The sequence below is a fragment of the Panicum virgatum genome, chromosome 5K (genome assembly GCF_016808335.1).
Source record: "Panicum virgatum strain AP13 chromosome 5K, P.virgatum_v5, whole genome shotgun sequence".
NCBI lineage: Eukaryota > Viridiplantae > Streptophyta > Magnoliopsida > Poales > Poaceae > Panicum > Panicum virgatum.
Window position 1 is genome coordinate 55372989 of NC_053140.1, and position 126361 is coordinate 55499349.

General features: G+C 48.3%; 13 protein-coding genes and 2 pseudogenes across 38 annotated transcripts; 6 read left to right on the forward strand and 9 right to left on the reverse strand.

Moving 5' to 3' along the window:
- The first annotated feature begins 10408 nt into the window (after positions 1–10408).
- On the forward strand, positions 10409–16762 carry LOC120708715 (auxin transporter-like protein 1). Of its 5 annotated transcripts, none has more exons than XM_039994107.1 (8): positions 10409–10757; positions 11062–11289; positions 11407–11592; positions 12068–12180; positions 12273–12456; positions 12606–12703; positions 14496–14961; positions 15903–16762. In XM_039994107.1, the coding sequence occupies exons 2-8, from the start codon at positions 11098–11100 to the stop codon at positions 16125–16127; spliced, it is 1464 nt and encodes a 487-aa protein (XP_039850041.1). In that variant the 5' UTR covers positions 10409–10757; positions 11062–11097; the 3' UTR covers positions 16128–16762. The 5 variants fall into 5 exon arrangements, with proteins under 5 accessions (XP_039850041.1, XP_039850038.1, XP_039850039.1 ...); XM_039994104.1 differs by having other exon boundaries at positions 10410–10961; XM_039994105.1 differs by having other exon boundaries at positions 10410–10873; positions 11028–11289.
- A 1773-nt stretch (positions 16763–18535) lies between these two features.
- LOC120708716 (nuclear pore complex protein NUP62-like) lies at positions 18536–23998 on the reverse strand. Of its 2 annotated transcripts, XM_039994109.1 has the most exons (10): positions 22726–23914; positions 22384–22638; positions 22027–22114; positions 21856–21940; positions 21545–21667; positions 21032–21109; positions 20086–20189; positions 19620–19707; positions 19443–19541; positions 18581–18849 (listed from the first exon to the last, which is right to left on the reverse strand). In XM_039994109.1, the coding sequence occupies exons 1-10, from the start codon at positions 23867–23869 to the stop codon at positions 18757–18759; spliced, it is 2157 nt and encodes a 718-aa protein (XP_039850043.1). In that variant the 5' UTR covers positions 23870–23914; the 3' UTR covers positions 18581–18756. The 2 variants fall into 2 exon arrangements, with proteins under 2 accessions (XP_039850042.1, XP_039850043.1); XM_039994108.1 differs by having other exon boundaries at positions 18536–18849; positions 22384–23998.
- A 1764-nt stretch (positions 23999–25762) lies between these two features.
- On the forward strand, positions 25763–26590 carry LOC120708719 (pleckstrin homology domain-containing protein 1-like). The gene has a single exon (XM_039994111.1). It carries the CDS (start codon positions 25896–25898, stop codon positions 26349–26351), a length of 456 nt encoding a protein of 151 aa, XP_039850045.1. The 5' UTR covers positions 25763–25895; the 3' UTR covers positions 26352–26590.
- A 1791-nt stretch (positions 26591–28381) lies between these two features.
- LOC120710268 lies at positions 28382–29892 on the forward strand (annotated as a pseudogene).
- Positions 29893–30098: 206 nt separating this feature from the next.
- On the reverse strand, positions 30099–45850 carry LOC120708718 (RNA polymerase II C-terminal domain phosphatase-like 2). 2 transcript variants are annotated; one of them, XM_039994110.1, is made up of 16 exons: positions 45314–45849; positions 44377–44847; positions 43881–44091; positions 38085–38242; positions 37926–37996; positions 37727–37832; positions 37555–37644; positions 37145–37202; positions 36299–36429; positions 36166–36219; positions 35561–35657; positions 34709–34917; positions 34519–34599; positions 33613–33678; positions 30837–30910; positions 30099–30607 (listed from the first exon to the last, which is right to left on the reverse strand). In XM_039994110.1, the coding sequence occupies exons 1-16, from the start codon at positions 45668–45670 to the stop codon at positions 30595–30597; spliced, it is 2247 nt and encodes a 748-aa protein (XP_039850044.1). In that variant the 5' UTR covers positions 45671–45849; the 3' UTR covers positions 30099–30594. The 2 variants fall into 2 exon arrangements, 1 of the variants encoding a protein (XP_039850044.1); XR_005689442.1 differs by lacking the exons at positions 30099–30607; positions 30837–30910; positions 33613–33678 and adding an exon at positions 33707–34337 and having other exon boundaries at positions 34391–34599; positions 45314–45850.
- A 12321-nt stretch (positions 45851–58171) lies between these two features.
- On the reverse strand, positions 58172–60008 carry LOC120708721 (cis-prenyltransferase 4, chloroplastic-like). The gene is made up of 4 exons (XM_039994114.1): positions 59542–60008; positions 59380–59447; positions 58681–59176; positions 58172–58561 (listed from the first exon to the last, which is right to left on the reverse strand). The coding sequence occupies exons 1-3, from the start codon at positions 59872–59874 to the stop codon at positions 58726–58728; spliced, it is 852 nt and encodes a 283-aa protein (XP_039850048.1). The 5' UTR covers positions 59875–60008; the 3' UTR covers positions 58172–58561; positions 58681–58725.
- Positions 60009–60390: 382 nt separating this feature from the next.
- On the reverse strand, positions 60391–64518 carry LOC120708720 (probable 3-deoxy-D-manno-octulosonic acid transferase, mitochondrial). Of its 5 annotated transcripts, none has more exons than XR_005689444.1 (12): positions 64125–64518; positions 63984–64026; positions 63447–63569; positions 63125–63244; positions 62959–63037; positions 62695–62811; positions 62150–62247; positions 61750–61867; positions 61550–61669; positions 61388–61458; positions 60891–61108; positions 60391–60797 (listed from the first exon to the last, which is right to left on the reverse strand). XR_005689444.1 is itself a non-coding variant. In XM_039994112.1 (11 exons), exons 1-11 carry the CDS (start codon positions 64439–64441, stop codon positions 60944–60946), a joined length of 1371 nt encoding a protein of 456 aa, XP_039850046.1. In that variant the 5' UTR covers positions 64442–64517; the 3' UTR covers positions 60412–60943. The 5 variants fall into 5 exon arrangements, 2 of the variants coding, with proteins under 2 accessions (XP_039850046.1, XP_039850047.1); XR_005689445.1 differs by having other exon boundaries at positions 60391–60766; positions 64125–64517; XR_005689446.1 differs by having other exon boundaries at positions 60391–60778; positions 64125–64517.
- A 285-nt stretch (positions 64519–64803) lies between these two features.
- Positions 64804–70239, reverse strand: LOC120708723 (GABA transporter 1-like). 2 transcript variants are annotated; one of them, XM_039994115.1, is made up of 6 exons: positions 69829–70239; positions 68115–68345; positions 66588–66685; positions 66298–66484; positions 66090–66220; positions 64804–65950 (listed from the first exon to the last, which is right to left on the reverse strand). In XM_039994115.1, exons 1-6 carry the CDS (start codon positions 69947–69949, stop codon positions 65336–65338), a joined length of 1383 nt encoding a protein of 460 aa, XP_039850049.1. In that variant the 5' UTR covers positions 69950–70239; the 3' UTR covers positions 64804–65335. The 2 variants fall into 2 exon arrangements, with proteins under 2 accessions (XP_039850049.1, XP_039850050.1); XM_039994116.1 differs by lacking the exon at positions 69829–70239 and adding an exon at positions 67916–68012 and having other exon boundaries at positions 68115–68249.
- Positions 70240–73949: 3710 nt separating this feature from the next.
- Positions 73950–78629, forward strand: LOC120708724 (nucleobase-ascorbate transporter 12-like). The gene is made up of 10 exons (XM_039994117.1): positions 73950–74518; positions 74630–74727; positions 74822–74992; positions 75126–75226; positions 75679–75814; positions 75914–75964; positions 76066–76353; positions 76701–76935; positions 77060–77346; positions 78061–78629. The coding sequence occupies exons 1-10, from the start codon at positions 74068–74070 to the stop codon at positions 78280–78282; spliced, it is 2040 nt and encodes a 679-aa protein (XP_039850051.1). The 5' UTR covers positions 73950–74067; the 3' UTR covers positions 78283–78629.
- A 1209-nt stretch (positions 78630–79838) lies between these two features.
- LOC120708726 lies at positions 79839–82895 on the reverse strand. Its single transcript, XM_039994119.1, has 4 exons — positions 82544–82895; positions 82020–82444; positions 81618–81918; positions 79839–81324 (listed from the first exon to the last, which is right to left on the reverse strand). Exons 1-4 carry the CDS (start codon positions 82655–82657, stop codon positions 80092–80094), a joined length of 2073 nt encoding a protein of 690 aa, XP_039850053.1. The 5' UTR covers positions 82658–82895; the 3' UTR covers positions 79839–80091.
- A 1406-nt stretch (positions 82896–84301) lies between these two features.
- On the reverse strand, positions 84302–87159 carry LOC120708729 (protein BUD31 homolog 1-like). The gene is made up of 4 exons (XM_039994124.1): positions 86956–87159; positions 86202–86312; positions 85920–86107; positions 84302–84732 (listed from the first exon to the last, which is right to left on the reverse strand). Exons 2-4 carry the CDS (start codon positions 86293–86295, stop codon positions 84577–84579), a joined length of 438 nt encoding a protein of 145 aa, XP_039850058.1. The 5' UTR covers positions 86296–86312; positions 86956–87159; the 3' UTR covers positions 84302–84576.
- Positions 87160–87329: 170 nt separating this feature from the next.
- On the forward strand, positions 87330–90331 carry LOC120708727 (WD repeat-containing protein ATCSA-1-like). Of its 4 annotated transcripts, XM_039994121.1 has the most exons (9): positions 87342–87766; positions 87972–88229; positions 88328–88487; positions 88571–88746; positions 89023–89254; positions 89456–89610; positions 89683–89772; positions 89853–89924; positions 90067–90331. In XM_039994121.1, the coding sequence occupies exons 1-9, from the start codon at positions 87614–87616 to the stop codon at positions 90124–90126; spliced, it is 1356 nt and encodes a 451-aa protein (XP_039850055.1). In that variant the 5' UTR covers positions 87342–87613; the 3' UTR covers positions 90127–90331. The 4 variants fall into 4 exon arrangements, with proteins under 4 accessions (XP_039850056.1, XP_039850054.1, XP_039850055.1 ...); XM_039994122.1 differs by having other exon boundaries at positions 87330–87766; positions 89495–89610; positions 89853–90331; XM_039994120.1 differs by having other exon boundaries at positions 87339–87766; positions 89853–90331.
- A 148-nt stretch (positions 90332–90479) lies between these two features.
- LOC120708725 lies at positions 90480–100284 on the reverse strand. Its single transcript, XM_039994118.1, has 14 exons — positions 99798–100284; positions 98958–99084; positions 98801–98838; positions 98128–98221; positions 94735–97304; positions 94515–94646; positions 94297–94369; positions 94146–94185; positions 93927–93999; positions 93796–93855; positions 92952–93029; positions 91815–91987; positions 91637–91683; positions 90480–91553 (listed from the first exon to the last, which is right to left on the reverse strand). The coding sequence occupies exons 1-14, from the start codon at positions 100001–100003 to the stop codon at positions 90855–90857; spliced, it is 4410 nt and encodes a 1469-aa protein (XP_039850052.1). The 5' UTR covers positions 100004–100284; the 3' UTR covers positions 90480–90854.
- Positions 100285–103620: 3336 nt separating this feature from the next.
- Positions 103621–105719, reverse strand: LOC120708730 (annotated as a pseudogene).
- A 9351-nt stretch (positions 105720–115070) lies between these two features.
- On the forward strand, positions 115071–117328 carry LOC120708731. 12 transcript variants are annotated; one of them, XM_039994126.1, is made up of 4 exons: positions 115071–115751; positions 116324–116463; positions 116761–116820; positions 117146–117328. In XM_039994126.1, the coding sequence occupies exons 1-4, from the start codon at positions 115638–115640 to the stop codon at positions 117300–117302; spliced, it is 471 nt and encodes a 156-aa protein (XP_039850060.1). In that variant the 5' UTR covers positions 115071–115637; the 3' UTR covers positions 117303–117328. The 12 variants fall into 12 exon arrangements, 2 of the variants coding, with proteins under 2 accessions (XP_039850060.1, XP_039850059.1); XM_039994125.1 differs by lacking the exon at positions 117146–117328 and adding an exon at positions 116908–117081 and having other exon boundaries at positions 115072–115751; XR_005689456.1 differs by adding an exon at positions 116908–116975 and having other exon boundaries at positions 115078–115761; positions 116324–116820.
- The last annotated feature ends 9033 nt before the right edge of the window (positions 117329–126361 follow it).

The window sequence follows — 126361 nt, forward strand, 5'->3', positions numbered from 1 at the left end:
CCCCTACCTGGCGCGCCAAATGTCGTGGTGCTGCAAACCACGGCCGGGTGGCGGAAGGCACCCGCCCTAGCCCAGAGGGTGTGTACTCAGGGGGTAGCTCGTCTTAGATCGATCTCCCTTCAGAACACAAGAAACACAGCAGGATTTAGAGTGGTTCGGGCCGCCGGAGCGTAATACCCTACGTCCACTGTGTGTTGTATTGCCTTCCCACAAGCGTGAGGAGGTGCGAGAGCTTGAGTCTGTATTGTGGAGATGATGTGTGAACCCCCTTTTTCTAGCGGGCGTGCTCTCCCTTTTATATGTCCAAGGGGAGCACGTACACTGAGCGGGGCCCCGACATGTGGACCCGGCGATGTATTATAAACTACACTTTGGCCTTCAATGGCTCAGATCCGGAGATCTTGTCGTCGGCTTCTGTGCGTAGCTTCTGACCAGGGATGGTCTTGAGTTGTCCTGTCAGAGTAGAGTCTAGCCTTTGCAGTCGCGCGTCGAGGTCACGATGAAGCGCCGAACTACTGACTCAGTCCACTGTAGCAGCGTGCACTGTTGCTTCAGTCAGTAGCTGGTCATCATGACTCGTCGCTCATGCGCGCAGCGCTGAGTCTTTAATGCTTGTCTCGGTATCTGGCGATCCACAGTGTGGACTGACAAAAGCTGCCCCGTGCTCAGAGGCAGCAGATCCCGCCTCAACCACTCGCACTTAATGCGGGTGGGTGAGGGAGCTTCCAGCGGAAGGCTGGCGCCCGCGCCCGCGTCTGCGTGACACGTGGCGGCTCCGGACCCCACCCGAGCAGCTTGCTGAGCCGAGAGCTCACGGGGGTCCGGGTAGGCACGTGGAGGTCCCGGACCTGCCTGCGGGAGTCCGGATGGCACGTGGAGGTCCCGGACCCGCCTGCGGGGGTCCGGGTCCGCGGCCACAGGTGCTGAGCATTTCCACCTCTGGGACACGTGGTGACACCGGACCCGTCCCAAAACGGGAAGCGGGTCCGGGACCGTTGGTCCGGTGAGATGGAGTCGGAACCCAGGAGTCCGGCTGCTCAGCTCCTTAGGGCGTAGTTACGGATAACTACGCGAGTCTTGGCACAGTAGGAGTGGGTACCCCAGTTGTAGGGTACCGACAGTGGCCCCCGGGCCCGCCTCGGGAGAGGCAACGAACCCGCAGGTGGGGCCACTACTGTGAGCAACTTGGCTGCTTCTGGCACCCAGCGGTGCGCGCCGCAAGGGTCTTGCCCTGCATCGTCCATCCCTTGGGTCACCTGCTGCATCATCACGTTTGGACCTGCACATGACTCAAGGTAGATGCTTAGTAGCGTGCCCACGGGTCCCAAATCCTGTTGGCTGTAATCCTTTGAGATGGATAGCTAGGTTCAGTGAACGAAGCTCAAGGGGCCGGCCTTTAGGTTAAGAGAAAGTCCGGACCTCCAGGTTCCCAGTCCTAGGTACTACGGCACTCATTCACAGGAGGTGGTGCGTGCAGGCTTAGGGTACGGAACCAGGCTAAGCAGCTACACGGCTCCGGACCTCCCCGGAGAATGAGTGCGCTTCCCTGAACCTGCAGGTTCCCAGGGGTCCGAACCCCTCTCTTCCATGAGGGGTCTCGAGCTAAGTCACTAACTAGCCAACTCAATTCGGACCACAATCACCGCACAAGAGTAAGAAGCCACGTGGGGGTTAGCGCAAACAGAATGCGTAGATCGAAATTGGAATGTAACATCCTTAGAGGCGAACTGAGAATAAACTTTTCCTTTATAACTAGATGTACATGAGATGTGCGATGTAAGCCAGAACACGGGTTTATGAGGCCGGAGCTGTCCGGACCTCCGGGCCCCCAGTCTTAGGTACTACGGTACTCACCCTAGGGAGGTAGAGCATGCAGGCTTAGGGTACGGAACCAGGCTAAGCGGCTACACGGCTCCGGACCTCCCCGGAGGGTGAATACGCTTCCCTGAACCTGGTTCGCAGAGGTCCGGACCCCTCCACGGGGGAGGCTCACCGGACTGGACCACACGGAAGTACTACATAGTTACAAAGGAAAAGATTTTATTCCCTGCTGGGCCTCTAAGAGTAGGACTTACAGAGATGTAGAGTCGGGGGTACGACCGGAGTCGGCTTTCCGCCGGAGAGAGCCACTAGAGCCGGCTTTCCGCCGGAGCGGGCTTGGTGCGACCGGAGTCGGCTTTCCGCCGGAGCGGCTTGGTGCGACCGGAGTCGGCTTTCCGCCGGAGCGGGCTTGGTGCGACCGGAGTCGGCAGTCCGCCGGAGCGGGCTTGGTGCGACCGGAGTCGGCAGTCCGCCGGAGCGGGCTTGGTGCGACCGGAGTCGGCTTTCCGCCGGAGCGGGCTTCCTCTCATGAGTGAGGTATGCTGTGAGCTGGGATTTGTCGCTCCGCCGCTCGCAGCTTGTGAGGGGGCCCTTGACGGGTGCCCTGACTCTTGCCGGCGGGCGGCGCGCGCCGCCGCCAACGGTGGCTGCTCCACAGGCACAGTTGCCCCTGGAGCAGGAACGCGAGAGGCATGTGGCGTGGAGGACGCCACCCCCTCCGTCATCTCCACGTCGTCCACGCGAACCATGGGGACGAAGAAGATGATGAAATGCGACCAGCTAGCGCCCCTACCTGGCGCGCCAAATGTCGTGGTGCTGCAAACCACGGCCGGGTGGCGGAAGGCACCCGCCCTAGCCCAGAGGGTGTGTACTCAGGGGGTAGCTAGTCTTAGATCGATCTCCCTTCAGAACACAAGAAACACAGCAGGATTTAGAGTGGTTCGGGCCGCCGGAGCGTAATACCCTACGTCCACTGTGTGTTGTATTGCCTTCCCACAAGCGTGAGGAGGTGCGAGAGCTTGAGTCTGTATTGTGGAGATGATGTGTGAACCCCCTTTTTCTAGCGGGCGTGCTCTCCCTTTTATATGTCCAAGGGGAGCACGTACACTGAGCGGGGCCCCGACATGTGGACCCGGCGATGTATTATAAACTACACTTTGGCCTTCAATGGCTCAGATCCGGAGATCTTGTCGTCGGCTTCTGTGCGTAGCTTCTGACCAGGGATGGTCTTGAGTTGTCCTGTCAGAGTAGAGTCTAGCCTTTGCAGTCGCGCGTCGAGGTCACGATGAAGCGCCGAACTACTGACTCAGTCCACTGTAGCAGCGTGCACTGTTGCTTCAGTCAGTAGCTGGTCATCATGACTCGTCGCTCATGCGCGCAGCGCTGAGTCTTTAATGCTTGTCTCGGTATCTGGCGATCCACAGTGTGGACTGACAAAAGCTGCCCCGTGCTCAGAGGCAGCAGATCCCGCCTCAACCACTCGCACTTAATGCGGGTGGGTGAGGGAGCTTCCAGCGGAAGGCTGGCGCCCGCGCCCGCGTCTGCGTGACACGTGGCGGCTCCGGACCCCACCCGAGCAGCTTGCTGAGCCGAGAGCTCACGGGGGTCCGGGTAGGCACGTGGAGGTCCCGGACCTGCCTGCGGGAGTCCGGATGGCACGTGGAGGTCCCGGACCCGCCTGCGGGGGTCCGGGTCCGCGGCCACAGGTGCTGAGCATTTCCACCTCTGGGACACGTGGTGACACCGGACCCGTCCCCAAACGGGAAGCGGGTCCGGGACCGTTGGTCCGGTGAGATGGAGTCGGAACCCAGGAGTCCGGCTGCTCAGCTCCTTAGGGCGTAGTTACGGATAACTACGCGAGTCTTGGCACAGTAGGAGTGGGTACCCCAGTTGTAGGGTACCGACAGCCATATTACGTGGTTTGGGTATACCCCATGCCGCATAGACCGAGGCCCATACCATTCGCGTAAAACGGCAGTCAAAAAATAGATGTTGTATCATTTCATTTTCATGACGGAAGCAACATTGTTGATTGCATTGCCAGTTTCGTTTTGCTAAATTGTCTTTGGTAAGGATAACTCCACGCCTGAGATACCAGAGGAAAATCTTAATCTTGAGTGGAGCTCTAAATTTTCAGATTTTTTTTATTATTGTTCGGTGTGTTTTGATAGATTAATTCCAGATAATGTGATTTAACTGAAAATACACCTGTCTGGTCTAATCTTCATTTGAATTTGTCTCTGTCTTGGCTTAACACAATATTGGCAAGACGTGAAGCCAGGTTATTCCACATTGCCAATTTACTGTCAATGAGATCTCGACCCCAGAACGGGAATGCTGGGAATATTACTCCACTTTGGTCAGTTGGTATCATTGGAAAAATCTTTGATTTGATACAAAGGCTGATAGGGTGTGAAAGGTCAATTTAGGGTCTACAGTCTCCACTTCTAGGCCAGGTATTGCGTCTGATGCTTATTTGGGGGGGGGGGGGGGGGGGGGGGGGTGGATATGAAGAAAGGCTTTGATGTGGATAACGTATTAGAAAAAACCAATGGCCGCTCTAGGTTGCATGATAGAAGAATTCCGTGCGCCAGTAGATTAATAAGCTATCTGTAACTTTGGCGTGACGAAAATAAAGGAATGGGAAAAAACATTATTTGGACTTGGATAAATACTTGACGTTCCATTGCTGTTTGATCCTTCAAATTTGTACGTAAAAACAACTGCCCAAATTATTTGGATCCTTTTTTTTGGCACTCTGTTTGAATACAAATAGAATTTATGCCTGTCAAGAGCTATATATAATTGCACACTATTGCGCCCAAAAATATAATCCCAAGTCGAAGGACCAGAAAGCGTGGGATTATATAATCGCCATGATCCCAGAAAAGAAATTCTCCGAGAAGCATCCACGCATACTGAAACCGCATGGGCCCCCGCCAGCCGCTCAAGTACGCGAGCAAAACTGCAGCGCGATCATGGCCAACCTGCTTTCTCGAGAAAGAAGGATTTAGGCATTGTTTGGCTCCAGTATTTTTTTTCAGAAGTCCCTATCACATCAAAAAGAATCTTACTATTTTATAGTATTAAATAAAATCTGTTTATAAATGTTTTTTGACAGTTGAGTGCTTTTTCGCGAGACGAATCTAATGAGCCTAATTAATTCATAATTTGCTACAGTGATGCTACAGTAACAATTCGCTAATCATAGATTAAGATACCTCATTAGATTCGTCTCGCAGTTTAGCCCCAGGGTTCTGCAGTTAGTTTTATAATTAATATTTATTTAATACTTCTAAATACTAAAAAGTCACTAGGATTTTTTTTGAAGTCCCTGTTTTTAAACACCCCCTTAGCCGGCCGGCCGGCCTAAACAAACCAAAGCGTTTTCTTTATCTCCCCTCCCTCCCGCGAAGAGAGCTAGCGCGATCGGGAGAATAACTTTGAGGCCGCACTCGATGACCTCTGGAGCTAACCACCCCCTTCATGATTAGCGTGGCTAATGCTAATGAATCCGCCCATTAGCGCGCGCCGGAGCTTTTCTCTCCGGCCGGCCGGCCGCCGTAAACAAGGACGTAGCCTCTTCGCTCCACCGATCGAATCATGATTACCATGCTGCCGCCGGGTATCCGTCTAATCTGCTCATCTGCCCGGCCGTGTTTGTAATCCTCACGATCCTTTTGGGGTTTCCAATGAATCGAATCCAACGCTCAAATCCACTCGACTCGATCGATCGATCGTCTTAACTTGGAGCCACCAACCGCCTCAGGCCCGATCGCTTTGCCCGGCGCTGGCTGCAGTCCGAGCTTGCATTATCACGGCGAGCGGCTGTGCTGCGAGCGGAAAGAACGGGAAAGCGAGCGGATGCGAGGACGCGCTTTCTGCTGCGGTTTATGGAGGAGGGATGGTCGGAGCAGCTGGTTGATTGCAGTTGCAGGGGAACGGCGCCGTACTGTACTTGGGCAACCATCCCCTCGCGCATGATCAGATAAGAGCAAGTATTGCATGATCAGATAAGAGCAAGTATTATGGGGCACGTTGGCGGAATGAATGCATGTACAGGTCACAAAATTCCTTGCTGACGGAAAGAGAACCAAAGAGAGAGAAGGGAGCGGGCGATATGTGAAACGCACGGCTGAATGCTGCACCCGAGGAGAAAACGCCCGCTCCCAGCCGAGCGCACGCGGTAAAAGCAGGCTGTTGCACTGTTCTGCACCTCCACAAATTCTTTTGGCTCTAGGCTTCGGCTGATAAGAAGAGCATTAAATGCTGGATGGAGTGAATGAATAGAAAAAATGATAAAATAAATTGTTTTACTATGAAGTGCTGACGCGCGGCATTTGGTCGCAGCCGGCACCCCCGGCTGTTCCATAAAACTTGCTCTAAAAGCAGCCCAACTTTAAAACGCTGCTGGTACTAGTAACATACTATAGTACTGCTGTTGCAGCTAATCTTTTGTTTAAGCTAGGGTTTGATAAATCGAAATCTTTTGTATGGAGCTAACATAATGCGGTAGAATGCGCGGGAATGCTTATGTCCGCTGATGAATAAGAAAGTGAGATGAAATACTTATGCCCGTTTAGATCATCTAGAACTAAAGTCTTAGTCCGGATAAAACTAACTTTAGGTGACTAAATTTCAGGTAACTAAATTTTAGTCCATGTCTGTTTGAATACCAATACATGGACTAAGTATTAGGTTGGAAACCATTTCAAACATATGAATGAGTGAAACTAAGTATTAGTCTGAACTAGCCTGTCAACCCATGCTCCCGCACGAACTAATTAGAATTAATATAATATATGGCTTATAGCTAAAAATTATAATTATTTGTCCCACACTCTCTCCCATCTATTAAATATTCTAACACATGGTCTAAAATACATATATTTAACTAAACCATTTATTTATGAATTGGTATTCTCATCTCTCCCATAGTACATGAATATATGGTAACATATATCGTTGGTAGTATCTATATAAATAATAACCTAAACAATATAAAGAATAACATAACAATGTATTAATAATGATAGAAATAGTAATTTAAAATTTTATATTGATGCACTTTAATATTTATTATACCTATATAATTTATATTCAGATTTAGTGGTTACTTTAATTTTTAATAATGGCACAGTCAAATAATTTATATGCAAATTTAGAGTGTTATTTGTATTATTTTTATAATGGCAGGTGGGTAATTTACACGAAGAATAGGGGTTACTTTAGATTTTTTTAATAATAACAGGGGTGGGTAATTTATTAGAAAAGATAACATATCCAATGGCTATTATAATTAGAGTTGTCGTATTGATGCCCGAATGTTTCTGATTTTTGTGAAATTTTTTAGAAATTTTCTATTTTTTTAGAGTGTCCACCTAGAATCCTAGGTGGCTTCACGTGAAGGATTGAAAATGAGTCTCCAATAAGTAATAATAAGATTAGATGGGTTCTATGAACTAATTGACTAAATTTTAGTTGGGATGATATTAAACTTTAGGTCAAAATCTATGGATCCAAATAGACCCCTTAGTGTAGTACTACATCACTACCCCTACTAGTATAAGCAAGAGTGCCGGTAATTTGTGTGAGAATGCTGTTGGAATTGGTTTCCAGGCTTCACCAGAACCTGAACGCGTATACTCCATGTTCGAAATTTTTAATCGCAAAGGAACAGTGTAAGAAGAGGAAAATCAATGGTTAACGTGGCTTATAAACTTCAAAGGGAGAGAAAATGTTGCCGAATACCCGCATGCAGCCTCTGCGAGCAACAATACATAGTAGACGTATCACTAATCCGGTATAGTACTTTGAACCCTTTATGCTCTTTTCCTTTTCAATTGGCAACTGCTCACACAACTAGCAATATTTCGCTTCTCCTTTAAATATCCAGGGGCATATATATGTAACCTGATTTGCTGAATATATGCTGATGACACCATCTATTTGGAACCACCTGGTTTGCTACTTCTTTATTTTTTTCCTCCTCTTGTAAAACTAACCCTCCACAGAATGTATGCCGGTCCTTGCTGGACAGGTTGTGCAAAATCAAAGCCTTGAAGGCAGAGAGGAATTTTGTGGAGCAGCCTTTTTTTTTCTGAAGGGCAGGAAGCCACTGCATTTATACTGCTCGATGTGATGATATCACTCGATTGTTGAGCAGTGACAAACATGATTGATGCGCAACAGAATTAGGCCTTGCGAATAAATACGTCAATAACTCTGAACAGTAGACCAGCACTGACTAACTTAGGCCACTCGCGACGGGCCGGCGATTTGAGCAGGAGACTGAGACGGACGGGCAGAGCGTGCGTGAGAGCGAGCTCTCGGCGAGCGTGCGAGCTAGCGACGAGTACGTCGCTAGCGACCACTGTGCTGCCACTGTTTGCTGATTAGAAAAATCAAAACGCCGGCCAAATCGCAACCATTAGGGACACCCTTAGTGTGTTTCTGCACGAAGATACGCCCGACTTGATTAATTGGATCCGCTGTTTTCTTCGAGAAACTACACCAGGGTAGCAAGATTCATGGGGGAGGGGGGGGGGGGGATTGCGTTCACCATTTTTTTCCGACGGAACAGTACACTAGGATGGCAAAATTCATGGGGGAAATGTGCTTACTATTTGACCACCCAGAGTAGAACTTCGTCATCCATGAGGCTTGGCCGTTACACGTAACAGATATAATTATTTCTTTCTCAAAAGAGGAAAAAGATGATTTTGTGCTATCGTGTTTGCAATGCAAGTTTGAAAAACGACAAACAATAGGCTCGTCACGCTTGCAGCATGTGCAGCAGCGGCCGGCAAGATGATGCACCGTCGGACCGATCATAGGAAGAACGTCACGGAGGAGGCTGATGCTAATTTATCGTGAGAAAAAAATATTGATGACTGATGATAATTTGGTGGGAAAAAAAATAAAGCTGCTGGTTGCCAGCCGAAGAATGTTTGGGCGTCTGCCCATCGTACGGTCCGGGACGCCACAAGTTACATGCAGGATCGCAATAGCAGATGATCCTCTGCCGATGGCTGGGCCCAGGATTCAACCCAAAGACGGCGTGGTTCAGTGTAGCAGCAGCCATCAGCAAGGCCCTGTTTGGTTTAGCTCTAGTACTACTAGCACACAATTCTCGAAAAAAGAATCTTCAATGCATGGAGTACTAAACGAAGTTTATTTGCAAAACCTTTTCACGGATGGGTGTAACTTTTCACGACGAATCTAATGATAGTAATTAATCGATGATTGACTATAGTGATACTACAGTAACCATTCTCGAATCGTGCGGTCAAAAACCTCATTAGGTTCGTCTCGCGAAGTAGTACAGCGCTGTGGAGTTAGTTTTGTAAATTACCTTTATTTAGTACCTCTAATTATTGATCAAAATTTTTGTGCTAGTTGTGCTATTTTCATCCAAACAGGGCCCAAGTCGCTCAGCACCGTACACAAACGTTTTCCCGGTCACATTTTCCCCTGCTGCTCCTCTGGCTCTTTCTCTCTCTTCTCTTGGATAGAAGAAAAAACAAAGCAGCAACGGGCTCTGACCGTGTGAGTTTGAGTAGCCGTGTTTACATGAGGAACAAGGGGAGACTTGCGAGGATCCAGCAGGTAATACTAGTCCCTCTGACATCCTGGCGTTGCATCCGTCGGTCAATTTTTTGCAGTCCAATCAACCCTTGGCCATAAACGCTTTCTCCGAGTTTGCCATTCCGGCATTCCCAGCAAATGGTAATACTCCCTCCTTCCCTGTTTATAAGGTACGGTGGAACATGACACGGTCTTCTAAACAATACTTTGACCATTTATTTATCATATATTATATCACTTTTGATTATAAACTTATAATCATTGTAAAATATATTTGATTATGAATCCAATCATATGAAATTTGCATTATAAAAATAAAAATTTAATAGTCAAATTATTGATCAAAGATGACAAGGTTTGAATCTTGATATACGTGTATGTCTTATAAACAGGGAAGGAGGGAGTACTACTCCTATGGCACATGCTCTCTCTCACCGTAAATATAAAGTGATCACTGTTTCTAGAGCCTAGTGAGGTTCACAACACAAAATTATTCATCAAGGATAATAATTTTAAAGTGTACATTTTTTTTTATGAAATGACCAACTTATTATCCATGGAAGATTATCATCCCCAAAGTCGTCTTTATTTCTAAATGTGGATTCTTATTTTTGTTCGGTTTGTCGGTTTATTCTCTTTCACGGAACACTAACAAATCAGCCGAAATCAACTGATTTTTGCTAGTCAAATGCCAGATTCGCTGTTGCTATATCAGAGGAAACATTTTTTTAATATTGTAATACAATGTACACAATTGATTTCTTCCGAAAGAATCTATAAACATATAATAACATTTCTCTTAGACAAGGGTAATTGAAATTCTATCTTGTAAACCGTAATACTAATAACGTATGTAAAAAGAGGAAGTGCCACGGAGGAGAGAGAAACTAATAAAAAACAAACAAAAACGGAGGAGCGAAATGCGAAAAGGCCGAGGGGAGAGAAGGCTTCGCCAGTCTGCAAAGCTGCGCGCCGCGTTATAAAGCCGCGATTGGTATCGATCGTTCCTCCCTCACCATCTCCCTCCTCTTCTCACCGAATCGCACGAAGAGGGGCTCCCCCTTCCTCAAGACCTCACCTCTCTCCCGGTCTCCCCCCGTCCCCCCTCACCTACGAGTGATAGCCCACGCCTGCTGCGCGTGCCCCCTCCCTCCTATAGCCCCTCGCCATTACTCCCTTCCTCATAAAGGAAGAGCAGAGCAGAGCAGGGTCGAGGAAGAAGCAGCGCCGGGGAAGGGCCCGGCCGTAGCCTCTCCGCGACGCCGGCTCGGCGCCTGCCAACCGCGCGGCGCGGCCACCCCGCTAGACCCCGTCTTGCAGGCGAACAGAGCCTCGCCGTCGATAGCACAGTAAATTCCGCCGCATTCCATTCCCCTTCGCTTTCGAAACCCACCCTGCATTTACTGCACGCCACTCCTCGCCCTCCGGCCTCCCGCGATCCTCAAAATCTTCTCACTGCCAAAAGGTGGGTCTTGGCGTTGGTGTTCTTGCCGCCTTTTCGCTCCTTCCTTCGCGCCCCGGCCGGCGGGTTTCTTCCTCTGTGTTCTGCTCCTGTACGGGCTGTGTTTTTTTTTTGAAGTTTTATAGTAGTGTTGTTTGGATCTTGATCTGGTCGGCAGCCACTCATCACGTCGCCTTGTCTCAACGACGCAGCCAGCGGCCGGAGACGGGAAGGCCGGGCGCTTCAGGATGGCGCGCGAGCAGCTGGAGGAGGCCATCGTGGCCGACGGCAACGGCAAGGAGGAGGAGGTCGGCGTCATGGGCATCGCCGGCGCGGGCGACGGCGACGAGCAGCACGGCGGCGGCAAGTTCAGCATGAAGAGCTTCCTCTGGCACGGCGGCTCCGTCTGGGACGCGTGGTTCAGCTGCGCCTCCAACCAGGTGAGCGGAGCGCCATCGAGTGGTCTCCCTCCGCCATGCTCCCTTCGCTGAGCACAGAGATAGAGAGAGCACCGCGGCTGGCAGCCTGGCACTGAATTGTTTTTCGTGGTGTTGCAGGTGGCGCAGGTGCTGCTGACCCTGCCGTACTCCTTCTCGCAGCTGGGGATGCTGTCCGGCGTGCTGCTGCAGATCTTCTACGGCTTCCTGGGCAGCTGGACGGCCTACCTCATCAGTGTCCTCTACGTTGAGTACCGCTCCCGCAAGGAGAAGGAGGGCGTCAGCTTCAAGAACCACGTCATCCAGGTATGGCTCCTCCGCGTCCGCCTCCTCGCTTCGCTTCCGCCGCCGCCGTTTCTCCTCGCCGCCATAACATCTGCAACTGACTACAGTTTCGATCCTTTTGATCCGGTCTTGTCCGTCCTTTTTTTTCTTACCAAAGTTTTGCTTTTTTCTAGTCGCGTTTGGTCGTTATCGATCCGCCATGGCTGCAGAAATGCCGCCTTTTGCGAAAACGGGGGAGGGTATTGGATCCCCCGGTCCCTCGTCTGCATGCTCCGTTGTGCTGCTTGCTTGTCAAACCAAAAGCGAGCGGGGAGCCATGGATGCCGGAGTGGATTTGGGGAGTTCCATGATCCTTATCTCTCGCAAAAGCCGTTCGTGCAACTAACAATCTGGGATTAAAAAAACAAACAAACATGGCAGTAGAAACTTAGTAGTACTAGTATCAGTGGTAGTGAGCGAACTAACGATAATCTTGTGGTGTGATGATCTTGACCAGTGGTTCGAAGTGCTGGACGGGCTGCTGGGCCCGTACTGGAAGGCGGCCGGCCTGGCCTTCAACTGCACGTTCCTGCTCTTCGGTTCCGTCATCCAGCTGATCGCCTGCGCCAGGTGCGTTCCATTCCGCTGCTGCACAATGCTTGTGAGGAGGGCCAGGTGAGCTGAAGCCTGGGAGATGTTTGGTTGGTCTTTTTTGTGTGCAGCAACATCTACTACATCAACGACCGGCTGGACAAGCGGACATGGACGTACATCTTCGGCGCCTGCTGCGCCACCACGGTGTTCATCCCCTCCTTCCACAACTACCGGATCTGGTCCTTCCTGGGGCTCGGCATGACCACCTACACCGCGTGGTACCTCGCCATCGCCGCGCTCATCAACGGCCAGGTGAGCCCCCGACCTCCATCCCATCCACCGGGGGGAGCGCCATCCCAACAACACACGCACAGCCACAGCCACGCTGGGTCCTGCCTTCGGTTTGGGGGTAATGCTATCTACCAATGATTGATCATCGCCGTCGGCGCCGACGCGTGCAGGTAGAGGGCGTCTCGCACACCGGCCCGACCAAGCTCGTGCTCTACTTCACCGGCGCCACCAACATCCTCTACACCTTCGGCGGCCACGCCGTCACAGTGTAAGTCCTGCTGGCTGCCAAGTCTTCAGTTCCTTCCCATCCAGAAATGGACGAATTCAAGTCAAATTAGCAGCACGAACTTACTATGCTCCAATTCTGCACTTTAGCAGAATGCTAGTTAATTAGTACTGAGTTCTTTGTTTAGTTGTTAATTACTTGGAAGTGCGCTGCTGTTAAGTTACCCTGGAGCAGAGCTTGCAGAGGTGAAGTGAGCTTTTCACCGGATGCAGCTTTTGCCTGCCGATGGGGAGGACATGTCCGGATTGGAAACCAGCCTGCCTCCGGTTTCCATTCTATTGGTCCCCTCCCTTCCGTCCATCCATGGTGGGCGATACCTCATATACCAGACCCCAGCTGCAGTACCACACCGCGACACTGTAGTTAATCCTAACTACACATGCATGACTGTAGCTTTGCAGCTAGCTCAGCTTCGCAAAGCTACCTCCACGGCGTGCAGCAGATCCCCATGAACAGCCAGGGCCACTTAGCTTGTGCGTGGTGGGAACCCGCTGCTTGCGTTAGCTGCAGCCGTAGGTGATGAATTGCAGCGATCCGGCTCCTAAAGCTCGGTGTGGTCATGTGCATTTGTGTGTGGGAGAAGGGATGCATCCCAATTTCCCAAAGGTCCCCTACCAGTACAAGATATAGCCTATGAGGGAGGGGGAGAAAAGAGATGCAGCGTTAGCCACTTTGCATTAGAATAGACGGCTTGAGGATGATCCCTTTATTCCCACTGCTTGCTCAATGCCTATTCTTGATCTATTTTATTGCCTGGATCATTGTTATTGATGGCTGGGGCATGATTAGAGGCCATGCGAGGAATAATTAGCAGCAGCGGCGCTCTAGTGCGGTGTTCAAACGCCTTGGTCTTTAGTGGGAGCCGCTGGGTCGGAGATCTGGGAATTTTCTCTCTCCAGCTCCGGCATGTGGGTGCTTGACTGCTTGTTCTAGTGGAGGGAAATGGGGGAGAAAGAAACCATGCTTCACTGAATTCAGCTAGTGCAGAGTTCACATCATGCGTTGCAGATGCAATTCATTCCTATCTAGTTGCCCTCATGCTGGGGGCAATATGATGATGATAAGCTTGCAACCATCCATGGACTGGGACATTAGGTATTTAAGCTTAGCAATGGAAAGCCTTGCCTAGTGGAGCAATTGAGACACATGCCCACTTTGGGTAATGCATCCTAAAAGAAGAAGGTGGTGAGTATCTCTGTCCACCTTGATTGATTGACAGTGCCCCTCGCCATTGCTGGATTCGAGCGATTTCTTCAGAGTCCGGACAGTTAGGCACTTACTGCTCTGGAGACTGTAAGAGTGATCTGACGATTATTAGTGGCGTGCATCACGAGATCTTCTAAGCTGGAGCTGAGTGTTCAGCCCGCGATTAGTTTACTGGTAACGGCCTTATTTGACCGCACTTGCCGGGTCCTCCATCATTTGACTGGGAGGGGAGGCGCGGCATGCATGTGTTGGCGAGAGCTTGCAAGATTCCTCCTGCCGCCGAGATCTTTGCAGGCAAGTATCCTGCCGTGCCGGTGCGTGACTTGGAGAAGCACTAGCATGATTTCCTTTTGCCGTCGTCGCGTATCATTTGATCAACTAAAGTCTCGGCATCATTGACTCGCATGTGCGAGGCCGTTTAGTCCGTTAATTTCCTTAATATTTTTTCTCTCTCTATATATGTAGTTTATAGTTTATTTGTGAACTTTTTGCAAGATGATGAAATGAAATGAAAACGAAAACTATAATAACAACAACAACAGAAAGTAATTGTTGGTTTTGGGTGCAGCGAGATCATGCACGCGATGTGGAAGCCTGCCAAGTTCAAGTACATCTACCTGCTGGCGACGCTGTATGTGTTCACGCTGACGCTGCCGTCGGCGTCGGCCATGTACTGGGCGTTCGGCGACGAGCTCCTGAGCCACTCGAACGCCTTCTCGCTGCTGCCCAAGAACGGGTGGCGCGACGCGGCGGTGATCCTGATGCTGATCCACCAGTTCATCACGTTCGGGTTCGCGTGCACGCCGCTCTACTTCGTGTGGGAGAAGATGATCGGGATGCACGACGCCAAGAGCATCTTCAAGCGCGCGCTGGCGCGGCTCCCCATCGTGGTGCCCATCTGGTTCCTCGCCATCATCTTCCCCTTCTTCGGCCCCATCAACTCCGCCGTCGGCGCCCTCCTCGTCAGCTTCACCGTCTACATCATCCCCGCGCTCGCCCACATCCTCACCTACCGCACGGCCTCCGCGCGCATGGTAAGCGCCCCAGACCACTTGCTCCTCCGACTCCGATCCCCCGCCCCCAATTCTTCCATCCATCCATGGCCGATCATGGCATGTTCTTGGTGCCCGTGCTTGGAGTACCAGAAAAATGGCTCTGATGTCCGAACAGCAGCCGTGCAATAGCGCCCGCAGCAGCCGTGGCCCTGTCACGAACAGTGCCGGGATTGGGAGCCACACGCGGCACAGGCCATGGAATAGACAGTGGAGATCCGTGCACAGGCAGCAGGTTCCCAGTTCGTGTTGGATGCACAGAGCACCGGGCCCCGCCGGCTACATGGGCAAATCCCCAACCATTGAATCCCGCCACCAGCTACATTAATTCGAAGCCGGCCCCGCCCCGCGGCGCCCGACAACGATATGGACGCCGACGGATCGGGTGATCAGGATCGCCCCCGCGTCCCGGATCCGCGTGTCTGCCCGTCGCCTTGGCAGCGCCGCCGGCCATGGCAGATCGATCGATCGGCCTGCCGGTGGCTTCGTCGTGCCAGGCCACGACTTGCGCCGCGGGTATGGTATGGGGCGGCGGCGATGGGTCAGTGGAAAGCGACCGTCGGCATGTCTGACGTTGCGCCGATGCGGTGCTGATGTCCGGCGGCATGCTGCCGGGGGAGACCCTGGCGCGCCGCGCGCCGGTCTCGCCGGTGGTCGACGTCGCGGCGGTGGCGCGTTCTGGACGCGCGCGCTCGCGGGGATGGAGGCACTGCTGGAGCGATAGATGTGGGATGGCGATGGGGATTTGGGTGTGCGGCTGGAGGGCTCCTTTCCCGGCCTTCCTTTTCCCCAGCTTTATTTCCGAAAGGAGCTGCACAGCTGTGTACTAGTACTAGTATTGTGTACTAGTACTAGTATTGTGTATTCTGCTAGCTTTTCAATGCTTTCTGACGTTTTTTTTTCTCATGAAAAAAATGCAACAGAATGCTGCGGAGAAGCCACCGTTCTTCCTGCCGAGCTGGGCGGGGATGTTCGTGGTGAACGTGTTCATCGTGGTGTGGGTGCTGGTGGTCGGCTTCGGGCTCGGCGGCTGGGCCAGCATGGTGAACTTCATCAGGCAGATCGACACGTTCGGGCTCTTCGCCAAGTGCTACCAGTGCCCCAAGCCGCCCGTCCCCGCCGCGCCGGCGCCGTTGCCGCACCACTAGGGGGGCGCGCGTACGATGGCGGCGGCGGCGGTAGCCAGAGGCATCGCAAGGAAGCCCCCGCTCTCCCGGCCGGCTCGTTGGCGTCGCTTTGCAGCAGCCAGTGTTAATTGCTAGGTTTTGGTCGCCTTGTAATATACAAGCCTCCTCTCCCCTAGGGTGCCGCTTCACACCGTAGCAGAGCCCGATCGGCAGCAGAGGTTTCTCGCACGGCGGCGGCTCGGGTCCCGTTCCTGGGCGTAACAAGAAGAACACAAGATCTCCTCGCCCCGAGGCCGTGCCGCTGCCGCGTCGCTTTCCCCTCGCCCCGCGCCCGATCGGTCCGTCGCCATTGGTGTTCCTTGTGTTTTGTTTGGCTTGCCACAAGTATAAGTGTGAGTGATGGTCATGGGTTATAAGGCTCACTCCCTCTTTCTCTCGCTCTCGCTCTCGGCCGATGTGAGTGAGGGTGACGATTCCACAATCCATATGATATGACATACTTATCCTATAGGGTTCTTTAGGTTTTTTTCCCTTCTTTTTTCTACTACTCCCTTGATTCATGGAGCTTGGTCCATCTTGTGTAGCGTGTGGGTAATTGTAATGGACTGGACGATTCCTCGTGCTAGCTAAAGGCAAAACACAGTGGCCTTTGTTTATTGGACCTCCTCCTCCTCCTGGCCTTGCAGTCTTGTAACTGCTGTGAGCGGGTGATCCTTGCTCGCTGCGACGGGCGCGCCCTTTCGCTCCGATCGTGCCGCTTTTGCCGAGCGGCTAAAGTTTTCTAGATTGGTTTTTATGGGCTTCTTTGAAAGGACCCAAAGCGATCCACCACACGGGGGAAGGAAGAGAGAGATGCGTGTGCTCCAGATAATGGATATCCATGGATGTTGCGGGCGAGGCGTGGGTCGGCGCGGACCATAATTACGCGCGCACCCGGGGCGGCCGCCTTTGCGAGGCTCAACTGAGATGGCCTCCAAAAGGCCCTGGCTTTGCGCATGGTGACACCGCGTCAACGGGTCACTCCATCAGCGCTGTGTTTAGTTTCTCCAAACTTTCCGTCACATCGAAATATTAAATATAGCAAATAATGCATGCATGGAACACTAAATGTGTTTGAATGTACGTTGCGAGATGAATTTTTTGAGCCTAGTTAGCAGCAGCGACAGCCGAGTCTAGTCATGCCCTGCTGCTCGTACAGCCAGCCAGCCAGCCGGTGGGCAAGCAAGCCTCGATTTCGTGGGTTGAGTTTGGACTTGGACCCTGCTGCCGCTGCCACCACTGGCGTACGGCGTACAATACTACATCGTACTGAATTATTGATCGGCTTCCGGGTCGCAGCATCAGCACGGACCTTGGTTGCCAAGATTGCGCTTTAATTCGCCCATGTGATGCGAGGGGTGCGAGCCGAGCTCTCTTGCAACTGGATTCCCCGATCGTCCCTCGGGCATCAGCCTCACATGGAGCGGGCATGTGCCTCCTTGACCACCGGTTTCTCTCCGGATTTCCTCTGGCTTTGCTGCATCTCTGTATCTGTGTTCCTCCCCAAGTCCTCAAGACTATCATGGAGAGGTAATCTAGCTTAAGGGACAGTGGCGGTGGTGGCGCAGAGCGGCCATGTGCCGTCGACTAGCTCGGAGATGGTTTAATCTAGCTGCAAGTAGCCGTTGGTGACGGTTTTGTTCGATCTGATTCCGAGCTCGGGGGTTTTCAGCACATGGTTTGGTTTAATAACTTCTCCACTCGAGACTCACAGTTCCCATGCAGCTCACACTTGCCGTTGAAAGGAATCCCTTGATGATTAATGAGCTGTACGTAGTGCTTGCCGTTTGCAACGGATTTGTCGATGACGGGTATTGACCTAAACAAGGAGTGAGTGTGGCGTGCTAGAAACACACTGGTGTGCCGTTGGTTGTCCGACTGTTTCTGCAAAGCCTCTCATTTCATTTCAGGTGAAGGAAGCCGGTAGCTTTTCCTATCAAGTAGCTTATCTTGGTTGTACAGAAGAGACCCAAGACCACGCTAAGGAATAGCAAGGTAGGTAAGCTTAACATGGAACAGAAAAGCAAATTGGGCAATCGCTTTTCGCAAAACACAAAGGGGAAGTGAATTGAGATAGCTATATGCCATTATAGCATCTTTCCAGGAGGCTAAGTGTGCTTTTGGGCCGCATCACGCGATGCAGAAAAGCTTGAAATTTTTATGGGTCTATTCGAAGCAAAACAGACCTAAAAAGCCCATTAGTCGGTAGCTTCAGACAGGCTGCATTTTATTGGGCTTCATGCAGAGTGACTGGTACAAATAACAGGTGAATGGTTCTACACTACTCTAGCTGCATGATGTTTGCTGTTATACTGTTAGAGCCTTCACATGTCAGATGCTATTTACCGACGATGTTTGTTGCCATGATTCTAGATACCAAACAACTGAAGTTACTGTAAAGAATTTTTTTTATATGAATTGAAAACACAGGTAACTGACGCAAAGCAGAGGGTTGATAGCCAGCAATCTCAGTGACATTGAATAGTATCAATCAAAGAGTCAACCATCTAGAGGTATGTGGCACCAAAGTACTTTAACGGGGAGAAAATAACGCGTAACATTTGCTGTGGGTAAGTGAAGCAACCAAGCACAGCATGCTTACTAGCCCAGATCAGCTTAACCAAAACCTGGGAATCCCGGAGTCACGTTCAGTTGAAGCACTGTTGTTAGGCAGCCTCTGTATTCTGCCAGAGAACTCGTTAACCTAGGAAAAATGGAAGAAAAAAGTATCAATAATGGTTTCGAGCCAAACATATCAGTCAGCCGAGTCCATTAATAACTATCAGAAACATAATCGGCGTGAAATTGCCAATACATCAAACATCTTGCAATGAAAAAGATGATGTAAATCAAATTGCTCCAGTTTTGATCAAAGGCAAGGTTTCACAGAACTATGTATGAAAGTCTATATAGTGAGATGGTAGGATTCAACTGAACAGTATATTAAATTAGGGGATAAGCTTTGTTCAAAGGCAGATTCTACAGAATTGTAGCACAGAACCAGACAACACCGTTCTGCATCATGTCAACATCATTACTAAGATATTTACCCTTGAAAACTTACAATTTGTAGGGATGCCATAGACAATGAATAGGAGACACTAAATAAAACAGCTGTGCAAATGGCAGAGGTACAGCCTTCTAGACTCATCAGGGAACATGCTAAAATATTTTTGGCCCATAATGTAACAAACATTTGTGTAACGGAACGTTTTTACAGAACACAAGTGTGGGGTTACAACATGTCAAACTGAAAGAAATTAAAAAAAATGATCATAAGAAGTTAGATATCCTGACCTTCTCATCAATCCACATCAGAGACCGCAGTTGATTATCCAGTATCCGGACGGCAACATCAAATGGTGTCATACTATCAGAGGCCTGAAGTTCACCACCCTGAATCAGACAAGGGAAGTAAGAGATTGCTTGAGACTGAATAGGGAGTCAATTAGTACATCTTGATTCTCGACTAACCTGAGTAGCATTCATAGTCTGAATGATGGATTTTACTTGTTCTGTCATATGTTGCAATTCATGCTCCACAACTTCTGCTTGCTCATACCTTAGCATTGCAAAACAAATTTAATTGGGAGACACAAAACAAAGTATATATGAAAGAGGAACCGTGGCATTTTCTATCACAAACATGAATAAACAGTATAGAGTAATTTAATGGACCAGGACAAGTTCTGCTAACTTTTGTAGACATAACACCATTGCAAACAGACCATAAAAAATAAACATGTGATTGCTATCTATATGTATAATATTCAACTTAATTCCTTAAAAAAATAACATTCAATTCAGATGTCATTTTGAGAAACCATACTAATGTTTTCTTCCAAAATGATTAGAAATGTATTTCTTTATACATTTACCCTAGATTTGGAGTAAAACTAAAACCCAGACAGAAACAGTGAGCCAAGTTTCTTGAACTAACATTGTATCTCTTGCTGAAGCAGCCTCATCTCCACGAAGTAATGCACGTTCATCCTGGAATATGCGTTCAGCTTCCTCCTCCATACCCTGGAGAGCGTTGTCTACCTGCAATTATTTACAGAGGAACTGATAAGATATTTTTCAATAAATTGCAACAACTAAGCAAGAAAAACTGCCAGTGGTATTGCAGAACTTGAAATCTGACCTCTATCTCATAGCAGTCTCTAGTCTAAAGAAAAATCAGTATCATGTACAAGGTTCACAATAAACAACAAAAAAGGGGGAACAAAAGAAGGGGGGGAAAAAACTTCCGCACAAGAATGCTTATGGATATTATAGTTAAACTGCTACATTTGAGTTCAAGGACTATTAACCCATTGAAAGTCACCAGTACTTTAAGCAGGCATCAAACAATCACTATACGGAGCATGTACAAGTGTAGGACTGTAGGCCTATCAAATTGCCACCATTGTGAACTACGGGATTTCTTTTTAATTCTAGGCAAAAGAAACTTTCAAATTTCCAACACTGTTTCTTTGACCATTTGTTACCCTTACTACTAATTCAACTTCAGCATATGCCAAGACTCAAGCCTGGAACAGGTATTATTTATTACTGTTATTACATATGCCAAGGAACCCTGCATTTGGAAGATCATTCTGTTCACAATGTTGAACTTCTCATCATCGTCAAAGGGTTGGTTGACTGACTAAGACAAAACAAAACCAAATCCATGGTAGGTAAGTAAAACTACTTATGTGCAGGTTACGAGGGAGCCATAATTCAAAGAGGTGAAATCTTCAGCATCTGTATTGACATAAAATAATGTAATGCCACGAGATGACCAATTACAGGAATAAGCGAGCAAACAGGAGCATATTACAAAGGATGAAGTATAGTTAATGCAAGCAATGGAAACAAAAAAGAAACTTAGAAGAAACACAAACCTCTCGCTGATGAGTTTCTATTAACTCAAGTTGGCGTTCTAAGCTTGTTTGTGTTTCAACAACTTTAGCCACCTCAGCCTGCAAAAAAGAGGTACATACTCAATTTACAATATTATCACAGTAAAATCTTGCGTAAACATCTTCAAAAAGGTATAGAGTAATCTGAATCAAAACTTTTCACCGAGATAATTAGAATTCCTTGAGAAACCATCAATTTTCCTATTTCAGGTCTTCGCACTACCAATATTTGCAGAATTAGATTCAACTAAGCTTACTTAGCCTGCTACCATCTACTTATAACAAAGCATACACTATCAATATCATTTATGTCAAACGCTATTTTACAAATGGCAGTCAATAACAATCTAAAATAAGCACAAGCATATGTATAGCCTTAAGCTGATCTCCTAAGTGCAAGAGCTTGAATGAGAATTTGCCAGATAGTTTGAGCCCCTTAGTAAATACAGTTAGACATGTTGCTCAAAAAAAGTAATAGTAGATGAAAAGGCAAACCTCAAGCTTGATAAGAACATTTCTATTTTGCAGAATTCTCTTGTCCCATTCAGCTATTGCAGTTGCATGTTTCCTGAACTTCGCAGTACGGTCTTGAAGCTCATTGTTCCAGTCCTTAATAATCTACAGCGTACAGAATTATGAGTTTATCTTAGAAAGTGAAAATAGTCAAGCTTCTCAATTAGAAAAATCAGATGTTCAGGCAGCAGAGATATTGCTCTAGCCTCCAACACATTGCTGACAGAGAAGAAAGAGTCACAGTGAAAATCAACTAACTGTAGTTTAAACAGAATAACAGATAAGTGCAGTACCTCCTCAACACTTTTCCCAACGATTTCTGATGGAAGCTTAGGTGCTTGGGAAGCTGCTGGAGTGATAGCTGTAGTAGTAGCAGGACTGCAGAAGAAAGCAGAAAGAAAATGAAAATGTCAGTCCAGAATCCAGAACTAATAGTAGAAATACAACAAGAGAACTTCTACAACCCTGTGCTGCTAGCTTGAACAGCTGAGGATGTTGCCAGGCTTGTGCTGGTGGTGGTGGCTGATGTGCTAGCAGTTGTAGTAGAAACACCTATAGTACAGGCAAGCATACAAACATAGGGCTCAGTATAGTGCAGGTAGTGATAAATATCAGGTCTTGAAACAATAATGTAGATTCATTTGAGATGTTATGCTGTAAAAACCGGATGATATAACTTTGTGTGGGTGACGCTTAAATGTTTTAAACCAAATACAGAGGCACGATAATTGGTCCAAACCAGGCATGTAGGCATGGCTAACAATGACATTGAACTACGGTTGAAGGACAATTGCAAATGATGAAGATCCATGGAAGCTCACCAAGCGACAGTGTCGGAGATGAGGTCGAAGCTGGTGTGGTTGTTTGAAGATTAAAACTAGGAAACCCTGTTGTAGAAGTCATGCCTGCAGATGTAGATGTAGATGCACTTGTGACAGTGGTGGTAGTGGCTGTTGCTGCCGCTGCTGATGACGATGATGGTGCTACTGAAAAACTGAAACCACTAGTGGAAGCAGCAGGGAACAATGATCCCGATGTTGCAGAAGCTGAAGTAGCTGATGGTGCAGTGGATGCACCTGTTGCAGAGACAGAAGCTATAGTTGGTGTAGAAGCTGCCGAAGATGAACCAAAGGAGAAGCCAGACGTAGTGGCAGATGAACTACCTGCTGCACTGGTATTAGAGAACAGCGAGGGTGCAGGTGAAGCCTGCGAAGCGGCCAAGGAGAGGCTGGTGGCGGGCGAGGACACTGGAGTGGTAGGCGTGGCGGATGTGCTCTTAGCGAAAGCAAAGGCAGGGGCCGAGGAAGCAGAAGAGAACAAGGAAGCAGCCGTGTTCCCCGTCGTCGAGCTTGCTGTTGACGGCGTAAAGCCAAAGGACGGGGCGGATGCTGTTGCTGGCGAGGCAGAGAAGCCAAAGGATGGTGTCGTGGTTGCAGCAGGTGCTGGAGAAGAGGGGGTGCTGCTGCTGCTGCTGAAGAGTGGCGCAGAGGTGGTAGATCCGAACAGCGACGAGCCAGTGGCGCCTCCAAACCCTAAAGCCGGTGATGATGCCGGGGTGGAAGCAGTGCTCGACGCGGCGGCCGCCGAGCTGAACGAGAAGCCGAATGATGGGGTCGATGCGGCGGCCGTGGTAGTGGTGGAGCCGGACGCCGACGAGCCAAAGCTGAAGCCCGTGGAGGCTCCAGAAAAGAGGCTTGGCGTAACCGCAGCGGAGGAGGCGGCGCCGAACAGACTAGGTGTCGTCGCAGCGGCGGAAGTGGCCCCGAATAAGCTCGGTGTGGTCGCCGCGGCGGAGGTGGCCCCGAATAGGCCCGGAGTGGTTGCCGCGGAGGTGGTAGCGCCGAACAGGCCAGGGGTAGTCGTCGCAGAGCCGGCGGCGGACGCGCCGAAGAGGCCCGGGCTGCTTGCGGGGGCAGAGGCAGCGCCGAATATGCTAGGGATTGTTCCGGCGGGGGATGCGGCGGCCGTTGCCCCGAAAAGGGATGGGGCGGGCGCGGCCGATGAGGCGGCTGCGGTGGATTGCCCGAACGAGAATCCGGTGGATCCGAAGCCGAAAGGGGAGGATGCTGCAGTGGAGGCGGGCGCGGCGGCGGACGAGGCCCCGAACAGGGAGGAGCCGAAAGTGGGGGCGGAGGAAGCGGCGGCGGAGGATGAGGAGAAGAGAGATGAACCGAAGGAGGGGGCGGGGGAGGAGGCCGCCGCCGGCTGGGAGAAGGAGAAGGCGGATGGGGTGGAGGAGAAGGAGTAGGGGGAGGAGGCGGTGGAGCCCGCGGCCGCGGAGCCGCCGAAACCGAAGGAGGTCGCCATGGCTGGGGCGGCGGTGATTTGGGCGAGATTTTAGCGTGGTTTTGCCGCTGGCTCCACGGCCGAGCGGCTTTTGGGGCGGGGGGCTTGGGGCGCTTCCGCGCTCGGCTTGGTTGCCTTTTGTGGCATATTTTGAAATAGGGTTACGAGTGGGATTGTGGGAAGGAGGGATTTGGGGGCAAAATGCCTCTCGGCTCTTTTTCTCCTTTTCTTTGAACTCGGGCCTCGTGCAGCCTTCTACTATATATAAAAAAAAAAGACTCTTGCAGCCTTGCTAAGGGGTGTTTAGATTGAGGGACTTCAAAAAAGTCCTAGGGACTTTTTAGTATTTAGAAGTATTAAATAAATATTAATTATAAAACTAACTGCAGAACCCTGGGGCTAAACTGCGAGACGAATCTAATGATGTATCTTAATCTATGATTAGCGAATGGTTACTGTAGCATCACTGTAGCCAATCATCGATTAATTAGGCTCATTAGATTCGTCTCGCGAAAAAGCACTCAGCTGTCAAAAAACATTTATAAACAGATTTTATTTAATAATATAAAATAGTAAGATTCCTTTTGATGTGATAGGGACTTTTGGAAAAAGTCCTGGAGCCAAACAGGCCCTAAGGCCATGTTTTGTTTCTTTGGTATAATTTTTTTAAAAAAGAATCTTACTATTTCGGAGTATTAGGTAAATTTTATTTATAAAACATTTTGCATGAATAAGTTGTAAATCGCGAGATTAATCTAATGAACATAATTAACCTATAATTAATGAATGATTACTGTAGCATCATTGTTGCAAATTATGAATTAAATAGGCTCATTAGATTTGTCTCGCAATTTACAACTCATCTATGTTGCATCATTGTTGCATGGATAGTTTCTTTGGCATAAATTTTTTGAAAGAGAATCTTGCTATTTCGGAGTATTAAATAAATTTTATTTACAAAACATTTTGCATGGATAAGTTGTAAATCGCGAGATGAATCTAATGAGCCTAATTATCTATAATTAATGAATGATTACTGTAGCATCATTGTTGTAAATTATAAATTAATTAGGCTCATTAGATTTGTCTCGCAATTTACAACTCATCTGTGTAAAAATTTTGTAACATGATATCACTTCCATCTATTATTGGGGTGCTTGTTCTTAGAGTTTTTACTTCTTCCTCATTTTTCTCGTCCACTTTTTGAAACATGGTAGTAGGTATACTAAGAAGTATCATCATCACAGATATAAAAAGGACATAGGAGCGCAGGAAGTTAGAGAGCAAGGACAAAGTTTTTTTTTTTGAAGGACAAAGTTAGTGATGAGCTTGTACTTGTAAGCAAAGATTAGCATGGCACAAAAAAGAAAGTATGTGACGTTGCATGATGGAAAATGAGCATGTACGATGATGGGAAATGGGGTGACTTCACAAGCAAAACACGAGGATGATGACGAGATGGTCACGAAGAAATAAGTAGAAGTTCATGTATCGTGAATGGAGGTGGAAGAGGGCAAAAAATGGTGGAGGAAAGTTGAGTAGGGAGGCGAATGAAAACGATCAATGAAGAGCAGTGGTTTCTTCTTAGGAGGAAATAGTGTTGACTATCAAAATGTAATACATATAGTTAAATGGATATGAGAAACAAACTAAAGCCATCCATATTATATATCTAGTCACTCAAGTTAAGTTTGCAAAACCACGAAGCAATAAAATTAATATAACAATTCAAAAATTATTGAGCTGAAAGATTTTTGTTATTAAAGATGAGAATCTTCATTGAATTTGAGGGGGGGAAGCTAATATTTTATTTCTCCGTAAGTACCTGTTCTTGTAATTCAAACTCTAAAAGAACTCGATTTGCAAAACAAAATTCATTTCCGAAAGGGACTCGTCAAATCATGAAATAATCTGGTTTTGCTGTAAGCCAATCCAACCAGAACCAGCCGTCCAACCAGAACAAACCCCCTTCTTCTTCGCGAAAAGAAAAAAAAAAGTTACTCGCGACTCGCCAAACCCGATCCGATCCCCAAAATTCCCCACACCCATGGCGGCGAGCTTGTGGCGGGCGGTGATGGGCACCGGCGCGGCGTCCGCGGACGCCGATCCGGCGGGCGGCGGCGTGGAGTTCTGGCGTGTTCCGGAGCGCGTGGGTTGGCTGACCAAGCAGGGCGAGTACATCAAGACGTGGCGGCGGCGGTGGTTCGTGCTCAAGCAAGGGAGGCTCTTCTGGTTCAAGGACTCGACCGTCACGCGCGCCTCCGTGCCCCGCGGCGTCATCCCCGTCGCCTCCTGCCTCACCGTCAAGGGCGCCGAGGACGTGCTCAACCGGCCCTACGCCTTCGAGCTCTCCACCCCGCGTGAGACCATGTACTTCATCGCGGACACTGAGAAGGAGAAGGAGGAGTGGATCAACTCCATAGGCCGCTCCATCGTACAGCACTCCCGCTCCGTCACCGACGCTGAGGTCGTCGACTACGACAGCCGCCCTGGCGAGAAGTGATCGATTTATTCGATTTGATTGGTGAGCAAGGACCGGACACGCCTTGTAACTCTGCAACATCTCTCTATGTTATTGCTCCTTTAGGTTTCGCGCTTGCATCTTCTTGCTTCGTGGATATGATCTGTGCATTTGTATAATACTTCGGTCATTGGGATGTATAGCTTTCTCTCTGATATGATCTCTGTTCAAATTTCTGGTCAATTGATTCATATTGGATGTTCTAGTTTTTTGTGAAGCCACGCCATTGGATGTGTGATGTTGCTGCAAATTTTATTGCCGAATTTTGACTTGTGCTATTTGAATATCATATCAGTTTTGATCCATGAAATTACTTGTTACTCCCGTTGGCTTTGACCCATAATTGAACTGTTTCACCTGCTTCTTGCCTGGTCTACGAACTATGTTTAGATGACCATGATGAGCTTAAATCAGTGCTCTGTTTACAGGAACAACTTCTAGAACACTGTTGCCTTTTGCATGAGCTTATAAAAGGCACCACAAATTTGTTTTCCATGTGGAAGATCTATACTTCAGTGTTATTCATGATCTCAAATCCTTAATTTCTCTATTGGAAAATTTGTTTATGAAAACAGATTTATACTAGCTTAGGGCAATCAAGTTGACCGTTTATGAAAATAGCTAGAACCAGCAATCTTATAGGTGTAGCACCATATTTGCATCTGAGCTGATAAGTCAGGGGCTATCTGCCTCACTATTGGAAATGTTTAGGGTGTAGAATGTGCTAATGATTCAGCATTATTATGTTAAAGATGGATGCTACTGTGTTGTGATCATGTAATCAGCAACCAGCGCTAAGTACACTTTGTTCATTTGTTCTGTTTGGTTTACGTTTTTCTTATGTATCTAATATGTTTACAATGAATCTTGCCAAACACAACTCTTCTTAGTTAGTTTCTCAAGTATCATTATCTCCTTTTATTTTGCGCTGACATATGCTTGTTATATTCTTACTTGACTCGAGGACACTTCCTTTCATTGCATCTGAGTAAGATTATGATTTATCTTACTCTATGATTGTAACACTAAATTTAAGGTGTCAAATGATAATATAAACTCATCCTCACATATTTGCAACAGTTAGATTGGGACATTAGAAATGATAATAGATACTTTCTCCAGTCCAAGTACTTGCTTTGGACAGCATGGTCTCGACCATTGTTTTTTATATAATAAATTATGAAATTATAAAAGTATATATCTTTTAAGACAACTACGGAAATACGGAGTGGCTTCTGTTTTTTTCTAAGTAAATGTTTTAAAGGTTTTTGATAAAGTTTTAGAAAGTAAATATTTTAAATGGTCTGCAGTGTGCCATATTACTACTAGGAGCTAGCTGCACATGTAATTTGTGCTGCTACAGCTTCAGATACCTGCAGTAGCCCTTTATTTGGTGGTGCTGTCCTTCGTTCAGATAGCTTTACTATTATGTGGTTTGTCTGGCTTTGTAATCTGTCGTGCGGAATCATACTATCATTCTCGACAGTTAAGTTGTTGCGACGACGCTTGTGGGTGATTAGTCAACAACAGATCAGTTTATAAATGTGGGAGTCCTCTTAGAGTTAGTCGTTTCTCATTTCGACAACCTCTCCAAATTCCAAGGGAACCTCTGCCAATGAACTGAGCTCTTGGCAAACGGGTGACTCTTTAGTTCAAAATTTTTTACTACTTCTCGAAAATAAAATTTAGAAGAAGTAGTACAAAATTTTGAACTAAAGATAGTTTGAGGTGCCCCTAAGAGTCATCTATTTGCACACCCTAGATTTGATAACAAATTCTACTTCCTTGGCTCCTCGTGCTGCCGGTGCGGAGTCATGCACCATCCTGTTACCCGGCACAATCTCGTTACGCAGTGAACGCTTAGCTTGTTCGTGACTCTTCTCTCGTGACTGGAGCCACCAATGACTCATGGATACAGGCATACAGCAGCATACGGCAGGGCTCACGCTCATTTGCTCTGGTCTTTGCCCTACGGTTTCAGCTTGCCTGTGCAACTGTGTTGACGTGTAAGCATGCCTGCGTTCGTAACCCGCAAGGCGTTCAGAAATCAGAATGCTTTCGTGTTCACACCCAAGCAATCGGTAATGCCGCTGTCGAGCACTCTCTGCCGTAATTAATCCGTATGCTAATTGATAGTACCAGAGACAGGAGCTCGGGACCGAGCGAATGAATCTACGCGAGCGCGGTCGCGAGCCGAGAGACGCAACGAGCAGCGGGAGCAGGCGGGCAGGAAACGAACCCCCCGCGCGCGGGGATCCGGACGCGAGACCAGGGGCAAGATGGGAGGGGGAAGGCCCCGCCCCGGCCGCGAGCTAACTGACACGGTCACCACGACCACACAGCCGCACAGCCTGACAGCCACCCCGCGATCGGCGTGCCACACACGTAAAAAGGCCACGCACAAGTGGCCAAAGCGCAGCGGCCCCGCAGGCGAGTCCATCGAGCGTTCGGGCAGCAGTTCCTCGTCGTCGGCGACGACCCGGCACTGGACCTGTGGGATCCGAGCAAGGCGACCGCTTTGGATTGGTCGGAGGACCACGTCTGGACGGCGAAGACGGTGAGATCCAGTCGCGTGCGTTCCTCCTGGTGCCATGGCGTGTGACCCGATCGTTTTTGGGCTGGACAGGATTTGCCGGCAAACAAGTTGATCGAGTTCAAGTTCTTGCTGCGAAATGCCTCGGGGCATGTTTGCTGGCAGCACGGCGCTAACAGAACACTGGAGACGACTGAAACTGCAAATATCTTGGTCGTCCACGAAGACTGGGATCACGCCATGAAACAGAGTTTCGGACGAGGACGAGGAGGAGCTCTCGGCCGGGCCGGAAGATGTGATTCTTTCAGACGACCTTGCCGGAAGCAATGGTGCAACCCTGGCACATAACATCATAACGGACGAGAACCTGAAGAATAAGTCGGCAATTGTCGTGGCAGATGCTCCTCCGCAGGTGGTGGCAGCGAATGAAACAAACCAACCACAGGTAAACGCGGTTTTTTTTTTTTGGAATAGAGTCGCATAGCTGACATTTCCCATCTGTTTATTGAATCAGTTGATGTTGGACAAAGACCAGACGGTTCTAGAAGAGTTCCATGGAGAAGCGAAAACAGTAGCACAAAAGGGCAGCAACGGCGATGGCACTACCTTGTGTCAGGAAGGCACCCAGCTGACAAATAGGCCGCCAAGTATATTAGAGAACGACTTGGCCTGGGCCGGAAAAGCCATGCATCAGGTGCTCCGGATTCTCGGTTTCCAGATCGGCACGACAAAAACATGAAATTAGAATCAGGAATCTATGTGTATGCTGCAAACCTTAAGTTTTGGAGGATCAGCTGTGCCCTCACGGCCTCACCTATTCAGTTCTACATGCTGCAAGGAACGGCAGCAGTGAGGATTGCAACTGCAGCAGGAAACCCGCACCTGCTTTCCCTTGCAGTCTTGCACTGTGTTGCATATATCAAGTAGTAGTACTGCAAGTATGTTTAGTTTAGAAAACAGTAAGTAATAAGCTGAGCACCATCAACCTCATATCTGCTTGTCATTAAGGCAGACTCGACTTGTCCAATCTGGCAATCTCAGTTCCATGAGAAGGTAAATCTGTAGAGGTAACTCCAAAAGAGAAACAGATGTGAGCGTATAACTCAACAAACAAATCTGAGCATTGGAACAAACAAATCTGAGCACTGGAACAAACAAATCTGAGCACTGGAACGTCCTCAAGGGCGACACAAAGATTTGTGAAGGAGTTAGAACCGTTTATAATAGACATAAACATGAACAACCGGTACAAACATTCCATTTTAAATGCTCTATAACTGTTAATGGGTCATCACATCCTTCAAGGAAATAAATTAGATCCACGACATCTACATTCCTACTTGTTTACAGCCAACTATGCCACTATCCTAAACAAGATAGAACATCTATAGTTGTATGTGAATACGTTGCACATGGGAAGATTCTTTGATGAAGATGGTCAAAAGAATCCATAAAGCACCATGTCTGCCCCCTATGTTACCACCTTCAAACCCAGCCTTTCCAGAACAAAACATGTGCTTGAAGTTTGGCACATATCATGGGTTCCAGGTGAGATGTCAACCAAACTCACAGAAAGGATACTGCGCTTCTGCTCAATCAGACAGCTGGGACGGCGAAACGAGCTGCTGTCCTCACATTGACCTTTTTGAATACTGAACTCATTTGGTTGCGGAGTTCAGAGGGGGATGGGGATCAGCCATTGCATCTGAAACACACAGGTAAAAAGGAAACTGTAAGACTGACAAAGCGACAAGCATTTATTATTCCATCCAAAATGTCCAATGATGACAATTTCTACGAAGGATACAACAGACTACAACTATGCTAAATAAATATAAGGTACTCTGTACTCTACATAAATTACAAAATCAAGTTAAAGTGTTAAACAGAGAACACAGCTTCCTAACACCAAAAAGTGGCAACAGTCAAATTACCTTACAGGTCTCAGATACTTCTTAATTTGTGGGTCACTAGTAGATTTTAAGGTCTTCAATGCCTCTTCCGCAGCCTGAAACCAAAAAGGGGTGGATGAGTTTTCTTCAATTGGCTCAGTACTCAAGATAAATAATGACCATTAAAATTACATTGGGACAAGAACGACAGAGTATAATAGTCAAATATAGTGCTTGATACACTCATACACAACAGTTTCACAGTAATCAATGACTTGCAAAAGCCCCACATCATCACGTGATTATGCTAATGATTTTTGTGTGTTTGAGGGCATTTTTACAGATTTTCAGTTACATTTGTCACAATCCTAGCTACATAGTAAACTAATAAAACTCGGCCGGGTGGGGAAAGACCGCCCCACCGGTATTAAGCTAAGAAGCCTCGGCTTCCCCGACCGAGAAAAACCCCGAACCCCAGCCCCGCCCTGACACTGGGAACCGTAACCCCTGGGAATTGCCTGGGCCATACACGGTCCTCAGGCCGACCTGGGCCGGCTCTAATAGAAACTATATTTTCAGAGGAAAGAAACACATATAGTATGCACCATCATTTCATGGCTGCAGGTGGGATGCAAGGCTACGTATTCCATTGCTGGCCAAATACCCATTTTGACCGGTTACTGGTATGGCATAAACCAGGAATAAATAGCACAAATGAGGTTTATTATTTTTGTCAAATTTCCTGTTGAAATGATAAGCATTCAAGCACATGCTGTGCAGCACTTTGTTTCCGTAAATATAAACTGCCACCGAAGGTAATATCTCCATTTTCCATTCACAAAAATGCGCCATGCTCTGCGGGTATAATTAGTTTTTCTTTGCAAATTATATGTATAATTTATTCCCATTTACACATCTGAAGTTTCAGTTGGGCACCTAAGAAAATACCTAGGCCAGAAATTTTCGAGCATATTGTTTTGACATGTAAAGACGTAATAAATTCTCAGCAGAAACACACACATAGAAACATGAAATCAATTTTAAAAATTCATCGCAACATAGATCAAGATGAGATTTTAATTCTTGAGTAAAATGCACTGGGGGTCCTTTAACTAGTTGACATGTTCTGTTTAGGTCCATAAACTCCGAAAGTGCATTTCTGGGTCCCTAAACTTTTTAAGTCGTTCACCGCAGGTCCATACGCATCCATGTGGGCAGCTAGCGCTGATGTGGCACGCTGACTAGGCGCTCTCTCTCTTTCTCTCTCTTTCTCTCTCTCTCCCTCCCTCCCCACTCTCTCTCCTCCCTCCCTCCTCTCTCTCTCCCCCCTACCCGCGTCGGCCCCTCCCTGCTCCGCCGTCCTCCAGCGCGTTGTGCTCCCTTCGCCGGCGCGGACGGGGTGGCCGGATGCGCGCCCGTCCTCCCATGGCGGCGGCGGCTCGCCTCCCCGCCGCAAGCCTCCTCCCCGGCGCTTGCGCGCGCGCCGGCAGGGCGCAGCGGCGGCGGCCAGCGCCGGAGCAAGCAGAGCGCGCGGGATTCTCGGCGTGATAGGGGCCTGTCCGTGCTGGTCACCGGCGCCGCGGGGTTCGTGGGAGCGGCGACGACGGTGAGATGGTGCGGCGGCCTCGCGGCCTCTTGGCGACGGCGACGGCGCCGCCACCCTCCCGCCAGTGGAGGCCGCGGCGGTGGAGTACGCGCGGAACAGAGGAGGCGGCTCCTCCTCGGTCTTCTCCAGGCGGCCGGATGAAGGCGCGCAAGGGAGGCGGAGGAGGGCGGCAGCGCGCGGGCGAAGGACGCGAGGGCAGCTCTCGCGTCGACTTCGAGCGGCCTCCGCCGTCCCTGCCTCATCTCCGGCGTCGTGCCTCCGACGGTGGCGCGGGCGTTCCTCTTCTCCGACAGCGGTGGCGAGCAGGGCCCGGCGGCCCTCTGCTCCCCCGATCCCCTCTCCCATGGCGGCGGCCAGATCCTTCCTCGCGGCGGCGCCACTCCCCGCAGCGGCGCATCCTCCCTTCCCGAGCTCGCCGGCGGCCAGCTTCGCGCGGATCTGCGGCTCTCCTCCCTCCTCTGTCCGGGTGGAGCTCCCTCCCGCGCCGCCGACCCTAGCGCTGCTCCATGGCCACGACCCGCAGATCTGCCTGCGCCACGGCGGCGGCGGGGCCGGCCTGCGCGGCCGGCACACGGCGGCGGGCGCCGAGCTCGGAGCTCCCCAGGCCGGTGGATGGCGGTGCGCGGCGGGGCGGCGCAAGGCTGGCCGCGGCACGAACACGCACGCGGGGCCGGCCCTCCTTCCGCGCCATCCCTCTCCCCAGTGGCCGCGGCGGCGGCGTGCGCGCAGGCGGAGGCGCGGTGCAGGGGGAGAACAGGGAGAGAGAGAAAGAGAGAGAGCGCCTAGTCAGCGTGCCACATCAGCGCTAGCTGCCCACATGGATGCGTATGGACCTGTGGTGAACGACTTAAAAAGTTTAGGGACCCAGAAATGCACTTTTGGAGTTTATGGACCTAAACAGAACAGGTCAACTAGTTAAAGGACCCCCAGTGCATTTTACTCTTAATTCTTTTATCTGAATAAAAGGTATGCAACGTGCTCTCAGTTCTAACTCTTAAACATTGTTTATCCATTTTGATAACGGTTTATATAAAGTAACAGAAGACTACTTTCACCTAAAGCTGTGTACTAATCTACCCTAGACCAGACATCTGGACTGTGATCCCATCTACATGAAAATTGGTGTACTTCCTGATGCAAAAAATATTTTAATACGGCAATGAATGCAGATGTACAAGGACAAAAAGGAAAACACAGCAGAAAACATAGTACCAGAAGCTTTGCAATATCTCTGTCCAAACCAGAACCCCTCCCAAGAATCTGTCCAGCTAGTTCAACCTTCAAAAGAATATAGAAACAAATGTGATGCTGATTGCATTAATAAGCTGGCACCAGGTGCAGAGGCCAATTCATCCACCTCGGATCGGTTTCTTAAAACACTTGCAGGCAAGTTAAATTTGAATGCAAATATAATCACCCTTAGCGAGTCAAGAAAAATTTCTTCAAAAAAAAAAAGCGAGTCAAGAAAACAGGTGGTAACCAGCATGGGCGGAGCTCCCACTGATCTGTGTTTCTGTTATTAAAGTGTGTATCCTGTGCGAAAGCTCCCACAAGGTGGGGTCTAGGGAAGGTAATTCTTAGACAGACTTACCCTTGCAAAATTCTTTTGAAATTCAGCAAAGACGCTGATTCGAACCCAGGACCTCCAGGCCATAGGTGGAGAGACTCCACCACTGCGCCAGGTCTGCCCTTCTGTTTATTTCCGTTTTTGAAGAAACAAAACAACTGCTTTCCAATTAGCAGACCTGGCAGGTCTTATTATATTGGTTCTTACACTTATAACCAGTAGAGCCAAAGGCTGGTAGCAGTCGCAAGTGTGACTTGGTCTGTGTTTACGAAGTGTAGAACACTAACTGCAACACCCTGATGCATTGCTATGCGAGAACTATAGCATACCAGTAAAATTAAGAAAAATGTGATCATGAATGTTAATTAACCTGAAAATGGGTGCGACTTGGTCTGTGCTTACAAAGCATGAATGTTAATTAACCTGAAAATGGGTGCGACTTGGTCTGTGCTTACAAAGTGTAGAACATTAACTGCAACACCCTGATGCATTGCTATGCAAGAACTATACCAGTAAAATTAAGAAAAATGTCAGCATGAATGTTAATTAACCTGAAAATGGTATTCTTCGATTCTGGCTGGGTTAGAATTCTGGACTTGATCTCGAAACACTACATGCTGGTCCTCCAAGCACTACAATATTAAATTAAACACAAATTAACAGTCAATTAAGGAAAACAAAATTCAGCACGTCAAAATAATGTATGAACAAAGAAATGACAAGTGCAACATAACCTCTTACATGTTCTCTAATAAGACTCATAACAGATGACAACTTATCCAAATTATTTGAATGATCCTGTTTCAATGTACTCCCAGAAGGTTCGTGCATGGAAATATCAACGTCTGAACAAGTAACGTCCTCCAGAAAGCCATTTCCACTCCCTGGGGACTTCCTTGAATCTTCGTTAGGAACTCCAGCAATAGGAGCAACGAATGACAAATAACTGCCTGCAAGCCAATCCATTAAAAGAAATTAATACACATAAAATTCTAGCCGCATATTCTCAAACAAGAAAAATTGTAAAGAAGTTCTCAAAGGTATCCTTGTTATCACAAATTTGTACAGATAGAAATGCGGAGCTGAAAACCCCTAAACATGTGCAGTAAGGAATGGCCGGTTGCTCTGTCCACAATGTGTTACTGAACATTCTTAGGTTGGCTGCCATTCTTGTTCATGCAGTCATGCTAACTGCCACCAGCGTGTTCGCATAGCAATGGGGGTTCCAGTTGCAATATTTGGTTTGCATTTCCATGGGCAAGGTGAAGTGTATGCCCATTAATGATTAATCAGACATGATAACCACTTCTAAAAATTACAAAATTACCAGTTGACATCTTCCAAAAATTCGATAGATAAGCCAAGATCAGAAAGCTGTTCCATCACATCAATCATACAAGGAAATGATAGTACAACAATTACAAATCACCTTCTAGTCAGTATACCGGCACAAATAGTTTAATGATAGTACAACAATAGGGCTTCCAGATGTTTGCTTGCTCACGTATAATCTATTACACTATAAACGCTGAGCTTTTTTTTAAGAACATAGCAAACCCTGCAGTACACAAGATGAAAGGGATGTATACTCACTCTCCAAATTTCGGAGAGCTTTTTCAGCAGCTTGAACTTGGGCTTCATCTCTTGTTTTTCCGATGCCTACTCCAATTTTTTCATTACTAAACAGAACCTGGAACACAAGATAGATAACTAAGGTGAAGCTGAAATGATTAAGCTGAAATGTGAAGTGTCGCTAACTAAATCTAAAAATGCATAACTAAACTAGCAGATAAAGCTAAAGTAGAGCAGCTTCTAAGCCTTCAAGTGAGGTGAATTCTAGAGTAGCTGGAGACACTGAAGCTACATGATGTTTACCAAGCATGAAAGATTTTACCAACCATCACAAAACAAAAGTACTGGCATGACAATGCTGTTGATGTGCATTCAGGTGGTTAAAGTAATGTAGCTCTTTGACTCTTTCAATTCTGAAATGGATAGGACAGATTGTTGACGATGAATATGGTATAAACACCCAAAAAAAAAAGTAGACCAGCCTTGAAGGAACTAGATGGCTTTTATATTAAGAAAATGGGCAACCAAATTCGCCTAGACAAGGACTTGAACATGAGTGGTCTGGGCTAGGCTCAGTTCCCTATATGGTATAAACACTGACCAGTAATAAAATTCAAAATACAAACCTCTACAGAAAATTGCATACTTTTGCCATTGCTTACAGTAGATCTGAATTCCACCTGTACAAGAAATAGTTGGGGATTGCTTCAGAATCGAATAAGGAAACAAAGAAAAGCTGAAACAGTAAGGTGCTCATACCTTGGAGTCACATAATCGCCCGATGTCTTGTAACACCGTGACAAATACCGAGGGGGCTATTGCTAGTGCGCCCCCATTCGGCTGGACATTCCTACCTGCTCCAGTGCTTCGAAATGACATCCCCTCATCATCTAGACCAAAGATCCAAGTTGATTACTTACAGCACCAAATTTTGATTCTATACAACATATGCGATAAGCTCAGGCAAGGTTGTCAGGAACAAGAATCCTAGGCAGGAATGCATTCACGATGGGATTATAAAGATCATATGATGTCTGACCTCAGGAAAGAGGGAAAAAGTAAGAAGGTCCTATGCAATTCAAAATACAATCCTCACATCGCCATTTACTCATCATCTAAACCAAAGCCTGTAGCTAATTACTTAAGGCACAAAGTGCCCGATCATATAAGGTATGAAATGAATCCAAGCAATGCTGCCTGACTGTGGCCCGATAAAATCAGAATTCATATTCTTAAAACATAGTGAGAAGAGAGAACAGAGCATTAATATTAAGTACTATGGAGTAAGTGCGATGTTATATCAAGCATCAGAAAAGGAGCATTCTTCTCACGTCAAATGGTTCGAAAATATCAAAATAAAGATAACCAAGAATAACTAGGGCATGAATATTAGGCTCTAGAACAATAATTTTCGGATTGCTGCACCACATAGCACAGTAACAAAGGAAAATGGCAGAAAGGAGGCCCGTATCCTCTTGGCAAGTTAACACGATAATCCAAACAAGGAAAAATAGAGAGCTAATAGATAAATAAATATTGGTAACAGGAAGAGCCAGGAGAGAGAAATCAAAAGATATACAACCGAATTTATGAAACGAGAGGTACCTGGTGAACGAGTTGAGGATGACATTTGCTGTCCTTCCCTTTGCTCCCCCCGATACAACTGAAATAAGGAATAACTGAACCTCTTGAAGCTTACTTTGAATGGCAAGATAGTAATCACAACCACTAGTCAAGCGAATAGACTAGAGGGCTTGGGGTTTTGATACAGGTGTAGGTCCGGTCCCAAGCAAAACTAGCAGTAGCAGCAGTTCGGCACATTTTGGAAAGCAATGTAGTAAAAAGGTAGGTAGTTATAAACGGCTAAAAGCAAACTGCAGGAGACATATGATGGCAATTAACAATGCTTGCCCACAGACTCAAAACAAAATAGGGGACCGTTACATCCTCTAGTTAATAAGGCTACACAACATTTCATAAAAATCGATACAAGTAACATGGATATAAAAATTTACCTGCCCATTCAATCTCTTCTCCACTTCAGCTCCCCTCATGCCCTCAGGTATAGGAGCCTGATCTTTATTGCTTGGTACAAAATTAGTATCCTGTAGAAAAAAATGGAAGGTAGCATAAAGTTTCAGAAAATAAACTGGAGAGAGAACATTAGGTTATCCATAATATTAATACCTCGCAGACTAAGTAGTCACCAACATCCGGAGCATATGGAAGATCCAGTAACCCATTTTCATAGAATAGTTCAAACACTTTCCTCAGTAGATTCTCATCAAACTCTCTGAAAGAAAAGAAAAGGCCCAACTGAAGCAGTAAGAAATATATCATTAAAATACGGAACTTCCATCACAAGTCACAACATTCATTCACCTACCTGAAAAACCCGCCACGAACATTGCAAGCAACATTTCTTGCAACACAAAGAACAGGAACAGCATTTGCCATCTATAAATAGTTATAGCAAATACACATATAATTCCAGAATGGGCATATGTTCAACACAAGATATAGAGTAATAAACAAAAATAAGTACCTCAGCTTGTGGGGCATAGTATGGAATATATGCAGGGACAACATGAACCCTGTGCTGATCTTTATCATCCCAAACATTAAGTCGGTCATCAATTACCATGGCCATCTTTGGATGGCATCCTCTATCTCGAAAGACATTCTGTAGAGACTTTTTGGAACCTGCCATGCAGTAGAGAGAAGTGATGAAATAGATGGTTAATCAAGCACAATTCTGGCGGAAGATCAAAAGCAGAGACCAGAGCGATAGGAAGGTTACAGTTGCACTATTCAATCCAAATATATTATATGCTATTTCATGTACTCCCCTACATTTCTAGAACTATTCTAGCAGTTTCACTGAGAACATAGGAATACAGATTTTGCAGTATAGATAAATTGGAGATAACTGCATTACTTGTAAGGGTGCGAATAATATATAGTACATACCAATTAAAGGAAGGCACTGTTGCATTCAGAAAGGGAAAAACCAAATAGAACATTGGAGTTTATAGTTCATGTTGGTGTATATGTGAGCCCTTGTATAGAGGCCCATCTAGAGGCCCATGTATAGGATCTATATATCCCACCCTTCTAGGGTTTGGAGGAATACAAGTCATTATTCTCTCCTATCCTCTGTCTAACATGGTATCAGCTAGCCATCCTCCTCTCTCCTCCTGCCTCTAGCCGCCGCTGCCGCCGGCAGCCATGGCCGGCTGGCCTCCGGCGCCGCCGCTCCTCTCCTCTCCTCTGCTGCTTCCCTCTCCTCTCTCCTCTGTTGCTGCCGGCGCCCTTGCGCCGCGCGCGTCCGCCCTTCCTCCTCCGGATCCGGCCGCCGCTGCCGTCGCCCTTGCCGCGCCCCTGGCCGCCCTCTCCTCCCTGCCCAACGCGTATCCAGCACCTGTGGAGGCCGCGGCGAGCGCTCCTCTGCTCGTTACGGGCGAGGCAGCTGCTGGGGGTAGGGTGGATGTGCCGCCCCTTCCCAACACCCCCCCCCCCGCCTCCCCCACGGTCCACCACCCCCTGGGCCGCTGCCGCCGCCGGCCTAGCTGCCCGCCGCCGCGGTCACCGCGCGCGCCGCAGCCACCGCGGGCGCCGCCGCCGCCATCACCGCCGCTCCTCCTCCGTCCTGGCCGGCCTTCGGTATGCCTCCCGGCGACGCGCCGTACGCTGCCGCTGCCTTCTGCAGGTACGCCGGGGCTGCTACGGCCGACGCCGCCCTCGCCGCGGCTGCGGCCCTGGAGCGGGTCCGCGCTGCTGCCCTCGCTCGGGAGCGCGTGCACTCCGCGCCGCTGGCCATGGACGCGGCCGTGGGCGCGGGCGCGGCTCCAACCGCAGGCGCCGCGACCGCCGCCGTCGCCGCCCGCCTCGCGGCCGCCCTGGCCGCCGCCGCCCACGGTGCTGCGCCCACGCCACCCATGGCCGCGCCCGCGCCTCTTCCAGCGCCTGCGCCACCCGTGGCCGCGCCCGCGGTGCTTCTACCCGCGATGGCCGCCAATGCTGCTACGGCCCTCCTCGCCGCCAAGTCCGAGGTTGCGGCGGCTCAGGAGCGGGCCCGCGCGGCTGCTCTCGCTTGGGAGCGCGAGCGCTCCGCGGTCGACGCTCCCTACTTCCCTGTCCCGCCCGTCGTCCCCTTCACCGAGCACGGCCCCCTCCTTGGTGCTCCTCTCACCGGCCAGCCCAGGGGGTGGGGGAGGCCGAGGGCATCGTCGGCGGAGGGGACGTGGTGGTGGTGCTCGGGGCACTCCGGACCCGGCTCCGGCTCCCACTCCTGCTCATGGCCCTAGAGGTACGCCCTGGCCATCCTTCAGCGCCCCATGGCCAAGGCGCATCCCGATGTGGCCGTTTCAGGGTCAGGGGGGCCCTCGTCCTCAGCCCCAGCCGACGGCCATGCTCGCCGCTGCTGCTCCCCTGTTCGCGCCGTTCTGGACCCCGCCCGCTCCACCTAGCCAGCAGCCGACCTGGCCTGGGGAGTAGGACCAGGCCGCACTGGCGCAGTCCTTCAGCACCATGGGGCGTACGCCGCCGGTCAGCACCGAGTGGATCGCCGACTCGGGTGCCTCCTTCCACACCACTCCAGATGCCGGTATCCTCTCTTCTGTCCGACCCCCACACCCCTCTTGTCCTTCCATCATGGTTGGTGATGGATCTTGTCTTCCTGTCACCGCCGTGGATTCTGCTCCTGGCTCTTTTCGTCTTCCCAATGTCCTTCTTGCTCCTCAGATGGTTCATGACCTTCTTTCCATTCGTCAGTTTACAGCTGACAATTCTTGTTCCATCGAATTTGATTCTTCTGGCCTCACTGTAAAGGATTCGGCCTCCCGGCGTCCGCTACTCCGGTGTGACAGCACGGGCCCCTTTACACCCTTCGCCTTCCTTCTTCCGCTGCACCACTCTCGCCTTCTTCTTCGCCCTGGCCGTCTTGGTCTGCCGCTTTTGCCGCGACGCCGTCTTCCACCACCTGACACCGCCGTCTTGGTCACCCTGGCCACGACGTTCTTGCTCAGCTCAGTCGTAGTACCGATGTTCCTAGTACTAGGGCTCCTGCTGAGCCCCTCTGCCATGCGTGCCAGCTCGGTCGTCATGTTCGGCTCCCTTTTTCTTCTTCTTCGCATGCGACGCATGCATTTGATCTTGTTCACTGTGACCTGTGGACCTCTCCTGTTCTTGGCCTTTCTGGCTATAAGTACTATCTGGTGGTGGTCGATGATTTCTCGCACTACTCTTGGACATTTCCTTTGCGCGCCAAGTCTGAGACCTTCCCCACCCTCCTCCACTTCTTTGCCTGGGTGTCCACTCAGTTCGGCCTCACCGTTAAGGCCGTCCAGTGTGACAACGGGCGGAAGTTCGACAACTCCACCTCCTGTTCTTTCTTCCTCTCTCGGGGTGTTCAGCTGCATATGTCTTGTCCGTATACCTCTCCTCAGAACGGCAAGGCTGAGCGGATGATTCGCACGACGAACGACGTCGTGCGCACTCTTCTGATCCAGGCCTCTCTGCCCCCGCGCTTCTGGGCTGAGAGCCTCCACACCGCCACCTACTTGCTCAACCGTCTTCAGTCCACTGCTTCTCCTGCTCCCACTCCACACCACGCTCTTTTCGGTACCCCTCCTCGCTACAACCACCTTCGGGTCTTCGGGTGTGCGTGTTACCCTAAAACCTCCGCCACTGCTCCTCACAAGCTGGCGCCCCGCTCGACTCGTTATGTGTTCCTTAGTTACTCCCCTGACCACAAGGGGTACCGATGATTTGACCTCACCTCTCGCCGCGTCCTGATCTCCCGACACGTCGTCTTTGACGAGTCGGATTTCCCCTACTCCACCTCCTCCACACCTTCTCCTGACCTTGAGCTGGAATCTCTGTTTCCGACTGACCCGGTGGTTCAGCCACCTTTTCCTGTCTGTCCTTTCCCTGCAGGTTTTCCCGGTACAACGGCACCATTCCCGGTGATCCCTGCTGCGCCGAGCGCGGCCCCCGGACCTCCGATCGTGCCGCGCGCAGACCCGATGTCTCCTGCTGCGCCACGCGCGGCCCCGATGTCTCTTGCTGCGCGCCTGCGCCACACGCGGCCCCGGTGCATTCCCCTGCACCTGCGCGGTACGCTCAGCCGGTGCAGGTGTACCGGCGTCATTCGGCGCCGACACCGGCGCCAACGAGGTACGCTGAGCCGGTACAGGTGTACCGGCGTCGTTCGGTGCCGACACCGGCGCCGCCTCCAGCTCCGGAGGCTCCTGCGACGCCTCCACCGGAGCCGCCGCCGCCGCCTCCACCGGCTCCCTCTCGAGCCGCGCCGGCGGTGTACCACCCGCCCATAATCCATCGGGATCCTCGGCATATCCATCCCATGGTGACTCGGCGGATGGCGTCTCAGGCCGCGACTCTCTCCGCCACCGAGGGAGAGCCGCGGGTCTCTCCGGTACCCTCCTCTATCCGCGATGCTTTGGCGGATCCTCACTGGCGTCGCGCGATGGAAGAGGAGTACGCGGCTCTTCTTGCCAACCAGACGTGGGACCTCGTGCCGCGTCCGTCTGGTTGCAATGTGGTGACTGGCAAGTGGATCTGGATGCATAAGCGTCGGGCTGATGGCATACTGGAGCGCTACAAGGCTCGCTGGGTTCTCCGGGGGTTCACTCAGCGACCTGGTGTGGACTATGATGAGACCTTCAGCCCAGTGGTGAAGCCTGCTACTGTGCGCACGGTCCTCTCGCTTGCGCTCTTGCGCTCCTGGCCTGTGCACCAGCTGGACATGAAGAATGCGTTTCTTCACAGCACTCTGTCAGAGACTGTCTACTGCTCTCAGCCAGCGGGATTTGTGAACTCGAGTCGTCCGGATATGGTCTGCTGACTCAACAAGTCTCTCTATGGTCTGAACCAGGCTTCTCGGGCTTGGTACTCTCGGTTCGCCACGTTCTTGCTGACATTGGGGTTCACCGAGGCCAAGTCTGACACGTCTCTCTTCATCTACCGCTGTGGGGATGAGACTGCATATCTACTGCTCTATGTCTATGACATTGTGCTCACAGCCTCCAGTCAGCCGTTGCTTCAGAGTGTCATCTCCTCTCTACAGCAGGAGTTTGCTATGAAGGATCTGGGTCAGCTCCACCACTTCTTGGGCGTCACTGTTGAGCCTCGCTCGTCTGGTCTTCTCCTTCACCAGCGGCAGTACGCACTCGATATTTTAGAGCGGGCTGGGATGACTGATTGCAAGCCCTGCTCCACTCCTGTCGACACTCAGACGAAGCTGTCTGCTGATCTGGGTGATCCGGTGGCTGATCCTACTGCCTACCGGAGTCTGGCTGGCGCTTTGCAGTACCTCACCTTCACCAGGCCGGACCTCACCTACACTGTTCAGCAGGTCTGTCTCCATATGCATGATCCCCGGGAGTCACACCTTGCTGCGCTGAAGCGTCTCCTCCGCTATGTCACTGTCACTGTGGACCTCGGCCTGGTGCTTCACCGCTCGTCCTCTGCTGAGTTGGTGGTCTACACCGACGCTGACTGGGCTGGCTGTCCGGACACTCGTCGCTCCACTTCCGGCTACGCCGTCTTCCTGGGCGGCAACCTGGTCTCCTGGTCGTCCAAGTGGCAGCCGGTTATCTCCCGCTCCAGTGCTGAGGCGGAGTACCGGGCTCTCGCTAACGGCGTGGCGGATGCGTCCTGGCTACGACAGCTCTTGGCGGAGCTCCACAGCCCGCTCGCCAAGAGCACGCTCGTCTACTGCGACAACGTCAGCGCCGTGTATCTCCACCAACCCTGTCCAGCATCAGCGGACGAAGCATGTGGAGATCGACCTACACGTCGTGCGCGACAGAGTCGCCATCGGCGATGTTCGGGTACTCCATGTCCCGACTACCTCCCAGTTTGCTGACATCTTCACCAAGGGACTGCCCTACTCGACTTTCTCGGAGTTTCGCTCCAGCCTCAACGTAGCCGGTGGCTAGTTGTGGCTGCGGTGGGGGGGTATTTGCCCTTTGTACTCTCTTCTTTTCCAGTCTTGAACACCGCTGCGCCGGTAGTTCAGACTGCGGGGGGTGTTGGCTTTTTTGTTGTCCAGTCTTAAACACTGCTGCGCCGGTAGTTCAGACTGTGTGGGGGGGTGTTGGTGTATATGTGAGCCCTTGTATAGAGGCTCATCTAGAGGCTCATGTATAAGATCTATATATCCCACCCTTCTAGGGTTTGGAGGAATACAAGTCATTATTCTCTCCTATCCTCTGTCTAACAGTTCACAGCAGAGAAGTGCGTTTGGTGAGTTGTAAAACTGATGAAACACAATAGAGACAGGAATTAATTAGACGATAGTTGAAATAAGTTGACTTGCCTGACTTTACACAAGTTATGCGTTCTGAAAGCTGTTGCGGACTTATCAGGTTGCCTTCTGGATCAAGAAGTCTCCACATCTCAAGAGCATAATCTCTCTCAGCCATTGTACATACGTACACCTCAAATCTTTTTCTTCCTTTTGCTGTTAGGTAACTTCTCAACTCCTCCCAAGCAGGCCTTAGCTTTACGAAAACACTGGTATCACGAATCTGAATAGAATATATCATGCAAATGGGTAAGGTGATAAAGTAATCATAAAACAATTAAGCTGAATGACAGAAGTAAATCTCTAGATATCCTAAATTCTGAAACATTCCATATTATAAGAGTAGTTATGCTGAGTGCCTGAGTCCATAACTCCATATTGAATTAAATCTAGAGAAACTTAGTAGGGCCAACTAATCATGCCACCAAAGTAGACAAGGCTAAATTGCAGCCCCAAACACCCAACAACAATACTTGTGGAATTCATTCAAATAAGGTCTATATCATACCTCCGGATTGATGCGCGTCAGAATTGCATTCCTGCCAGGCAGTCTGATAACAGGACGAAGAACACGCTCCTGGCCACCAGACATAGGTTGAACCTCCTCCTTTTGGGTTCCAACTATTTTGCCATTGTCCGTAACTGTATCTGTGTCTATAAATTCTTTGAGAAGCTCCTTGTCCTCTATGTACCGCTTGATTTCTGCAGACATCCCTGCTATTCTCACAGGATCATCTTCAACATCCATCCTGCGGGAAAGCATCTCGATCCGATCCTCGAAGGACTTCATTGTATTAGCAACAATAAGGGTCTCATCAAGATCAAACACAATAGCAAGGCAACGCAGGTTGAGCATCCTAACTGAGGATGCATAGAGGCCAGAGCGTGCTGAGCAGCACCAGAAGCACGGCGCCTTTTCCGACTTGGTCGGCATTGCCACTAGGTGCAGCTCCTCGTCTCCAACCACTACCACCGCACTCTACACAGCCAATCGAGATAAAAGGGTTATACAGACCTTCTAGTTCTGTGTAAAATTCTATCAACAGAAACAACAGACGAATCTAACTGCATGATATTCATAGCCCATGACGGACCCAGAATGAAATGTGAAAAATGCTTCAATATCTGATACTTGTTCCACGAAGTACAAGTACCACCACAGTAAGCTACGTTTTCCGGTTCTCAATTTCAAATGAACATGGCAATTCCAATCACATCAAGCCAAAGACACCTATGATGGACCAAAACTGAAATGTGCAAATTGCTTCGACTCCTGATACTTGTTCCACGAATAACGGATGGAGTAAACGGATAGTCGTCCTAGGAGGTCACAGTAAGCTACGTATTTTCCTTCGATTTCAAATGAGCATAGTGACTACACTCGAATCAAGACAAGGAACACCCATATCCATACGCGGATGCTCAAAAGAAAAATGGGGGCAAACCTTGAACTCGTTGAAACAAACGTGGTACAGGCGGTGGAGGCTCGGGAGGGGAGGCATCAGCTTGGACTGCAGCTTACATCGCACGGAGAAGGGCGCGATGGTCTGCAGGATGGCGAGCGGCGGGCACCTCTCGCTCGGCGGCGAGAGGTGGCTGACGCGGATCTCGTTGCTGGGGAACGGGAAGCCCCCCTCGCCCCCTTGCTTCATCGGGAACACCTCCATCTCGCCGAGGAACACCTCGCCGTGGAACATCCGCATGCTGACCCCGGCGGGCGCCCCGGCGGCGGGGGCAGCGCCACCGCTGCCACCGGGCCCGCCTCCAGGGGGCCCCAGCGGCGGGGGCCGAGGCGCGGCCATCGCGAGTGGGGAATCGGAGGAGCGAGAAGAGAGAGGGGGAGTGTAATTTCACGCCCGCGCGCGCAGGCTGGCGCTCCCGCTTGCCCGCCTCCCGCTTCGGCGGAGACGCGGAGCCGCGGGTTTTGGGTGTCTGGGCTGTGTGGGGGGAAGAAGGAAGGAAGGAGGCCGGAGAGAAAGGGGGCGCTGCGGGAGGGGGCTCGGCTGCGTTTATATAGAACTCTGGGGGCCGAGGCGCCGGGGCGGATGGCTCCGTTTGTTCGGTCCAGTCACCGGACCGGTTGCGGACACGCGGACCCAGCCGAGCAAGTCGCGTCGCGGACCGGGCCAGGGTCGGCGCGTCAGTGACGTGACTACATTCCAGTGTCGCGCCTGGCTCGGTGCGCCGCGTGGGGCGGCCGGATTATCATCGCATCCTGCTGGTTTGGTACATCTATCTGGGCATGGTTTTGTGTACCCGTCGCATGTGATTTGCGAGTGGATTTGGATTCCGAATTTCGGAAGTTGAGCTTTTCAAAAATTCGGAAGGTGGTCAGAGGATGGTCATTTTAGACAGAATTCAGTTAATTTTTTTTCCTGGGAAGGGACAAGGGTAATTGGCCCTTCACTCTCTATAGTCTTTACTGCAGGGCTACGGCGCGAATTACTCTGGTTTCGAGCTACTAAGCCATGGGCATCGGGCGAAAAGGACAGCAGAGATTTTAAACATGATATCCACTTATCCTTGGCATAGCAGGAAAGCACTAAAGTCAACGGTGGAACCATGCCCATGGTTACGTATCGAAGACTCGACGCCCCGCACCTCATGTTCTTCAGTCTACCGCCCCCTACTGCCAGACTGCCACTGGCCATGCCCATATCATACGTTTATTGGTTTATCGTTGTTTGCCTCTAAATCCCGTTTTCTAGTGTTCCTAGACTTGCACACACACACACACACACACAAAAGCAGTGAGATCCCCTGTCACAACCCAGAAAAAAAAATGAAAATGAAAATGAAAATCGCGCTCGGGCCCACCTGTCAGCCGCCTCCTCTCTCCCTCTCTCTGTTTTTGCCTCGCCGCGGCACGCGTCGCCGCCGGCCGACCCCGACACGTGCCGGCCATCCTCGACCGCCGTGCCACGCTCGCCCTCCGCTCGCCCTTATCCTTCCCCGCGGCTGTGTTCCTCTTTTCCTCCTCTTCCTTCTCGCGCACGAGCCAAGCAGAGCCGCCCGCCGCCACCCCGACTCCCTCGCCGCCGTCGATTCCTCGCCTCCGGTCGGTCTCCCCTCGATTCCTCGCGCGGGGAGCTCCCTCTCACTCTCCTCCTCCGATTCCGACGCTTATCCGGCCTTGGGCCTCGCTGTGCAGGGCCGCCGTCGCTCTCCTCCGCCCGCTACCGCCCATCGCCGTGGCGCCGCCGCCTCGCCGCCGCTCCTCGCCTGCATCACCGCCGGTGAGGCTCGCCTCCCTCCCCTACACGCCGTGCGCGCGCGCCCCGAGCCCCTCCGGCCTCGCCCCGCCGCGCCGCCATCCGTCGGCGCCGCTGCGTGTGCGCGTCGCGCGCGTGGGCGCGCCCAGGCGCGGGGTCAAGGCAGCCCTTGGCCTTGACCCGGCCTGGTGGTGCCGCCCGGCCCCCTGGGCCCACCTGTCGGTGGCCGGGGTGGCTATACTCGGGTAGACCTAGCAATTTTCGCTAGGGTTTCTTAGATCCCATTTAAGCAGCAACCTTGTAAAATCCCTAGAAATTCATGTGTAGCTCCAAAAATTATGAAACTTGTTTTGTTGAGTTCCTCTAGCTGAGATCTACCTAGGTAAAATATTGTTTTGCATGTTACTTTGTTGTAGATTTATCTATAGATTTATCTTGTAAAAGTGAGTTTATTGCTTGGTTATTTGTGTACTGCTAGAAAAATGCTAAACCAAATTTTGTTAGACTCCTTGTGAGGTGTAGTTTTCAGTGGTGCAGCTTGTTCATGTGATTCCTTGCTGTTGGTTAGGGTTTTATTTCGATTTCGTGCTTGCTGTCCAAAATATGGTTTATTGTGGAACTTTTTGCAGGAAAGTGATAAAATGGCAAAACCAGTTTTGTTAGCCTTGTGTTGCTGCCTAGTTTCAAAGATAATTTTCTTAGATTTGTTTAGTTTAGTTTACATGTCTTTCCTGATTTATCTTGTTTTGATTAGCTGAAAATTGTTCTATTTATGGTTATTTATAGGAAAATGCTTTTGCTGCAAAACCAATTTTCATGAGCCCTTTGCATAGTCCTCTACATGTTTATTTTGTTTCATGATTTATCCTTGTTGTTTAGTTCATTTTTTTTAACTCTTGCATCGCATTCATGCATTTTAGTGACCGGACCGTCGGAGAACGAACCCGTGGAACCCGCCGAGTCCGTGGAGCCTGAACCTGGAGTCCCGTTCGTGGTCGAGTCGGAAGTTAACCCAGGCAGGCAGCTAAGCATTTTCCTTGCACCTATTTAATCTGATTTAGTTAGCTATCTCACCGGGTACTGTTGGGTTATATATTATCTATGTATTGCATTCTTGTACCTACTTTGATGCACTAGCCATCCTTGAATTGTTTAACCATGTCCTTGCCACATGTTAGTCAGCTATTAACTTAATTTGACTAGATGCTTAGTTTTGCTTTGAATACTTGTATAACTTGCAAGAAAGGATTGGGTTAGAGTATCACATTTACCATCCATCCTTGATCGCACTTGAGAAGCTGGGATAAGTGGAGTGTAGTAGCGAGGTTCGAGCGGAATGGTAGGGCCTAGAGAATGAAGTCACATGGGCATAGTCCGCTTGGATCGATTAAGGACCGAGTGGATGCCATCGGCCTTGAGCACCTTTCCGTGCTACCACATATCCAATATAATGGAACGGATGAGCCAATTACCTTCTTTGACTTGATCATTGATGTGCAGTCCTAGCTACGTGGCTACAGGCTATGCAGAGAGGCTTAGTGTGTCCCCAGGTGGACTTATATGTAGGAAAGTTTAGAGATGTCCCTGGTGGAACTAAGTCTCTACTCGTAAGCTAGGTGTGAGGTTCAATGATCGAGCCTTGTTGGGAACGGTTGACGTGAGTACCCCCTTGCCCGGCGTGATCGGTTGGGTGAGTCGCATGGTCCTCGCGTCGTGTGGGTAAAGTAGTACACCCTTGCAAGGATTTAATCAATTCGAATTGCCGTGCTCTCGGATATGAGCAAGCTCTTGGTTCGCCGAATTCCTCTTAGAGAGTTTCGGTATTGTTGGCTTTGGTTTCATGTCATGTTGAGGATCTGTTATGTATATTGTGTTACTCTCTTAATCAACTAAAATTGTTTGGGTTTGGGCAAGATTAATTAAGTTTGCTAGGTGATAGTCTAGGCAGCTTATGCTTGTGTAATAAGTACTTAAACTTAAAGCTTCTCCTTGAGCCTTTGCATGATCCTTATTTATTTAATCGCGTAAGTCTTGCGGAATACCTTTTGTACTCAGGGTGCTTTCTAAACCTAGTTGCAGGTGAGCCAGAAGTGGTGTTCGGCCATTTCTACCCCGCTGATCCTAATGCGGGGGAAGAGTAGGCTGTTGCTGCTGTGGTGATGTCCTTGAGCAAGGCATCATCATCGTAAGTAAGTTTTATCGTAGCTGAGCTTCGGGAGAGCATGTATTTTCAATAAGCTCTAAATCTCTGTTTAATATGACTCGCGTGAGCCCAAGACTTGTAAAGTGAAGCTTGAAACCCACCTATATTGAACTTGTAATATTAAGTTTCGAACTCTGGTTTTATATAACTGCTCTTTGTGGATTGTTGGCTATGTATTCGATTGTATACGGTATGTGCATATGCTGATCCTGGGCGTGTGTTGGAGCACATACCGGGACTACCGGATTTGGTATTATTTTGAATGAATGACGTGTCGGTTATTCGTGTCTCTAGATGTGGGATAACACGTGGCTCGCTCTACGGCAAGCACGTGTTAACTCTCATCTGGGTGATAATGACCGGCGGTTCGTTTAAAATAGTATCAAATTGGGCGGTTCTCACAACGGGTATCAGAGCTGAGTTTCCATGAAGTGAACCTAAAATTGGCTTAATGGGTTGAGAGTCAAATAAAATTTGATCACTTGCACTAAGATTTACTTTGGTTAAAAACTTGAACTTAAGGCTGATTGCTATCCTTCTTCCTTCATCTTAGAGCTACTTCTTCCTTATTGCTTCACTTGTTTAATTAAGATATGCTTAACCTCTCTTGTCTGAATGAGTAGCGGGGGCGTAGGAAACCCTTTCACCTGCTGTAAACCTTTTAAGCCTTTTATCGGGGTTGAGAAAGTTAGAATCACCCATTCTCCTAAGTGCTAGTAGGAGGGTTGTGGCGCTGCTGGACAATGCGGTTGTGTTGGGCCGAAAGTGAGTGTTAGGACGTTAAGGCGTGCTCACGCTGTGAGGAGACGTCATGTTGCATTCATACCTCGCATGCATGCATATTTTCTTGTGGTTTTCAAACCTGCATCTAACTAATCTAGTGTGTCGTGGTCTAGTTTTCGCTGATCTCGTTCTTGCAAATCTTAGTGGACCAAATCTGCTCTATCTCTTAGAGTTGCTATTCCGGTGTTGATCATGTGTTAGATTTTTATCTACACATTGTCTTTCCACCCTGCCTTTGTGTATCATCCTCTATCTTTCATTCCTGACCGCTAACCGTTTTGTTTATTAGCAGGATGGTGTTGCGTTCGGGAAATGAAAGGGATGGTGCCAGTGGTTCGGGTGGCAACAACCACCGCAACAACGAGGACCCCCTTCCTAATCCTCCAGTTCACCCAAACCTCGCGGACGTCCTGGCCCGACAAACTGAACTCATGGCAACCATAGTCAACCAGATGGGCAATGCCGGCAATAATGGTCCAAGAGCTGAGCCTCAAGTGAACAGGTTCGGGGATTTCTTCCGCACCAATCCTCCCATCTTCCGTGGCTCCAAAGATCCTCTTGATGCGGATTTCTGGCTCAATGTTATTGAAGAAAAGCTTGGTCTTATTGAGTGTGAGCCTCATGAGAAGGTACTCTTTGCTGCTCATCAACTTCATGATGCCCCTGGGGCTTGGTGGCGGAATTTCAAGGCATCTCACCCTGCCAACTACCGCTTCACATGGGAGGAGTTCCGCATAGCTTTTCGCTCCTTCCATATTCCCAAGGGTATCATGGACATCAAGAAGAAGGAGTTTCTGAATCTCACTCAAGGAGGTCGTGATGTGATGGCCTATGTCAATGCCTTCAACACTCTCTCCCAATATGCACCTGAAGAAGTGGCCACCGATGCCAAGAAGCAAGAACGCTTGTACGATGGGCTCTCTGCAGAATTGCAAGACAAGCTCTCTACTACCAAGTTTGAAGACTTCAATGACTTGGTGAATATTGCCATTAGAGCCGAACACAAGATGAAGAATCTGGAAGCAAAGAACAAGCGTCCTGCTCCTACCTCAGCAGGCGGTAGCTCCTCACGTCCACGTCTGGGGCCTTCTCCTTTTCCGCCTCGGGCGCCGGGTGCTCAAGCTCCACGTCCTATGTGGATTGTGCGTCACCCTCAACCTCCTCAAGGACAAGCTCCTAGGCCGGTCAGTGCTTATTGGAACAACCCAGGTGTGACCGCAAAGGGTCCGTGCTTCAATTGTGGTGGCTTAGGCCACATCTCTAGGGACTGCCCCTCTCCGAGGCGTGGTGGTGCCTTCAATGCACCTAGGCCCAATACTCCTCTGCCTCAAGCACAGCGTCAAGAAGCTAAGCCACAACAAGCTTCTAAACGTGGCCGTCTCAACTACACCACCGCTGAAGAAATTCCGGAGAATGCTGAAGTACTCATGGGTACGCTCCTAATCAAATCTCACCCTGCTATGGTTCTTTTTGATTCTGGAGCAACTTTTTCTTTCATCAGCAAGAAATTTATGCTGCATAGTAAGCTTGAGATGCAAAACCTACAAGTGCCATACCATATAGAATCACCGGGTGGGGAAATCATTGCCAGACACTTTGCTAGTGAGGTTCCAATTCTCATTGGGGGAGTTACTTTTCGAGCCAATTTTCTCATTCTAGACACTCTAGAGTTAGATGTGATTCTTGGGATGAATTGGTTGAGTAAGCATGACGGAGTTATCAAATGTGGGCCCCGTACCATTGATCTTTTGCACCCTTCTGGGAGTAGAGTTTTACTCTCTCTTGCCAAGATGGAATCTTGTCTATATGCCTTGGCGAGTACCATAGCCACGGCGTTGGAAAATATTCCCGTGGTTTGTGAGTATCCGGATGTCTTTCCAGAAGAATTACCGGGTATGCCTCCTGATCGTGAGGTGGAGTTCGTCATAGAGCTCAAGCCCGGAACTGCTCCTATCTCTAGACAGCCTTACCGAATGCCTCCCAATGAGTTGAAAGAATTGAAGAAACAACTCAAGACTTTATTGGACAAGGGTTTTGTTCGTCCGAGCTCCTCTCCTTGGGGATGCCCGGCTCTTTTTGTGAAGAAGAAAGATGATAGTTTACGGTTGTGTGTTGATTACCGTCCGTTAAACGAAGTCACTATCAAGAACAAATATCCTCTTCCACGGATTGATATCTTGTTTGATCAACTCTTTGGAGCTCGGTATTTCTCTAAGATTGATTTAAGGTTGGGTTATCATCAAATCAAGATTCGAACTGAAGATATTCCAAAAACAGCTTTCTCTACTAGATATGGTCTTTATGAATTCACTGTCATGTCTTTCGGCCTCACCAATGCACCGGCTTATTTCATGTATCTGATGAATAGCATCTTCATGGAGGAACTGGATGTCTTTGTGATCATCTTCATTGATGATATCCTCATTTATTCCAAGACCAAAGAAGATCATGCTCGTCACATTCAGTTTGTCCTTCAAAAACTTAGGGAGCATCGTCTTTATGCCAAGTTCAGCAAATGTGAGTTTTGGCTTGAGGAAGTATCTTTTCTTGGTCACGTCCTCTCCAAGGATGGTATTGCTGTAGATCCTAGTAAGGTGCAAGATGTTCTGGATTGGAAGCAGCCACAGAATGTCCATGAGGTTCGGAGTTTTCTGGGACTTGCGGGATATTACCGCCGGTTCATAGAGAACTTCTCTAAAATTGCGAAGCCTATGACCGAGTTATTGAAAAATGGGGTCAAGTTTGAGTGGTCCCCAGCCTGTGAAGAGGCCTTTCAAACCCTTAAGGATCGTCTCACTACTGCTCCAGTTCTTTGTCAGCCAGATATTTCCAAGAGCTTTGATGTCTATTGCGATGCTTCTCGCATTGGTCTTGGCTGTGTTCTTATGCAAGAAGGCCGAGTGGTGGCCTATGCTTCTCGTCAGCTCAAGCGACATGAAGAAAATTATCCTACCCATGATTTAGAGCTTGCGGCTGTCATTCATGCTCTAAAAATATGGCGTCATTATCTGCTTGGTAATCATTGCAACATCTATACTGACCATAAGAGCCTCAAGTATATTTTTACTCAATCTGATCTCAATATGAGGCAACGTCGATGGCTTGAGTTAATCAAGGATTATGACATTGAAGTACACTATCATCCTGGTAAGGCGAATGTCGTCGCCGATGCACTAAGCCGAAAGGCTCAATGCAACTGCTTGACCATAGCTCCTCCTGTGCATACTCTTTGTGATGATCTTCGGAAACTCGGAATTTCTATAGTCAAAGAAGGCTATCTTGCTACTCTTACAGTCAGATCTGATCTTTATGATCAAATTAAGGAATTCCAAAAGAAGAATAAGGGTATGGCTCGAATTCGGGAGTTAATGAATGAGGGCAAAGCTCGGTGTTTCTCTACGGATGATCAAGGAGTTCTATTCTTTGGGAAGCGAATTGTGGTGCCAAAGGATCATAAGCTCAGGCGAATTATCCTTGATGAAGCCCACAGTTCTCAATTTTCCATTCACCCAGGTAGTACAAAAATGTATCAAGATCTCAAGCAAAGATTTTGGTGGACTCGCATGAAGCGAGAAATTGCTCGGTATGTCTCTGAGTGCGATGTTTGCCAAAGGGTTAAAGCCGAGCATCTTAAACCAGCTGGTACTCTTCAGCCCTTACCTATCCCATCATGGAAATGGGAAGAAATTGGAATGGATTTCATCACTGGATTACCTAGGTCTTCTCAAGGATATGATTCTATATGGGTAATTGTGGATCGATTGACAAAGTCGGCTCATTTCCTTCCAGTGAAGACTACTTATCATGCCAAGCAGTATGCGGAGTTGTATCTCACTCGCATTGTCTGTCTTCATGGTGTTCCTAAGAAAATTGTCTCGGATCGCGGCCCTCAATTTGTTGCTCACTTTTGGAGAAGTCTTCATGAAGCCATGGGAACTGACCTTACCTATAGTACGGCTTATCATCCTCAAACCGACGGTCAAGCCGAGAGAGTCAATCAAATCTTAGAAGACATGCTACGAGCTTGTGCTCTTATATATGAGAAGAAATGGGTTACTTGCTTGCCGTTCGCAGAATTCTCTTATAACAATAGTTATCAAGCAAGTATCAAAATGTCACCTTTTGAAGCTCTTTATGGAAGACGGTGCAGAACTCCGATCAACTGGTCCGAATCGGGAGAAAGGCCTTTCTATGGTCCAGATTTGGTGAAAGATGCCGAGGATCAAGTCAGGATTATTCGTGAGAATCTTCGCATTGCTCAATCTCGTCAGAAGACTTATGCTGATCGTCGTCGCCGAGAACTCCATCTCAAAATCGGTGATTATGTCTATCTTAAGGTTTCTCCATTTAAGGGCACTCGCCGTTTTCAAGTTAGAGGAAAGTTAGCGCCACGCTATGTTGGACCTTTTCGGATTATCAAGAAAGTTGGAGCAGTGGCTTATCAATTGGAACTTCCCCAATCACTCTCCGCAGTGCACAATGTCTTTCATATCTCTCAATTGAAGCAGTGCCATCGTGTTCCAGCTGACGCTGTCGACCTTGAGTCGCTTGATCTTCAACCGGGTCTTACCTACGAGGAGCGTCCCATTACTATTCTTGGTCGTGAAGAAAGAAAGGTGAAGCGTAGCATGGTGAAGTTTGTAAAGGTTCAATGGAGTAATCATACCGAAGATGAAGCAACTTGGGAGCGTGAGGATCGGTTACGTCAAGAATACCCGGAATTTTTTTCCGATGAGTAAGTTTTCTCCCTACCTCACTCCACTTTCTTGATGAAGTTCAGTTTCCTAGATACTGTTATGTGTGGACACAGTCACCATCAAGAAAACCCTAGGAATGTCTCACACCACATCATCCCTGCCTTTGTGCATCACTTCTTAGATGTTTATCCTGTCTAGGTGAATATGGCCTCAACCTAGTCCGAGTTTTATCCTTCCCCTCTTGTCTACCTAAATCTCGGGACGAGATTTTCTTAAGGGGGGGAGATTGTCACAACCCAGAAAAAAAAATGAAAATGAAAATGAAAATCGCGCTCGGGCCCACCTGTCAGCCGCCTCCTCTCTCCCTCTCTCTGTTTTTGCCTCGCCGCGGCACGCGTCGCCGCCGGCCGACCCCGACACGTGCCGGCCATCCTCGACCGCCGTGCCACGCTCGCCCTCCGCTCGCCCTTATCCTTCCCCGCGGCTGTGTTCCTCTTTTCCTCCTCTTCCTTCTCGCGCACGAGCCAAGCAGAGCCGCCCGCCGCCACCCCGACTCCCTCGCCGCCGTCGATTCCTCGCCTCCGGTCGGTCTCCCCTCGATTCCTCGCGCGGGGAGCTCCCTCTCACTCTCCTCCTCCGATTCCGACGCTTATCCGGCCTTGGGCCTCGCTGTGCAGGGCCGCCGTCGCTCTCCTTCGCCCGCTACCGCCCATCGCCGTGGCGCCGCCGCCTCGCCGCCGCTCCTCGCCTGCATCACCGCCGGTGAGGCTCGCCTCCCTCCCCTACACGCCGTGCGCGCGCGCCCCGAGCCCCTCCGGCCTCGCCCCGCCGCGCCGCCATCCGTCGGCGCCGCTGCGTGTGCGCGTCGCGCGCGTGGGCGCGCCCAGGCGCGGGGTCAAGGCAGCCCTTGGCCTTGACCCGGCCTGGTGGTGCCGCCCGGCCCCCTGGGCCCACCTGTCGGTGGCCGGGGTGGCTATACTCGGGTAGACCTAGCAATTTTCGCTAGGGTTTCTTAGATCCCATTTAAGCAGCAACCTTGTAAAATCCCTAGAAATTCATGTGTAGCTCCAAAAATTATGAAACTTGTTTTGTTGAGTTCCTCTAGCTGAGATCTACCTAGGAAAAATATTGTTTTGCATGTTACTTTGTTGTAGATTTATCTATAGATTTATCTTGCAAAAGTGAGTTTATTGCTTGGTTATTTGTGTACTGCTAGAAAAATGCTAAACCAAATTTTTTTAGACTCCTTGTGAGGTTTAGTTTTCAGTGGTGCAGCGTGTTCATGTGATTCCTTGCTGTTGGTTAGGGTTTTATTTCGATTTCGTGCTTGCTGTCCAAAATATGGTTTATTGTGGAACTTTTTGCAGGAAAGTGATAAAATGGCAAAACCAGTTTTGTTAGCCTTGTGTTGCTGCCTAGTTTCAAAGATAATTTTCTTAGATTTGTTTAGTTTAGTTTACATGTCTTTCCTGATTTATCTTGTTTTGATTAGCTGAAAATTGTTCTATTTATGGTTATTTATAGGAAAATGCTTTTGCTGCAAAACCAATTTTCATGAGCCCTTTGCATAGTCCTCTGCATGTTTATTTTGTTTCATGATTTATCCTTGTTGTTTAGTTCATTTTTTTTAACTCTTGCATCGCATTCATGCATTTTAGTGACCGGACCGTCGGAGAACGAACCCGTGGAACCCGCCGAGTCCGTGGAGCCTGAACCTGGAGTCCCGTTCGTGGTCGAGTCGGAAGTTAACCCAGGCAGGCAGCTAAGCATTTTCCTTGCACCTATTTAATCTGATTTAGTTAGCTATCTCACCGGGTACTGTTGGGTTATATATTATCTATGTATTGCATTCTTGTACCTACTTTGATGCACTAGCCATCCTTGAATTGTTTAACCATGTCCTTGCCACATGTTAGTCAGCTATTAACTTAATTTGACTAGATGCTTAGTTTTGCTTTGAATACTTGTATAACTTGCAAGAAAGGATTGGGTTAGAGTATCACATTTACCATCCATCCTTGATCGCACTTGAGAAGCTGGGATAAGTGGAGTGTAGTAGCGAGGTTCGAGCGGAATGGTAGGGCCTAGAGAATGAAGTCACATGGGCATAGTCCGCTTGGATCGATTAAGGACCGAGTGGATGCCATCGGCCTTGAGCACCTTTCCGTGCTACCACATATCCAATATAATGGAACGGATGAGCCAATTACCTTCTTTGACTTGATCATTGATGTGCAGTCCTAGCTACGTGGCTACAGGCTATGCAGAGAGGCTTAGTGTGTCCCCAGGTGGACTTATATGTAGGAAAGTTTAGAGATGTCCCTGGTGGAACTAAGTCTCTACTCGTAAGCTAGGTGTGAGGTTCAATGATCGAGCCTTGTTGGGAACGGTTGACGTGAGTACCCCCTTGCCCGGCGTGATCGGTTGGGTGAGTCGCATGGTCCTCGCGTCGTGTGGGTAAAGTAGTACACCCTTGCAAGGATTTAATCAATTCGAATTGCCGTGCTCTCGGATATGAGCAAGCTCTTGGTTCGCCGAATTCCTCTTAGAGAGTTTCGGTATTGTTGGCTTTGGTTTCATGTCATGTTGAGGATCTGTTATGTATATTGTGTTACTCTCTTAATCAACTAAAATTGTTTGGGTTTGGGCAAGATTAATTAAGTTTGCTAGGTGATAGTCTAGGCAGCTTATGCTTGTGTAATAAGTACTTAAACTTAAAGCTTCTCCTTGAGCCTTTGCATGATCCTTATTTATTTAATCGCGTAAGTCTTGCGGAGTACCTTTTGTACTCAGGGTGCTTTCTAAACCTAGTTGCAGGTGAGCCAGAAGTGGTGTTCGGCCATTTCTACCCCGCTGATCCTAATGCGGGGGAAGAGTAGGCTGTTGCTGCTGTGGTGATGTCCTTGAGCAAGGCATCATCATCGTAAGTAAGTTTTATCGTAGCTGAGCTTCGGGAGAGCATGTATTTTCAATAAGCTCTAAATCTCTGTTTAATATGACTCGCGTGAGCCCAAGGCTTGTAAAGTGAAGCTTGAAACCCACCTATATTGAACTTGTAATATTAAGTTTCGAACTCTGGTTTTATATAACTGCTCTTTGTGGATTGTTGGCTATGTATTCGATTGTATACGGTATGTGCATATGCTGATCCTGGGCGTGTGTTGGAGCACATACCGGGACTACCGGATTTGGTATTATTTTGAATGAATGACGTGTCGGTTATTCGTGTCTCTAGATGTGGGATAACACGTGGCTCGCTCTACGGCAAGCACGTGTTAACTCTCATCTGGGTGATAATGACCGGCGGTTCGTTTAAAATAGTATCAAATTGGGCGGTTCTCACATCCCCCGCTTTCAATATAAGCAGGACCGAAGAGGTCTTCGGTCTATAAACAGAGCTGTGAGATGAGCAACATTAAGCTACCTTGTGGAATTCAGAAATTCGCAATCTCTGTGACATGATATCTTGTTGTGACACTGCCAATATAGTAAACATTGTACCATAGCCAGAAGACATACTAGTACAAATCCTCATGCCCTGACCCACCACGGTTGCATGAATCGAACTCAGAATCATACCGTTCCTACTACTTGCTACTCTTCCAGGCTCAATCAAGATCCGAGATGCAGTTTGATCTCTCTATTGTCTCTACTAATGTTTCTTCCCTACTTCTATGATTTATAAACGAGTGTTCACCTTCTGCGTAGCACCACTATAAAAGGACATCTCACACCTCCAATGCTCAGTTCGAGTTCTACCTCTACAGTGTAATCTTCTAAAGCATCTTGATCGACATCCTGCAAGAAAACCCAAGCCCCATGTGTGAGTCGTAACAACTAACAAACACAGCCGCACCATGCGAACACCATGAGCCCCAAAGGCCCAAACCCATCATGCTCCACTGACCAACGCTTACCTGCTAATGACCGTTCAAGCACGCCTTCCTCATGCCTGCTCTGCGCTACAATTTCCTGACACCGAACCGCCTCTCCCTGCTCTGGAAGGAGACCAGGGCCTCCAGGTAGTCGTCCTCCCCGAAGTCGGGCCACAGCGTGTCCGTGAAGAAGAGCTCCGAGTACGCCGACTGCCACAGCAGGAAGTTGCTCAGCCGCAGCTCGCCGCTGGTCCGGATGAGCAGGTCAGGGTAAGGGAGCTCGTCGGCAGGGCTCGTCTCGAGCTCGGCAGCGAACAACGACTCGTCGATGTCCTCCGGCCTGAGCACCTTGTCGTGCACCTTCTGCGCGAGGCTCCGGCATGCTTGCACTATGTCCCTCCGCCCGCTGTAGCTGATCGCCAGCGTCAGGTCGAGCTGGGAGTTGTTCCTCGTGGCCTCCTCTGCTTCTCTTGCTGTCTTTTGTAGAGAGACCGGCAGTCTCGAGGAGTCGCCAATTACACGTAGCCGAATTCCTTCCCTGTAAAAATATAAGAAACAAAAATGCCATACCATCACTTGGTAATTCAGAAATTGATATATCTAGGATAAGTTGATAGCTAGACATTATCCTATCTAGTTCCATGAAGCCGAGTTTGCTAATGCTGTGCATCTTATCGGGAATGCCTGCCAGCAGAGACCGAAGTGTGAGGCTATTAACTGGCGCGCAACGCAAACGCGTACCTCAAGAACCCAGCGATGCTTTCGTGGATCACCCGCTCAAACAGCCCCATCAAGAATTCCACCTCCACCTGCGAATTCCAGCAAGGCAAGAACCGTCAAAGCTCGTCGGAGGCTACGGCGGCGCGTGGCCGCGCGGGCGGGCGAGAGCCGAGAGGCGTGTACCTTGGGCCGGCTCCAGTTCTCGTGGGAGAAGGCGAAGGCGGTGAGCGCGCGGACGCCCCAGGCGCGGGAGAGCCGCACCGTCTCCTCCAGCGCGCGCCGCCCGGCCTCGTGCCCGGCCGCGGACGGCAGCCCGCGCGCGCGCGCCCACCGCGCGTTCCCGTCCATCACCACCGCCACGTGCCGCGGCAGCGAGTCCGCGCGCAGGGGGGCCGGGAGGAGCGCCGCCTCGGCCGCCGGTGCTGCTCCGGCGCGCGGGCATGGCGTGGGAAGGCGCGTGCGGCGGGAGGGAGCGAGGAGCTGACAGGTAGCGGCTGGGGAGTGGGATAGCGGCATGGGAGCTCTCGCTTTGGGCCTCCGTGGTTTGTGCAGAGTTTCTTTGGCTCCAGCCTCGCCAGCAGCGCAGCTCAAAAATCAACCGCTACCACGCCAACTGCAAAACGGCTTCACTTGCACGTGTATTTTGTGCACTGATGGAGTAATAAATCTTTTAACTTATAGCGCCTGTACGTTGTGCACTGTGACACTGTACGACGTGGTGGGGGGTGAAAGAAAAAGGAAATGGAGATCTATAATAACGAGCCCTGTTACACGTACAACTAACAAGTGAAGATCCAACGATTGAAATTGCTTGTATAGAAAAGATCACGAATGCATCCAATGGTTTAGATGCATGTTTGTACTCGAAGCATTTTCCTGGCTAAAACTAATTCATCGTGTCGTTTTCTCTTTTTTTTTCCTTCCCAAATCTGTAAATACTAACCATTATGTCATTTTGTGCTTCTTTCTTAGTTCCTGAAACAGTACATGACAAGATAAGAAAAGGACATCAATCGCGCATAGCACGCCAGATAAATCATATGCAGTTAGCAGTTGACATCTAACACTAAAACTGGCATCGTAATTGAAATTCCCGTAACCTTGAAAGTGGAAATTTTACAAAGGAACAAGGACTGCAAAACATCATCTGCTTGCTGGCGCTAAAGAATCGCAAAATATATCACCCACGCCACAAGGAAACAGAAGGATGACAGGCAGCCCAGAGGAATTTATAATCCAAATATATTTTAATTTCTGAGAGGAGCAAGCCGAGTAGACGACAAGGCGATACTGCTCGGTTCAGGTGAGATTCATGTCCTTCGTCACAACTCAACAGGCCACCAGGCACCAGCATGTCGCATTACAACGGTGCAGTTGTCTTCCTGTGCATTTCCCCTCCTCAGAGTTCCTGCAGGATCGCCTCAAAAAAAAAAGAGTTCCTCCAGGACGGCAATAAATCAGCAGCGATAGTATGGTGAACGGCAATTATCATACTATCAGGGGGGGGGGGGGAATTGGTTCCATGAGCATACCACGAAGATTACAAGAAGAGGGCTCAGCTAAATTAACTGCTCCAAGTATCTATTCAGAAGTCAATGGCGAACCTACAGACTAAATTCCATACACGGTTCACAACTCCATGTGACATAATGGAAAATGCATCTTTTGCAGCTCTTTGACATGCTCCCAGAGTTTCGGCATCACCAAGCAGTTCTTTTAGTGTTTGCAGAAGTTTGAATTCTCCAGCCACCTGAATGAAAAAAAGAGCACTCTGTGAAAGAATTTTAGGGACCATTTCCCTCTGTTAAACACGAATTTTCTCATGCCCGACTAATTTTGGTAAGTAATAGGAAAAGAGAAATGTCCGGAACCAAAAAAAACTATCACACGTTATACAGCCACCTTCCCCGATTATTTCTACGGAGGAGAAAGTGACGATATAGAATGCAAACAAATGGTGTGCTGTAGTCAGTCTCACAGAACGATGCTTTGTTTAACTAAGGAGTAAAGCATAACAAAAACTCGTGACCTGCTTGACAGCTAAAGGATTTATTTGCCACATATCAAGCAGCATATGGTAGAAGTGTCCAACATGGGGTCCTGCAAGCCAGATTTCAATTCATGAATATACAGATATAGTGCTTTTTTACCAAGGAATGTTAAAAATAAAATATCAATGCCTTTGACTAACCTGTCACAACAGCACAACCAGCTGCAGCAGCCTCAGAAATATTATGGCCAGCTAAGCCAGGTAGAAATGAACCGCCAATAACCGCAACTGGGGTGACCCTGTAAAGCATTCTTAATTCCCCTGCTTTCAATGGTATTTTATGCCATTAGCTCATTGTTCAAAAATGGCATGTACAATTTGTGCAGGAAGAGCACACTAACTTTCATAAGGAGAGCCTGTGCACAAACCTAATGTGTCAACCATGTATACCCTAGTGCCTGAAGATACCACTTCCTTTGTCGACCTCAGCACAAAATTGACCTCTTGTTTCTTCAGTGCCTACAACAAAATACACAAAGGTATCTTAGGTGGGTTCATATTATATATTGTACCAAATGAATGGCATCTGATACCAGAACATAGTTGGGACTCAAAATTAAAATGCATGATAATCTACGTGCCAAAGAAATCCAGAATTCGAACAGCGAAGTCAGTTGCTCCTGTAACTACCTTTGTGTATTTCAATATTTTCACTTTTTGGTAGCCAACAAGATAAACTAGTCAAATGACCAATGTCTCATAAACTACAGAGCTGGGATAAAAGAGGCACCATTAACATACTAAGGAAAAAGTCTTGCAGTCCTGAGGATGTCTTGGCACAAGAATTAGTAGTAGAGTGGGATAAATCTTGATTAACTCTTCATGAACCCGAAGAATGACTGGAAAAAATAAAGAAAAAGAATTCAATAGCCTGTGACAAACTGAAAACCTTTTTTCTTCACAGAAGAGTAAGCAGAATAAGTATATGACAGAAGATTGATAATAAAAAACTACATGAATAAAGTTATGACAGAGGTGACTCTCCTAAAACAAAGAAAATTTAGTCAGTAGTCAGTACTCCTAGATATTTGACTGCCTTAACCTTAACTATAAATGCAAGTCAAACTTTCAACTCTGACCATTATATAGTGACACCATAGATCTGACGTTGAAGGTATCAGATTCTAACAGCAGAGAGTAACATTGTTGTGGAATGTGAATTGCTAACAGCTCCTTTATACAGCTTGCTAGAAAGGAAACGATACGCTACATTTTTTCCGAAGAAGGAATAAGTTCAATACAATACATCCATGAATCAGAGAAAAGGTGCAGTCCTGGGTTCTTACCTTGTTCTTCACCTCTGTGAATAGAAGCAGCCATCCAGAGGGGTCTATTACTAAACTGTTGCCGAAGATCATTTATTTTGTTGACCTCATTCTCCATGACATTAACATCGCCAACAGCTATGTGAATCACATGAATGCTCTATAAATCACTTGACTTGTAAACCTGGTTATCTTCCAAGTCCCAAGACAACCTTTAAAACTAAATCACTCATAGGTTCACTTCAAATGTAATGTCAGAAAAGACTAGACATAAATTGATCATACCATATTTTAGATCTCCAGCAAAATGGATAATCCCTGGTGGCGTATGTAACAGCTGAAATCGAACAGCCTGAATAGTACTCTGCAATGATAAGAAATGAATGATGGGAGAAGTAATAGATGTACCCATGTGCATCAAAGTAAGGTCAGCACTACAATTGGTACTTACCAATGGGGCAACAAGTGATAGTTTAGAGAGCATCAGAGTGACTAGTGGCAACCCTAGAGGCACGGACCAGCGGTTGAAAGACTTCAGTGACATGCGGGCATTTAAAAGAGCAACTGCAATCTGCAGATAAGTAGGTAATTCCTAGCAAATCAGTAGCTACAGTCTACAACATGACGCTGACACTATGAATAGCCCAGACAAAAGGTCCGCTCTTGCGGTACGGGAAATCAAAGAAAAGTGTCCAAATTCTAGAAATTAGAAAATGAGCATGATGATGAACAGAGATCTCATCATGCTTCAGATTAACAAGAAAGATACTTACCCCTTTTGCTGCTGCAGACATAATGAGGTTTGGCCAGAGTTCACTTTCCATAAGAAGTACCAAACTTGGCTTCCAGTATCCAATAAAACTGTCTATTGCATCTGGACAGTCAAGAGGAGCAAACTACATGCACAAAAAAAAATTTGAGGTAAACATAGCATGCAAAAATTTCACAAGAAGCACTTCTGATGTAGAATCACAGAATCCTTGTCCCAGCATCTAAACAAACTACACTTTTCCTCTCAATTTTCACTACAGTGAAATATTAGGCAAATGATCCTGTAAAGTTTTCGTTAGGTAAGATCTAAGTAACTACAACTGGATATCCATTATCTTATTTTTGAGAGAGAAAAACAAAAACTGTACAACAGTACAAGCAGCATTAGGCAGGCATGGACAGGCGTCAACAGACGAATAAAGCCAACCCAACTCAGAAATTAACACGTACTTGGAAAGGAAACACAATGTAAATGCTCACTAAACTAACTCCAGCACAGCTTTAAGGCTATGAAGCTACGCGAGCAACCTGCAACGCACCTGATATATGACACCATCTGGGAGCAAATCCTTGATGACTTCGCTGCATCCAAGCCCAGACAAAGCTGTTCAAGGGACGACCGCATAATACCAATTTTCAGAAATGGAACTGGGAACGGTGAGCCGTGAGCGGGAGCTTACAATGAGGAGAGAGTGGTGGTGGTGAGGAGCACGGGGAGGCCGGGATGGAGGCCGGCGCAGTGGCGGACGACGGGGAGCGCGGCCATCCCCTCCCCCAGGGACACGGCGTGGAACCACACGAGCGGGGATCCCGGCCGGGGCCGCGCCGCCGACGGCTGGCCCAGCCGCTCCGGCCACCGCGTCGGGTGCTCCAGCCCTTGCAGCCGCCGCCAAAGGAGCACCGCAGGCGCCGCCGCGCGGCTCGCCGCCCTGTACAGCTCGTACAGCGCCAGGCCCCCGCGCGCCGCCGCCGGTGCCGGCGCGCGGGCCGGACGCATCGCGGCTGGGTCGATCGAACGAGGCGTGGTTTTGGGCAATCGGCAGCAGAGTGCGAGAGAACTGCCCGGCTGGCCCCAGCCGCATCAACTGAGTTCTGACTTCTGAGATCGACTCGGACATGAAGAGCACGCGTACGGAATCCGTAAACCGAGCTAGCTTACGCACTCGCACAGTTTCCGCTTTTAAATTGGAAAGGCTTTCCTTTCTCTTACGCGTTCCAAATTCAGTGAGCTGTTCCACTTTGCCTCTTTTCAGAACTTCAGATTGCCATTGCCAGGATGCGTTGCACGGACAAATATTAAAGCACTTTCTGCCTACAACGGCGAAAGATGAATACGGATGACTGAACCTTATCTTTACATGATAGCTGAATCGTATTTTACATTGATGCAGGAAGTTCAAGTTAGTAATACAATACGTTTTGTACATATTATTTAAATAAATAAAAGCAGGAGCACTACTATGTTGCGTATTTAAGTAGAAGTAGAAGCAAGTTCTTACATCGCTTAGAAACATAATAATAACTCGAACTCTAAAAGCCTAATAATAATCATAAGAAAACTAGGATACAGCTGGTGCACCGCAGGCCCACAAACGCTTGTCGATCTCCTCCTTGAGGAATTGCAATACCTGTCTGTTGATCTCATCGTATGGATACAGGAACAGGATGAGCATCACGATTATTGTTGGAGCTGATTCGGTGATCCCTTTTTGCCGTGGTATGACGGTCTGGCTTGGTTATGGACAGTCCCCAGACTAGATTCGTGGTTTACTCCATATAAGAAGGCAGAAAAACACATTTGCGCGTGCCTGAGCCACCGTACACCTCTACACGACTACAAAGCGCCCGCGAACTACATCGTCTATTGCACGCAGCAGACTACAAAAGCTCCTCACACGTTGGCGAAAAGCTTGTAGGTCTTGGCGTCCAGCGCGATCTGCCGCACCGCCGCGACGGACGCGATCACGGCGAGCGCCGAGAACACGACGGCGATGGCCGTGTTGAGCCAGAACACGACCCCCTTCTTGGACGGCTTGAACGTGGCGTTGTAGAACACCGCCGGCACGGCGAAGTCGAGCGGCAGGAACCCGAAGGCGCCGATGAGCGAGTTCATGTCCCCGAAGAAGGGCACCATGGCGGCGACGGTGGTGGCCAGCGCGACGGCCGCCGTGCGGGACGCGAGCCGCGGCGCCACGTTCCGCGCCGCGTACTGCCCCTGCTTGGCGTCCGAGCAGAGGCCCTCCAGGACCTCGTTGGTCGGCTGCAGGTACACCACGCCCACCGCCGAGAGCTGCAGCAGCGTGAAGAGCTGGGTGATGAGGAGGAGCCACTCCGGGATCACGGCCGCGCCGTCCACCATGAAGTTGCTCAGCAGGGTGCCCTGCGCCTGGTTGCCGACCGCCCAGTACCCCGAGATGGCCACGCTGAAGAAGGTCGTCACCACCACCGCGTAGCACAGGCACAGCCCCCTGAACATCTTCCCCGTCACCGGCGCCGCCACCGTTGCCTGAGGCAGCACATCAGGTTAAAGCAGGGTTAGCGTTGTTGCAGGAGTTATTGCAACTGACAATCATTGTCGTCCGTGGCTAACGACTACTCCGTGCTAGATTTGATTCAGAGAGCCTGATGATCAGGCTACGTAGTACCTGTATCTCAGGGATGATGCCATTGCCAAATGTGGTGGCGATGATGGCGATGGCGTTGAACACGCCGAACACACGGTTCTGCGCGTCACCCGTGACCGAGTAGTCCTTCGGGAGCGCCTTGTCGGAGTTTCCTGTCATGTCGCATTGCCGTAACGATTACTTGTCACTGGAATTTCCCTTTGGCCTGACACGATGAACGGGAATTTACCTAGGTATATGGAGCCGGCGACGGCACAGAAGCTGTAAGCGAGGCACAGCAGCAGGGAGATGAGGTTGACGTGCCGGAGCGAGTGGAACGACGGCAGCTGCGCCAGGATCATCATGAAGACGCCGAAGATGGCCACGAACACGTACAGTTTGATGGTGCCCCCCGGGTTGGCTAGCAGGTAGATCGCCTGCAAGTCAAGTGGGAGCACACCTGAGAATCACGCACGACCCTTGTCGTGTTTACGCAATAACAGATCTCCAGGACGATGTCCCGTGTGTAGGGCGCAGTACCTTCATGCTCTGGCCGGCTAGGAGAGTGCACGCGATGACTGCTCCGAAGCAAACCAGGAACTGGATCGGGCCGATGTAGTATTTCCCCCATCCAGGCCCTTCAGTAGTCAGCACAGTCAAAATTTATCAGTTATATATCAGTGAACAGGTTAGCCGAAAACATCCTAAACGCGTGATCACTTGAAGTGTTTGCTCGAGGATTCTTTGGCAACTGATGATGGTTTTTTTCCCCAACATCAAGTATGCGTGACTTCATATCTGACAGACTATATTATCTGTCTGGTATGTGATATCACATACGCTTTCAGCCGGAGCAAATTACAGGTAATGGAGAAGTTACTGATCTTTTTCTTGCAAGTCGCAATTTTTAGCGACTAAGGCATAGGCATGCATTTACAGATTACAGTATCTGGAGTCTGGCCTGAGTGGTAAGTTTCGTAGACAAAATTTTCAGCATGGGGCCTTGGGCGACTATACCACATATTGGGAGGAACTGCACGCGTTTAACGTACATGCTGAGATTTCTGTGACCGCCACGGATGAGTCTTACTACAGAGAGACTCTCCCACTGACTTGTGGCCCCCTGAATTATGGGGCCCGCAGGTCAATGACACCGAGTCCCTCTGCAGTACTGGAGAGGAACCGGTTCCGACCGTCACGGTACTCCTAGTAAATTGGTAACCTACATGAGCACCATGCCTGGCAAGAAGCAGACAATGAACTGTTCTACACAATGGTAATTAAGTACCATCAATTATTGGAAGCTGCTGTGCGTGGTGTGCCGACACTGGATGCCTCTAAGCTCTGACCGATCTGCTGCCCTAGTTGTTGACCACGTGCTTTAGTTTGAAGTCTGAAACCCCACACACACCAAAAAAAAAAAAAACTAGCAACAAGCGTCCTGTAGTAGGCATCATGTCGCCTAGTACAGGATACAGGGGCAGCGGATCCGGTCGACGCTCGTGAATCAGTGTACGCGCCAATTGGATCGTTCAAGTTGTTCAATTCGTCCTAATTTTAAGTCCTTGATGTGCGTGCTCTTTGGCTGATCCGCCGTTGTTAACACAGATACCGAATGCTATCGATCATGTGATCCGACAATTTGCACTTTCATCAGGACAATTTTAGTAAAAATGTCATAAACATTAAATTTGCTAATATGTACCAATAATATGATGAGAGAGAAGAGATGAGTGTTTTCAATAGCACGGTTCTTAAGATTTCCGTCTAGGTAACTGTGTCGATGACACTCCACTGAGACTGGTCTTAGATTATTCAAGCTACCATTGAAGCGACAACAAAACAATGACAGCTTATCTTCTCATTACCAGTATCGACGGCGACGCTGTGTGGGAGTAGATTTTTTACGCATAAATACTCCGGAGTAATCGCCATCATGCATTGAATCGCAGCTGAGCTACACAGCTAAACCACGCAGAGGGTTATTCCACGATTACTGCAAGGGGACGCTATCTATCTACGTGTCTAATCGCTGCCAGTTACGAACAGTAGGAGGAGCGAACTGACCTAGGATGTCCGTGGCCATGTCCCGGAAGCGGAGCTGGCGGCGGCCCTGCTGCGCGTGGTGCTCCAGGACGCGGGAGATGAGGTTGTACGAGTAGAAGGTGACGGCGGCGCCGATGACCAGGCAGGTGATCCCCGCCGTCCACCCCAGCGCCGCGAACGCGAACGGCAGGCTCAGCAGCGGCGGCGCCACGATCGACGTCGTCAGGTGGTACCCGCAGTGCAGCCACGACCCTGCACCATGCCCATCACGCATTGAAACAAATTAAGCTCGACATTTCCAATCCTAAAACTTCAGACTTAGTAATCACTGCTCAAAACACAAAAAGTCTTTCATTATGAATGATTGCGCAATCAGCTAGCTTGCTTTAGTATACGTGTGTTATCAGAGATTAACACGTGTACATATATGGAGCACATACTCATCCCATCTCTGTACCGATACATGCGCCTGATTTTCAAATTTGCAACGTCACCGCCTATCACGTCTTCCCAAAATTCAGAAACAACGAAAAGATGCAGTAGCGGGCGCGAGGTCTGATTCAGGAGTCAAATGATGCGGCTTTGGGGGCAAGAGAAATTTGCTTCGTCAAAGGTCACCTCATCGTCGGCGATCGATCGAGCGACTCAACTTGTACTGCATGACTGCACCGGCACTAGATTGTTCAGATCTTCTGCGTGCTGACTGCCGCGAGTATGATTAGCTAACGCATTATTGCCAAATAGGAGTACCTGGCCACTCCAACCGTCAGTATGTGAGTATGTCAACGAGGTGAATGGCCAGCGCAAGCACACGCATCAGGCTTGAGATAAACTAAATCGATGCGTCAAGTGAAATCCACATGTACATTTGACTAAAAAATTGATTGAATCTGCTTAACCAGTTTTCGTTAATCTTAAATGAACGGGCCATGTTACTAGTGGTTCAGTTGTGTGATGCGAGGCCAGGCTTGCTAGTTTGGGAGACAGACGGTATGCCACGCACATGCAGGAGTGTTGTTCATCGGCACACACTTCGCCAGGGATAGCAAGGGCACTGCAAGTGCAAGTACACCTTGTTTTGTCTCTTCTCTCCAGATTGAAAAAGGACAGGCGAAACGTGCTTGTGTGGCCATGCCGTGGGATGGAGAGGAAGGAAATGCGAGGAACCCAGGACTCCCGTAAAGTAAAACGGTGAAGGAAAAAACAGAGAGAGGGGTAGATGTAGATTGGCAAGAGCAAGAGCATTCAAACAGGCATTCATTCACTCGAGAGCTTTTGATCAGGGGGTGGGCTGTGGTCAGAGGGGGGAACAGTAACTTCGGACGGCCAAATCATTTGCCAGGCACGATGAAATCAATGAACCTTTTCTTTAACTGATCATCACAATAGTATAATATATATGTTGAATAATCATCGTCTTTCTCGATCTTTCGTCTGCTTGCAGCCTTTTATTTATATATTCTTTTACTATGGCTAGTTCGTTTCCAAAAAATAAAAAAATAAAACAACTGACTAGTTCAGGTTGCGCCACGCTCAGGTTGCGTATGAGAGAACAAATAGTCAGTGGCCTCACCGAGTCACCGTGATCCTTGCCGGCGCTCAAGAAACACAAAGATGGTTGCAGAGTAGGAGGGTTGGCAAGGAACACACGCTTGCCATGCAGGTGAAGCAGAGAAGAGAGATGACACTGATTGATGGAGTGAGAAGAAAAGAAACGCCGAGCGAGGTAGCTTACCCTTGGACTGGAGCACGAAGAGCGCGCCGGCGTCGAGCTTCTGGCCGACGGTGTCGCCGCCGGCCTCCATCTTCTTGGCCTCCTCATCCTCCCGGCTCGCGGCCACAGGTTCCATCCCCATGCCGCTGGAGCTGGAAGGAAGGGATGGCTACCGGCTAGCTAGTTTCTGCCGAGCAGCTAGCAGCACGTCGCTCTGGTTGAGCCGCCTGAGAGCCCGAGGCGACCCTGCTGGCTGCGCGCGTGCTGTAGTATCTGCAAGCTCACACAGGGCGTGATGAGCCAGCTGACTAGCTGAGGCCGCCGGCGGCTAGCTTATATGGGCGCAGCGCCGTGCCGCGTGCGTGCTCGGTGCTGGTGCGAGCGCGACCTGCACCCGGAAGGGCTGGGCCGCGCACCGCGGCGTTGGATCTCCGTGCGGCAGCGTCGTTGGCGCGCGACTGGTTAAATGGTAGCCACATCAAAAGCTAATGGTAGCAATTAGGTGGAAAAATACGGGAATTGATGGCGCCGAGTAGCAAGTACTACGACGGGCGGCGTCCATTTCGGTGTAGCAGCAGAAAAAATAACTTTTTTTTTTGGAACAGCAGAAAAAAGGGATCCCCAGAAAAAATAACTAAGCCTGCTGCAAGACTCCTTTTCTATCTTTGGGGGCATCGATCATGCAATGCGTGTTGGCTCGCGCTCGCGCCTCGCGCATATGATCCATGTTCAGCGCTGCAACAGCGCGTCGGTGTGGCACGGCCACTAGCCAGCGCTCGAGCGTCAACGTTGATGGGTGGACCGACCCGTCGAGGTGTATAGCGAATCTGGTGGCTGAGGAGCGTGCAGGGCGTGCCAGGGTCCATGGGTTTGTGCTGGTGTATACGTGCGTTACGCCAACTACTACCTCGCTACTAGTGTCCAGTACGGGATAACTGCAGATAGCAGCGCTCACTGCGACCTGATTTTTCTTCAAAGTTTTTTTTAAAAAAAATGCACTCTGCGAACTGATTTTTCTTCAAGAAATGGTCAGTCGGCGGCGCGTATTTTCGTCGCTGATGTTTGCTTTTGTGAAGGCGGCGTGTGACAGTTATGGGGGCTGGGTATCAATCGTAGTGGTATTGGGTAAGTAGCGATCGCTATCATATCAACAGCACAGATCCTACCTCGTCAGTGCTATGCCTTTGGTGGATGCAGTAGCCCGTGGGTAAGCAATGAGGAATAACAACCAAGCATCCCCGTAGATTCAAAACTGTAGATGGTGATTGTATTGTTTGTTCTGACTCTGGCTGGATATTCTTGTGATCTGTCCTGTCCTCTGATCACTTGCGTGCAAGTTGAGTTGGAAAAAAGAAATCGATTTGGTGATCATCTTTTCAACGCTTGACAACCGAGGCCAGCTGCGGAAACAATTTTCTAACAGTTTAAGCCGCCTGGGTCCACGTGCTTCCTTGTAATAAACAAAAAAGAAAAGAAAAGAAAAATTATGCTGCTTCGATGCAGGAGGTCTGTCAGTGCTGAGTAGATAAAGTAACATGCATAGAATGCTGCTGCTCTGCTAGCCACAGGTCGTCAGCGTAGTGTAATGGGGGGACGTTTACGTTCTTGGTGCCTGCAGGTACACGCTGCTCGCCACTTAAAATAAACAAGTGCCATTCGACCAGTGTACATCACTCAAGTCTCAAATGATGAAGTGACGCCGCAACCGAATATAAAGGGTACACTCAGCTTCGACTTGCCACGATTGTAGGAATTCGGAGTAGTAGGCGAAAGCAGGCCGTGTTTGTTCTAACGGATGAGTGGCAAAGCGCGCATTTTCCATGCACAAGGGAGAGCGGATAATGTTGTTGTCTAAAGCTAGTAATCCAAATTCAAGAAAGTGCTGCGAAAACTTTAGATTTCCAGTGAAAAAGTGCATCCACTAAAATCATTAGTGGGTTCTGGTAAAACAGTGGCAAAGCTCGGAGCAGCCAGGTGAGAAAGAAGAACCTGTTCCCGTCAAAAACACTCAGGATTTCAGCCTGGTGATAAGAATGGAAGCAAAAGTCTCCATTTTATTTTTTGAGTTACTGCTGGGTCTCCTCCATTTGTTTTTAGTCACACTGGGTCTCCTCCATTCGGCTCTTCTCGTTCTGCAGGACACGAAATAGGCCCGGCCTTTCCAGGGATTGGCCAACCGCGAGCCCAGCCCAGCAGCCCAAGTAGTAGCGGCCCTTAGAAAGCCTAATGAAAATCAGCCCCTCATCAGCCAAAGCAGGCTTTTCTTGCTGCAACATACTCCTTGGGGAGCTAAAAAAAACATATTATCTTGGGTTAATCTAAAAACTAATATTATCTTGGGTACTTTGCGTGTAAGATTAATATGAAGAATCCTTTAAAAATGGTTAGTATGAAGATATTTCTTTATCTAAAAATTAATTTTCACGAAAGACTTAACTTTTACTAGGGGTGAAAATAGATGAAGCACATCCAACTTCAAACTATTTCTCCAAAATAGAATTCTATTTTGAAGAAGTAGTACAAAATTTTGAACTAACGAGAGTTGGAGGTGCACCTAAAAATCACCCATGTGCACCCCTAGCTCTTACGAATAGTGCTCGAGCACCTGATCTTTTTGTACTTAAAAAATTGTAAACAGCCTACCGGCATGCACCCATGAAATGTAGTGCTCTATTAGAATTTACGCTAAACCTTGTATTTTAAATTCAAGAATTTTCACCAGCAAAAGAGGTTCATGGGCTCATGGCAGATCATAAAACGAGCATGCGTTACGTGCAATGCTAGGAGCTAGACTTAGCTAGGAGCCTAGGATTAATGATAGTCCAATTCTCACTCTGTTCGTTGCAACCAGCCAATAATATTTTTCTCTTACACCAAACCAGCACCAGTCACTAGCCAGCTAGCAGTATTTTTTCTCTCACAACTAGTGGTGGTAATGGGCCATGGCCTTAGTGGCCTCTTCCTAGCCCAACAAGATCCTTAAATTTTTTAGTTTAAAATTGTATAAAATTAGAGCCCGGCACTTAGATTCTCTAGTTCAAAATGTTAGACCCTTTGCCACCCCTACCCACAACAAATCACTATCAGCGAACAAGGTATCTTATTCCTCGATCCTCCTTTCTGATCCTTGTCAAAGGCGCGGCCATGCAGGGGCTGCTAGCCCACTAGATCGATCCACTTTTTAATTTCGCTCTAAGTTCAACTTCTTTTAGCTTTCTGAATTCGGATTATGTTTATAGAAGAAAATATGTTATCATATATAATATCAGATAAATGCACTATCAAGGAACAATTTAAGGTGAATTTAATGAGATTAATTTGATGTCTTAGATGATGTACTTTTCAACAATTTTTTCAACAAGGTTTCGCTTTACAAAGAGCAACAAAAAAAACTGTCAACGTGCACACATCAAGTTCATTATGAAGTGGGTATTTTTGATGACCACGTAAAGTGGAGATGATGCGGAAGCCAACCCTATCTATCGTGCTAGCCTGCTATGCCAATCCAACAAAGGCACTGTTTAGTTCTTTACATGTAAATGCAAAAAGGCCGTAAACGCATTAAAGTGAAAATGAATCTTGCTAATTTGAAGTACTAAATAAAGTCTATTTATAAAATTTTTTACATGGTTGGGCTGTAAATCGCGAGACGAATCTAATGAGCCTACTTAATTCATGATTTGCAACAGTGATGCTACAGTAATCAATCGCTAATTATTGATTAAACATGGATTAATTAGCATCATTAGATTCGTCTCGCGATTTACAACCCATCTATGCAAAAAATTTTACAAATAGACTTCATTTAGTACTTCAAATGTCCTGTTTACATCTTTACCCATTTTTGCAAAATGAAACACACTAAAAAAGCAGCCAAACAGCGACCGAGTACGACCTCGCAGTCACGTACGCACCACTCGTCGCTTGACCCGCGTCTGACCCGGCCGGAAAACCACACCCGTCACATTGACCACCCTATCCCCGGATTTCAAACGCACGCCGCACGAACCCACCCCCGCAACGTCCTCTGACACCGCGGGCCCCGCCCGCCCGCCCCGCGTCCGCAGAATCTCCGCCTCCGCCTCCGCCTCCGCACGCACGGATTTGTACGCGTCCGAGGCGTCCAGCTCACTGCCTCCGCCCTCCGCCACCCCCACCGCACCACGCCCCCCCTAAAACCCTCGCCACCGCCACTCCCCGCTCTGCCCGGACCGTTCCCCAAGCGCCGCCGCTCGCCGGCGGCGGTACCCCGCCACCGCGATGTCGTCCGCGTCCGGCGCGCTGCCGCAGCCTCGCCGCGGGCGCCCCGGGCCCTGGCCCCCGGCGCCTCCGCCGCAGCCGCTCTCCTGGGCCAAGCGCACGGGCTTCCAGTCCCGCGTCTCCGGCGAGTCCCTGCCTTCGGCGTCCGCTCCCAACTCCGGGCAGGTCCCTCTCCCTCGCCCAGTTGAGGCCCCTGCCGATCTGGAGTCCGGCCCGCCGCCGGCCCGGCCCAACTCCGTCCTCCCCCGACCTCCTGCCGCCGCTGCCGTCGCGGGAAATGGCGAGCGGCGGCCGCCCCCTCCTCAGCCGAGGACGCGGAGGAGGGACTCCGATGGCGGAAGGCCGAATGGGCAGGCGGCCGCGCCCTCGCTTCCGCAGCTACAGGAGGAGGAGGAGGCGCCGGAGCGACCGGCTCATGTGAAGTACGAGCTTCGTGACACTCCTGGATTATGTAAGTACTCAATCAAGGAAGAGAAGCATGCATGTGTCAAGTGATGGGCTAATTCGTGCGGGCGTGATGTACGGTGTGCTAATTTGAGCTGTTTTTTAAGCTGTGTTGCAGTTCCTCTGGTGATATATGGATTCCAGCATTACATCTCCATGGTTGGCTCCATCATCCTGATCCCTCTCGTGATGGTTCCTGCAATGGGTGGCTCGGCAGTGAGTGCGGATTGATCCTGTAGTATTTCTTACCGTATGATTGATTTAGTGAATATGTTACTTAAGAGCTGCTGTTTGGATGTGTGTTGATTAGGATGACACGGCAGCGGTGGTGTCCACGGTGTTGCTCGTCACAGGGATGAATACATTGCTGCACATGTTCATTGGAACGAGACTGCCTCTTGTGCAGGGCCCATCCTTTGTATACCTTGCTCCTGCACTCGCGATCATAAACTCCCCGGAGTTCTTTGGGCTCAATGACAATGTATGCATATTTTCATTTGTGTTATGGTGTTTCAGTGCCTATAACATGGCCAATGTTGCAGTCATGCATAGTTCTCTTGGTTTTGGTCCTCTGGCAATCCCGACTGAGCTTAACCGCTTGCATTTGATTGCAGAATTTTAAGCACATAATGAAGCACCTGCAGGGAGCTATAATAATTGGAGGTGCATTCCAAGTGATCTTGGGATATACAGGCCTCATGTCACTATTTCTAAGGTGCGCCTCAATTTCTGTTATAAATACAAAACCATTTTCTTGTCCATCCAATTAAATGCGACCAAATGATTGCCTTAGCAGTGAATGGATAAAAAGAATTAGCTTAGATGATATGCACTCTTATAGGAAATATAAAACTTGATCTGAAGTTTCATTCTGAACACCTAATATTTCAAGTCTTTTGTCATTTACATGGCCATACAATATAAACAATGCACATGACATATTCTTGAGTGTAGATGACTTAAAAGCTACAAGGTCATTGCAGTTGCAAGTGAACACTGTTTGTTTCCAGCCATAAACATCTTTTCACGTTTGTTATAACTGATGAATACATTTACTCATGCACCTGGTCTTTTTGTTGGAAAATTCACCATATTTTGTTGTGACAAGTATTAATACTCAGGTGATGTCTACCTTATTTGTGTTTTGCCTTTATCTGTTTATTTCAGGTTGATAAATCCAGTTGTTGTCTCACCAACAGTCGCAGCTGTTGGACTTTCATTTTTCAGCTATGGTTTTGCTAAATTAGGCACATGTATAGAGATGGGAATTTTGCAGTTGTTGATGGTGGTTATTTTTGCACTTGTGAGTATGCAGGAAATCACTTTTCAGAAGCAGTGTGATATAATGTGAATAATGAAAGATTGTTCTTTTCTGATCGTTTATCTATTTCACTTGTGGCAGTACCTCCGGAAAATAAAGTTATTTGGCTACAGAGTGTTTCTTATTTATGCGGTAAGATTTTGGCTTATAATATTGATTGGATGTGTGATTTTTTGCTGCATGGTGGTTAGTACGAGAAGCTAATTTCTGAACTCTTGATGCTTCCTCCTTAGGTTCCTCTTGGATTAGGAATCACATGGGCCATTGCTTTTGTTCTCACAGCAACTGGAGTTTATAGCTACAAAGGTTGTGATGCAAACATTCCAGCCTCAAACAATGTATCAGCCTTTTGTCGGAAGCATCTGTTGAGGATGAAATCTTGCCGTGTAGACACTTCACATGCCTTAAGATCTTCACCTTGGTTCAGATTTCCATATCCGTTGCAATGGGGCACTCCGGTTTTTAGTTGGAAAATGGGCCTTGTGATGTGTGTTGTATCAGTTATTGCTTCTGTGGATTCTGTAAGTTGACGATTGCTCTGAAAGTATGAAGTTTGATATCTGCATCGCTTTCCTTTGGTATTTTTACTTTTCTTAGTAAGCTAGCAATAATTATTTGAATAAGGTCTACCCATTGGCACATTTCCTTACCTACATTTGCAAACTTCTTGCTAATGATCAAATTGACATTGGTTTTCTTCTCCGACACTAGTTTGCTGTACTATTGGTGCCTGGAAACTATTTCACTTAGTAAAAAAAACAATTTCTTTTCATTATTTCAAGTCCAGAAACAACCATTTGACTTCAATGTACTTCTGACTAAAGTTTGCCTATCTCCTAACAATATGCTTGTGCCTTTTCAATTTAAGGTTGGTTCCTACCATGCATCATCTTTGTTTGTGGCCACAAGGCCACCAACATCTGGAGTTGTTAGCAGAGGTATTGGTGTTGAAGGTGTCTCTACAGTCTTGGCTGGCCTTTGGGGTACAGGAGTTGGGTCTTCAACGATAACAGAGAATGTACACACAATTGCTGTGACTAAAATGGGTAGCCGAAGAGCAGTTGGATTTGGTGCTATTTTACTTCTATTGCTTTCTATAGTTGGTAAGAAACTTGCTTCACATTTTCATTTTGGTGAAAAATTTCTTATGCTGTGAGCAAAGATCATCAAAGTAATGTATAAAAGGCATTCTTCTTGCTTATCACTGTTATTATTACTCCTTTGTAGGAAAAGTTGGAGCATTCATTGCTTCTATTCCTGATGTTCTGGTTGCTGCTCTCCTTTGCTTCATGTGGGCAATGCTATGTGCTCTTGGCTTGTCAAATCTTCGATACAGTGCCACTGGAAGCTCCAGGAACAGTATTATAGTTGGGCTGGCTTTGTTCTTGTCCCTGTCAGTTCCTTCATACTTCCAGCAATATGGTGTACATCCTAGCGCAAACTCATCAGTGCCAACTTACTTTCAGCCATACATAGTTGCATCTCATGGACCTGTTCACACCGGATCTGGTGGGGTATGTACTCAAACTGTCATTTTTTTCAATGGAATACTTCATTATCCCATTCTGCTCTTTTTATGCGCATTACAGTGAAAAAAGGTGGGCATTATTGCCTGCTAGCCAGGCAAATGAAGAAACTGCAACCCTAAGTTGAGCCTAGGAGCCTCTAATCCTGCACACCTCCCAATCTGCTGTCGCCATCCCTCTCCTCTGTGCTCCTCACCTTGACCACCAACCCGGTATCTTGCCATCTCCCCATTCCCCTTCCTTCTGCTAATTTCTCCTGCCACCAGCAAGCCTCTGCGTCTGGCCTGCCTTTGACCGCACAACTCGCCACTGGCTACCTAGGAAGGCAAACCACATATCTTGTTCCTATGGCAACCCGACCATCTATATGCTTCGCAAATGAATATATGTAAGGCTTATGGTTCAACTTTCGCCACATTATTCCTTTACCCTCCCCTCCAAATTTGCACTTGAAAAGGATAAAGAAATATAAAATTGAATTATTTTTATGATGCTTCAGATCTAAATGGCTAAATTATCTACTTGTACTTACAATCCAGCCTAATATGGTTAGGAAATTATTACAGCTTATTCTTTCATAAGAAAAAAAAATACTCCTACAGCGAGCATGTGCCATCCTACCAACTCCTGTTGCGAGTTTTTGACAGACTTTGGTTATATCTGAGTATTTGACTGCAATTTCTTTATCTTCTTGCATTTCAGGTGAACTATGTCCTCAACACGTTACTGTCACTCAACATGGTCATTGCATTTCTGGTTGCTCTCATTCTTGATAACACAGTCCCTGGTGGCCGGCAAGAGCGGGGGTTGTATGTATGGTCAGAATCAGAGGCCGCCAAGAGAGAATCAGCTTTCGTGAAAGACTATGAACTTCCTTTCAAGATTGGACGTGCGTTCAGGTGGGTGAAGTGCGTTGGCCTATAGCACAATTTTGGGTAGCTTGTAGCTTAGGCCAAGTTCATCAACATCTCAAGTGAAGGGAGTGGTTAGTCATTAATCATGACTGACTATTTCGTGACCAAGCTAGTGTATATCCTATATTACTTCTTAGGTTAGTTATTTTGTCCTGATGCATCTAGATTTTCAGATACTTCGAGACTGCTGTATATCATCGCTGACGGATTTTGTTCTTCTCCTGTTATTTAGACGGTCTTAAGAGATATCAATTTGTATAGGCAATAGCCGGGTAAAAAGAAACTTGAGCTGCACTGGAACTCTATCTGGTTTTGTGTTAACTTAGGTTCGCATGATTCAGAAATCTGATTTGCCCAGTTGGTTTGTAGTCACCACTCACCACAGAAACCGGCACCTTGCGTACACCCTACTGGGAATTCAGATTACCGTGCTGAATCTGCACCCCAGGTGTATTGTTTAAGGTCGGCTTCCGCATCGAGTATAATTCTCACTTGTCAAACTTGTAAGAACTCTAACGGATTGATCTTTCCGTTTTCCTTTTCTCACCATATAGGGAAATTCTCTTTCTCAATTTCAACATATATGGAAGAAGTGTTGATTTTCCCCCTTTCTATATGGAAAAGGAGATGCGATGTCTCCCCTTTCTATTGGGGATTGAAGAGAAATTATTGGGATTGAGAAAAAATAAAGGGGAAAGGGAGATGGAAAATCAATATGTTGGAGTAGATCTTTTCAACATCAATTCCCTATATTGAGAAAAAGTGGAAAGAGAAAAGGGGAAGATCAATCTGTTGGAGTTTGCTCTAAATATTATTTAGTTTAGTCGCACTGAATTCGGTTAGCCTTCTTACTTGTTCAACCATGAAGTGCTTTTTTTTCTCTTTTTCTTTCTTGAAAAGGAATCCATGAAGCTCTATACTCTTGTTAGCTGACATCTTGGATTCTTGGTTAATGTCTGTCACTGGCACTCGCTATACAAGTCAAACTATAAGGAAACTTCCAAACTTTTACATCAGCCTCTTCATCACTATATCGAAGTATATTATTGGTGGATTACCCGTACGCTTGTGCTGACTCACGTACTCGCATGCCAATGATGGCGCCACATTGCTTGAAATGCAAGCACCCAATGCAAGAGTCCAGGCGGCCGCGCTTTTCCTGAGGTCAAACCGGTGGCCTGGCCGCTTCCCCGGGCACGCCATCAGCAGAAACAGGCCACACCGGCCGCTCGCAAAGTCGCAAAAGCCTGCCTGGACGCTGGCGAGCGGCACGCCCCGCCGCGGGGCGGCGCCCGCACGCGCCACGCACGGAACGGACTGTGCGCGACAGGTGGGTGATGAGTTTGAGGCAGGACGCGGTGATCGCGATGATGGCGGCACACACACATGCCGTTCCGAGCATCATGATGTTCGGGCAGGAGAAAAAGGTCACTGAGGCTGCTCGAGGAGGCGAGCAACGTACTCATCATGAACGGGCGCTTTCTGCTGCGACACTGCAGTGCCGTGCAGAGAGAGCGGAGACAGCAGACCATCAGTTCGGCGAAAGAAGGTGACGCACTAGCCAGGTGGGGCGCAAAGTTACCTTCGCTGATCCTCAACCTCAAGTACCTTTCCACAACATCTGCAGAGGTGTTCACTACTACAATCCTCAGTGCTTCTGCTTGCAAACAGAGAAGTGTTGTGTTATGCTATACTACACTCTACATTAGTACATTACTGCAGAACACACTTCTATACTGCTTTACCGAACTGCAGTCACACAATGGCACAAGTGCTAACAAACGAAGACATCAACAAAAGGACATGGTATAGCTACAGCTTACAACATCCACTTATTGGATATGGTGTAATCGATACCACGCTGCATGAACAAATCTGCACTCCCAAGAGGCCCTGCTCTCCTGAGATCCTTCCCAAGTCCTGGAATTCCAGGAAGGGGAGGAACTGTGAAATCTGGGGTGGGAATGTTGCACCTACCAGGAGTAGGCACCGGGAGAAGCGCAGGAACCTGAAGATCACAGCGTTGCTTCGCTGAAAACCCTGACCCATCTCCGGAAACAGATGGAACTGATGCCACGGCACCATAAGAAGCAGGAGGATTGCTCAAAATGCTGGTGGCATGCAGAGCCGCTGCCCCCAAACTAAACGCTGAACCGCAGGCGTTACCTGAGAACATCTTCCAATCCACTGGAAATGAGTCTGTTGGCAACCGGAACAAACCGGGAGTGCCGACAGGGATCTTCGTGTAGTCCTCGATCTCCTTGCGGCAATCGTCTCCTGGCGCGGGGAGCGCCAAAATCTCCTCACGAGGAGGGCCTGAGCTGCTTGCTCTCTCTGCTTGTGAAATGGCAGCGCCGTCTAACTCCGGTGGCCAGTCCTCTGGTGCCGGGAGCGCCAGTATCTCCTGACGAGCCGGGCTTGAGCTGCTGAGGTTTTCTCCATACAAGTTGTCGTCGTCGTTGGCCGGCAGGTCGTCGTATTCTTTGTGCTCGTCCCCTGGTGCCGGGAGCGCCAAGGTCACCTGGCTGGGAGGAACCGGCTTGCTCAGCTTGGCGCTTAGGGATATCCTGGCACGTTGAAGCGCCTGCAGGACACTCTCTATGTCTGCAATGTTGCTTGAAGCCGGTCGATACGGCTGCGTATCAGCTTGGCTGTCTGTGTTGTCATGGAACTGCGACGAGCTCCAGTCGGAGACCTTGCTGTTGATGGTGTCACTTGAGGGGCTCCCGTCTGATTGTGCTTTGGTGGCGCAGTGGGCGTTCGCATTGTAGCCTGAATCGCCGTCTGAGATTAGGTCTCCGCGGTCTTGATCTTGCCTAGTGACAGTGCTGGTGGCGGAGCTTTCCCGTGCTGAAATAGAAGAGGTTGGCGCACGACCGTGATCAGGCTCGTTGCCCTCTTCACCTTCACGCCGCTGGGCACCGGGCGATTTTGAAAGGGAACCATTCGGCAGACATTCAGCAGATGGGTTGATGGTGATGGGGAGGTCCTTTTTACTTGATTTAGACTCTGCATCTGTCTGAAATGCCTTATTCTTGACCTCCACACCAACCTGAAATTTGTAAAAAGAAGTACATTTTTTCAGATAAACAAAACAAAAGTAAACTAAGCATCGCCTAATCAAATGCCCAATTCTGAATCAATTGCAGTGCAAAGCCCTGCAGCATTTTGACATAACTAAGCATGGTACAGATGAGAAATGGAAGAATCGATGCCTCAAAAACATGTACTACGGCGCACATATGTAGTATAATGACACTCTACTGTAGTAGCAAGTACATAGCAACCAAGAGCAACAAGAAACCATAATTCAGTGTTACAAAATTAATATTTTCAGTTGCTTACCTTATTTGCATTCCTGTTCTCGTTGTACTGTTTCTCCCACTCCCTTTGAGCTTTCTCCTCTTCCTCGTACTGCCCTATCAGCTCTGCCTGCCTCTCCAGCACCCTCTCCATCTCCCCATCCTTCTCATACCTGATCACGTACTGGCCACCTCCACCATCCCCTGGCCTCTGCTCATCTCCAACCACCTCGCCGTCCATGTCCGCCTGGCCATCGTCCGTGACATCCGACCCATCTTGCCGCAGCTTCTGACTCCCTGCGCCGCTACCGACATCTTCCAGTGCCGCGGATCTGCTACCATTGCTGATCAGAAGCGCACGTTTGTCAGGTAAAGAGATAAGAACGAAAACGGACAAGAATGGCATGTGGAATTTGATGTTGGCTCCACTGTAAGCCAGAAGCACCTCAGCTCTACCCGCCGCTTGTTCTTGCGGCACGACTGCCCCATCCGGTACTTGGGCGAGGAATCGGAGGAGGATAGCAAGTAGAAGTAGCTCCTCCGCCTCTCCTTGTGCTTGAGCTGCGTGGCCTTGTGCGGGCTCACGCTGCGGCCTTTCCACGACAGCCCGCCGGCGGGCTGGGCCGTACCGGACAGCGCGTCCTCCGCTTCGCCCTCCGCCGCCGCCTGCTCCTCCTCCCCCGGGGTGCGGGCCGTGTTGCCGCGGCTCTTTGCGTCGCCCTCCTGCTCCTGGTCGGAGTCCGAGTCGTCGTCCGAGAGGTGGCCGCCGAAGCCCTGGGAGTCGAGGATGGCGAGCACCTCGTCGGCAGCCCGCTCCGCCTGCCGCCTCTGCGCCGTCACCGCCCGGACCTGCTCCTCCAGCTCCGCGACCTGAACGCAGCAGCGCACACGAATAATCAATGCCGAATCGCCAGTGCCATCGACATCAATGCCCGAACGCGCGACGGCACGGCGACGTGCGTGGCGTACCCGCTTGGCGAGCTCGTCCGCTCGCTCCTTGGCGGCGCGCGACACGGACCGCTCGGAGAGCAGCCGCGCGCGGAGGAAGTCGACGGTCATGGCCGTGGAGTCCGCCACCGCCATCCGCCCGCCCGCGCGCACGACGTCGAGCCGAGCTGACGCGCCGGTGAGAGGCTAGCTAACGAACTCTCTCCGTGGGGAGCGGGGCTCCACCGCGTAGCACCTGCACCGCCAGCCACCAGTCCACTACCCGCTCGCTCGCTCACATGCCGGCGCGGGCGTCCTGACCGGCTTTGAGCGGCGGCCGCGCGCCCGCCTGCCCGCGCATAAAAAAAGGGGAACCGCTCGGTTTCCTGGGAGGAGCGCGCGGCGCCAACGACGCGCGGGCGGGGTAGTTACACTGGCACGCCGGTCGCACGCACGAGGACCATGGGCAGTGGCGGACCTACAGGTAGGTCCAGTAGGGCCTTGGCATACCCTAAGATTGGATCAGGTCCATGTAAATTTTTTTCTCCATTCTTTACTGCTCGGCCCGTTGGCCACTCGGCCGGGCAAAAGCCCATCTGTCGTCAGTACCCTAACCCCGACGCCACCAGGTCACCCCACCACAGTCGCCCGTTCCACCCGCTGCTGTTAGGCGAAACTGCGAAACGGCTGCGTGCAGTGGCGACCGGCAAGCCGGCAACATGGCTACCCTGGCCTCTCCGCCGCCGACTAGCGCTGTGCCGCCGTCTGCCGGTTCCGGCTGGACCTGCGGCCTGCAGTGCTGCACAGGCGCACAGTGCATCGATCTGCTGCCGCTCCCCTCCGGCAATCCGTCCCTTTCCTCCTCAGAAGCTCCGCCAATCTTCTTTGGACTCCTTTTAATTGTTGAATTGACGATAATATGTTATTTGTTACGTGTATCCCAAATGTTTGGTGAATTTTTAATGTCTTTTACCGAGTTAAAAAATAGATTATACCGTTTTGTATGTAAATTTTTTGACACGGCATACCCTATCTTAGAAACCTAGGTCCGCCACTGACTCTCCATGGGGCGGCCGACGGGGACGCGCCGCCCCCCGCCACGGCGGCGTACGTCGCGCTGGGGCGCCGTCGGTTTCCAAGCGCGATGCCTCGCCTACTCGGCGCGGGTCCGTCCCGGAGGCAGCGTGTTGGCATCTTACGGGCTGTACCCCAGCGGTTGTTGTTTACGTACGGGATGAATCTGTCCAGACGCCAACCAGCGGGTGATCTCCTACCACCACCCATCACCCATGGCTGGACGGACGGGCACGGACGGGGGCAGGCGTGGCACAGCTCGTCGTGTTTGCGCAACGCGACGCGAGGCCAGCCGGAGCCAACGGTTGCTACCGACGCCCCAGGCAAGTGGGATGGAATATGCAATCGCAGGGGAACGATCTGCGAGTCGGACGGCACATGAGCGGTGGCTGAATGGCTGGCCGGACGCCCTCGCCTGGAATCTTTTGCTTGACTGCCTGTCAGTCAGTGCCTCGCTGACTTCTAAATCTTGAGATTACCGCGTCTTGTACTTCGGTAAATATTTGCACCGATGCTTCCAGACGACTTCGGTAGGCGCCATAACTCAACTGGCGGTAAGCTCGTTGAATGTAGAGAAGTGTGTCTTCACTCTTTAGCGGCGACGGCACGCGATGCACACTTCGCACGTACAGTTCGCAAGGACAATACAGTAGCTCTGGTAACTGATGACAGTGGATAATCCAATTAGCACACTCATTCATATATGTAAAAAAGAAAAGCAAAACAAAGTAAAAGACGCTAGTAAATTAGTATCAGCATGGGCTGCATGAGGTGAAATCGTCATAATACATACATACAAAGTCAACAAGTCTGAGCATAACAGTTGGAGACATCCAAACATCAAGAAATTTAGAGGCATCCTAGGCTTACAAGTTGCACCGATACATTCATGCGAATCACCTCTATAGGCAACCGTCGCTCTTTATCGGCCCATGCTCACAAGAGATCTCAAGTGTTAGGTCCAGATGATGAGTCATGAGCCCAAAGGCATAATGAAAAGATTAGTCACCGCTGGCACAGCCCCTGCACCCGCAATGAACACATTCGATCACTTGCTCCTCCCTGAGGTGCTTGGGGACTCGGCAGACACAAGTTGTTGCAAAGTTGTGGTCACGTGTCTGTATGCACCGAAGGCAGCAAAGGCGCTCATAACCCGGCTGCAAAAGGGTAGAAGCAAAATGTATCAGTAAGCAATCAGGATATATAGATTAAACATGGATAAAAAAATATATTGTACAGGCAGCGGAAAAGAAGGAAGAACATTGAAATAGATCAAAGAAGCGCTCAGGGACTATTCCCAGGCATCAGTGTAATTTCTAAAAAGGGTTCAAAGTGGATATATTGTAATTTCTTTTAGTTTATACAAAGTAAAAAATGGCAATACCTGATTCAATCAAAATATATCTCTGCAAAATCACTTAATATTCCAAATTTACTTAAAACTCATCTAGAACACACTAGAATAGCCGGATCATTTCCAAGTCCCAAAAAAGATTAAGATCTGACATACAATCTTTGAGGCTTTGATCTATAACTACCTGCAGTAAAAAATGTTGCGCGCTTTTGACCTTTTATGGTCTTCATGGTGCGAATTCAACCACATTTCTATGCGAATTCAATATGCGTATTAAATTAATTTTCAATATTAAATTACTTTTCAATACAAATCTACAAATGGCTTTATGTTTCCAACCTAAAATTTGAAAGCTATCAACAACCAAAGTTCCAAAGATTTGACTGGATTTTTGCCAAAGCATCAATGTAGGTACATATGACCAGCGATCAGGAAAAGAATAGCAATAGCTAAATGATGGTGTGACCGGACGAAGTATTTATCTTCAGTCAACCAATTCCAGACACATTTAGTTCACCCTTAAGTTTTTAAAAAAACATTTCCGGACACCACTATGCAAATTATGGGGGACTCAAAAGAACATACTGGATGCCTCACAAATTCATTTTCAGTCAATTAAGTAGACCAGACCTATTTTAACTGGTAAAATTCAAGATCTCATTTTCCAACGTAAACAAAAACCAGTGTAAGGTACATTCTAGTGTTCAGAAAGCCAAACCATGCATCAGTAGCTACTGCAGTCTATCATGTAAGCTATATAAATCTCACATTTAGAAATGAAGTGTAATAATTTGATATCTATAACGCAATTTTGCGTATAACATATCTATGCATTATTCCCACTAAATAAATCTACTAACTGATTGCAGAACATGAGGAGATTAACATCCCTCCCTCCCAGCCTCCCCCCAAAAGAAGATAATCTATTGTAGCGTAACAACCAACCGAGCAGTAAACAATATACAATAAATATGGACCAAGAATACCTACCTTTTTCCACTTCGCTATCAGATTACGGTCTGCATAACCCTGGTCCAGGCAAAACTCATAAAGCTTCTGTGATATCTCCTTCCTTCTGTAGTAAAGATCATATATGTAGCGGCTCCTTTGATGAGAAATACGGAAAATTGGCCAGAGAGCTTCACACTTCCTCTTCCCATTATGTGGATCATTTTCAGCTGCATGAGCACAGAGTATTAGTACAATTATATGCTCCAAATATCAATTGATATCAGCAGTGAGTGCCTCAAACGAATAAACGCCTGTGCATACCTTCTCTCATTTTGGCATCCAACTCACGGATTGTTGGTTCAATAAGCTCCCATCCTTCCGGATACGAAACACGGCTTGTCTTTATCTTCGGCATGCTGGCTTACGGAATGTCTAGAAAACACAAATCAGAGAGAGCATGACCGTGGAGTAAGCATAAGGCTCAACATAATACTTAGGTAAGCATAGTCTTCAATAAATCTAATCAATGCTTTATAAAAGCAGCAATAAGCATGGATTCACAGTGTAGAACTTAGAAGTTACTGCATTGATGAAAGCCAAACGCCATTGCACTAAAACCAGTGTGCTACCTAATACCTCAAGTATGAGATCGAAAGGTTTGACCACTAGGAAACAGTGCTGAATGCTACATAGCACAAGAATTGTCCACAATAGAACTGCGCCATGACACAATGCCAATCACGCCCGCTCAGCTCTAATTCACAAAAACAATGGCATGTCTTTGTAACCATAACTCATCATAACGTGAGGGGTTCCTAAACCTAAAGTCGATGGCATAATCAAGCAGGCGGCCCTAAACCCTAGGGGCGGACTCGACATGGGGCGCGGCCGCACGGGGTGTTCCGTCGAACCTCAAAATTTCTAGAAAATAAATGAATCGGAAACAATCTGGATGGATGGGATAATGCATCGATGCAATGGACGAACGTGTTGCACCCATCCCTGTAAAGGATAGATTTCGAAGAACTGGAACAATCCTAGAGGGATCCATCGAAGCGGGCTAGGGTTTCCTTACCAGCGGAAGGGGAAATCAATACAAGTCCAAATGGATCCCCACTCTCCACTCCACGCCGGGCCAGTGGAGGCGAGGATATGGATGTCGAGGAGAAGGGACGCACGCCGCGAGCTTCGGTTTTGCGGAAGGAAGATGCGGTCGGGTCGTCAGGGTAGGGGGGGGCCGAAGCCGAGCCGAGAAGGGGGAAAGGGCGGTGTCCGTTTGGTCTGGCCTAATCCCAAGCCGTAGTTTGGGCCGCCCTGATCCAACGAAACCGCCTTAATACGAATCTGATACCGGGCCTGCTTTCTGGGCCTTTGTGGGCCCAATGTTGCGAATCCGCTACCAGAGTATGCTAACGTAGAGGCGTCGAACTCTGCTTTAGCTGGGCGATGACAACTTTCAACAAGGCTTCTTCCACTCGCACTCGAGGCCTCCTCGAGCACGAGATCGCGTGACTTGCCGCTCGCGTCCATACTTGCCAGTAAAATCCACCGGAATCTGGATCGGGGTATAACTGCCGAATTCAATGGAAGCTTCCGAGAGTAACAGCTGATCCCTTCCACGTCGGTCAGCGCAGCGGCGACCAACCCGCCCGCCCGTCGCTGCACGCGCGCCGCCGGGTTCGCCGCCGCAGAGGCAGCCGGCACGCCGCACGCCCGGGAGCGGGCCGGTTTGGATGTGGCTGGAGGAGGTGAGGGGGAGGGAGCGCGGGGAGCTGCGCGCCCGGCGGTTCGAGGCCGCCGCCCGGGCGCGCCGCGCGGCCTCGCTCGCGCTCTCCAACCGCAAGGAGTTCGCCACCCCGCACCACGGCGCCGTCAACTCGCTCCAGGTCCCCCCCGCTTCTCCTCCCTCGCCCTCCCCGCTCGGTTCAATTAGCCGCAGTTAGTTCGCTAACCATTGCCTCGATCCATATGGATTTCCTTGCTGACCTTGTCGAGAAACACATCAGATCAGTAATCAACACCGAATCATGAGTCCTTTGTTACGCGATTTAGTCGCGTTCGCTGGTGTCTGTAATCTGACGATATGGTCAGGTTGATTTGACAGAGGGGAGGTACCTGCTCTCCGGGGCATCGGATGGGTCGGCCGCTGTATTCGATGTGTGGAACGCGACCGAGTACGAAACCGGCTTCATAGCGAAGCACAGGCACATACTGCTTGTGGACAAGCAGCACCAGAATGGCCACAAGTTCGCCATCTCGGCGGCCGTTTGGTATCCTGTGGATACCGGGCTGTTCGTCACAGCATCCTTTGATCAGTACGTCAAAGTTTGGGATACCAATTCGACTCAAGTATGTGCCTGCATTTCTCAGTTACCAGTTTCTGCTAATCCTGCCTGTTTCGCGATCCTGATGTTCTGAACTTTGCGTGCATCGTTTTGTTTTCTCAGGTCGTCATGGATTTTAAGATGCCTGGTAAAGTGTTCACTGCAGCCATGTCTCCAGTTGCAACAACCCACATGCTTATCGCTACTGGGAGTGCAGATGTTCAGGTCCGTCTGTGTGACATAGCTTCTGGAGCCTTTACCCACACATTGTCCGGTCATCGTGGTTAGTTTCTTAATGCTAATGTGGTGATGAACATATGCTTTTTTGCTTGTATGGTACCTTCTTATCTCCGCCCATCATCCTAGATGGTATCATGTCTTTGGAGTGGTCTGCCTCAAGTGAGTGGGTTTTGACGAGTGGTGGCTGCGACGGGGCAATCCGTTTCTGGGACATCAGGAGAGCTGGATGCTTTCGTGTTCTTGATCAATCACAGTCTCAGCTTGGAAGGAGGTCTCCTCTTCTTAAAAGCACAACAGAGAATGTATGTTCACTCCCCCTCCCCCATTGTTGTTGTTTGCTCTTCTATTTGTAATCTTTCTCAAGAGGATCTGACCAAAGTGCTAAAAAAAGAGTTGCTTGCCATCTTCTGGCCACAATTCTAGAGCTCTGATATGAACCTTCAGATAGTAGTTCACATCCTTTACAAATCTATCTGTTACACTGGAAGTCAATAGCATACAATTTTGGACTTGGAGATAATCCAAATAATTAAAAGCAAGGTTAAATCATCAATGTACTTATTTTTCATCTTAAGCAGGATCACATTGATTCAGTAGGACCTTCAACTTCCACAAGGAGCTTAGCTCAGAAAAGGACTGGAAATTCTAAGAACTCATCAACAATGCGCAGAGGTCAAAATCTGATACATGGACATATGCAACAGAGATTGCATCCTGGTTTATCATCCAGTCAAAACCGTGCAACATCTCATTATGGTGCTGTTACTGGATTACGAACAACTAAAGATGGGATGTACCTTCTTAGTTCAGGTATGTGAACTTGAGTTGTAAGAAGTATTGTTTGTTGTTTTTCGCTTGTCACTCATTGGCATATTATATACCTACATACAAGGATTAATATGCACTAATATTGTCAGTATAAAAGCTGCTACTACAAGGATTAATATGCACTAATATTGTCGGTATAAAAGCTGCTACTAAGTACTAAGACAAGATTATCCTTCCCTTTAGGATCTGATTCTCGTTTAAGACTATGGGACATCGATTCAGGTTGCAACACTTTGGTCAATTTTGAAGCTATGCGATTGCAGACTGGCAAGCCATTGCAATTAGCAGTCACCGAGGATCCCTCACTTGTATTTGTTCCATGCATGGCAAGCATTAAGGTGTGTTGCTGTCTGTTAGCTTGTCAGTTTAACTCCCAAATAGTCTTGGGGTTCACATTTTTACTGTTATAGGCATACAATTTATGGTCTGGTACGACATTTCGGACATTCCGGGGTCACTACGAGCTTGTGAATTGCTGCTACTATAGTGAACAGGACCAAGTAAGTTTGCTTGTTTATTACCATATTTTAGGCCTGAATGTTTCAATATCTACTATGTTTCTAAGTGTTCAGGAATGCAGGAACTTTATACTGGCAGCAATGATAGACAAATTCTTGTATGGTCTCCATCAACTCCAGCTTTGACTGAAATGGTATATCATCTGTCACTCCGTGCCCAGCAAGCCCTTTTTGTTGGGTTTGTCTGGCAAGCTCTACTCTCTCGCGGTTTTGAGGAGAATATGGCTTAAGCTATCTTAGACGAATTCCTTTGTTCACACTACTGAAACTGTACAGGAAGATGATGAGAAGCGGCATGGGCTTTCAGCAGCTGATGAGGATAACTGGAGCGACTAAGGAGGCCTGTACCTTTCCCCCCTTAAAACGGAAGGACTGTATTGGTGTATACTAACACTGATGTGAGGGATGCTAACAAGTCTGAGGTTGTTAGCTCTTGTTAGCAGCCGGAAAAGGTTGAACATTTGACAGTTCGTTGGATTATTGGTAGATTTTATCTCAAAAAGGGATAAAGGGACGTCTCGGGTTCACATTTTATTCTGCACTGGAGCCTTGTTTGATTCACTTTGAAACGATTTTGCAAGTTGATGCTTTACCCAAAGTTCGGAATTCCTAGGAAACCAGACACCGTCTCACCGTGTAGCTCAAGAATCACGAGCACTAATAAATAAAAATTCCATCAGACCGCTAAATAATCAGCAATACAATGTTCTTTTCACCGGAAATGCATAAACTCGCATATTTCAATGATGGTTCACATGCACTGGTACAATGTTAGAACCGGGACTTCTAACTAGGCCCAATGTATTCAGAAGTCAGAACTGATCGCTTCTATTCTAAGCTCTACATAGCTCCCCGCGCGCTCCTAAGATAAGAAATTCTGTTGTATTGGTTCTCTTGCATAGTTGCATTGTAACAGTTTGGCAACCAAGAAAACCAACCTAGGTGTGATCAGGTTAAAAGTTGGGGAAAGAATACAGCAGAGCCTACCATCAGTTACTAAGGATGTGACTATGTGAGCATATTGTCCTGTTTCAAGAGGAGCATGGCCAAATGTACCCTTGTCTTTATATCCTCTGACACCGTATGATGCCTGCAGCACCTCCGTAGCATAGCCATCTCTCGCTACCTTTGTTTACGTTCCATCGCACTCGATGCAATGCAACAGATTTGGGAGGGAAGACCTCAAAGTCTTTAGGGAATTCAACACCCTTGCTGTTCAACGTGCCAGCATCCTCTTGCTCTGTAGGACCAGCTAAAACTATTGCACCTGCTCCTTTTTCTTCGCTGTATCCATCTTGATCATCAGCAAGTTCTGCATTTACAGCACTTGCTCCTTGTTCTTTGCTATGTCCATCATCTTGATCATCGCCAAGTTCTGGATTTACAGCACCTGCTCCTTGTTCTTTGCCATCTCCATCATCTTGATCATCAGCAAGTTCTGGATTTACAGCACCTGTTCCTTGTTCTTCACTATGGCCATCATCTTGATCATCGCCAAGTTCTCGATTTACAATGTCCCTGTTTCCTGTGGGGGTGTTAAGCTGGCATGCTGGCGGACCAGTGACATTGCGTGCAGGGAGGCCCTGAACTATATTTTGGCACGGTTTTGTACCCTTTTGGTTCATCACAGGAACATTTGGTAATGGAGACATTTCCTGCCCGCTGCCAATCTTAATGTTTTCTCCCTCCTCTGATAATGATCCACAAAGGAAATAAGGAACACGGTTCCGCCCAGGTTCCTTCTCCCAGAACCTTGGAGTAAGCTACAGCAAGTTGAATGTTTGTTTAGAGCACTGAACTCAGAACAACAAGAAATGACGCCCATAATGTCACCTAAAAGGTTTACCTGGAAGCACACAGCAGTACCATCTGCCCCACAGTAAGCAGCACAACCTGTCATCAGCAACCAAATATTATGAATATTAGGATCACTACAAACTGACTGCTACATTTTAGGAACTTTGTTATTCAGTAATGGTTAAGGATATGGAAATTGTTGTGACTGAGATGGTTACTAAATGTACCTGTAGTGTCTGAGGCATGGACACTCCAAATCAAATATTCTGACAGCTGATAAGTTGAAACACCCTGAGTTTTTGTTCTGACAAACAGCCTTCCAGTGGCTGGAACATCATTTGCAATCCGGGCCAAGCTCAGAAATTTCAGTGTACCATCTTCCATTGAGATGACAATTCCCCTGAAAACATATGACAATAAATAAAACATTACCATAATGATTCTAGTAAAAAAAAGAAAAAACACCCAGTAGCCTCATATAAACAGAAATGTGGTATATAGAATTCTCCTGTACCGCCTAAGCACCACAAGTGGTTCTCCAGCTGGAAAGTGCTAGCCAATCAATGTATGCCGCAATTAATAAGACAACAGTAGCCTACATATATTGCACTGTTCATTTTCTCGAGAAAACTACAAGGTCCTTATCAAGTACTCCCCCCATCCCTTAATATTTGATGTTACGTCAAACAATAAAGAACAGAGGTAGTAAGAGATACAAAAAAAATAAGTTTTTTTATTCACACTGACTCTGTCCTATAACACCGAATACAAAGATACCCAACCACATAGATATAAGAAAACGTCCTAACTAGGTTATCTGATGCTTGCAGTTGCAAGTGATAGAAGATCCACATAGGAATAAACGTAAGGTGATGATCCTTTCATATTCCAGAATCCCCTCAAGGAAAAAAAAACCAAACACATTGGACCTTATTTAGTCACATTATGTTTAATGCATGAACAACATTTAGTGATGCTTTGACTTGTGAGTTAGATCAACGATTTTGGAGTGAATAGGTTAATTGAGTTCCTGCCCAACAAAGGGAGCAAGTATTGGATAATATAGAATGCACATGGGCATGCTAAAGCATTAATATTTAAAAACATGTAAATAATGCAAGCTAAAAAACTTAACACACATTCATGTATATTGCATAATGACAAAAATAAATCCATTTCTAAAATCTATTTCTACTAAGTGTTTAATAACAAGAAAAACAAGATAAATAAGTCAAGAGAAAAGACTAAATTCAATCAGTGCCTAGAGACTGAAGGTTAATGAAATTGTTTCCAGCCATGAACCAAAGCAAATTTGTGCCAATGGGTTTTCTTTACAGATACTCTTTAATCAAACTAAGCACTACCTTCCATCCTTTAACCACTGAACACTTAATACAGCCCTTGGAGCAGTAGTTAGCTCCCAAAGAGGACGGTACGGATCTCTGCAAAAGAGTTTCATGGCATGCAAATCATCAGTAATCAAATATCACAGTTCAGCGAAAGAAGAAAACAAAAAACAAATGCAAGTGTGCATCCACAAATGTCAAAGAGGAAGAGCTCTCCAAATATTCAAACGATGAAACGAATTTAAGGAACCCGAGAGTTAATTTGCTAAGGTTACTGAAAATAAGTCCATTTTGTAGTGCGGACAAACTCGTGAGGTCCACCAAACTTAATTTAAATCAGCACAACTGCACAAATAATTTCAGCACAGTACTAAGACTATCCTGGAAAAAATGGTAGTAGGTTGTTGAAAGAACTAAAGAAGCATTATGATTCAAGGTTACCCAGTATGTTTTTCTTCCTGTAAAGGCTGCCCCCTTATACTTCCAAGACAAATACAAACCGTAACAAGAATTTACAGTATCATGCCTAATAAGTAATAAGTATCAATTACACTGGATTCTTATAAACAACTATAGTCCTTTTGAGAATAACATAGTCTATGGATTTGGTGTATTATTTATTTGTTCACCTCAAATATCTCAAAACAAAGTATGAAGATGGACATGATTCTTCAATATGAGCTAAGAGCTATTGAGATGTTTTCAGTTCGTACAATCAGAGGCATGAGCAGACAATGATGAAAGTATAGGAGAGACTTGATTCGCTCAGTGAGATTTTTTTTTAAAAAAAAGATTAAACAAATGAGCTGAGATAAGCCTCCAAGGACACATGTTTGTATGCCGAATATATGTATTCACATACCTTAAATCCCAGAACTTTACACCATCAGCTCCAGCAGTAACAAAGGTATTTATGTTCTCACTGTTGATAAGATTGAAGTTAGGATTGGCTTGGCTTTTGAAATGGAACAGAAGAATAATACTGCACAGTACCTTATATAAGGTGCCCAACAAAGAGCTCTAATGGGACCAGATTCAGCAGTGACACACATAAAAGGTTTTGAATCTGCGCATTCGGCAGAAAAAATGGCTAACTTTAATCAAAATCAAAATAAAATGAGAAATATGCAGTTCAGGAATATAGCTTATTATCAAACTGGTAAAGTGGCCAATTCCAGAGAAAAGAGAAGGAAAAGGAAGTTATCTAATTACCTTGTGATGATGGGTTTGTTGAGAAATTCCATAAAGCAACCTAGAACATAGAAAGAGAACCATCGAACTATCAGAACAGAAACTTAAAATAAGATTTGAAGGTAACAGGGTTTAGGCTAAGGAAACAATTCTCTACTAGAAGAAAATATACCGTTCCATCATGACAACCAGCCAATATCATATCATGCGGTGGAGAAGGCGACCAATCAACTGTCAAGGGAATGCTGTTTACCATTATAAAGAGGTAATGGCTTCAAAAGGAGTATTCAGGCTGAGGAATACAGCAGAAAGTAAAAACCTGACACCTAGCTTTATCAGCAGAAGTATCAATCATATATATAGTTAACAATTGAAAATAAGTCACAATACCTTTGTCTGTTCCCACACTTCACTTTGACAGACCTAAATACAGGTTGAAGCTTTAGAAAACGAGGGTCAGAACCCTCCACCTTAGAGGGGGAATATAATTTCTGGATCATGCATGGTGATGGAACCTCCCACCTGTGCACAACAATGAAGTTAAGTATGTGGGCGATGATGCAGGAAATAATAACGATGTTCTAGAATAGTAACAGGTTTCCTAACTCACACTTCAAGGGAGCCATTCCCCAACAATACCGCAAGGAAACCCAGGCGTGATTTCTGTTCAGGCTGACTTAGTAAAGGAGGCTTCCATTTGATATCCCAAGCAACTTTGCCGTTGTGAGCTAAACACAAGACAACCCTTGGTAGAGCAATGTCCTTTGGGACTGGAGAAGAGTTTGAGTTTTCTGCACAACTAAACATATTGTTATCTTCCCTTGGTTCCTTGAGTGCTACGAGTTCTGTGGCTTCCACTTCGTCAATAACCCTATCACTGTTCTTGAAACTGGGTGCAGCTTGATTTGCTTGTGCATTTCCATTACAATGAGAAGTAACATTGGCGGTACTGCTTTCATTTACTTTCATTCCTTCACAACCAACAATTCCATTGTTAGACTGGATCAAACCAGCCTCATCAGCCATGTCTTCACTTCTAGGTGATGCAGTAGTCATAGGTGCGGAAAATCTCTCCATTGTGTGTGTTTCACCACAAACAGATGTGCCATTACTCTCATTTGAAGCAGGTATCCTTTGAGGTTGCCCCCCACCTTTCCTAGGGCACGGTCCTTTAATACAATTTTCAACCAAGACCACAGGATCACTTGACTTTAGATTTGTCTGCATTTTTTGCTCTTTGCCATTAAAATCTGTAAAATGACTGTGCTCAGTTGAAACAGGTTTCTTTCTGGATCTACTTCCTCTTTTGGTACTTGATTCTTCCTTACAATTTGCATTGTATAAGCCAAGTCTTGGTGATGCAGCATCAGACGATACAGCACCCCAGCGAACACTGGATTTGTCAATACCACACCCACTTGAACCAAGATTACTTGCTATAAATTCACCACCAGTCTTATCCAAAGATGTGAGATTGTCTGAACTAGTCAGTACAGATGTCGTCTTTGTGGAGCTGGCACCAGAAACCACTAAAGAACTAGTTCCAACAGAAAGCGGATTCCTTTTAGGCCTTCCCCTCCCCCTCCCCCTCCTACCACTTGACTGTCTTGATTTAGGTGAAATGTGGATGGGCTGTACCAAATCACCTGAAAGAGCGCCTTTGTGTACATTGTCATCAGAGTTTAACATGTTAGCAGAACAAAGGTCACTTGTCGCTGATACCATGTTCTGTGCAGAGGCCATTGGACTATTCGGAATAATTTCTCTGGAGCCCATGCTCCGTGGTTCAACACCAGAAACCACTGGGGAACATAGTTCATAAGAAATTATTTTCTTATTTTGTGCTCTACTCCTCTGACCTTTTGACTTCTCAGAAATTGCAGTAGATGAGGATGTAAATAGTGATGCTGCATCAACCGCAACAGTACTTAAATTAGAGTTGGACTCTGTGCAAGCTGTGTGGTCCAAACTGCATCTGGATGAAACAGGCGAACTAATTGTATCCTTCCCTAATTCAATATCAGTGTCTGAATATTTCCGAGGCCTCACCCGTGTCCTCTTTGGTTGCTTACGGGTTGAAGTTGCTGGAGATTCTATGCATGCATTTTCTTTTACTACAGTGTCTGCTGAACTGGTCAGTTTGTGAACAACTGGCAATGCTGCATCTGCAACGATACTTAAATTAGCATTGAACTCTGTGGAAACAGTGTTGTCCAAACTGCAGCTAAATGAAACAGGCCGACAAGTTGTCTCTTGCCCTAAATCAACATCAGCGCCTGAAACAGATGTATCTTTGATTGGAACTGGATGCTTTCGTGGCCTCCCGCGTGGTCTCTTTGGTTTTGCACATACTGAAGTTGTTGGAGATGGCTCTATACACACATCTTCTTTTGATACAGCGCCAGATGAACCTATCAGTTTGTCACTAGGATTTTTCCTAGGTATGGCATTAAACTCTGTGCAAACAGTGTGGTCCAAGCTGCCGCTAAACGAAACAGGCTGACAAGTTGTCTCTTGTCCTAAATCAAAATCAGCACCTGAAACAGATTTATCGTTGATTGGAACCGGATACTTTCGGGGCCTCCCTCGTGGTCTCTTTGGTTTTGCACAGATTGCAGAGGTTGGAGATGGTTCTGTACGCACATCTTCTTTTAATACAGTGGCCGATGAACCTGCCAGTTTGTCACTTGGATTTTTTCTAGGTCGCCCTCTACCTATTTTTGGAGTTGATTTCTCTGACTCTGTCGTTGGCATGACATAAGCCAATGGAAGGTCGTCTGGAATACCTGTTGAAGTGGCAAGAGGGTCAAAAAGAACGATAGCCTGACATCCACTATTTTGGGATGAATCTTCCAATTTAGCAAGTGGCAGCGGATGTTTTCTCGGTCTGCCCCTTGGTCTTTTTGGAACAGGTTCCAACTGATCATTATAAGGTCTCTTTCTTGGCCTCCCCCTTGGCTTTGGTGGGTTGGATGAACAACCAACAGAATTAGTCCCATTTGGTATTTTTCTAGGCCTTCCTCTTCGACTAGTACTATTGCATGCATCCAACGGACGACGAGAATGTGCGTCTTCAAATGGTGCTAAGAGACACCAAATTTGAATGATACCTCTCCCCGTTAAGGGCATACCAATTTTATGGTAAGAAGAACCAGGAGGGTGAGCAGAAACAGCAAGATACTGCAAAGGACAGAATACATGAAATAGGATTATGAGCTCCAATTAACATTTTGGAATTACTTACTTTTCATAAGTCCACAGTACCCTTTCAATTAGGACTAACATGAAAATAGAACTATTAGCATAACTGCTATTGACCAAAAAAAAAAAGTGTAGGTGCTCCTATGTAATCATCCTGTGCAAAAAAGATACACTCAAGAAAATAATTGCAGGGTGTAAAGATATATGTTTGCACTTAGTAAATTAACACTCAGGCTACTTCCAACAGGTAGTATCACATGCGTCACATAGGATTTTTTTTGGTTGACATGACAATCAATTAATGAGGAGAGAGGTGAAAGTAGTATCTTATTTAAGAAACTTGTGTTTGAAATCCAATATTAGGAAACCTTATGGACTTACATTGTAGTGTATCATATGAAGAAGTTGTGCACAATACATACAATAATTAATTCACTTTGGGAACCTAGGGAACAATGATATGATACTGAGCATTGGAAGGGGTTATTTCTACAGAAACAATTTGGTTATCTAATTTGAGGGAAAAAATAATGCTCTCCTTGTGACGTGTTAGTCTTGGATATAGCAACATAATGCTATGCGTTGGAATAGCCTCATGCCTCGATGTATCATTGGCTGGTGAGCTCAGGATCTACTTGCCATGTCATGGCAGGTGTTATTTTTCTGAATGACAAACTTCTGTGGCATTCAATTAAATTATCCCTGGGTACTGGATAACAAAATGGTGCCTTTCAGACAAATTTAAAGTTTTCACAGTCCATTTAAAGCTTAACTACTAGCTCATGGTGATCAAGGCCACAACCTCACAGTTTATAGAAGAGCCAGGCTTGTCGCACAACCTTGGGCACCAGTCCAAGGCCCAGACATTTCCCCCAGCAAATAAAATAAAATCAAAGCTGCAAAATTAAAGACATTTTATCACAGTTCAATCTATAACATTACATGGATAATCAACTATGGAGATAAAAGAAAGAGGACAGCCGGCTGATTTTAATAGCTATTCTCACAAAGTCATGGTACTCTCAAACTCAAATTAATGAAGAACAAGGACAAATGGTGCAAATGAAAAGATACTATAGGTATTTTCGCCATAATATTTATGAATTTGCTACTGTCGAAGATGAAGAGTTTCATCACTTTGTTGAGTGACTTCATGGTTCAGCTCCTCACAAGTCAGAATAGATCATAAGGTACTCTGCAGTACTGCATGAGATAATTTTCTGGACCAAGAGAGTATTTATTATATTTATCTAGCAAACAGATCAATAAACAGGTTAATCTTCAGTGGTCTATTTATTAAGATAACTAAGAGCTTGGTGTATCAAACACATGAGCCACAATAATGTGACCTATTCTAAACTACTGTTTGCAGGAGTGGGTTTTGGTAGTGTGTGTGTGTGTTGGGACTTGGGAGAGGGAGGGGTTTTGGGTGGTTGGGGTGAGGGGAGGGGGGAGGGGCAGGGGGAGAGGGACACCTGACTGTATTATCCCTCCTATCTTCCTGCTGCGTGACCTGTATTGATTATTATAACACCAAGGGGAGACAAAGTATCAGCTGAAATAATGCTAACTCTTCCCATGTCAAACATATAAATAATGCTAAAAACGATATTAGAGTTTAGTTTCACTGACCTGGGGAACAGTTGCAGCTGAAAACTGTGGTAAGCTTATACTGTGCATGCCATTTCTTGACGAAGCTGACTCGATGCCAGTATTGAAACTTATATCTTTTGGCTCATAAGAGAAGTGCCTCCATTCTCTGAAGTCAAAGAGATAAATGAGTGACGACTTAATTTTGCAGATATCATGATACCAAAACAGAGATCAACAATAGCCCATTTGAAAAGAAAGGAGAAAGTAGATGTAACCCCTGCATCTTTTTACATTTCAAAGAGCTTGTGGCTGCAGAGGAAATCTAATTTGAGTAAGTAACATACAGGCCTCTAGCAAAACTAATAATCATGTTTTTGTTGTGATAATTAACACGAAGAAACATTCAGCACAACTAAGATGTTTTTACCGACTCCTAATTAACAGGGCCAAGTACGACTGCACCTGCTTTGGCTTGACCCAAAATGAACAGTGCTCTTGGGGGACAATAGAGTTGCATCAAAACATGTCTTATCACACTTTCACAACCAGGCGTTCTAGGGGGCGTCATGTATCAATTAACCAAACTCTATCAAACACAAACACAAATCGTTTTTGCTAACATTGCGCAACAATTTTATTGGAAGATCACAAGTGGGCCAGAAAGTTGCGGACACAAGTCTGTATGCATCAAACATCATCAGGAATATGACACCACAAAATTCTGCCCAAGCTACTCTCTATACAGCATCAGGACTACGATACTATAAAATTCTGTCCAAGCTACTCTACTGTCGTTGCGCCAACAACTGAAAAGTGTCAATTCCATCGCAGTGATCGAGTGTCGGAGCAGTGGAGGAAAGCCAGGGGAGCGGTTTTCACCTGAGGAACGTTACTGACGAGGCAAGCCGCTCGACTTCTGCGTCGGGGAAGTCTAGTTCGGGCTCCAAGTTGGCGAGCTCCGAGATGGCACGCACCGTTCTGGAGAACCCATCTGCTGACTCGTCGAAAAGGCACACCTCAACGCCATCCTTAGCGGTCCCCTCTCTATCTTCCGGCGGGGGCGGCGCCTCCGGAGGCGCGGCCATCGCCGGCGAGGGGGGAGGCGGGAGGCGCGGGGTGGTAGCTGCAGAGGCGGTGGCGGACTGAGGCTCGGGGTGCTTCCTGCGGAGGAAGCGGCGGCGCCGAATGAATAAGCTAGGGGTGGTTGCAGTGGAGGAAGTGGGTGTGTTGCGCCGACGAGAGGCGGGCCGTTCGCTGCCGACGAGGCGGCTGGCGGCTGCTGGGGATTGTTGAGCAAACGCGAGGGGAGCAGGGGTTCGTTCGATCCGAGGTCTGGAGTCTGGACTCGGATTCTCGGAAGGGGGGAGCAGGACGTGGTGGCGGCCGCGAATTAGGGAAAGCGCCGCGCGAACAGGGTAGTAGATTGGTAGAATAATCGGCGGATGGGCCGAATAAACTTGTGAAACCGAAGTTTGCAGTTGCAACTCATGGGCCCTAAGTTCTAAGGCAAACTGGGCCTGAGTTTACGATTGTATTCATAGGCCCCTAAAGTACAGAAATAATGGGCCTGATTGCATTTCGCATCACAGAGACATTCACTATTTTCAGCGTTTGTTTTATTTAAAGGTATAACTTTTTTGCGGGGCGGCGCCTCCGGAGGCGCGGCCATCGCCGGCGAGGGGGGAGGCGGGAGGCGCGGGTGGTAGCTGCAGAGGCGGTGGCGGACTGAGGCTCGGGGTGCTTCCTGCGGAGGAAGCGGCGGCGCCGAATGAATAAGCTAGGGGTGGTTGCAGTGGAGGAAGTGGGTGTGTTGCGCCGACGAGAGGCGGGCCGTTCGCTGCCGACGAGGCGGCTGGCGGCTGCTGGGGATTGTTGAGCAAACGCGAGGGGAGCAGGGGTTCGTTCGATCCGAGGTCTGGAGTCTGGACTCGGATTCTCGGAAGGGGGGAGCAGGAGGACGTGGTGGCGGCCGCGAATTAGGGAAAGCGCCGCGCGAACAGGGTAGTAGATTGGTAGAATAATCGGCGGATGGGCCGAATAAACTTGTGAAACCGAAGTTTGCAGTTGCAACTCATGGGCCCTAAGTTTCTAAGGCAATAACTGGGCCTGAGTTTACGATTGTATTCATAGGCCCCTAACGTACAGAAATAATTGGGCCTGATTGCATTTCGCATCACAGAGACATTCAACTATTTTCAGCGTTTGTTTTATTTAAAGGTATAACTTTTTTGCTTAGGTTATTTAAGGTGATTTGACGTGGTCACAAGGATTTGAACCGTGGCGTGGCGGTGTAGTGGCATCTGCACAACTCCACCACACCAAAGGTTTAGTGCACGACATATTGGAGAGTGGAGACGTATAGTATGACGGGAAGAGTGGAGGCGCATCATGTGTGAGAACAAAAAGCGAAGAACAGTCAACGGAAATCTGCGTCTGCCACGATCTCACTTACAAGGCTACACCCCAGCCAGAGAAAAGCAATCACGCACCACGATCCCGAAGGAATCTCGCCATGCCACCGTAGTGTCTGTCTTCCCGTCGCCATCCATCGTCACCACGGGCAACGCTCTCACAGCGAAAACAGATAAAATTGCAAATCTATTGCCGCAGCAGGGTAGATTCGCGGTTCGCACGGCCCGCCGGCAGCGGGGGCCGGGCGGGGGTCAAATCGCCGTGCCGAATTAGGTTCCGCGTCCACGCGAGCGATCGCGCGCCCACCGCCGGGAACCAGGCAAAGGACGGTGCCATCGCCTCCTCGTGCGATCGTGCAATCAGATTGCCCGCCCGGGTACAACAACGCCCACCACCACTCCCGGTTGGTGCCGCCACTGCCGCCGGACGTGTCGGGCGCACGCCGCCACGTGTGATCCGGCGCTAGAGAGCTACAAGCACTCTAGAGAACAACTATAGTGTAACTGTGTTAGCTTCGCTTCTCGACCGATCGGTCTATACCGATTCAGAAGACGGTGACGCTTGCTAGGCTGCTCGCAGTCCCTGTAAACCAGCGAGCGTTCGCGGTGGTCACGGATTGATGGCTCTTCTAGCGACCTCAAAAGAAAAGTCCACAATATCCTCTCGAAAAGAAGAAGCTGATGCACAGCCATTTCCGTCGTCACAAGATTCTTTTGTCGGGCCTGCTGAAAAGTGCAAATAAATCGTAGCCTGCAGCTAGCGTCGGCTTGGCTGGTCACGATCGGCGCTGCAGGGTACAAATTTCGCTTCTTGCAACTTGAGAGCACCTGACGCTTTGCCACTTGCCGAGAGGAGAGGGACGTTGTTATGTTATTCAACCGTTCTTATCCTCATAATGATTCGAATGTCATCGGCACACATGGAAACGGCGCCGTACGCTTCGTTTATTAGCATCGTCAGAGCCGTCACCGCCTTCAGAGGACAGCATATTCACCGTGTTCGGCTGGAGGCTGGTGCCTCCCGCGCTACAGTGAATTCCTTTCATATCCCTCCAGCTCCAGTCTCCAGCCATCAGCCAGGTAATAGTGTTTTTCTCTCATACTACTCCAGCCCCAGCCTGCCGAACACGGTCATTAGATGGAGACTTTAGTTTGGTCCGTAGCAACAGCCAACAGGTGTGGGGATGGATAGATGTATACTGATGATGTTGTATGGGCCGTCTTGGTTTAATTTCTTGTCGTGGAATAATGAGTTTGCCAACCTGAAGAAGAGTGAGAGCGACGAATTTTTGTTTAGCGCGAGTGTCATTTTGTTAATGAGACGTGCACAATGATAAACCTAGTGTCTGAAGAACGCCACACCTTTTAATAATTTCTAAACGCAAAGAAATCCGTTTTTGTTCGATACTACTCCTACCATGCTGTACGACACTACTCATAGATCGCTGCGGTGTCTTGCTTCGGAGACAGAACAAAACGTGCGCCCTGCCTCAGCCGTGGTTGGCGAGAGGTCCCTGCGGAGAGGGAACAACAAGGCGCTGGGACGGCAGGACCATGGAGTCCCGCGGACGGAGGATCCAACGCTTCGCCGCCGCCCCCACGGCGCCCAAGGCCACATGTGCCCTTGTTCCTTCGCGGCTCCCACCAAGAAGAATCCACCGGCGTCTGTTAACGCAGCCGTACGTGCGTGCGTGCAACACCCTGCCCATCGCGTACCGCCCCGCGCCCCGGACCCTGCACCAAACACGTGGAGCATTCCCGCCCCTCTTTCCACGGAAAGGCGAGCGAGCTAGAGATCTCCAAAGCATTGTCCTTGTCCCCTTTGGTTTTGGCCTTTCGGGCCACGAGGACGACCGCACTCCAACACCGGAGAATCTCTCCTTCCACCGCTGTACTCCTAGGCCTAATGTTTTTGCCGTGTTTAGTTCCCTGGCGTGTAAACGCAAAAAGTTTTTTGACGGAATCTTGCTAATTAAAAGTACTAAATGATGTTTATTTACAAAACTTTTTGCACAAATTTGTTGTAAATCGCGAGACGAATCTAATGATGCTAATTAATATATGATTAATCAATAATTAGCGAATGGTTACTGTAGCATCACTGTTGCAAATCATAGATTAAGTAGGCTCATTAGATTCGTCTCGCGATTTACAGCCCATCTATGCAAAAAGTTTTATAAATAGACTTCATTTGGTACTTCAAATTAGCAAGATTTCTTCGCAAAATTTTGCATTTACGGATAGGAACTAAACATGGCCCTATTTTCTTGGATTTGATTCCTCCCACCCTCTTCTCGGAAGCGGCATCTGTTCCGTGTTTCCATTTATGCCTGCAATCTCTTTTCTGAATGAACAGTGATCGCCGGCCGAGTCTGCAAAGCAGCTTCAGCCGGCGACGTCTCCTCCCTTATCTGACCAATTCTACTAGGACGACTCACAAATCGTCCGCGGCATCGGCTGCTCCGTGCGGCCGAGCGCCAGCGCACTCACACATCACCGGCGGGGGCAAGTGGCCACGGAGTCATGGCTCACAATCGACAGGCACTGGATTACAGGCGCGTCACATAATCTAGCCCCCAATGCGATGCTCCGTTTTGAATATGGGACGGTAAAGATGATGGCAGGCAAAGTTGAGAGGGGGGCGTATCGTGATGACACCAACACAGTTTTTTATTCCGTTTCGTCAGATTGGCGGGCCGTCCCCGCTCACACGTGCTCGCCGGCGCACGCGCACCGGTACCCCGCCCGCGAACCTGGCGGTCAGCCCGGGGGCGAACCTTGGCCGCCGGGAGCTCCGCTCGATCGCCTCGACGTCGAAGCTCCGGACCACGGCGACGATGACGGCCTTCATCTCCATGAGGGCCAGCTCCTTGCCGATGCACACGCGCGCGCCGCCCTGGAAGACAGGGTACCGGTACGGGCTCTCCGGGACGAACCGGCCGTCCCGGAGCCAGCGCTCGGGCCGGAACTCACCGCAGTCGGGGCCCCACACGGACTCCATGCGGCCCATGGCGTAGGCGTGGTAGGTGACCCGGGTGCCCTTGGCCACGGCCGTGCCGTCCGGGAGCTTGTCGTCGCCGGCGGCGAACTTGGAGTCGAACTGCACCGGCGGGAACAGCCGCATGCTCTCGTACAGCGCCGCGTGCACGTAGTGCATGTCCTTGAGCTTGTGGAAGGTGGAGGCCGTGAGCCGGTCGGCGTCGCCGGCGACGCGGGCGACCTCGTCCCGGATGGCCGCGGCGACCTCCGGGTGATCGGAGAGGAGCAGGAAGAAGGCGGTCAGCGCCGAGGCGACGGTGTCGCGGCCGGCGAGCATGAAGCTGACGACGATGTCCCGGAGGTACCTGTCGTCGTTGATAGAGCCCATGAAGCGCGACAGGAGGTCGCTGCCCGAGGCCGCGCCGCCGAGCTTGCGACGCTGCCGGATGACCTCCTCGGCGAGCCTGTCGACGAGGCGCACCGCGTCCCGGAGCTTCCTCTCGTCCCCCAAGTTGAGGAAGCGCTTGAGCCTCCAGATGATCTGCATGGGCACGGTGGCGCGCCTGGCGGAGAGCGTGGAGGCCACGTCGAAAGCGTCCTCGAACGATGACACCGGCATCGACAGCTCGAGGCAGCCGGGGTCGAGGCCGAAAGAGATCTTGCATATGCAGTCGAAGGCGAAGCGGCGGAACACGTCCTGCAGGTCGAGCACCCTGCCCCTGCCCTGCCCCTGCCCCTGCCCCTGCCCTCCCGGGAGGCAGAGTCGAGCAGGGGAACGAGCCGGCTCCGCAGCTCGGAGGCCACGACACGCACGGCGAAGGCGCGCAGCGCCGGCGAGGCGAGCTCGGCCGCGGCGAGCTTGCGCTGGAAGAGCCAGGCGTCCCCGTCGACGTTAAAGATGCCACGGCCCAGGAAGTCGGCGAGGATGGCCGAGAAGGGCGCGCCCTTGGGGTAGTTGTCGAAGCGGGCGCGCAGCATGTGGTCGACGGTGGCCGGGTTGGCGGTGAGCACGTTCCGGAGGACGTGGACGTGCACGGTCTGCGCCGGCGAGGCGCGCAGCAGGTGCGCGTACCAGTCGCAGAGGTTGTCGAACTCGCCGGCCCACGACGCCGTCAGGTAGGCCTCGCAGACGGGGCACGCGCACCACCACGGCGGGCGCAGCCGCAGCACGGCCAGGAGGGCGGCGAGCGCCACCGTGCACGCCGCGGACACGAAGAGCACGGCGGCCACCTGCGGCTGCACCGAGGCCGCCAGGGCCCTCGCGGCTTCGTGCAACGCCAGCGCCCCGGGCTCGGCGGCCATGAGCTGTTTCTGCGTGTGCGCGGGTGTGAGAGCCGTGGCGTGGCGTCCCCGATGGAGGCCGTTTTATACTGCGGGTGCGGAGGGATGCCTCGTGTTAAGGTATGGGTATAACATGATGGGTGGGTGCGCGTGCCAGATTGCGAGGGCTTTTTGTACTTGGTGGTTGCTGGTTTGACCCCGCTGCTTGTTTTCACGACGAGCCTTTCGTTCTAGGCCGCGGGCACGCTCGTTTTCTCCGCTCCTCTGTTTGCTCCATGTGTCGTGTTGGAGCCTTGGTTCTTGGCGAGAGCATGTGCTTGATCGGCAGCTAAAACCGCATGCCTGGCAGTGCGTAAATGTGCTCGGGCCGTGGACCTCCCAGGCTCCCACCACCAACCGCTAGCCGCTTTTAGTTTTACCCCACCAAGTCTGTAAATTTTCTCGTGTCCACAGAGGACGAGGCGAAGAGCAGATGAACACAGGAAACCTTTACACCTTCCAACTTTGGAGCTGGGGCTGTGACTCCGTGGACCGCGTGGCCTATATGGTCACCACAGGCATTAAACAGTTACGGACGACGGCCGGGCTCCGGTCACAGTGCGATCTGTGTCCAGCGCCCTGATGACGAGCAGGAGGGTGTCACCGACGAGCTGCGGTGTGCCGGTGTCAGCGTGTCACGGCGTCCGATGCGACGCTAGCTTTACCGCGGCCCGGTGAGCACGTGTCGATTTCAATGCACCCACGAGGCCACGAGGCTGAACAGCGGCACACTGGGGGCTGGGGCGGCAGACGATCAGTCAATGCCCGGGACGCCAGCGCCGTACTACGTGGCAAGAGCAATTCATCGCGTTGGTCCAGCCGACCAGCCCCGATGCAGCGAGACGAGGATCCGGCCGGCACGCAGGAGCAGCTGTAGCTAGTACGCCACGCGGGTGCAGGGACGCATCGCGCGCGAGCGGGGCAATCCATAGACAGCGGTCTCCACGAGGCCGTGCGGTGCTGACTGGCTGCTGAGCGCGGAGTCCCTGCTTAAACGTCGACGACACTGCAGCGATGGATATGGACATTGTACACGCCCTGGCGGCACGTACTGTGACGTACATATACGCGCGTAGCTTCAACGTCGACGTCGACGACGACGACGCGGCGTGCAGTGTAGTGGCAGGTGAGTCGTCGAGCTAGCCTGAATGCCTGATAAGAACTGACGTGGCCCATCACTTATTAACAGCGTGACTCTGATCGCACTCTTAAACCTTGTACGTACGGGGAAAGGTAACAGGGCAGCCACTTTTTGTTGCTCCAGCATGTGATCAATTACTCTTTCTGAATAACCTTCATAGAAAAAGTTGCCCATATAATACCATGCATCCGACGCATCCGCGCGTACTTCCAAGAGGAATCAAACACAGATCGATCTAGCTAGCTAGGCGGCAAATTAGCTTAGCTTTAGCACATGCTTTCCCCATCATGGTATTAATTTTTAATCTATTATCTTATTATTTGGCCAACAAAAGGAGCTTCCACGTTCGCTCTCAAGGTCTAGAAATTCTCACGTTAATCAGAGAAAAAAAATTACCCACCACTGTTATTACGATAAAATTTGTCCAAAATACTCTTATGCCTAATTAAAATTAACCCACCACTGCCAAAAATATTTCTATGCCTAACGAAAATAACTAATCATTGCTGTTATGAAAACATTAATCAAAAATACCTTTAGCTACCTTCTTTGCAAAGATACCTTAAGTTATGTATAAATTATCAACTTATATTATTGATTAAAAAATAAAGCCAGCAAAAGTTATTTAGTTAGAATAGGAACAAGTTAAAAGAAAAGAGAGATTGACCAATGGAGATGGTAATAGAACTCTAACAAAAAAAACTTATGACAATATATCTACATTTAAATTACTTTTAAGAACTAGATATAAAGTGCAATAGTAAAAGAACAACATAAAAGAAAAGTATAAATTTAATAATAATAATGATGGTGATACCAACATATATAAATATTTAGATTCTCGATACTAGCCGCGTAAATGCGCGGGCCATCTCACTAGTTATGTTAATATTAGCGCTCCAGGATTCCAGCAGAAGCTAAATTGATTAGAAGAGAGACAACGTGCAGGCGGCACACGATCTACTCTAGATGTATGCATACTATATTTAATTACTTATAGTTCGGTTGCTGCGGCTTGGCTGGTGTTGATTTGTTGTGAGAGAAAAATACTGTTGGCTGGCTGTTGCTGGTAGCTTTTGCTGATTTAGAGCAAGAGAAAAACACTGCTGGTTGGTTCCAACAGAACAGAAACAGCCAGCCAGCAATATTTTTCTCTCACATATATACTATCAACACGACGACAGATATTATGAAATGTGAAGCCATCATAAATCAGCTGGTCTCATACTATCATGTAGTACAGCGTTACCGACAGACTGCATTTGAAAACACCATCATTTCAACAGCTCCAACGAATCTAACGAGCAAGCGATAGAGCTTATCTTGTCATCTTGATGCCTTACTTTAAATAGCTAGTTTGTGTGGTAGCAACGTTTTATACCATATCCAGGAGGACGAGATTCCCATGCGCGCGTTGTCACGGAGACACGTATGTCGATCGAGCTGGAGCAAGCCATGTGAGCATGCGCTACTGTTTAATCATGGCTCTGTTCAACTAACCGCTACAGAACACAGGAGACATCGATCATATTGCTACTGATTGTCATCGCGACGATGTATTCGTGACAACGTAACAGTCCATTAGATCTGGACGGCTTTGTTTACGCAGAACAGAAGGAGTTAATTACCTGACGCAAATATCTTATTGCAGACGGCGCTGCCCATTCTGAACTCAGAAACAGACAAACTTTGCTCCACCATGCATTTTTTTTGCGTTTCTGTTTTAAATGTGTGTGTTGAATAACGGGCAAAGAGACAATTCAAGTCCTTGGATCTGAGTACATATATGTTCGTGATCCTACCCTGTTATGTATGTTCATTCTTCTGTAAGCTTGAGCTCTCCACCATGTCAAGCTCTCATCACCATGCTCGTTTGGAGCAAATGTTCATTGCTCCTCCAACCATGAGTACATAGTACATATAATCCCGCGATAGAGGTTGCTCGGTCGGCCGCATTTACCTTTGTAGCTTGGCCTGGTGTGTAAAAAAATACGCTCACGAGCCTGGCTCACCCAATGGATTGCATTGCATTATGCAGTAGAATGGCCCCAAGTGTCAGTACCACCACATCCAACTACTAGAAAACATGCTGTCGGTTCACCTTAAAAGTATCGGTAGAAAGATGTAGTACCGGATCATTCCTACTGGTACTTTTGAGGTGGATGAAAAGGTCCAAAAACATTTAGTATTGGGTGGAGTACTGGTGTTATCAACCGGTACTAAAACCACACATCAGTACATTAGTACACCACCCGGTATCAATAATATCTAGCTTTTAGTACCAGCTGGTGTTACCACATGGTACTAAGATCCTATTTGGATCCTCTTGCGAAAGTTTAGTTGCTAAACTTTAGCAACTTTGGATCCAAATAGGTCTTGACAAATTTTAGTCGGACCCTAAAAGGAGCTTTAGTCCTTAGCCAGCCAAGAGTTGCTAAAACCTGCTAAAAGTGAGCAAAGTCCAAAATATCCCCGCAATAACTCTACCGCCAGCCCTCGAGGGAACAAAGCACAGGTGGGGGTTGGTGCAGAGAATCAAATGAAGTGTATCATGATCACTTAGAAGAGTTTAGCAAGGGAATTCAAACAACCTATGCTAAAGTTTAGCAACCTAAGCTTTAGTTTGCTAAAAAAGCTCCAAATTTTAGCAAACTAAACTTTAGTTGGAGAGGATCCAAACAGGACCTAAAGGGTCATACACATGTTACTTAAAAAAAGCATCTCTCTTCCTATCACAAGTGCAGTGTAGGTGAGATGGTAAGGAGGTATCATGCAAGACAAGAGGCCACGAGTTTGAATCCTTGCACCGCAATCATGTGTATTTTTTTGGGTGACGCAAGGCAAGGTAGGCGGCGCACCCAAAAATCGCGTGACTTGTGACTTGCAATGTTATCTCTATGTGGGCCTCCTCTCGGGTTTGAAATATTTTTTTGGGGCTCCACACTTTGGTACCAAGTGGTGCACCCGGTGTTCATGCCTAAGACTCTTAGTCTCGGCTGCATGGTATCCGTTGCAAAACCAATCCTGATGGCCTCTTGTACCCGGCACCGATGGCTATTTTTCTCATAGTGTCCACAGAAAAGCATCACCTTGGTAACAAACAATCAAACAGATCGAATGCCCCTAACATCCTTAGCGTCATCTTAGCTAGTACTACCTCTATCCTAAAATATAAGCATTTTTAGGTTTGGTCAAAGTTCTACTTTGACCATTAATATTCTTATGAATGAATTATTTTAAATATAAACACTTATATATTATGATAATTGCTTTCATAATAAATCTAGTAATATTATTTTTATTTTATAGATGTTTATAAATTACTTACTGTTTATAGTGAAATTTTAACAAATTTAAGTCTCTGACCAAACCTAGAAATTTTTAGCTTCGTCTTATTGAAACTCTATCTATCGAACCTACGCAGACAACTAAACACACTCGTAAAACTAAGCAATGTATTTTTTTCCGGGTAATAAAAGTAAGCAATGTCGACACGTGTTAATTACTTTAGCGCTAATTCTATGACGTTAGATATAGCAGTAGAGGGACACCGATATCTTTATCGAGCCATCAATAATAGTAGTTATTGATACCAGTATAATATGTTATTTTTTGACTGGCTTGGATGTATCTGCATAACACTATCATGATAAGGACCCACCGTCCGTATTGTGCACTAGTCGTCTTTAATTTGTCCACGATGCCCTTCAGTGCATGATTATTTCTAGAATTCTATCGGTAGTGTCTTTGAAAGATGTATACAGATCGATCACATGCGTATATAGCAGCAAGGTCGCTGTCAGGCGCGACCATGTGAGACAAAGATTCGTACCCACCCATCATCTTTGAAAATTAGTGTCGCAAATGAATAAAATGGCGGCAATTACGTCAGCGTTAATTAGACCCGTGTGGGGTCGCGCCCACTGTTTCCGAGTCCACTAGAGAAAATAAAGAGAGGACACACCCGAAGGCCGAAGCGCATCTAGCTCACACCTGTTAGCTAGCTAGTCCACCGTCACCGGCTCGCGTTTGTCGTATCCCATCCGGATGTTGCTGTTCATAATGTTTTGGAAAGCTCAATTAAAACCTGCTGATCTTCAAAGACAAAAATCCGGGCGTTTAGTCTACCGCAGTTATCCGGCGGACGTACGTGAATCTGTGATCGGTCACGCTCTATGTCATGTGTGATATTTTCCGTGCACCTGTCCGGCTGTCCCGACATCACGCGGCGAGCGGCGAGCACGCTCAATGATGGATTTCTGGTTGGGACATGGCTGTCGCCTCCCGGGACCAAGAGGCCAGAAGTTTTGTTTGAACCGGGTGCAGCTAAATGGTGGGCTGTTGGCGGAGGAAAACGTGCAGCACCATACTGGTTCTCCAACTGCATGACAGTTTCCGCTAATTTGTCATACAGTCATGACAGTTTCCGCTAATTTGTCATACAGTCAGCAGTGTTTTTCTCTCACATAAAATCAGCACCAGTCACTAGTCAGCCAGCAGTATTTTAGTCCTACAATAAATCAGCACCGCCACTAGTCACAGCCAACCGAACACTATGACATGATATCTACCAGCCGAAAAGAGTGACATGATATCTACGCTTGATGCTCACAAGCCTATGACATGGGAGGCACGAGCTGAGTACAGAGACAGAATCGATTCGCCCTCGATCACCAGGCAGATCAGCTCGTAGCCGCCGTCCGCCGCCGGGCAGATACTGCATATCTGGGCCGCGCGGGCGCCCTCCGACGGCCGCAAGCCCGCAACGCGCCGAGAGTTGACCGACCGGCCGGGCACGCGCGGCGCGAGGGATCGGAGACCAGCAGGCCGAGTCAGCGCGCGCGGCGAAGAGGCTCGCCGCCGCGCGGCGGTGTTGGCATACGGCGAGGGCGATGCCCTGCGGTGCGGGGTACGCGCGCAACCGGGATGGAGTCCGCCTGATGGGTGATGGCTACGGCGCCGGCGCCGCAGAATGCGTGCTCGGCGCGGCGCGGCGATCCGGCCAGATGCCGCTGCTAGCACAAGCTCGGCCGAGCAGCGACGACCAGAGTTAAAAAAACTGGCCGGAACCGGGCCGGTTAACGCGGTTACCGGTCTTACCGGCCCGGACCGGTTTTGGATTCGGGCGGTTAGAAACCGGCCCAAATTCAAATTTTAAATTTAAATTCTAAGAAATGGAAAAATCCCAAAAAAAATTCTAAAAATACTTCAAGTTGCGACGAATATAATGGTGTGATTTTTTTGAAATATTTGTTGATTTAGTATATTTTGCGGGCATTTGAATTTAAATCAAAAAAGAAAAAAACGGCCGGCCCATTAAGGCCCAACGGCCCGTAACCGACACTTAAGGCGCCCCCTAGAAGGCTCAGACCGGCGCCCCCACCCCATTTCCCCCTCCTCCCTCCAGCCGCCGCCAGGACGCCCGACCGGCGCTCAACGCCGGATATCCGCTCGGATATCGCGGCTAGCCGGCCGGTAGCACCGGTTAGCCGGCCCGCGTCCGGATCTAACCGGCCGCACCGGTTAACCGGCCGGTAGAGGCGGTAAGCCGGCCCCTAGAGGCGGTAAGCCGGACCGGGAGCGTCGGTAAGCCGTCTGAAGGGTTTTTTTTTCTCCTTTGAGTTGATTTACAATATTAGATGATTTGTTTTATGATTTATATGTATGACCTAGGTGTAGTTATGATTTAGGTAAGATTTAAGTGTATGACCTAAGGATTTAGGTTGATTTGATTTAGGTTTATTTAGGATTTAGGTATAATTGAATATTAAGGTGCATATATGTTTTTAGGATTTAGGTTGATTTAGGATTTATGTGATTGATATGTCTTTGTTATCCATTTGTGCAGATAGACAATGTCAGGTAGAGATAAAGATGTTGCATGGGAACATGGTGAAAATTTTTATCCCGAATGGCGATGCAAGTATTGTAATACGCAGAAAGCAGGAGGTGGTGCGACTAGATTGAAACAATATTTGGCTCACCGCAGGGCGGAGGTGGTCCATTGCAGGAATGTGCCACCAGATGTGCGGGGTTATTTTCAGCGTGACATTGAGAAGGCTAGGAAGGCAACTGCTGAACGGGCTCGGGATTATTTTCCAGCTGCTGTCCTAAATCCGAGGTATTCATACACGATGGATCCAACTCAAGAAATGTTCCGTGGACTCAAGGATACATTTGAGCGCATGACGTATCAGTGACTACTGTATTTGTAGGCACGATTATGACTATGGTATTTGTATGCACGCACATTACTATTGTATATCTATGCATAATTATAAATTGTTACTACTGTATTTTACATTAATATGTGCATAGTTCATACCAAAATTTATTTTTATTTCACACCACAGAACCAATTTAAAACTATCGGTTTATTTTATTCACCGACCGGTAACCAATCAAACCGGTCCGGTTTGACCGTCAAACCGGCCGGCTAACCGGTGCTGACCGTTTCAACGGGAAGATTTGAATTCAATTTTGAGTTTCGCCGGTATAAACCGTTACCGGTCCAATCGGTCCGGTAATCCGGAACCCGTGGCCGGCAGTTTGGGTCAACCAGTCGGAAAAAAAAACGTTGGCGACGACACGGCCGGGCGGATAACGATGCTCGCGACAGCAGCACGTCGAGAAGGCCAAAAAGCTGGCCGCTCGGCGCCCCGTTTTGGACGGAGAAAAGCGGCGGCACGTGGGAGAAAACTGGGGGTAAAAAATCACGCAAAGCACATCGAAACGCTGTCGCGGTATGGACGTAGAGTGGTGGCCGTGGCCGGAGACGGAGAGTAGTGGGCAAATTAAACCTGGAGGCCGGGCCGGGCGGGACACGTGCCAAGACCTCGTGCGCGCGCCGGCCACATTGCGTAGACACACACGTGACGAAAATGAGAGCCGGAGGCAGGGGCAGGCAGAGGCTACGGTCCAGACGCGTAGAGCTCGGCGGCCTGGCCCCCACCGACGCCGCACCTACCAGTAGATCGCTGTAGAGTAGTCAGCGCGGCGGGCCGGGGACGAAGAAGAGCACAGCACACCCGTCTCGCGTCGGCGGCGGGACCAGCGGACAGACAGACAGACACGCGCCATGATCGTGTCGCACGCGCCGCGCCATCTAGAATCCGGACTCCTCTTCTGCCTCTCGCGACGTCGCTGTCTCCGCCTCCGCGCCCCACACCTCCTCCGTCCGGCACCTCCGTCCGGCGCCGCGGGCCCTCCCGGGCTAGAAAATGGACGTCCCTGTCCAGCAGCTCGCTTGCGCGCCGTTTCCTCGCGCTGCGCCGATCTTTTCTTTCTTTCTTTGTTTGTTTCCTTCCTTCCGTGCGGCGAATGATTCCGCGGCCGGGTCCCTTTCGCGGTGAGGCCTACGCCATTACTGACCCAACAACCGGTTCTTACTGTTGTGCTCTTCCTTGGCGAGATCCGCAGCTCTTAGATCCGCGGAACCTGCGCCAGGTCAGTTGGTGCGATGATTGCCTCACCTATATCTCCTATCCTTTGCTACCTAGAACTAGAATTAGCGGTTGGAAGTTGCCTAAGTTTTATCCGGTTTGGTTTCTTTCTAATTCTTCGTTGATCTGATGTCAAGATCGGCGTAAGCAATGTAATGCAAGCCTGAGCTAAGGCCTTGTTTGTTAGCCTATGAGATTAAATAATCCAGCTTAAAATAAACAAAACAAAAAATAATCTCATAAGAAAACAAACACTCCAGCTTATTCATCAGATTATATAATCTACATCGTCCATAAGGTGCTGCAAACATGTGTATTTCAGATTATAGTAATCTAGATCTCAAATAATCTAGGTTGCCAAACAACTCATAGATTATTTCTCCTAAATTTATAATAATTCAGATTATATAATCCATCACCTATAAGCTAGATTTATATAATCTTGCTCGTAAACAAGCAGGGCCTAAGTGAGGGGCCGTGCTCTATGTACTGAACGTTATTAGTTCCATGAGGGGCTTGGCCAACTAATCCTAGTATCAGAATTCAGAAAAAGTGGTTCATTCCGCGCAGTCATTTTTCAGGACGCTGTGAAGCTCCGTTTTTGTTCCTACAAGAACTCTGCTTTTGATCGATCAAGTATCCAAACAGTTGCTGTTTTGTTTTGTAGCCGCTGTATTAATGCATGGCCTGTCTGAACTGTGCGGGGGATGAATGCCTCTCTACCTGTATCGTGACGCGACAGTCCAGCATACTGCCCTGAAAGACATCCTCTGAAAATGGCACGGCACCTGCTTATATGTAGACTTTATATCGCTGGAAGTTTTGGAGGCCTGCGGGAGCCTCTCGCTACTCTCGCCATTCACGTCGTGGCGCGTAGTTGCTACATACTGCATTCGTGATACAAGACCGCCACGCAGTATCATATCTATCACCACGTGTCGGAAGTAGGCCGGACACATCGGCTCTACGCGGTGCGGCACAGAGACCTATGCGTCGTCCTTGACTGCAGAAAGAATCCATCCACGTCGCCTGGTTTGCCTCGCCTTGCGAGCGTCGCCCCTGCTCTGCATCATCGCCTCAGTCCTCGAGCCAACGCTAGCCTCACGGCCGTCCTCCTCCGCCATTTACTGAACACCACGGCGAGGTCCTCCTCCTCCGCCGTGTACTGAGCTCGACCACGGCGAGCTCCTGATACCGCGTCCGTGTCTCCGTCGAGCACACCCTGCTTCCTCTTCTTCCACAGCACCTGACATGAGAGAGAAAGGGGCCTCTCGATGCAAAGGGCAGGGCCCAAAGTGCGAAGCGCGGTGTGCCGGGATCGATCCATCGAGGACTCTCGAGCTCCACTGCAGCAGCACCGCTTCCGTGTCCTTCAGCCTCCGCCTACAGCAAGCTCCACAAGCACTTGCTTTTGCATCAACCACGTATGCCCTGCTTATGGTTGTATTTGCAACCATCACTACAGACGGTGTCAAGTCGCTTCCTCCCTCCTGTTCAGCTCTCGATCTCCACGGCGTTTAATTTGCATCCCGCCATCAAAGTAAGGAGAGGTAATAAGGACCGCCTTGATTCATTTTTTTTCTTTTGTTTGTTATACATTTAATTCTTTCATGCTTCTTTTCATACCCGGTGATTGGTGAATATATATATATATATATATATATATATATATATATATATATATATATATATATATATATATATATATATATATATATATATATCATTGAGCTCTGCTCAATTCTGGATCTGCTCTTAGCCACTTACCAAAAAATAGTGTATTCCAAGGTTCAGCCATCCCATTATTCAGGAAAGCAGTGTCATGTTCTTCCAGTACTAATCCTTCAGGCATGTTATGCCTCTGAACTGTGAAAAGATTATATGCTCACTCTCTACCCTCTCTTAAGAAGTTAATTGGTAAAGATTGTTGCACACATGAACTGTCATGTATGTTGAGTTTTTTCTCATCCCATATTATCTCCTTAAGACCTTAAAAAATACCTCTATTTCATGTTTATGATATATATAATGTGATACCTAATTCAGCAATTCACAGTATATTTTCACTTTTAAAGACAATTTCATTTGGCCTACACCAATTTTGTTGTACAGAACAGATACCTTCCAAAGGTTAGTGGGGAGCTCACGAACTCTTTCCTTTTGTCCTCGGATATCCATGGTGCTCAACACTGGAAATGGACACATATTTGGTGCACAATCCATCCATACGATTCAGAAGGCACAAACTCTAGGTCAGTTAATTATCAGCCAATGTTGATAATAATCCTTTTGGTAATTATACATTGATTGTTCATCTTCGATTGTTGTTAACTTTGCTTCATTAGGTTTTTTACTCCTTTTTGCCATTGTTTAATTTTTGTTGTATTATATGTGTTTAGACCAAATCACTCATGACATTCCATACTAATTTTTGGTACCTGCATATTATGGTTGTTCTTAAGCCCTCAGCAACTGTATATGTGTTCAAAATTATATATGCATGCAGAATGTGTAAGCCTGTAGAAGCATATTTTTCCCCCACCATGCAGCTCACAGGTGGAATGGGTTGCCAGAGCTTGTCAAAAGCCAAGGTGGGCCATCACTGACTGGTATGTCACAGGGTAGCACAACAAATTCTTTAGTACCTTGGTGGTGTAATAGTTTTTTTTGTCTAAATTGGCTTTTCTACATGATAGCTCCCTGCAGAAATCTACATGATAACTCCCTGCAGAAATGCGACATGACATGATCAATTGTCTATTCAGTTGAGCAAGTTTACTAGAACTACAATCTTATTTAATTTGTTATGGAAAACTAATATGAAAAGAAAAATCTTTGAGTGGTTAGTGAAATCAGTATTTCCAAATGAGTTACTTATACATAGCTTTGTTTTGTGACACAAATTAAAGTTCATCTCTGTGGTTTGTCAAACAGCAATAAACAATGCCAAGCAAACAAATACCAAGGACTGCAACCTTCAGTTATAGTTGTTGATGATATTCCCAAGAGCCCATCATCACAATACGGTTTAAAGGCCCAAGAGGATATTGATCAAAGAGGGATTAAGGTTACTAATGGGCCTATGAGATAGAAGCCCATTAGTACGCCCTATATATACGAGGGAGGGGCTAGGGGGCGAGACCCCTGTGAGCCGCGCCACCTCCTAGCCGCCCCCCTCCCTCTCTCTCTCGGCCGCCGCCCATGCCGTGCGTGCGGTGCTAGCACACCGACGCCCAGCGTTTCATCCCCGTACGTGTGGACTCCGTGGAGGCGCTGCTACGACTGCTGCGCTGATCGGCTGCTGGGATCAAGTACGAGGAGCTCGGTTCGTGGGACGTGATCGACTACTTCCTCTACATCGACGCGCGACTTCTTCCGCTGCGCTGCGCGTCTAGTGGTAACGATCTATGATCTTCTACTCACAAGCATCTTTGGTATATGCGGTAGTGATGCTAGCGTAGCCTACCCGTTTACCTACAGTGGTATCAGAGCCATCTTGCGTAGTTTTTGGTCTGGATCATTAGCATATAGGTGATATGTTGTTGTAGTAGATTGGATCTATTACTTTTGCACAGTTGATTAGATCAATTGGTCATAAGGGGTTAAAACTGGAGCAAGTTGATTGCGCGGCATGTGACAAAAGATTAGTTTGTGTTCTTTATCTGTTATGCATACGACATGTCCCTACCGGCTGGAATCACCATCAGGGACTAACTGTGTGCATAGTCAGCAGATTGAACAAACAGATCGAGGTCATGTGTAGATGCAGTCTTCTCAAATGCAAAGTTTGCACGGTCAATGTGATTGACCTAGTGAAAATTGATGGCATTATGAATGGCTCGGATTTGAGGTGATGCGATCACTCTGATGAGATTTTCATAGGGATTCCATAGATGCGATCTGTGTAATTTCGTGAGGTTTTCAGGGCGCTGCCCTGAGACCCGCCGTTGCTTTCTCGCTATAGCGGCTTCCTAAGCGCTACTTTGGTAGAATACGTCATACGCCTAACCTGTTTTTGCAGGGTGTGATGTGAATGGTATGGCCTCAATGTCATGTGATGATGTATGTGATGACGATCTGTGTGTCGACTTGTGATGTTTGAATCCTCATGATGGCGATGATGATCACCACAAGACAGGACGGATGGTAATGGAGGTCACCTTGGAGCCATGGCGATGGAGCCCATTGTGATGCAAGAGGCCATACTATTCACAATATAATATGATTATATGACTGTGATGTTTATTTTTCTGTCATACTATTCTTTCATGCTTTTACATATGGTGGATGTTTTAATCGTGATAGAATAGCTTTCCTCAGAAAAGATTGAGTTTTTATGCCTTTTAACAATAGCTGCACCTATAATTTTTTATCGTTGTGTGGTAGGTTTACCAAAGTAGAGTACCCTTAGCTATCACTTTTGTATAGGGTGGATGTCGGACATTCACAAGCATAGTATTGGTTTACTCAACAAAGCTATCAAAACAGTTTTGGGCTTTAAGGCATAGGGTTGGGGCCGGGGCATTGGATGCCACCCAACAAACAAGAGTCGCATAGAGATGTGATTAGTAATTTTTTGCTTACCTGTATCACTACTTTTCTAGCCGTGATGCTAAAGCTCACTAGGATTTTAGTGATTATGGATCTTGAACCACTATATGTCATTAGAGGGAAGATGACTTTGATATAGTAGGTTGTCTTTCGTTAAATCAGTTAATGAAAGTCTTTACATAAACTTAGTGCTGAAATCTTGCTTTATTTTAATGTTGTAGATCATGTCTGCCAGTAACAATTCCGCTTTCAATTTGCGTTCTGTTCTTGAGAAAGAAAAGTTGAATGGAACAAACTTTATTGATTGGTACCGCAACCTGAGAATTGTTCTCAGACAAGAGAAAAAGGAGTATGTTCTTGAGCAGCCATATTCTGATGATCTCCCTGACAATGCAACTGCTGCTGATCGCAGAGCTTATGAGAAGCACTGCAATGACTCACTTGATGTCAGCTGTCTGATGCTCGCCACCATGTCCCCTGATCTGCAAAAGCAGTATGAACATGCGGATGCTCACACCATGATCGAGGGGCTGCGTGGGATGTTTCAGAACCAAGCCAGGACTGAGAGGTTTAATATCTCAAAGTCCTTGTGTGCGTGCAAGCTGCCAGAAGGTAGCCCAGTCAGTCCTCATGTGATCAAAATGATTGGTTACATTAAGACTTTGGACAGACTTGGTTCTGAACTTCAGTAAGACTTGGCTACTGATGTTATTCTTCAGTCGCTCCCGGCGAGCTATGAGCCTTTTATCATGAACTTTCAGATGAATGGCTTGGATAAAACATTGAGTGAGTTGCATGGGATGCTAAAGACAGCAGAGGAGAGCATTAAGAAGAATCCCAATCATGTGATGATGATTCAGAAGGGGAACAAAAAGAGGAAGCGTTGTACGCCTCCTAATCCCAAAGGTAAAGGCAAGGAAAAGAGTTCCAGTGGTGAGTCCTCGGGCTCTAAGCTAAAGCCAGCACCTAAGGCCAAATCTGGCCCTACTTCTGAGGATGAATGCTTCCACTGTCATGAAAAGGGACATTGGTCTAGGAACTGCAAGAAGTACTTGAAAGAAAAGAAGAAGAAGAAGGGAAGTGAGACTTCCACTTCAGGTATAAATGTTATAGAAATTAATATTGCATTATCTTCCAGTGAATCATGGGTATTTGATACTAGATCGATGATTCACACTTGCAAATCGTTGCAGGGTCTAAGTGAGACTAGAAGATTTGCAAGAGGCGAGTTGGACGTTCGTGTCGGCAATGGCACAAAAGTTGCGGTGTTGGCGGTCGGCACCTACCACTTGTCTCTACCCTCCGGATTAGTTTTGGAATTAAATAATTGTTATTGCATTCCTGCTTTGAGTAAGAACATTATTTCTTCTTCATGTTTGGAAGAAGTTGATGATCTTAAGATTGTAATAGAGAACAAACGTTGTTCTATTTTTTGCAATGGTATTTTTTATGCTCATTGTCCATTGGTGAATGGATTATGTATTCTTGATCTTGAGGATAAATCGGTCTGTAACATTAATACTAAGAGGCTTAGACCAAATGATTTGAATCCCACTTTTATTTGGCATTGTCGCTTAGGTCATATAAATGAGAAGCGCATTGAACAACTCCATAAAGATGGATTGTTAAGCTCATTTGATTTTGAATCATTTGACACGTGTGAGTCTTGTTTGCTTGGAAAGATGACCAAAGCGCCTTTCACTGGTCATAGTGAGAGGGCGAGTGACTTGTTGGGACTTGTACATACCGATGTATGTGGACCAATGAGCTCAATAGCCAGAGGTGGTTTTCAGTACTTCATTACTTTCACTGATGACTTTAGTAGATATGGCTATATCTACTTAATGAGGCACAAGTCTGAATCGTTTGAAAAGTTCAAAGAATTTCAGAATGAAGTACAAAATCAATTAGGTAAGACAATTAAATTTCTGCGATCTGATTGTGGAGGAGAATATTTGAGCCTTGAATTTGGTGATCATTTGAAGCAATGTGGAATTATTCCGCAGCTAACTGCGCCCGGAACGCCTCAATGGAATGGGGTATCCTAACGGAGGAACCGAACCTTGTTGGACATGGTTAGGTCCATGATGAGCCAAGCTGATCTTCCATTGTCATTTTGGGGTTATGCTCTTGAAACTGCTGCGTTCACACTGAATAGGGTTCCAAGTAAGTCTGTTGAGAAGACACCATATGAGATATGGACTGGGAAGCGTCCCGGATTATCTTTTCTCAAAGTTTGGGGATGTGAGGCTTATGTCAAACGTTTGATGTCAGATAAGCTCACTCCAAAGTCAGACAAATGCTTCTTTGTGCGGTATCCTAGGAAAACCAAAGGATATTATTTTTACAATAAGGCGGAAGGCAAAGTGTTTGTCGCTCGCAATGGTGTTTTCTTAGAAAAGGAGTTTCTCTCAAAAGGATTTAGTGGGAGCAAGGTGCAACTCGAAGAAATTCAGGAAACACCCGAAACTGTTTCAGCAACCACTGAACATCCACGGGATGTGCAAGATGTTGCACAACCCGTAGTTGAGGCACCAGCCCCACGAAGGTCTATAAGGGCACGTCGCGCTACTGACAAGCTCAACCTCCTTATTACGGAGGAGCGCCACGTATTATTGATGGAAAATGATGAGCCCTTGACCTACAAAGAAGCAATGATGGGACCCGACTCCGACAAATGGCTTGAAGCCATGGAATCCGAGTTAAAATCCATGCATGATAATCAAGTTTGGAACTTGGTCGATCAAATTGACAGTGTAAGACCTGTCGACTGTAAGTGGATTTTTAAGAAAAAATTAGACATGGATGGAAATGTTCACATCTATAAGGCACGATTGGTGGCGAAAGGTTTCCGACAAATTCAAGGTGTTGACTATGAAGAAATCTTTTCGCCCGTCGCAATGCTAAAGTCTGTTCGGATTCTCCTAGCAATTGCCGCATATTATGACTATGAGATATGGCAAATGGATGTCAAAACCGCTTTCCTTAATGGACATCTAAGTGAGGATGTGTATATGACACAGCCTGAAGGTTTTGTCGATCCTAAAAATGTTGGGAAAATATGTATGCTTCAGAGGTTCATCTATGGATTGAAGCAAGCATCTCGGAGTTGGAATATTTGTTTTGATGAAGTGGTCAAAGGGTTTGGCTTCATCAAGAATGAAGATGAGCCTTGTGTTTACAAAAAGGCTAGTGGGAGCGCACTTGTGTTTCTAGTCCTATATGTAGATGATATATTACTGATCGGAAATGATATTCCAATGCTTGAAGCCGTTAAAACCTCATTGAAAAAGAGTTTTTCGATGAAGGATTTATGAGAGACGGCTTATATTCTGGGTATTAGGATCTATAGAGATAGATCAAAAAGGCTAATTGGATTAAGCCAAGACACGTACATTGACAAGATATTGAATCGGTTCAATATGCAAGATTCCAAGAAAAGTTTCTTGCCAATGTCACATGGCATTACTCTAAGCAAGATTCAGTGTGCTACGACACCTGATGTGCAAAAGAGGACGAGTAGGATTCCTTATGCTTCAACCATAGGGTCGATCATGTATGCTATGCTTTGCACGCGCCCAGATGTTTCCTTTGCTCTAAGTGTTACGAGCAGGTATCAGTCAGATTTCGGTGAAGCTCATTGGACAATTGTAAAGAGTATCCTTAAGTACTTGAGAAGAACTAAGGATATGTTCCTAATATTTGGAGGCGAAGATGAGCTCCTTGTAAAGGGTTACACCGATGCTAGTTTTCAAACAGACAAAGATGACTCCAAATCGCAATCCGGTTTTGTTTTCTGCCTCAATAGTGGGGCAGTGAGCTGGAAAAGTTCCAAGCAAGATACGGTGGCTGATTCGACGACAGAGGCCGAGTATATTGCAGCTTCCGAAGCTGCAAAAGAAGCTGTTTGGATCAGAAAGTTTGTTTCTGACTTGGGTGTTGTTCCTAGTGCGTCCAGTCCAGTGGACCTCTATTGTGATAATAGTGGTGCCGTTGCACTAGCAAAGGAGCCTAGAACAACTAAAAAGTCCAGACATATACTGCGGAAGTATCACCTCATCCGTAACTTTATTGAGAGAGGTGATGTGAAGGTTTGCAAGATGCACACGGATTCAAACGTTGCTGATCTGTTGACGAAGCCTCTCCCACAACCAAAGCATGAGGCGCACATGAGATCTATGGGTATTAGATACATCAGTAATTCTAGTGTGCATGGGAGATTTTTGTGTCATGAGTATGTTTATGTAATGATAAATAATTGTTATTTGTTCCATGGATGATTATTTTTTACATTGATTATCAAGTATGTGACTTTTCGTGAAACTCTTTGTTGACAATGATATGATTCTAAATTATCCCTAATTTATGTCGTTGTGTGGGACAACAACGACGTTGAGACTAGCACGTGCATTAATTGATAATCATGTTTGACGGATCATGGATATGGAGATATCAGATTAAAGATGTGGACACATGTTGGTGAACATGGTGTTGGATTGACCCACTCCAAGACAATGTTGGGATTGTTATTTTGTATGTGCCATCAGTTGTTCTTGAGTGTTATACCTATTGGATCCTTAGACCTGAGATCGCCATTGTTTCTCACTGTGTAGTGGTGCATTTTGGGGCTGCTAAACGCTACTCTGTGACTGGGTAGTTACAAAAGTAGCTTACAGATGTGTCGTGGGATTTCTAGGGTACCCACAGCCGGGTGGCGGAGCGCACCCGCCTATTCCCAGAGAGGGAGTACTCGGGGAGGTACTAGGCGATTGGGCTGATCTAGTTCTGAGGCGTGCACACAAGAACACACGATCTTTAGTGGTTCGGGCCGCCGGAGCGTAATACCCTACGTCCACTGGGAGAAGTTTTGATCTCTGTTGTGTATGAATCTATCCTCTGCCGGGCCTTAGCTCTCACCTAGCTTGAGTCTTCCTTCTAGCGGGCGCCCCCTTTTATAGACCAAGGGGGCGGATACATAGGACGTTGGGGCCCCGACAGGTGGGCCCAACGTGACTGCGCAGCATACTACGCAGAGTATTCAGATGGGTACAATGGTTACGGATCTTTCCTCCGATACGCTCTGCTAGCGCTACAGTGGTCTTCTCTTGTACCGTCACCAAGGTGTCCGTTGGGGGAGCGTAGCTTGCGGCGTAGCCTGTGGAGGCTATTATGTAGGCGTCATAATGGGTGAAGCCGAGCCGTCGTATCCATCTGTTATGGCAGACTTGGCAGGCGCGGCGTGGGCGGCGCCTGCGGCTCCACTATCTTGGTAACACGCGATCAATAGTGCCTGCTGGTCAAAGAATCGCCTTGGCTTCCACCGCATCAATGCGGGTGTCTACCTACCACAATAAATGCAGTGGTGGGTGAGGCTTAGTATGGAGACCAAGCGGCCTTGAAAAGTCGTGCTTGTAGACACGTGTCGCTCCGGACCACCCCGAGGCAGGACGTCGACTTCTTCCCTTAGCGAGTGGTCCGGTTACCATACAAGGGGTCCGGGACCCTATGAGGGGTCCGGGACTTCCGCGGGGGTCCGAACCCCTCGGGAGGTCCAGAGCCCCGGCTGTTTGGGCTGCCCGCCTCTTCCGGGACACGCGTCGTTCCCGGACCTTTCCCAGCCGTGAGGCAGGTCCAGAACCGTCGCCGAGAGATCAGGACTCCGGACCACAGGGGTCCGGCTGTTTGGACGTAGTCAAGGATAACTACAAGGCTCTTGCCTAGATACAGCAAGAAGGGGTACCCCAGTCCTGGGGTACCGACAGTGGCCCCCGGGCCCACCTCGGGAGAGGTACGAACCCGCGGGTGGGGCCACTATCGTGATGTGTTTCTACGTAACCTGATTACGCTGGTGTGCTCATACAAAGAGCGGGTGCTCCGGACCCCTGAGGCCGGTACACCGGTTGCCAGGTTCAGGCTCTAGAGTGCTCTCCGCTGGGCGATGAAGGTGTAGGCTTAGGGTACGGAACCAAGCTAAGCGGCTACACAGACCTCGGACCGCTCAGGGAGCAACACCACCTCCTGGACCTGGCTCTTGGCGACCGTGGCGAGCGGTCTCCGCCGGAGCGGGCCACCGAAGTGGACTTGAGTCGACCGTGGCGAGCGGTCTCCGCCGGAGCGGGCCACCGGAGTGGACTTGAGGCGACCGTGCCGAGCGGTCTCCGCCGGAGCGGGCCACCGGAGTGGACTTGAGGCGACCGTGGCGAGCGGTCTCGGCCGGAGCGGGCCACCGGAGTGGACTTGAGGCGACCGTGGCGAGCGGTCTCCGCCGGAGCGGGCCACCGGAGTGGACTTGAGGCGACCGTGGCGAGCGGTCTCCGCCGGAGCGGGCCACCGGAGTGGACTTGAGTCGACCGTGGCGAGCGGTCTCCGCCGGAGCGGGCCACCGGAGTGGACTTGGATCATTGCTGACGAACCAAAGGAAAATGTCACCGGACCTCACAGTAAGGTGCAAGAAACCAAGCCTTATACTATAAGGGAGCCCGGGACCTCTAAAGACAGCAGTCTCGGATACTAGAGTACTTGTAACAAGGTAGTGAAATACGTAAGCTTAGGGTACATTACTAGGCTAAGCTACGCGGAGCTCCTCTACCCCAGGATACGAGTACCACTTCTCCAGAGCAGGTCCTTAGGGGTCCGGACTGCCTTACAGCTAGAAGGGGCGTCCTCACCTGACTTCAAGCCGGCAACTTAACTTGGATCGCCAACAAAAGAAAAGACTCTGTTTGGGGGGAAGAGACGGTTAACCAAGAAATAGCCAATCAGAACGAATGAATGTAATTAGAGTGGTGGCGAGACAAGACTAAGAAAATAACTCTCCTTTATTAGTGTGGTTATCACGGTATACATCAGAGGTCGGGATTACGAGGTCGGACCTCCACCGCTCCGGACCGCTTTTTGCTTGTTTGTGTGATAGGGCCAGAGGACGGGTTTACAAGGTCAGACCTTGACCGCTCTGGACACACACATAGGCGCCACGTTATTACAAAGGAGGACTCTCTTAATCTTTTATTAGGAGTAACCTACGGCTGCATGCTATACAGCGTGTTCTTCTTCGGTTGGAAGTGGTACGGCCACTCCTAAATTCTTCATAGTCGTCGGAGGCGACGGCGCCCTAGATGTGCCTGAATTGCATCATCCAGTATCACCTCGGGAGCTCGGGGGGCCACTCATTGCCTAAGAGCTGTCATATGCTTAGGTAGCATGAGACAAATTCTTTGGCTTTGAGTGGGAGAGGCCCCCCTACCGCCGTCGTCGTCTGCCGATCGAAACCAGACGCCCTTGCGCAGCAGATGGACCGGACGTGGAGCGCGGAGAGGTGCGGTCGTTCGCCGGCTTGTCCTTGGTGCTAGCGCCAGGGGTCCCCGCGCCTGGCGACGGGGCCTTGTCTGCAGCAGCACCGAGCTACGCTGAGGCGGATCTCCGGTGCTGGCAACGGCAGGACGACACGGCCAACTTCCTCCGGGATAGCCGTCGGCTCTGGGCTCCATGTTAAGAGGAAGCCTTGAGCCGACGTCATGCCGCCGGAGGGGAAGGATGGCCGTTGCTTGAGAGAAAACCTTGAGCCGACACCGGGATGGCGCGGGGCGGCACGCGACAGGC

Coding starts and splice junctions, on each gene's coding strand:
- LOC120708729 (XM_039994124.1), bottom strand. CDS start 86,295: ATGCCGAAGATAAAGACAAGCCGTGTTTCGTATCCGGAAGGATGGGAG. Junction 86,108..86,201: donor GGATGCCAAAATGAGAGAAG/GTATGCACAGGC, acceptor GTGCTCATGCAG/CTGAAAATGATCCACATAAT. Junction 84,733..85,919: donor TGATAGCGAAGTGGAAAAAG/GTAGGTATTCTT, acceptor ACCCTTTTGCAG/CCGGGTTATGAGCGCCTTTG.
- LOC120708716 (XM_039994108.1), bottom strand. CDS start 23,869: ATGGCGACCTCCTTCGGTTTCGGCGGCTCCGCGGCCGCGGGCTCCACC. Junction 21,668..21,855: donor TTGGGAAAAGTGTTGAGGAG/GTACTGCACTTA, acceptor TGTACGCTGTAG/ATTATTAAGGACTGGAACAA. Junction 19,708..20,085: donor GCTTCAGCAAGAGATACAAT/GTTAGTTCAAGA, acceptor TGCAATGCTAAG/GTATGAGCAAGCAGAAGTTG.
- LOC120708731 (XM_039994125.1), top strand. CDS start 115,486: ATGCAAAGGGCAGGGCCCAAAGTGCGAAGCGCGGTGTGCCGGGATCGA. Junction 116,464..116,760: donor TCAGAAGGCACAAACTCTAG/GTCAGTTAATTA, acceptor CCCACCATGCAG/CTCACAGGTGGAATGGGTTG. Junction 116,821..116,907: donor AGGTGGGCCATCACTGACTG/GTATGTCACAGG, acceptor TCTACATGATAG/CTCCCTGCAGAAATCTACAT.
- LOC120708724 (XM_039994117.1), top strand. CDS start 74,068: ATGTCGTCCGCGTCCGGCGCGCTGCCGCAGCCTCGCCGCGGGCGCCCC. Junction 74,728..74,821: donor CTGCAATGGGTGGCTCGGCA/GTGAGTGCGGAT, acceptor TGTGTTGATTAG/GATGACACGGCAGCGGTGGT. Junction 75,965..76,065: donor GAGTGTTTCTTATTTATGCG/GTAAGATTTTGG, acceptor CTTCCTCCTTAG/GTTCCTCTTGGATTAGGAAT.
- LOC120708721 (XM_039994114.1), bottom strand. CDS start 59,874: ATGCCGCTATCCCACTCCCCAGCCGCTACCTGTCAGCTCCTCGCTCCC. Junction 59,448..59,541: donor AGAACTGGAGCCGGCCCAAG/GTACACGCCTCT, acceptor TGGAATTCGCAG/GTGGAGGTGGAATTCTTGAT. Junction 59,177..59,379: donor AGCATCGCTGGGTTCTTGAG/GTACGCGTTTGC, acceptor ATATTTTTACAG/GGAAGGAATTCGGCTACGTG.
- LOC120708715 (XM_039994107.1), top strand. CDS start 11,098: ATGGCGCGCGAGCAGCTGGAGGAGGCCATCGTGGCCGACGGCAACGGC. Junction 12,181..12,272: donor CAGCTGATCGCCTGCGCCAG/GTGCGTTCCATT, acceptor TTTTGTGTGCAG/CAACATCTACTACATCAACG. Junction 12,457..12,605: donor CCGCGCTCATCAACGGCCAG/GTGAGCCCCCGA, acceptor CGACGCGTGCAG/GTAGAGGGCGTCTCGCACAC.
- LOC120708719 (XM_039994111.1), top strand. CDS start 25,896: ATGGCGGCGAGCTTGTGGCGGGCGGTGATGGGCACCGGCGCGGCGTCC.
- LOC120708727 (XM_039994120.1), top strand. CDS start 87,614: ATGTGGCTGGAGGAGGTGAGGGGGAGGGAGCGCGGGGAGCTGCGCGCC. Junction 87,767..87,971: donor GCGCCGTCAACTCGCTCCAG/GTCCCCCCCGCT, acceptor CGATATGGTCAG/GTTGATTTGACAGAGGGGAG. Junction 89,611..89,682: donor CATGCATGGCAAGCATTAAG/GTGTGTTGCTGT, acceptor TTACTGTTATAG/GCATACAATTTATGGTCTGG.
- LOC120708726 (XM_039994119.1), bottom strand. CDS start 82,657: ATGGCGGTGGCGGACTCCACGGCCATGACCGTCGACTTCCTCCGCGCG. Junction 82,445..82,543: donor CGGACGAGCTCGCCAAGCGG/GTACGCCACGCA, acceptor TGCTGCGTTCAG/GTCGCGGAGCTGGAGGAGCA. Junction 81,325..81,617: donor AGAACAGGAATGCAAATAAG/GTAAGCAACTGA, acceptor TACAAATTTCAG/GTTGGTGTGGAGGTCAAGAA.
- LOC120708718 (XM_039994110.1), bottom strand. CDS start 45,670: ATGGCCGCGCCTCGGCCCCCGCCGCTGGGGCCCCCTGGAGGCGGGCCC. Junction 37,645..37,726: donor GTGACTACTTAGTCTGCGAG/GTATTAATATTA, acceptor TTTTTTCTACAG/GATACTAATTTTGTACCAAG. Junction 34,918..35,560: donor AGCTCTCCGAAATTTGGAGA/GTGAGTATACAT, acceptor ATTGGCTTGCAG/GCAGTTATTTGTCATTCGTT.
- LOC120708723 (XM_039994115.1), bottom strand. CDS start 69,949: ATGGGGATGGAACCTGTGGCCGCGAGCCGGGAGGATGAGGAGGCCAAG. Junction 68,346..69,828: donor CTTCGTGCTCCAGTCCAAGG/GTAAGCTACCTC, acceptor GGCATGGTGCAG/GGTCGTGGCTGCACTGCGGG. Junction 66,221..66,297: donor CGCCGGCTCCATATACCTAG/GTAAATTCCCGT, acceptor GCGACATGACAG/GAAACTCCGACAAGGCGCTC.
- LOC120708720 (XM_039994112.1), bottom strand. CDS start 64,441: ATGCGTCCGGCCCGCGCGCCGGCACCGGCGGCGGCGCGCGGGGGCCTG. Junction 62,812..62,958: donor TGCTGGAGATCTAAAATATG/GTATGATCAATT, acceptor TGATTCACATAG/CTGTTGGCGATGTTAATGTC. Junction 61,868..62,149: donor ACTGCAAGACTTTTTCCTTA/GTATGTTAATGG, acceptor ATTTTGTTGTAG/GCACTGAAGAAACAAGAGGT.
- LOC120708725 (XM_039994118.1), bottom strand. CDS start 100,003: ATGGCCGCGCCTCCGGAGGCGCCGCCCCCGCCGGAAGATAGAGAGGGG. Junction 91,988..92,951: donor CAGTGGTTAAAGGATGGAAG/GTAGTGCTTAGT, acceptor ATATGTTTTCAG/GGGAATTGTCATCTCAATGG. Junction 91,554..91,636: donor GTACTGCTGTGTGCTTCCAG/GTAAACCTTTTA, acceptor AACTTGCTGTAG/CTTACTCCAAGGTTCTGGGA.